Genomic DNA, 105,657 nt, shown 5'->3' on the forward strand with positions numbered 1-105,657 from the left:
AGGAGGCTGAACCAGAGCATGGGCCAAGGGTTTTCCTTGGGGTTTGGTACTCATTCCATTATGTGTTGCTGAGAGAATGAGAGCGAGAGAGGAATTGATTGAATGATTGATTGGACAGGGCTAAAAGCCTTAGAATTTCTCTCCCTGATAACTCCCCATCCTTTTCTCTGACAAATATTTTAGTAAGATCTGGGCTGGGGCCAGTCATGAGGTAAGTCAGCTCGGCTCAGTTTGCAGTCTGATGACTCCTACACGTGTGCTGTTCTCTTCGCCTGCCCCGTCTCCTCCCTTCCCCTGCCCCCAGTCTCCTCGCATTCTGTCTGTCTGTCTGTCTCTTTCTCATGTCCTCAGCCCTGCAAGCCTTGTATATGTGTGCATGCTAAGTTACTTCAGTCGTGTCTGTCTGCAATCCTGTGGATTATAGCCTACTGGGCTCATCATTAAGGCTTCATTTTAAACTTCATTTATTTCAGGAAACTTTTCTTAACCCTCATGGGCCCTTGCCCCATAGCCGTCCCTATAGGTTAAGATCCCGTTTCTTTCAGAGTTCCCTGTTATCATGGTTAATATTTATTGGGCACAAATTATGAGTATTTAACATGCATAAACTCATATAGTCCTCTAAATTCGTAAGATCTGTAGCATCTATATCATCCCTGAGGTGAAACTGAAAGTTGCTCAGTCATGTCCGACTCTTTGCGACCCCGTGAACTATACGGTCTATGAAATTCTCCAGGCCAGAATACTGAAGTGGGTAGCCTTTCCCTTCTCCAGGGGATCTTCTCAACCCAGGGATTGAACCCAGGTCTCCAGCATTGCAGGCGGATTCTTTATCAGCTGAGCCACAAGGGAAGCCTGTATCATCCCTAATTTATGGCAAAGAATCAAAACGTGGAAAGGTTAACTAATTTCCCTAAGATCACACAGCTAGTATAAATTCAAACCCAGGTATCTGGTTCAGAGCTTAAACTTTTGACCACTGTGTAGTAATTGTTCTTAGCACATGTAACAGTAGAAAGTATTTGTTTACTTCCTACTTCCCTGTCTTCCCTGTGTAACTGAAAGCTCTACAGGCTGCTCACTAGTGTTTCCTGGTGCTGAGCCTGGGGCCTGGTATCCATAGGGCCCAATAAGTATTTGTTGCTGCTGCTGCTGCTGCTGCTAAGTCACTTCAATCGTGTCCGACTCTGTGCGACCCCATAGACGGCAGCCCACCAGGCTCTGCTGTCCCTGGGATTCTCCAGGCAAGAACACTGGAGTGGGTTGCCATTTCCTTCTCCAATGCACGAAAGTGAAAAGTCAAAGTGAAGTTGTTCAGTTGTGTCCGACTCTTCGCGACCCCATGGACTGCGGCCTACCAGGCTCCTAAGTCCATGGGATTTTCCAGGCAAGAGTACTGGAGTGGGTTGCCATTGCCTTCTCCAAAGTATTTGAGGAATGAACAGTAATTCAGGTAGGATGATGGGGAGAGCAAGGCATCAGGAGCCAAACAGACCCGAGTTTATCCCTTGGCCCCTTACCCATGAGGTGATTGTGGAGAGGTCAGTTGACTTTGCAGTGCAGTAGTTTTTGAAATGAAAATGGGAATTAAATTATTGTGTGAATTTTTGCATCTGTGTGGAAAAACTGTGATGAACTGAAGCCCTGCATACGTCAGTTCTGATGGCTTATATACCTGATGAGTAACAGGAGTTTGGTTCTTTATACTTCCTAAAGAGAAACCAGGGGGAGCCTGTGTCCTGAAAAAAGTCATTCCCTGCCTACACCAAACAGTCCTCCAGAATGAGCCTGAAATTCTAAGTCAGGCCCCAAGAATCTGCCCAAAGAGGCCTGATGGAGCACTGGCCAAAGTGCCCGCCTCAGCTCCTTGCTTTGTGGGCTCTGTTTAGGGGGTGAGACTCAGAGGGTCCATGTGGAACCCAGGGCTGTACCTGGTTAGAATGCAGTGCATGGGGATAGTGCTGGGCAGAGCCCAGAAGTAGGGATGGAGGGGCTGTGAAACCACTGTCCCCGCTCATGCACACATCACCAAACCCCAAGGAAGGACTTGACAGATTGAGGACTCCACTGACAAGGAAGCCACGTGCACTGTGAACTCTGTTCCCTACACATGCCCTGTTCTAGCTGTCCACAGGCCACTGCCTTGCCTTCAGACACGGGGGGAAGCTCAGGATCAGCAGGCAGCTGCGAGGAATGACGTGATTAGGCCCATCCTGAACGCTGTTGGGGAAATAAGGAAAGCAAAGAAATCCCAGAAAAGCTTGGGTTATATAATGCCTACAAGTTAAGCTAGTTCTTAAAACATATTTCTTAGGTGTCTATGTCTATGAGTCTTAGATTCCTTTTAAGTTTCACAGGATCCTAGAATGATGATTAAACAGAAGTTTTGTGAAGACTAAGAGAAGAAAGTGGCACCACTCTGAGCCAGGATGAACACGGCAGGAACAAATGATGCCTTTGTTAGAGGTTGGCTACAGACCACGGGAAGGTGCAGACTTCCAGGTAGATGGAGATTTCGGAATTGGGTAAGACTTCCTGAAGGATTTTGGGAGAGCAATGTGGATTGGATTCAGCCGTCTGCCTACGCCTGGGCTAGATGATAGGAATATATATTACATACATACAAGCACAGTTCTTGCCCTCAAGAAGCTCAATTGAGTGGATTTGTATTTAGATTAATTCTGAGCAGTTGAAAATGTTACAAGGTGGGAGTATTACTGAGTTAACTGGGTTCCTATGTCTGGTGTAGTGCTATCCCTTTAAAAATCAAAGGTATGCAGACACAGAAGTCATGACAATTTTTAGGTGACAAAAACTTGGGAGTGGTAACTCAAAGGTTGGAAATCTGAATCAATACCTTTAAAAAGTTTTGACAGATCTATTCTTTTTTTTTTTTTTTTTTGAGCTTCCTTATCATTTTAACAAGTGTCAGAATAATTTTTTCTTTAACACCATGCCCCATAATTGTGGGTGTTTTTTTGAGTGTTGCCATCAGCCTCTTTGTCCCTCTTCCTCCTTGAGAATTCATTTACTCCTGTTGTTTAAAATCTCTTACTTCTTTTAACCTTGACATCTCAGTTGCATCTTGCTTCTCTCCCTTGAACTTAGAAAAAAGGGACACAGGATACTGCTGCTGCTGCTGCTGCTAAGTCACTTTAGTCGTGTCCGACTCTGTGTGACCCCATAGGTGGCAGCCCAACAGGCTCCTCTGTCCCTGGGATTCTCCAAGCAAGAATACTGGAATGGGTTGCCATTTCCTTCTCCAGTGCATGAAAGTGAAAAGTGAAAGTGAAGTTTCTCAGTCGTGTCCGACTCTTAGCAACCCCATGGACTGAAGCCTACCAGGCTCCTCCGTCCATGGGATTTTCCAGGCAAAATTACTGGAGTGGGGTGCCATTGCCTTCTCCGAGACACAGGATAAGAGACCTGAAATTTGTTGATCCATGCTTTACCTATGTTATCCCATCTAATTACCAAAAGAACCCTGTTTTGTTTGGGTATTAGCATACTCATTTTTCAGATGTAGACATGGAGGCTCAGAGAGCCCAGAGACAGACATTTATAGAAAGACAGCTTGATGATTTGCACCTAGGTCTTTTGGATCCTCTTCCTGGACTTCTCCCACCACAGTGCTAATGCATCTCTCTGAGAATGTATGGTCTGTATTGGGCATTGATTCATTCATGCTATTCATTTACTTAGGCACTAACATTGCATACCTATAGGAGCTACTCTAGGGAGTGAGGATAAAGAAATGAATGGGGTATAGCCCTTTCTTTTTGAAGGTGACAGTCTAGTTAGAGAGGACTGAAAAGGCAGACGATAGTACAAGGTGCCATGCTGCGTAATGAACAGTTTACCTTAGATACCTAAGGAGGTAATTAGGAAGGATGTTGTTGGGGTCTTGGATAAGGAATAGAAATTTAAACTCCCATTCTAATACAGTCGTGAATTTATTTTGCTTTTCATGTTTATATGTCATTTTCCTCTCCATTACATGTACTGGCATGAAAATTTTAGTCACTCAGTTGTGTCTGACTCTTTGTGACCCCCTGGACTATAGCCTGCCAGGATCCTCTGTCAATGAAATTCTCCAGGCAAGAATACTGGAGTGGGTAGCCATTCCCTTCTCCAAGGGATCTACCCAACCCAGGGATCAAACCTGTGTCTCCTACATTGCAGGCAGATTCTTTACCATCTGAGCCACTAGAGAAGCCCAGGTGGCATAGTAGGCCCTCAAATTATTGATGCAGGAAAGCTTTGAACAGGACTATGGCTGGAATGCAATGAAGTAGCCACACTTGATTCTTGCATAAAAATCTCAATACATCAAACACTCGGTTGTTCATTACCCATACCAGACTCCTTATCAGTGTAACATGTTTCCTTTCTTTTTTGTAAGGGAAGAAATTATGTAGTAGGGAAGTTTAGTGACTCATGTAAGGTCACACAACATTCAGTGTCAAAACTCCAAGCAGGGTCTGCTCAGCAGGCTCCTAATCCCTGGGGATTCACCTTTGTAACAGCCAACGTCTGAATGCACGTGTCTTTTCAAGGAACAGTGGAAGATAAAGCCTGAGCAAGAACAGATGTGTTTCATCACTGCTGGTGATAGAAGGGTCCACAAAAGTGCATCCAGCATTGAGATCTTGCAATTATTAGGATCTCGCAATTCAGCCAATTTCTTACCTGGATGTTAATGGCTGCAATTAGTTATCCACCTTGGCCTGACACTGGGAAAAGTCGGCCAGGTGCTCTCCTGCCCTACAGAAACCACTTTGCTAACAAAGAGAAAAGGCCATTTCTTGCCACTGAATTCATAGAGGGGAAGCAATTCTTTCTAATAGGCCTGGAATCTGAACTTTCATAAAAGGCACCTTAGCTCCCTGACTTTCTCATATGTCTTCATCTGCTCCATCGACTCTCATCGATGAAATATACCAGTAGGTGCTGCAAAGTGCTTTTTAATACCTTAGTAAACAGTTGAGAGAAGAACCTCATTACAGATAAAGTGAGAAGTAAAGTTGGACAGCCCATTTATCTTACTCAGTGTGAAATAAGGGCTATTGTTCAATTAGGTTAAAATAAAATCTCTCACGTTTCCTTCCAAATGTCTTGTTTGGGGACAGAGATATGGGGTGGTGGGGGTGGGGCGTGAGGGAGTGGCAGGATAAGTGAGCTTCTAAAATATAGCCCAGGAATGTGACAGAAGAAAAAGACCTTTTTTGAGGAGGAATGATGGGCTTTGGAAGGAGGGGAATGGCCTAGGCAGCTGCTGCTACTGAAGTTGTTGTGCTTTGGTTTCTGCCGGTGTGGCCAATTAGGAAACAGGGGCTTGTGACAGGGATCTAATTGAGAGAGTCAGTTCAAGTCCCTCTTCCGTGCTGGCTGTGGAACTTTAATTAGCGTGCCGGAGGGACGAGAAGGAGGAGGTGGGGCCATATGGCCAAGGATTGTGGCTGGGGCTCTAGGAGGGAGGGCTTGAGAGTCTATTTGATCCTAACCCAAGTATATGAAGAGTGTACATCTGTTCTCCTTTGGCCACTAACCATAGCAAATTTTTTTGCTGATTTTTCATGGGAATAGAGGGGAAAAGTGTAGGGGTGGAGGGTGGGGAGCAGGCACTGGGAAAAAAATGACGGCAGAGAAGAAAAGTGCAGTTTGCACGTGAGGTTCTCAGCTGCTGTGCTGATTAAGAGACTGCTTTCCTTATTTTTTCCCCTCACATTCATGCTTATACTCAAAAAATGGGGGAAAAAAAGCCCAATTTTTGCTTCTAGATCTTTAGTCTGGCAGAAGGCTAGGAACATTGCTAGGAGATCCCTCTCCCCAGCTCCTACAGCTTTCACCCCTGACTTTTTCTAGTTTGCTTGAATCAGATAAAATCTAGCCTGAGATATCTGTTACATTAAAAAAGAAAAGACAGCCAGAATGAAGCCCCAAGTCCTGGTTTATTCATCTGATGTGTCAGACTTGCCAGGTACAAATATCCACTCTTGCCCTCATTGCTAGTTCTTGTGTTAATAATGATATCCAGGGTCATTAGTACTGGTATTCAGTCAGCACACATTTGGTCCTGTTGAAAATGTCCATGGGGAGGCACTTGGTCTATGCCAAAATGTTTTTGATATTTGGTCCTCTCCAATACCATCTGGCATGAACCATGGACATTTTGGACAGGACCAAATTTCAAGGACCTTTGGCATGGAGCAAACGTATTATGGATCAAATGTCTTACAGACATTCGGACAAGACCAAGTGTCCTGCAAGTCTTGTATTCCACTCTTCGTACCATGACTTGTGTTTTTTTAAAAATAATTTGTGTAGATAAAAAAATACAAACTATTCATTTGTTTCTTCAAAATTTTCTTGTTAGCCTTTGAGAATCATGTACGAAATTATTACCAAAGGGTGTTTTGATTCAGTTTCTGATTAGGTTATTAAATAAGATTAGTTTCTCTGATGAGGTTAGTAAAATAAAATCACTTCTCTAGCCTTCCTTCCCATCACGGGATAACTGAACACCCCTGGTTGGAAGGATAGCAGCCTCCCTGTCAGCCGGCCCACAGGACCCCAAGTGAAAACTGAAGCAGCTATCACCATATCAAAAACCCAAGTCCAGATCACTTCTCTGTTCCAGAAGTTCCAGAACCCTATCCCAAATCTGCCTCTCTCAAGTCGTCAGCAAAGAGAAATGCTTCAGAAATCACTTCGGATACTTTACTCATGTATGTGGCTTCCCTGGTGGCTCAGATGGTAGAGTCCATCTGCAATGCAGGAAACCCGAGTTTGATTCCTGGGTCAGAAAGATCCCCTAACAGGCAAGTTTGGCCTTGGAGTACATAATGATGCAGGGCAAAGGCTAACGGAGAAGGAAACATCTACCCAGTCTAGTTTTCTTGCATGGAGAATTCCAACAGAGGAGCCTGGCAGGCTATAGTCCATGGGGTTGCAAAGAGTCTGACACAGCTGAGAGGCTTTCACTTTCACTCATCATGTATAATAGAGTACTTTTTACACTTTTGACCTGTGCATGATCACTTACCTGTCCCTGAATTCCACTTTATATTTTACAAATACAAAGTCTAGTATATGTAATTCATACAAAGATGACATGACATACGAAGCAACACTTTAAACAACTAAGTTAAAAAATATTTTTCCTTAAACCATGGGGTCACTGCAGCCAACAGAGAACATCTGAAATCTCAGTCCTGGAAATAATGTTTCTTTTATTTAGTATGTAAATCTTTCCATGCTACAAGTCCATATGGAGTCCTTCATGCTGGACACTACTGGTTGCACACCCAGTACCAACTCCTTGCTTCCTTGTTATGAGAACCCTGCTTTTCTTTTCAGGTATCTACTCTTCCCCTGTAGTGCTTAGCAGAGTACATCCTCAGCTCCTAGAAATATCCTATTGGATCCCAAGTTAATTATGATAATCCCATTGCACTTTCTGGTGTTTGGTTTATAAATGACTGGAGAAAGTTGAAACAAGTGTCCTTGTAAAATGGGACTTATTGCAAAAGGACTGAACCTAAATGCAATTTTAAGGGAAGGAAGAAGATCCTCTTTAGGGCACTGGCCAGACATTAGGTAAAAGCAGAGATTTTTTTCACGCTGGTGAGGTCAGCATGGATCTTAATTTATTTCTCATGCTTTGCTTAGACAAGATAATGCACTTAGTACTGCTTGGTTGGTCTCAAATGCTTGGCCGGCTTTCAAAGAGCATTTGATTTGGGGAAAGGATAGAACAGGGTGTTCCCAGCCAGCCTTATCAGGACCAGACAGTACTCAAAACTGCAGCCTCAATTGTGTATGTGCCTTTTGTGAAACCATTAAAAGGCCGGATCTGCTTACAGAGCCATTAACTACAGGGTCCCCAAAGTCACCTTACTGGGATGGCTGTGTATCTGTCTCCTAAGTGCACACCAGTCATTAAGCAGGGGTCTTTCAATTTTAACCATTTCTACCCCATGACATACATAATAGATGCGAGCAGAATTACCAAAACTGTGTGGAAATTCAACGATCTGTTAATTTTGCTGACGTATCATTAACTAACTCTGAAACGGGATGGTCTGAGGAGGCAACTTAGAGGAAGTGAGACTTTTTATCCTCACATTCACTCATGAATTAAATTTTCTCAACCAGTTTTCCTCATTTGAACCACAACACACAAGTGATTTGAGTGACTGTTTTCTCAAATATTTTCTCATTCCAAGAATGGTGTATAGCTAGTGCCATTCTTGATGCATTGAGACAGAAGTTAATTCAAAGAGTGGATGCTGGGCCATTAGGACCTAATCCTCTCATGGAATTATATGCAGTTTGTTTATATTTATGTGTGCCTACTGTATGCAAGGTACCACTCTTACAGATGTTGGTTATACAGTAGTAGACAAAACAAAGTCCCTGACTGCATGGAGCTTCCACTCTAGTGGAAGATTCAGATTCAGGATAGATGAAGATGTAGATCTAGATATATAATATATATGCTATATATGTGAAGAAAAGATAGAATCTGAATAGTAGAAGGGAAGGAGAGGTCATTTTACATGGCCAGGGGAAGACAGGCCATTTGGAAATGAATTCAGGGATCTCTCTCCAACTGGAAGGGCCAAAAGGGCAGGTTGACCCCAACTCTGACCACCAAACCTCATAATTCTTAAGCTTTCTTCTCCTCAGGGCCACAGTCAGACCACACCTTTAAGGGGGCAGATGGTCCCGGAGTCAGGTGTCACTTAGGATCAATCATCACATAACTAAGACATATCCAATTTTTTGGCTATTATAAATTATAGCTTGGTTTCCTAATTTAAATTTCTCCAAAAGCACAGCCCAAGTCAAACATTTACAGCATGTGTGCTAAGTTGTGTCTGATTCTGTAACCCCATGGACTATAGCCTGCCAAGGTCCTCTGTCCATTACTCTTGATTATCCCAGCAAGAGTACTGGAGTGGGTTGCTATTTCCTTTTCCAGGAACTTCTGTGGAGAGTGTAGTTATTTGGGAAGTGATTCTAAATAATTCCCTGAGGGGACAGAGATTGCACTGGGAGAAGGGAACAGTCAATGAAGTGTGAAGTTACTGCTTTAGGCAATGGGGGCTCAACTCTGCAGGGCCCACTGAAGCCTACAGAACAGCTTCCAGAATTGTCCATCTACCAGATAGGCGGTTGGGACATCTGTCCAATGGCTCCCATTCTCCTTTAGTTGAGAGTTGTCTCTAGGGGCTTCAACTAAACTCCTTCTTCCAGGAGAAACTAGGTGGGCAGAGTGGGCTCCTGTGGTTTTAGAGAAAGTCTTGAGATAGAAAAACAGAGAAAGGCAGGGGTACATGTGAGGTGAGACTGTCCATCACAGGGGCAGCTGTGGCATAGAGGATGTAATGCTGTGGAGACACGTTTCTGTCACTTGCAACCTTGAGTTCCGACTAATAGTTTAGGATGAGTTGAGGGACTTGAGCTTCACGCTTTCAGTGTTGGCACTGCACACTTCTAGAACTCAGCTTCTTCCTCTGTTAAATGAAGGAGGTGGGCCACACAAGTTTTGAGGAGCCCTCTAGTGATTCTGTGGCTTGAACCCACCTTTCTACTTACCATGATCATACTGACTATGAGTTTCAGCATCAACCACCTTGCAATCTGCTCCTTCCCCTTTTGAAACAGTAGGCCACCAGGTGGTAATGGGGAGACTAGAATTTTTACATGGTCAGACAATTCTTGTTCCACTTGAAAACACAGACCTCAAGTTACATTTTCCTCTTTCTTTAAATCATTCATTTAATAAAATTGTACTGCATGCCCACCATGTGTCAGGCACCGTGTTAGACTCTGGTATACAGAAGGAAACAAAATGACAAAGTCTCTGTCCTTTTGGAGTTTACATTCTAATAGAGAGGGACATATAGGATGAAGGCTAGTTGTCGCCAGGGTCTTTCCTGATGACCTTCACTGGTGCAAGATGTCTGCATGTCAACTTCTGCAACTTTTCTCTCTCCACAGAAGACCTTTCCCCAACCCTCTCTCCTCTGACTTCTGTTTCTAGCTGGGGTCTTGTGAGGCAGGTTGTATTCTCCAAAGATGGTTGTAAAAGATTTCTCCCTCCGCCTTATAACATGATGTCAATACTCCTCTCACTCTTCTCATCAAGAGCTGGGGACTGTGCTCTCTCCCTCTGAATGGGTGGGTTTGTGACACTGGAAAAAATGATGTTATTTGACTTCTGTGGCTAAGTCATAAAAGGCGATGCAGCCAGTCGGGACCCTGATAGATATTTGCACACCCCTGTTCTCACTAACATTCTTCCCAATATCCAAGAGGTGGGAACAACCCAAGTGTTACCTTAGTGTCCATCAACTAAGGAATGGATAAACAAAATGTGGTACTTTTATACAATGGAATATTATTCAGCCTTAAAAAGAAAGGACTTACATGAAGTACCTAGAATAATCAAATTCATAGAATAGAAAGTAGGATGATGGTTGTCAAGGGCTGCAGGGAGAAGAAAATCATGAATTCTTCAATGAGTGTAGAGTTTCACTTATGCAAGAGGAAAATGTTCTGGAGGTGGTTTGTACAACAATGTGAATACACTTAACACTACAGAACTGTATTCTCAAAAATAGTTAAGATGAAAATTTTAACTTTTTATCATAATTAAAAAGAAAAGGTGATACAGAGCTTCTGCCTTGCTTGCTGGAAAACTTTCACTAGAGTCCTGAGCCACCATGAAAGCTGTACAAATACCCTGAGGCTATCATTCTGTGAGGAAGCCCAAACTTGTGTACAAAGAGGTACATGAACAAACCTGATACTATGTGAACAAAGATAGCCAGCCAGCCCAGCTACTCCAGCTACCCATCTCATTACAGTCTCATGAGAGAGGCTGGATCAGATCTGTCTAGCCAGGCTTTCTCCAAACTCCTGACCCAAAGGAAACTTGAAAAAGAAATTGTTCCTTTAAGTTACTAGATTTTGGTATAATTTGTTATGCAGCAATGGCTAACCAGACTCCTTGTCTCAATCTCTCAATCTGACCACAGGCAGAAAGGGATTAAGTAGCTCTAACCCATCACTGTGCAATGGCTGATGGTCTGGCATGTAGATTCAAAGCCCCTGGGAGCAAGAGCCCTGTCTTCATCACTGCAGCAGTTATAGCACCACCCCATAGCACTGTGCTTGGTATATTTCATCTCACAGATATTCACAAAGTACCTACTCTATGCTAGGGACTGTGCTAGAACTAAATGTCTAAAGTATGCTCTTTGCTCATAAGGAATGTAAGAGGAGACAAACATTCAACTAATAAATTGTGGTAAGTTTGATGAGGGAAAATAACCAGGTACATTTAGGAAGAATTAAGAGGGATATCATTTAGATGGGAGGAGAGTCAGGGCAGGGGTCTCTGAGACTGGAAGGATGAGAAGGCATTAGCCTTTCACCAGAAGAACATGGGTAAGAACAATTCAGGCACAGGAGATGGCCCTTATGAAAGCCTGGAAGCCCCAAAGAAATTGCTATGAATAATATACTCAGTAATGTGTGTTTGCCTGCCTCAGCTTGCTCAGTGGCATAGGTGTGGTCCCGGTCTGCTAACCTGTCTGAACTAGTGCCCATGGCAGGCCGTCCTCCTGCTGCCTGGCAGAAGCCCCACTGTGCAAACATATTACAAGCTTCCGCTCATGCACCTGCTAGCATCCCATTGGACAAAGCAGATCAAATGACCAAGACTAAACACTGGGATAGAGAAATACACTCGTCCCATGGAGCTGAGAGGAAGGGGTGCACATACTTTTGCAAACAATCCTAAATGTCTGTCAAATGTCCTGTGTTTCATATTATGACTGTGGCCCGGGCTCCCTCCTTTTATCTGTGCTAGCACTTTTGTAGATGGTACTGGCACCAACTGGACTGTTCTTCCTGACACCTTCAGCTGTGATATTGGCTCTCATCCGGTCCCTCCAAATATCCACGTCCATCAACCATCCCATGCCAATGCCTTGTTTGCTTCTCCATCCTCATCAGTCTGCCCCATTCTGCAGCACTTAACTGCCCATGCCAGCTGTATCCGCCTATGACAAGGAAATCTGATAAAAATGTAGGATGCTGGCAAAAATCATTTCAAAGAGATAAATTAAAGTAAAATTGCCCAGGCTGATTAAAATGCTGATGAAGAACTGAATTGGAACAGTATAATAAAGCTCACTTATCTTATAGAAATGTCATGAAAATTAGCTAGTTGGTATTCATGGTCTGAATACAAAAGAAAAATTGTTATTGACTTACATATAGTGTCTCTGTTGTGTCTTCCAAAAGCCTCTTCAACTAATCTATGACAGGGAATGGCAAAACCAAACTTTGAGTTTAGGATTCATCCACCTTGGTTTTATTTTATATTTGCCAATTGAAAAATAACATCAATGGTGGCAAAGATAACAACCCTCCTCCTGACAATGGGAAGGAAATAAGCAGAGAGAGCTGGCTTTGGACCGAGACGTTTTAAAGAATTCCAGGGTATATCATAAAACACTATTGCATTCATAAAGTATGGTTCATTAGGTTTTTGATGGAGCGCTTCAAGGGGCATCTGTTTTCCCTTCTCTTTTCCACTCTCCTCCCTCCCCCAAGTCCATCACCGTTAGAGACCATTTCAGGGTAAATTATGGCCTGTTCTCCAGCCTGATTATTCCGAGCCTATTTGGCTGGGAGGCCATCTTCCTCCTGCCACCTGGCATTGCTCCATCCCTCAGCTTCTTAGCCCTGACCCCTGAGAGCACAAGGGCAGAGACAAGAGGACGGACTCAAGCCAATTCATTGTGCCTCTCAGTGGTGATGCTGGTAAGAGATTTGCGGGAAAGGAGACTGGAGTTCCGACCTTCTTAGCATAGGTGGGAGAGGGAGGCCAGGCCTGAAGCTGCCAGTCAGCACTACCTCATATTTAGGGGCAAAACCCCTGTGCCCTCAAGCCTACCTTTGCGATGTTACTGAGCAGGGCTTTCCAGTGTGTTTGGGATTTTTTTCAGAGTTGAATGATATTATGCTGTAATGATAATGGTCATAATTAGAAGAGGACACGTTCAGTGAGTGGGTGCTAGGCACTGTTCAGAGTTCTTTGGTTAATGTTCTCATTTAATTTCCACAAAGACTCTAGAGGTGAGAACTGTTACTGTGCTTATTTTACAGATCAGTAACAAACTTGCGTAGGCTTCCCTTGTGGCTTAGGGGTAAATGCCAGCAATGCAGGAGATGCGAGTTCGATCCCTGGGTTGGGAAGATTTCCTGGAGAAGGAAATGGCAACCCACTCCAGTATTTTTGCTCGGAAATCCCACGGACAGAGGAGCCTGGTAGGCTACAGTCCAAGGGGTCATGAAAGAGTCAGACACAACTGAGCAACTAAACAATAACCTCAACAATTGAATTTGCCCAGGGTTATGGTGCAGAGCAGCGGCAGACACTGTGGAGAGAAGAGCCACCTGTTCTCCACCCCTCTTGGGGCTGCATTGCCAACCCCTTTTTCCCTGAAGCACAGAAGCTCATGTGCTTGTTCCGATCACCCTTTCCCACCTCCATGGAGGGACTCACTCCCTGCAGCCCCTCCCCACCTGCTTGCTTGTGTGATTACCCTGTGTGCATCATGGCAGCTGCCTCCGCAGCAGAGCCCTGACTCAGCCTCTCCCCAGTAACACAGCACACTGGTAGGGCACACTGGTTTTGGATCCAGACTGCCTGGACTGTAGTCTTGCTCCTACTGCTTCTGTCCTCTGTGGCCTTGGAAAGTCACTCAGGTTCTCTGTGCCTCAGTTTCCTGAGGTTAATAATCAGCCTCCTGTCTAAATGTGCTGAGAAGGTCAAATGAGATAATGCACTTGGAGCAGCGTCAGATACTTGGTAAATGCTCAATAAGTACTAGCTATTATTACTTCCTATTGTGTACTTGCCACTGTCCTGGGACTTAAGGGGCTTGAAAAAGTCTGGGATCAAAGAATTTGGGGGTCTCCAGGAACCTTATGTTTTTCTGGGCTGCTCTAACCATTAATACTATTTCAGGCACATTATATTTAGGCTAAAGTGTACACTAATTTGGGACTCTCATCACTGTTTATAACATATAATGTGTCCTGAGTTTCAGAGACTTTTTGGAAAGCCCAGTTACTGAGGTGAGCTTAATAGTCTGGGGACTGAATAAGAGAGGCACTCATTTCTTCTACCAATGATGAGACTAGCAAGGCTGTTACAGACCCCGAGGGTGGGGCCTTCTCAGCCCATTGGAGATGTCAAAACGGTGGCACCACATGAGGTTAAGGAGCAGGAAGAAAGGGAAAGCATTTGCTGAGTAGGAACCACCAAACTAGCTCCATTAGTTTGTTTGGCTGCATTTGAAAAGCTGCATTCTGCCTGGGTTACAGAAAGGATAAACCTTGATTCCTATCCATTTTAAATATTGGTTAGACTCAGCAGTGTCGTTGTTCACTGGGCGAACATTCAGTGTGAAGTGAGAAGTGAACACTCAGTGGAACTCAAGAGTAAGACTTTTGGAATTAGGGAGCCCTGGGTGAAAGACCAGGCTCTGCCACTCTATCAGCCATGTGATGGAAAAGCCTTCATTTCCCCTTTTGTAAAATGGAGATAAGAGTGGTACCTATCTCACAGGTTGTTCAAGTGAGATACAGGTGTAAGTTGCTTTCAGCACAGTGCCTGGCATGCAGGAAGTTTGTAAATCATGACAGCTATTATTACATCATTTTTTGGGGAAAGTTGCAAGGGCTCTGCTGATAGGACTTCTGGGAGAGGGGAAGCTGGGAAAGGGATGATGAAGGCCAAGAAAGATATCCCTGCCGGCCACCTGCCTATGACTGCGGTTCGTGTGATCAGTGACGTGAAGCTACTGCAATGAAGCAAGTGACTGCAGGTGGACAGGGGTCTTTCCACTGCAGCCAAGTGGGTTTCTTTAATTTTTTTTAAGACTTTGTTGTTGTTGTTTTTTTGACGTGGACCATTTTTAAAGTCTTTATTGAGTTTGTTACAATATTGCTGCTGTTCTGTGTTTTGGTTTTTTGACCTGGAGGTATGCCTGATCTTAGCTCTCTGACCAGGAATCAAACCTATACCCTCTGCACCCCCTGTGTTGGAAGGATAAATCTTTTTTTTTTTTTTTTTAACTTTCTCTTTTGTAATGGGGTATGGCTGATTGACAAGGTTTTGGTAGTTTCAGGTGAACAGTGAAGGGACTTAGCCATACATATACATGTATCTGTTCTCCGCCAAGCCACCCCTCCCGTCCAGGCTGGCACATAACATTGAGCAGAGTTCCATGTGCTACACCATAGATCTTTGTTGGTTATCCATTTTAAATATAGCAGTGTGTACATGACCTTCCCAAAGTCCCTAACTTCTCCTCCTCCCCCGGAAACCATAAGATCATTTTCTAAGTCTGTGAGTCTCTTTCTGTTTTGTAAGTTCATTTGCATCATTTCTTTTTAGATTCCACGTATAAGTAAGTGTTAGCCGCCCAGTTGTGCCCGACTCTTTGCGACCCCATGACTGCAGCACCCCAGGCTCTATTGTCCATGAGATTTTCCAGGCAAGGATACTGGAGTGGGTTGCCATTTCCTTCTCCAGGGGATCTTCCTGACCCAGGGATCAACCCCTGGTCTCCTGCACTGCAGGCAGATTCTTTACTGACTGAGCTACAAGGGAAGCCAATGCCACGTATAAGGTATGTCATGATATTTCTCCTTCTCTGTCTGATTTAGTTCACTCAGTGTGATACTCTCTAGGCCCATCCGTGTTGCTGCAAATGGCATTATTTCATTCTTTTAATGGCTGAGTAATATTCTATTATTTATATGTCCCACACCTTTACCCATTCCTCTGTCGATGGACATTTAGGTTGCTTATATATCTTGGCTATTGTAAATGGTGCTGCAATGAATCTCAGGGTGCATACATCCTTTCAGATCATGCTTTTCTCTGGGTATATGCCCAGGAGTAGAATTGCATGGTCATATGGTAGCTCTATTTTGGGGTTTTTAAGGAACCACCATACTGTTTTCCATAGTGGTTGTACCAATTTATATTCCCAACAACAGTGCAGGATGGTTCTCTTCTCTCCACACCCTCTGCAAGGGGACATCTTAACCGCTGGTCCGACGAGGAAGTCCTGCCAGGTGGGTTTCTAAGGTAGACACCTGGTTGCTAAGAGCTGAACAAGTTTCTGAGTTAGTACTAACATTTTTCCATTATTTAACCCTTAAGAAAGGATTAGTGCTAGAGAAAGGAGAGGACAAAGGAGATGCAGCTTAGGGGATTTACTGTCTCTAGTGACTATGAGACCTTGGAAGGAGCATAGCATGTTCACAACTTAATATCTTTAACCTAAACTTTGGTTTTCTCATATGCAGAGTGAAGACAACCAGCTCCACCTTACAGTGTTATTGCAAGAGTGAAATTACAGAATGTGTATAAAATGCTCCTTACACTGACTGACTTACTGTAAACAGCAATGAATGACACTTTTTTAATTTTTTTTAATGGTGTGCTCTTGTCCTGCCAAACAGGATGTATGGTCTTTTTGGAGGAAATGAAGACTCTGACTAGAAAGAACAGAAAGCATTATATAGATTTGTTACCTTGATAAGAGACAAATTTGTAGAGTATATTCCCTTATGGCTGAATTTTGGAACAGGCTCTTCCAATCCATAGGCTCTTTCCCCTATTCCTGGCAACATGGTGCTCTAAAAAGTTTCATTTGCTCATCAGATTACTCATTAGTAATGGGCTATTTAACTGGAAAGAGTCAGTAAAATGGTATTGCATTTCAGCTTAATTTAGTAGCTTGCAGTAATATTTTGAGGACCGTCATTTATTGTTTCTGCAGGTAAGTAAGCTTTAAAGTGAAAGACAGCAAAGTAGTTTTAATTTCTCTGCTTTATTGAAACAGGTGCATCACAATCCCCTAGAGAGTTTGTTGACGCACAAGATGGCTGGGTCCCACTCCCAGAGATGCTGGGGACCACAATTTGAGAACATCTGGTTTAAGCCAAGGCTGATTTCTCTGCACTTACAGCGGTGATAGTAGTGGGGCTGAAAGATCCCTACTTGGCTTACAATAAACTTTGTAGATTTTTTTCTTAAGTTGCTCAAGCAGTAATTTATAGGTACTTTATGTTAGGAACATTTTTTTTTCTACCTCAAGAAAAGTTACTCAGAAGGAGTATAGGAAATAATGGACCATTGACCATATTTTGGGGCACATATAAAAAAATTGATGTCTGTGTTACATACTGATTAAGAGCTTGGGCTTCGGAGATGAGAAGACGAGGAATGAGACCAAGATCTGCCACTTTCTGGCTCAGTGGCTCTCCACACTGTTTTCTCATCTGTGAAATGGGGTAAAAAATACCTCTGTTCATCACAGAGTTCCAGACTGGGTTCCCTATGTTATACAGCAACTTCCCACTTGCTATCTGGGTGGGATGGGAAAGTGGGGGAGGCTTAAGAGGAAGGGGATATAATATATAATAATATTATAATTATGACTGATATGTGTTGTATGGTAAACACCAGTACAACATTGTAAAGCAATTTTCTACCAATTAAAAAATGAGAATTAAAAAAATAAAATACCTATTTTCCTCCCAGGTTTAAAGAAGGAAATGTACATAAACTGCTTAAATAAATGTCAGCAGTTTTTTCAAAGGGATGTAAAAACTCAATATTGCTTAAGACTGTGAGTGCACTGTTTATATTTGTTCACCCTTTGGAGAGCCTGAGCATGAGTGGATGCATTCTCTCTGAGGTCTAGGTCAGTTAGGTCTGTGAGTCTGGCTAGAGAGGGATTTCCAAAGGAGTTTCTCACAAGTTATCATTCCATTTTTTCTAGAAAATTCAGATTGAAGACTTTTGTTCTCTACAATTAAAAAAAAACCCAATAAACTCATTGGCTATTTGCTAATAGACTGTGTATGCATTTAACTTAATGACTAATTTGGGGTTTATCATTAGTTACTATTAATCCATGAGCAACTTTGCCTTGTTTAGAGCATTTTAGGATGGATGCAAAAGCTTGAGAACTTTAGGGATCGTCTGGTTTAATCCTTTCAGTTGACAGAGAAAATTGTGAGCCTTTGAGGTCAAGTGGATAATTTGGCTGAGGACATAACCACAAATTTAATTTCTACTGGATGCTATCTAAATGCTCTCAGAAAGAATGGCTTATGATGAACTATTCTAAAACCACAATTGTTTTAGTCTATTGCAACATGCAATTAGTTTATATCTAACACACCCTCAGATCAGATCAGATCAGATCAGTCGCTCAGTCATGTCCGACTCTTTGCGACCCCATGAATCGAAGCACGCCAGGCCTCCCTGTCCCTCACCAACTCCTGGAGTTCACTCAGACTCACGTCAATCGAGTCAGTGATGCCATCCAGCCATCTCATCCTCTGTCGTGCCCTTCTCCTCCTGCCCCCAATCCCTCCCAGCATCAGAGTCTTTTCCAATGAGTCAACTCTTCGCATGAGGTGGCCAAAGTACTGAAGTTTCAGCTTTAGCATCATTCCTTCCAAAGAAATCCCAGGACTGATCTCCTTCAGAATGGACCAGTTGGATCTCCTTGCAGTCCAAGGGACTCTCGAGAGTCTTCTCCAACACCACAGTTCAAAAGCATCAATTCTTCGGCACTCAGCCTTCTTCACAGTCCAACTCTCACATCCATACATGACCACAGGAAAAACCATAGCCTTGACTAGACGAACCTTTGTTGGCAAAGTAATGTCTCTGCTTTTGAACATGCTATCTAGGTTGGTCATAACTTTCCTTCCAAGGAGTAAGCGTCTTTTAATTTCATGACTGCAGTCACCATCTGTAGTGATTTTGGAGGCCAGAAAAATAAAGTCTGACACTGTTTCCACTGTTTCCCCATCTATTTCCCATGAAGTGGTGGGACCGGATGCCATGATCTTCATTTTCTGAATGTTGAGCTTTAAGCCAACTTTTTCACCCTCATCTTTGACTTTCATCAAGAGGCTTTTGAGTTCCTCTTCACTTTCTGCCATAAGGGTGGTGTCATCTGCATATCTGAGGTTATTGATATTTCTCCCGGCAATCTTGATTCTAGCTTGTGTTTCTTCCAGTCCAGCGTTTCTCATGATGTACTCTGCATATAAGTTAAATAAGCAGGGTGACAATATACAGCCTTGATGTACTCCTTTTCCTATTTGGAACCAGTCTGTTGTTCCATGTCCAGTTCTAACTGTTGCTTCCTGACCTGCATACAAATTTCTCAAGAGGCAGATCAGGTGGTCTGGTATTCCCATCTCTTTCAGAATTTTCCACAGTTTATTGTGATCCATACACCCTACGAGAAGGTAAATTCATTTAGTTTCTCAGGGTTATACTATGAAACAAATTTCACTCATCAGAAAGTTTCATGGAATAAAATAGCCATTTTATAAGTGCATTATTGAAACTGTTTCATAACCATAACATGCAATTGGTAGCACATGCTTTGAAGACTTCCAGGTAAAAATGATCATGGAGCTTCAATGTCTCATTTTTTCCCAGGTGTAAGTATACACTGGACTGTTTTCCAAGGAAAACCTTGACCCTTTCTCCAAGTGCTCCTTTTTGCACCATAAGAGTCACTTTCTCTACAGATTTTCAGTTGGTTAATTTTTGGTAAAAGCAATTTCAACTCATTTTTTATGTGATTAGCTAAAAAGGGATTTGTACTCCTATTCTCATAAGAGAACTTAACTTCTAACCTTCAGCTGCCACTGTCTTATGAAAAGCTTGATAATGAGAAATATATATGGAGTTTTGCCTGAAGGTTATGTACACTCATTACTTTAGAAATACTGATAGTGATGATGATGATGACAGATATTGTTAAGAATATACTATGTGCATCTTCCCTGGTAGCTCAGCTGGTAAAGAATCCACCTGCCATGCAGGAGACCCTGTTTCGATTCCTGGGTTAGGAAGATCCCTGGAGAAGGGAGTGGCTCTCCACTCCAGTGTTCTGGCCTGGATAATTCCATGGACTGAATAGTCCATGGGATCACAGAGTTAGACAAGACTGAATGACTTTCACTTTCATGTGCTACTTACTGAGTTAAGTCATGCATTGTTTCATTTAATCCTCACAACCAGTGGTCCCCCAAGTTCAGCATGCAACACATCACCTGAGGGCTTGTTAAAATACCAGTTGTTTTTAATTTGGTAGGGATCTGATAATTTACATCTCTAATAAATTCCTAGGTGATGCTGATTCTGCTGGTTTGGGTGTTCAAGAACTACTGCTTGCCATAAACATAGGACGTAGGTGTTTCAATCTGTATTTGATAGATGAAGAAACAGGAATTGAGGTTATGTAATTTGCTTAACGGAGAAGGCAATGGCACCCCACTCCAGTACTCTTGCCTGGAAAATCCCTTGGACAGAGGAGCCTGGTGGGCTGCAGTCCATGGGGTCACTAGGAGTCGGATACGACTGAGCGACTTCACTTTCACTTTTCATTTTCATACATTGGAGAAGGAAATGGCAACCCACTCCAGTGTTCTTGCCTGGAGAATCCCAGGGACGGGGGAGCCTCGTGGCCTGCCGTCTCTGGGGTCGTGCAGAGTCGGACACGACTGAAGTGACTTAGCAGTAGCAGTAATTTGCTTAACACATAGCTAATAATTGGCAGATTTGGGATTTGAAAACTTGCCTCTTTGATTTCAAAGTCTGTAATCTTAATTTCTGTGCTAGATGGTTTTGCAATAAGACTTTCTTTCTGGGCAGAATAGTAGGATAGGACTTGATTTCTCCCAATAATGAGGTTCAAATACATTAAAAAGTGTGGGAGCTGTGAAATGGTTCTCATGAAAACCAGACTTTTGGGCAGAATCACATGACCCCTAGAGGAAATTTATCAGGAAGACAGAAATAACTAGACTGGTGAACATATCCTTTATGTCCTAAGCTATGGGACAAAGGGGAATCTTGGGTCCTGCTGAACAATGTGTCCAATCATGGAATTTGCCTTCACTAGTCTTCCTTATTGGGACTGTTCTGACAGAATTGGATTCTGTGTATAATTAGAGAGTGATCTCGTGCTTAGGGACTTATGGTTTGAGATACCCTCTACTGAACGTAGAGAAACGGCATCTCATTATGTCATAGTACTCCGACTTCCATTTCCATCTGAGGAAGCAGTGATCAGGCACTAGGGACTGTAGATAGTATTGATGAAAGGGATGGTTAGGGGTTGGTAAGAAGCACAGGCATCTGGGTAAGATTCTTGTCACCATGAGATTGTACAGGTGAGGAAAAGAGCTCTATTATGTAACCAGTGAAGTCTTTTGAGTCATGAAGATCAACTTTACTGCCTACCATGAAAGTGAAAGTCACTTAGTCATGTCAGACTCTTTATGATCCCGTGGACAATACAGTCCATGGGTTCTCCAGGCCAGAATACTAGAGTGGGTAGCCATTCCTTTCTGCAAGGGATCTTCCCAATCCCGGGATCAAACCCAGGTCTCCAGCATTGCAGGTGGATTCTTTACCAACTGAGCCACCAGGGAAGCCCAAGAATACTGGAGTGGGTAGCCCATCCCTTCTCCAGAAACTCTTCCTGACCCAGGAACCAAACCAGGGTCTCTTTCCCAGTTGAGCTACCAGGTAAGCCCACCTAACCATGGAACAGAATTAATTAAAACAGCATTCCAAACCCACTTCTGTAGAAGGCTACCTCAGAGGCCATTAGTGATCTTCCAATTCTACCATCTTACAATAATCCTACTAAAACTCAGGTTTGCTGCAGTGGGCACAGAAAACTTTCAAGACAACTGGGATAGGAGTATGAGATGGGGTGGAGGGTCATACTGTCCTGGAATGAAGCTGGGAGGTGGCCCCTGAGTTCCCTCTCCTCCAGCAGATAGAAGAGGATTGATTTATGGACATAAACATCCCCAGAGATTGCTAGAAATATGTAGAGAAGGGGAACCCTCCACTTTCCGATAATCTGAAAAGTGAAATCTCAGAATTACTCTATTTGAGGGTGTAAAGTGAATCATTTATTGTTTATTTCACTTTCAGGTTGATGGAGACTACAATACAGCAGTCATATAATGTTTAGTCCCTGAAACGGGGCAAGAGTTCTGGCCTCTGAAGTTAATTCTGCTTTGGTGCTTAATGTTGTCTTCAGTACCCCAATATGAGTGGCATTCTCTGAATGGCCAGCATGATTCTATAGTGCTGACCAGAAACTTTGTTCAGGTTTTTATGTAACAGCTTATAGAAAAACCAAAATGAAATTTTTGGCCTACCCAACATATGTGAATGGACAATTTGAAGTGTGATTCATCCTTCTTTGGCTGCTGGAGTCTGAGTCAGATTTGCCACTCGTGAATAGCAATTGAGCAAGATTTTTTTATTATACCTTATTGAGCATGTTACCATTTTTCCTTTGTATATTTATATACCTTTCTTCTGTTATTTGGTGTACATTTTCCTAGCCATATAACGATTTTGAAAGAAGAGGGAACATGTACAGAAATGGAAAAAAGGGAGGGTAGAAAAGAGGTAGAGAGGAGAAAGGAAGGAACATTAACCTATTTTACAGAAGACGTTTACATAGAAAAGCTTAACGATGTATTAACAAATAATCTAGTCCTAACGTGAGGTGACTTATCCCAATTTAACATGAAATACAGATGATATAGCTGTACCATCTGAGCCACCAGAGAATGCAAACCTGGGTTCAATCCCTGGGTTGGGAAGATCCCTGGAGAATTCCATGGACAGAGGAGCCTGGCAGGGTACAGTCCATGGGATTGCAGAGTTGGACATGACTGAGCGACTAACATAGATATAGCTAAAAAACTGTTGTTTTGCAAAATATACAGCAGTGATGAGCAGTGTACAAAATGAACCAAATGGAGTCAGTGGGAAAGAATGATTGATCAATTTACTTTCAGAGAAAAGTAGATGTGCATTTTCTATAATACTGCTCTCCAAAGAAGGCAATGTTTCTTAGGGCAAAACCCGTTAACAGCACCAAGCATGAGTCATAACCAGATCATCCGTTGAAATTAGAATGCTGTTAGCAGCTACCTTCTGAAGGTTGCTGAAAGTGTTTTAGGCGTACTATGTTAGGGGACACAAAGCCCCTGTCCTTGAGCCCAGCTAGGTTACGGTTGAGTTACATTCATATATGTGAATAATTAATTCTATCTGAGGGAATCCAGCATATCTTCATAGCAGAGGGAGCCTTTAAATTACTCTTAATGTGAAGGTCTTCAGGTAGAGCTGAATAGAGGAAGCTATATACAAAAGGCAAAGAGGCATCAATGCGTATGCTTGTTGGGACGACCTTACAGCATGTTTCATACCACTTCACTAGAACATGGAATTAGGCAGGAACATGTACCCAGCATCCTAGTGCATCAGGCTTTCAGAAAAGTTGCTGATAGTAGTAACCTTTCTTCTTTCACCTCATAGTCACTTAATTTGTTCTCTCACAAACCTGAAGCTTCCCATAGAGCCTCTCTTACTCACTTTATATTGACTGAGTAGTTCTAAGTTATAATCAACAAGCTAGATGCTAATTTCAATGTATCTGGTTCATCCAAATTTGAAAATGGGTTGGTTTGCTATGGGGATTTATCTGCCATAATCACTGGAGATGTTACCTCTGGGACATCTCTCTTTTGGAAATACTGCTGAGAAATTTTTGTAATTCAGATACTTCTTTAAATAAATGTTATTATGAATGGATCACTTTTGTGTTCTTACTCTGCAGATATTGAGGCTTAACTGATTATCATTATCTTTACTGAGCTGAGCCCTCTGTGTCAGGTTCTCACAGGTGGAAGACAAGCCAGCCAAAGCAAAAAGATCAGCTGTAGGCCAAGGGTGGGGTTTCAGTCAGAAGGGGAAGTCTGGCATGCCTGACATGTCCAGTTCACCATTTTAGAATATTATCATTACCATTTTGATATACTGCCATAAAAGCATAGTAGTTGAAATGTTCTATTAGTCACCTGTCGGGAGTTTTATATGATTAGGTTAAATGTGTGGAAAAAATGAGACATCTTTTAAGAAGTAAATTTTGTAGGAAAAGTCGGATGTACAAGGCAATGTCCATTTACTGTAACACCTTTCACAAAAGGTTTTATTTGGCAATGGCAGTACTACTTCACTGAGGTAGATAATAGCAACTGCTCTAAAAAACTGTTGGGAATTCTAAGTTATTATCTACTAGGTCCTAGGCATTCGTCCATAATATGGCTAATTCTTTTAAGCCTACAAGGTAGATTTCATTATCCTCATTTCTACTGATGAGCAAACAGACTCAGAGGTTGACTGACACAAAACCAGGCAACCGAATGGAAAAGCCAATGTTCTGCCTACTTTCCAAAGTTTTCACTTTCCTCTATTATGTCCACGTTCTCTAAAAGCAACAATAGGCCTGCATCAAAGTTGTCATGGGATTCTAGTCTGTTGAGGATTGTTCTGTCTCTGTCAGCAAAAGCCAGAGAGGTGGTAGGGCTTCCAGAAGACCGAGTAAAAGCAAGGGGAGAGCCAGTGCTACAAACATTCCCTAAGTGTCCCAAAACACGTAACAGAAGGTAGAACAGTAAATGGTGTCCTGTTAGAGTAAGTTAAGAGTGATCCTGGCTTTAATTTTGCAGGGTATTTTTATCTTCCTCTCACCCTTTACTTTTAAACTGAAGCTTCTAAAAACATTCACTTGGAAGCCCTCCAAAAATAAATAGCATTCTTTCTTATACTGCTGATAAAAGTATAACCTGGTAAGTTTTCTAGGGGCCAAAGTGGCAGTAACAAAAACTTTTATAAAGTGGCATACTCCACAGTAGCATTTCCACCTTCAAGTATTCACCTTAAGGAAATATTAAGAACACATAAAAGATTTAACAACACAAAGTCCTTTAAAGCAGTTTATTAGTGAAAAATTGGAAACAACCTAAAAACAGTAGTTTAATAAAATGTGGCACAGGAGATGAAATACCATGCAGCCATTAAAAAAGATATAGAAACATATTTTGACACGGCAAGATAGTCATGGCACTGTCAAGTGAAAAAAAGTTACAAAACAGTATGTACAACTTGATCCCATTTAAAAAAATCTACAAAAGCACAGAAGAATCTCTAAGTGTATACACCTAGATAACAGTAGCTGTCCCTGGATGGTGGAATTGTAAGTGATTTTTATCTTTATATACTTTTTTCCTCCTTTTTCACCAATGCATTTATGACTTGTACTTTTTAAAAAAGCACTTACGATTCTTAGAAGGTCTCCTTTAAAATAGGGAGAGCAGAGCTTAGCAGCCCGAGCACCAGGATGTACATGTTAGTCTGATATAACTTTAAATGGTTTGATGCCAAATTGTGACTGTGCAGAGTGGAAATGTGGGTGGGGCTAATGCTTACCCTTCTTCAGACAAACACATCCATCCCTAGAAACCCTTCACATCAATCAAGTACAGGCATTCTAAGTGGTATTGTTCTTTCTTATACTTAGCATACCTTATACCTTCACACCCACTTGTAATATAGCCCAGAGCGAGGCTCCTCTACACTTGAGATAAATGTTGTTGGTATACAAAAGGCAGGGAGAATTTTCAAGTGATGTCAGATAGCAGGCCTGAAGGTAAAAGGCACATTATCTTTATTCTACACAAGTGGGTCTCAAACTTAGGAGGGTAACAATCACCTAAATAACTTGTAAAGACAGAATGCTGGGTCCTATTCCCAGAGTCTGTTTCAGTGGAACTTGGATAAGGCTTAAGAGTTGCATTTTTTTCTTTCTTTGACAAATATTGAGTATATATTATGTGCCAGGTCTCATGCTGAGAGTTGGGAATTTAACTGTGATCAAAAGAATTAACAGTCTCAATCTCAGGAGCCTACATTCCAGAGTGACAGATACATACATACTAAACAAATAATTTAAAGTAACTAATTACAATTAGTACTAGAACACAGGAAAGATCAGAATTCAGTTTTTGTCTTGAAATGTATTTTAAAATGTTACATGGGAGAACTAAGACTAGTTTTATAGCCCCTTGAAGACAACAAGTACCAAAAAAGGTACTTAGACATACGAATTAACATTTTTAGCAAATTCCTAGGTGATGCTGATATTGCCTGTCCTGGGGGGTCTCAGATTGAGAACCACTTCCCTACTGAGCAGTTTCCCATTAGGATAATGTGGGAGAAAGGGCAGGTATGCTGTGGACAAACACCACACCCCTATTTGAGTCTCACCATGAGGTAAGAGCCACTTAATCACGTGGAGAAGGGGTTGAGGCAAACTTGTGCTGTGCTAAGTCGCTACAGTTGTGTCCGACTCTTTTCAACCATATAGAACGTAGCTTTCCAGGCTCTTCTGTCCATGTCATTCTCCAGGATAAAGTACTGGAGTGGGTTACCGTGCCTTCCTCTCAGGGACCGTCCCAACCCCGGGAACAAACCCTTGCCTCTGATGTCTCCTGCATGGGCAGGCAGGTTCTTTACCACTAGCGCCACCTGGGAAGCCCCTGAAGTAAAGCTGGCTGTAGGTCATATTGCAAAGCCTCCTGTTATTAAGGCTTGTCACTCAGACTTGAAGTGCTACATATTATGGCAACATATTTCAAACTTTCAGGTGTTCGGGAGCTAAGGAAGATATTTTTAAGCAATCATTTCAAAAAAGTATGGAGGCAAGCTGGACCTTCCTGGGTAAACAAAGCTGTTGCTTTTTGTCCTGTGCTCCTTCATCTTCTGCATGTCCTCCCAAGACCAGCTCCTCCATTTACATCCTGTTCCTTTGTTCTGGTGGAGAACAGCAGACTATGAGGATGAACTCTAACCCACTAGTGACTCTGGCTTCATGCTTCTTATTTCTCACATTATTCAGAGTGAGGCACATTCCCATTTCTGGGACCTAGTCTCCTACAATATGAATTGTTCTGATCAGCACCACAAAAACAATTTAATGCAATGACCTTTTAAGTTAATTACCTTCAGGACAAATAAAAGAGATAATCAGTTACTTCTGTTTGTAAAAAGAGCCTATGATTATTTCCAAGTTTACTATTTCATTCATATATGCATCCTTCATATTACTTTATCTTTAGATTAAGCTCAGGGCCACAGACATTATTTAAGTAATTCTAAATTGCACCATGAATTAATAGGCTTCCCAAGGTTTCTTCCATGCCTAAGAACCTATAGACCTTTACCTGAGTAAAAATTAAACCTATGACCTTATAAAATAAGCCCAAACCAAAATAAAACAAATCCAAAAGACTCCAAAGAACCAAACAAAACTTCATTAACATAAAAAATAAACATAAAACAAATTTACATATTGTGCTGGATTTGTGGTGGACAAAGGCACAAAAAAACCTTTGAACTCTAACATTACTGAAGGCTACTGTACATTATTGGGTTAGGATAAGCAACATTCATTTGATGGAAAGCAGAAGGTTCTGATAAAAATGTACACTGACAGTGGCAAGGTTAAACCTAGATATTGATCTGCTTTAAACAGGGTGCAAAATACAATCAATAAGGAACAGAGCAGAGCATGGACATAGAAGATGAATCTCTGATTCACAGTTGTAAACAAGGCCAACAGTCAGGAAGCTACAGAACCTAACAAGGGGAAAAATTTTTACAGCACATTTCTACAGTGTGCCAAGCTTTTCCCCCCAAATTATCTAACATACAAGATAGTTATAAAATCTACAGGTATAGATTTTATAGATATTTTATTACTATTTTTAAAACTTTTTTTTTTTTTTGCTATAAAACCCTCACAATAACCTTAAGGTGGCATAATTATTATCCCCATTTTACTACCAAGGAAATGGCAGTTTACATGACATCTGAGCTGAAGCTCAAAGACCATAGTACGTGAAGAAGACTGGATTTGAACCCAGGACAATTTCACTTCACTACTCATATTTTTTCCCTTTTACTACTCTATTTCCCATAAGCCTAATTTACAGTTGCTATTAAAGCTGACCTGATCTTTTTGACTTGATCTTCTAAAGCCTAAATCTGGATTTACATAATAGATGGTGCCCTGGGCTGGCTGTAGAGCTTCCTTTTTGGGGGAAAAAGCTTCACTCAAGTAGTTTTATGTCTAACTAACCAGCGTGTTAGTTAGTTAATCTAACTAACCAGCGTGTTAGTTAATCTGGGGATTAACAGTATGGAAATTCACAGGGTGAATCAAATCATCTTTTACAACTATAAAACTGCAGAGAAATTTGTCTCACAGAGTAGAAATGTAACAGCTACTGTTAAAATTTGGACTGTAAACTGAATTATCAACATGTTCACCAAGCTCTCATTAAGAACTCTTAAACACCATTTTAAAACATCTTTTGTGCTGAATATTCATTTTTCAAAGTACCAAAACATATCATTTGGCACATTAACATTTCCTAAAGAAATTTACTACACCTTTATACTTAACATGTAAGTCAGACTGAACCACTCTGAGCTGACAGAATGTGCTACATTCTCTCAGCTCCAGGCCTGGCCTAACTTTTTCCTCTGCCTGGAACACTTCCTCTCCAAAACATCTCCCACTACCCAATTTTGAATTAGGTGACTCCCAAAGCTCCAAAACACAGTATTGCATTTTCCTTCTATCATGACACCGGTGCTGTTATATGACCATTGCTTCCTTATTTTTCTGTATTCTCTACCAGTCTTTAAGATCTGTAAGGGGAAGAATTTGGTGCATCTTGGTCAGGGTCGTATTCCAAGCTAATCAGCATAGTGCCTAGCACCCAACAAATGTTTGATGAATGAATGAAAATAAGAGCAGAAGTCCTGACATGGAAACAATCTGCTGATTCATAGAAATAGCCCACACAGCAATTTTCTGATTCCAAGTATATTACTAATTGTTTCATTAGTGTGTGAACTAGAGAGCCTGATTAGGATAACCTAAGTTCATTAGTAAATTTTTAAAATTTATTTGTAGGCTTAAAGTAACCAAAAGTATATTGTTTGCGTACAATTTACTCTATAACAAACACAGCTGTGCAAATCCATATTTTTATAAGGATTTGTTGTTGAATAAGGACAAATTCTCTTTACTGTATTACAATATCTTAACACATCCAATTCTGATTATGGATTAAATGGTGCCAACTGAACAACCTTAGAAACATTGTTCAGTAAATTGAGTTTGTCCCGGATGATTCAGAACCTTAACTGCAAATGTACTAGAGAAATACAGTAATACTTCTTGAGGACTAGTTAGTCTTAGAATAAATCATTCAGTAGTGTTTAATAAAAAGCCCTCAAAATAACTCACTGAAACAGAATATTGTCATCATTTAATAACTGCTGGAAAATAAGGTAAACATGGTATAACTAAGTTTTTGTTTATGAAAACATTCAGAAACATTCTATTTTTCACAAAAGAGGTTTATATCCTAGAGCTCTTTTTAAACCAAGTTAAAAACAAATTTTAACTTTATTCTTTGGCTATTAATTATACCTAATAAATGAGTCACTGATATCAATTCACAATAAATTTATTTTACATAAAAGAAAAAGCTTGCCATTAATGAAAAATCCAGTAGAAAACAGTTCTTCTGCTTTAATTTGGGGTTCAAAAGTAGAAGGTACGTATTAGTGAAACCTCAGTAGAAAGAGAATTTTGTAACAAAACATTCTTGGCATGAAAGCTCTAACGTAACTTTTGTAATGAAATATTTACCATGCAATTTTATTGGCAGAAAGGCCAGTTTCTGATGGTATTTTCTTTTCAGTTTCTTAAGACATTAACATGAAAGATACTTAAACCTGCTTTATTAAGAGTTAATTATATATAAATATGGTATCTTTCCATAGTCCACCTATTTAATTGAGCAGTTCTAAGTAGGTAATTGGCACCCTGCCCTTCTGGTTTCCCCTTTCACCCATCAGCCAGTCTGAATCCATTCCAACGACACTGAAAACAGTGATTACCTACAAAATAAAACATTTTCAGTTATTAACTATATTAATAAATAAATACACAAAAACTAATCAGATTTAATTTGTTTAAATTGTAAATTATTCACTATAAAAATTTAAATATTACCATAAACAAACACCATTATCACATCATAAAAATTATCAATGTGAAAGATAAAGGGTTTTATCAGAGGCAGTTTTAGAAATCTAATTATTTAGCAGTTAAAAGCTTTAAATAGTTCTGTGATGTTCTATTTTGTTAAAAAATAGTAGTTAAAAATTTATAAAATATTAATACAATCATCTGCAATCTATGAAAACATTCATAATAAACGATTTCTAAATAAGTAATAATGAATTTGCATTTTGTTATACTGGAAGGTTAAGTCAGTCTATGATACAGTTTTCTTTTTATATCCACATTACTCACCTCATCTGCCAGAAGTGATAATTCAGTACTGTTTGCAGCATCATAATCATACAGAACCCTGGCCCTCCGGCTGCCACCGCACTCCTTCAGGTCAGTGAGGTTGGAAGGAGAGGTGATTACTAGGCTACTTGTTGAAGTCAAGGCAGAGGAACCAATCACATTCGATGAAGCAGACGGTACAGGTGCCACAGCAGTCTGGTTGTTGTTAGAGTGATAATTGGATGGAAAACTGTTGAAAAGAAAATTGCCAATTATGTATACAGGACCAAAGTTTCTGTTATCACCACTTGGTGGCAGTATTTACCTTCTACCAACCTCCACAGGCTAAAGATTTAAAAGATGTTAACATTTTATTGATAAAGTGTGCTATTTACCCCTCTTGGATCAATTACATTAGAGAAAATGCAGGTTATTTTTAAATATAAAATCCTTGAAAGTCTGTTTCAAAGTCATCTTTACAAGTATAAACTTTAAATTATTTTTCTCCAGAAAAATGATTCATAATACTTCAATTTTCTACTGTATGTTTTATTAACCTTTTCCTTCCTTTATGAATTTTTAAATTAAAAAAAAAAAAAAACCGATGAAAAACTTACCTAAATGTCAGATACTACCACAGATTAAAGTTTTCAAGTTAATTCTTTGAGAAATATTTGACTAACAACTCTTTTTCATAAAATAGATTTTCCCATTTTCCCGTTCATTCGAATATTTACTGAGTATCTCCTTGTCTAGCATCACTAGAACAAGCTGAGATATAAAGATGAAACAATACCATTCTTTTATGGATTGTAGACAGGTGAAGGGATAGACATTCAAATAATATGTTATGACTAATAACATAATGAAGACTCAACGGAAGAATAAGGCAGATATCACAAATTAGTGAAATCTTTTTATCAATGTGCTTACAAATACTTTAAAGATAATTAGAATTTTCAGTTTATTTTAAGCTTACTGTTGCTCCACAATACTAAACAGAAAAAAACGTAACATGGCTGGCCTATAGTCATTCTAATCCAACCATTTCTAAGGTTGAAAACGATCCTATTAAAATTCATTGTTGTTGTTCAGTTGCTAAGTTGTGTCCGACTCTTTGGGAGCCCCATGAACTGCAGCATGCCAGGCGTCCCTGTCCTTCACTATCTCCCTGAAAGTGAAAGTGAAGTCGTTCGGTTGTGTCCGACTCTTTGGGACCCCATGGACTGTAGCCTACCAGACTCCTTGTTCCATGAGATTTTCCAGGCAAGAATACTAGAGTGGGTTGCCATTTCCTTCTCCATCACTATCTCCCTGAGTTTGCTCAAACTCACGTCCATGATGTAGTTTGATCACATCATGTGAGTCAGTGATGCCATCCAACAACCTCATCTTCTGTTGCCCCCTTCTCCTCTTGCCCTCAATCTTTCCCAGCATCAGGGTCTTTTCAAATGATTTGGCTCTTTGCATCAGGTGGCCAAAGTACTGGAGCTTCAGCTTCAGCATCAGTCCTTCCAATGAATATTCAGGGTTGATTTCCTTCAGGAGTAGTCTCGTTTGATCTCCTTGCTGTCCAAGGGACTCTAAAGAGCCTTTTCCAACACCACAGTTTAAAAGCATCAATTCTTCAGTGCTCAGCCTTCTTTATGGTCCAACTCTCACATCCATACATTACTATTAGAAACAGCACAGATTTGACTATAAGGACTTTTGTCAGCAAAGTGATGTCTGTGCTTTTTAGTACACTATCTAGGTTTGTTATAGCTTTTCTTCCAAGGAGCAAGCATCTTTTAATTTTGTGGCTGCAGTCACCATCCACATTGATTTTGGAGCCCAAGAATATGAAATCTGACAGTTTCCACTTTTTCCTCATCTATTTGCCAGGAACTGATAAGACTAGGTGCCATGATCTTCATTTTTTGAAAGTTGAGTTGTAAGCCAGCTTTTTCACACTCCTCTTTCACTTTAATCAAGAGGCTCTTTAGCTTCTCTTTACTTTCTGCCATTAAAGTGGTATCACTAGTTAAAATATAAAATGCTTCATCGGTAAAGGTAGGTGAAATTAAACTCTTCATAAAATACAGTTTTCTTCTTTATGATTCCTGTGCCATCTGGAAATCACTCAGCAAAATTTTCTTTATCCTTAACCTCTTCTCTAAACCTTCCTTTCACTTCCTGATGCTTGTGTTTATCTCCCATACTCCATGTATCATTAAACCTAGAGGTGGAAGCTGTAGGAGCTGCATGCTCATTTCCATTCCTATACTCTTCTCCCTCACCAAGATTACTCCTACCAAACTTCTGAATTTCACATTATTCAACTATCAACTACTTCTTGTTGCAATCATCTACAGGTGTCTTATTTTTTTTTCCCTTTATCTCTAAATTTTAGTTTCTGGCTCACTGCCAGTATATCTTAATTCTTGGTGATTCTAAGAATTATTTGAACAATCCTTAGACTGCTCAAATAATTGCTAATCTAATTATTTAAACACTTTGGCCTATGAGATTCATGGACTATTCTCTCCTACTGATTCTGTGCCTGACCCTACTTCAGCTATCCATTACCAATGCCTCATCTAGACTTTATCAATTCCAAAAACTATAACTCTTATAATAATCATATTTCCCAACATTCCATTCTCTGACCATCATCTTTTTCCCTAGTACTCTCATTTCAACAAGTCTATCTCAGATTCCAAGCTGGAATCAAGATTACTGGGAGAAATACCAATAACCTCAGATATTCAAATAACACCACCCTTATGGCAGAAAGTAAAGAACTAAAGAGCCTTTTGATGAAAGTGAAAAAAGGAGAGAGAAAAAGTTGGCTTGAGCTCAACATTCAGAAAACTAAGATCATGGCATCCAGTCCCATCACTTCATGGCAAATAGATGGAAACAGGGGAAACAGTGGAAACAGTGGCTGACTTTATTTTTGGGGGCTCCAAAATCACTGCAGATGGTGACTGCAGCCATGAAATTAAAAGACACTTACTCTTTGGAAGGAAAGTTATGACCAACCTAGACAGCATGTTAAAAAGCAGAGACATTACTTTGGCAACAAAGGTCCGTCTAGTCAAGGCTATGGTTTTTCCTGTGGTCATGTATGGATGTGAGAGTTGGACTATAAAGAAAGCTGAGCGCCGAAGAATTGATGCTTTTGAACTGTGGTATTGGAGAAGTCTCTTGAGAGTCCCTTGGACTGCAAGGAGATCCAACCAGTCCATCCTAAAGGAAATCAGTCCTGAGCGTTCACTGGAAGGACTGATGTTGAAACTGAAACTCCAATACCTTGGCCACCTGACGAGAAGAGCTGACTCATTTGAAAGACCTTGATGCTGGGAAAGATTGAAGGCGGGAGGAGAAGGGGACGACAGAGGGTGAGATGACTGGATGGCATCACCGACTTGATGGACATGAGTTTGGTAAACTCCTGGAGTTGGAGATGGACAGGGAGGCCTGGTGTGCTGCAGTCCATGGGGTTGCAAAGAGTCGGACACGACTGAGTGACTGAACTGAACTGAACTGATCTCCGATCTATAGTCCTACCATAGACCTACCATCTATTGTCCTACCAGCATGCCATTTGTGTCCAAGGTAAATTATCAGAATCACCCCCCTTGCACATATCTTCAAATCCCATGTCCTTTACTTCATACTTCATTTGGTAAAGATCTCCCTAATTATCTATTCAGTATCCATGTATCTAAGACATGAAAAAATATAAAATCATAGACATGAAAAAATACAAAATCATAGTCTAGTTTCACACTCAGTGAGTTAAGTAGGAACAAGTGGGTCCACAATGCTGCCTGGCAACTACACTACATTTCTCTAAAATCTATCCACTTAACATTCTCCTGATTACTTTTCATGCCCCTTTATCCATCTGCAAAATTTCAGCAATTCTCCCTTAACCTTTATAATCAGCTTATGAATTGCTTCCTTTTTATCTAAGAGGAGAAAAAAACAATCAGGAAACTTCCATGCTTTTGGTCATCTTTCCTCCTACTACAGATGAGCTATATCTATGCCCCTAAGATTACTTTAAGGTTAATTTTTCCACCTGTGTATAAAATTGCCTCTCAAGTATATCACACTACCGATTCTTCCCTTTCTTTTCAATATTGTATTTTCTCCATTTACTGTATCATTCTTATCAGACTATAATCGTGCTTTTATTTCTCCTATCTTAAAAAAACAAGACAAAAATGGGCTAGACTCTACTTCCTCCTCTGGCTAGTGCTTCACTTCCCTATTCCTCTTTACAGAACTCCTTGAAAGACTTATCTAAACTTAATGTCAAGTTTCTCTCCTTCCATTGACAAACAAGCTTTTGCCCACACTGTTCCATTAAAGCTACTCGTCCAGGTCAGCAATGACTTCAATGTTCTAAATCCAAAGGTCTACTAACAGCCCTCTTTTCACTTGATCTATCTAGAGATTACAGTGAAACACTCCTCTCACCTTTTACAGCTTAATCCAAGGCCACACACGTGGTTTACATCTTACCTCACTGCTCATTCCTTACCATTCTCCTTAGCTTGTTCCTTGGCTCTTTGTTGGAGTACCTCAGGGCTCAGTCCCTGGTCTTTTTTCTCTCTCTACTCATCCTGTGCTGTGCTTAGTCCTCAGTCGTGTCCAACTCTTTGTGACCCCATGGACTGCAGCTGGCCAGGAACTTCTGTCCCTGGGGATTCTCCAGGCAAGAATACTGGAGTGGATTGCCATGCCCTCCTCCAGAGGATCTTCCCAACCCAGGGATTGAACCCAGATCTCCCACACTACAGGCAGATTCTTTACCATCTGAGCCATAAGGGAAGCCCATGAGTAATGAAGTAGGTAGTCTATCCCTTCTCTAGGGGATCTTTCTGACCTAGGAATCAAACCGGGGTCTCCTGCATTGCAGGTGTATTCTTCACCAGTGAGCTACCAAGGAAGCCCCTCTCTCTACTTACTCCCTTGGTAATTTCATCTAGTCTGAGATTTAAATATCCTTGATATACTGACAAATGTCTAATTTATCTAATTCACTCCCCCATCAATATCCAGACTTGCATATCCTAAAACTGATTATCTCCACTTGAATCTTTTATTTCTCAAACTTAACATGTCTAAAATTGGGCTCCTGATATACCTGACGTGCCTTCCCCATACCCAACCTGCTCCTCCTGGGGTATTCCCCATTTTAATGAACCAAAACTCTAATTCTTTCAGTTGTTCAGGCCAACACCTGCAGTAATTCTTGACACCTCTAGGTCTCATATATAGAACATATATCAGCAAACCCTTGCTGTCTTTACCTTTAAAAACACACCCAGGGTTTGAGCACTTTTACCATATCTATCACAATTCCCCCTATCCAAGCTTCCATCATCTCCTGATTGGATTACTGACCAAGTTATTGCAATAGGCTCCCAAGAGGTCTGTCAGCTCACACTCTTGCCCTCTAACATCTATCCTCAACAGAGCAACAAGAATGATCTTGTTAAAAGCTAAAATCAAATCATGTCCCTCTTCAGGTCAAAATCCTCCAGACTTTATCTCCAAGTAAAGGTCAAAGTCCACAAAGAGTGGTTTCCAAAGCCTAGCTCCCTGTTTCCTTGATTAATCTTCAGCTAAACTCTATTTTGTTACCTGAACATACAGCTATGTTCCTGGTTCTGAGTTTTTGTACCTCCTCTCCTGGAGCATCTGTAAGATGCCCGTGTGCTTTATATCCTCACATCTTTCAAATGTGTCTTCCCTGACTATGTAAATCTCTACTTCCCTGCTATATTTTTCTCCAGTGCATTTATCGCCTTCTAATATACTATGTAATTGATAAAATGTATTGATTTTCTACTCCCCTCTACCCCTAAACAGAATGTAGGTTCCATGAAGGCAGGAATATGATCTATTTTGTTTATACTCTATCCTTGACGTCTAGAATTGTGCTTTTAAAAATTACAAGCAGATGTTTCTCTGATGGGTAAAAGGGTTCTAATGATGAACTAATTTCTAATTCAAGTTTCACTCTGAAGTTAAGAATACATTTCCGAGCATCTATTCCTCAGTGAATGCAGCCTATATATACATTTTTGGAGGAAAAAAAAAAAAGATATGCTCTCTCCACACAGATGTGTTTGTATATCTAGACAGGATTTTTAAAATGTTTTACCATGGTATTTTACTTTCAAACTTACCAGTATAATTAACCTTTGTTTACCCACTGAGTTCTACTGATGTTAATTTTGGGGAATTAATGTAAAAACAAAAACAACAAAACACCAAACAGAAAAACCCCGAAAGACCATCTTTACCTTCTAAGAACTTTTACTGCTAAATTAAAAAAAAAAAAAACTCTAGACCTCCTGCCACTGTAGCTCAATAAGTAAACTTTCCCACTATTAAAATATATTTACTAATCTTATAACCAGTTCTTCTGATTCCTTATCTGTATGTGGATAATAATAGTACCTATCTCAGAGCATCAATGACTAGATTGTCTGAATGGATGAGTTCCAAGCATTTGAATGGCTTTAAGGAGAATGCAAGGATGAATGATTTTAAGAGCAACCCCTATGCTGCACTGCTAGAACATCAGGACAATATGAACAGGAAGTACTAATCTCCTTGGGCTTAAAATTGGTTTTGTGGAAGTGACTAATTTTGTTCTATGCCTAGTTTTGAAGGATTAATATGCAGAAAGGAAAACCAAAGTGATGAGGGTTTTTAATATTTTCTCCTTATTCCTTCTCTTGATGTTCCTCTTTCAAATGTTACATATCACTCCCCTGCTTTCATGGTTCCTCATTATATAAATCTCAAACTCCTCATTACTTAAGGGGCATTCATAAAATGACACTGCTTCATTATTCTAGCCTCATCTCAGTTCAGTCACTCAGTTGTGTCTGACTCTGTGATGCCACAGACTGCAGCGTGCCAAGCTTCCCTGTCCATTACCAACTCCAGAAGTTTACTCAAGCTCATGTCCATCAAGTTGGTGATGCTAGCCATCCATCTCATCCTCTGTCGTCCCCTTCTCCTCCTGCCCTCAATCTCTCCCAGCATCAGGGTCTTTTCAAATGAGTCAGTTCTTCTCATCAGGTGGCCAAAGTTTTAGAGTTTCAGCTTCAGCATCAGTCCTTCTAATGACTATTCAGGACTGATTTCCTTTAGGATTGACTGGTTGGATCTCCTTGCAGTCCAAGGGACTCTCAAGAGACTTCTCCAATACCACAGTTCAAAAGCATCAATTCTTAGGTGCTCAGCTTCCTTTTTAGTCCAACTCTCACATCCATACATGACTACTGGAAAAACCACAGCTTTGACTAGACAGACTTTTGTTGCCAAAGTAATGTCTCTGCTTTTTAATATGCTGTCTAGGTTGGTCATAGCTTTTCTTCCAAGGAGAAAGTGTCTTTTAATTTCATGGTTGCAGTCACCAGTATCACCTTTTAGGATTTGAAATAGCTCAACTGGAATTCCATCACCTCCACTAGCTTTGCTCGTAGTGATGCTTCCGAAGGCCCACTTGACCTCACATTCCAGGATGCCTGGCTCTAGGTGAGTGATCACACCATTGTGGTTATCTGGGTCATGAAGATCTTTTTTGTATAGTTCTTCTGTGTATTCTTGCCACCTGTTCTTAATATCTTCTGCTTCTGTTAGGTCCATACCATTTCTGTCCTTTACTGTGCCCATCTTTGCATGAAATGTTCCCTTGGTACTGCTTATTTCCTTCAAGAGACCTCTAGTCTTTCCAATTCTATTGTTTTCCTCTATTTCTTTGCACTGATCATGGAGGAAGGCTTTCTGATCTCTCCTTGTTTTTCTCTGGAACTCTGCATTCCAATGGGTATATCTTTTCTTTTCTCCTTTGCTTTTCTCTTTTCTTTTCATAGCTATTTGTAAGGCCTCTTCAGGCAGCCATATGGCTTATTTACATTTCTTTTTCTTGGGGATGGTCTTATCCCTGTCTCCTGTACAATGTCATGAACCTCTGTCCATAGTTCTTCAGGCACTCTATCAGAGCTAGTCCCTTGAATCTAATTCTCACTTCCACTGTATAATCATAAGGGATTTGATTTAGGTCATACCTGAATGGTCTAGTGCTTTTCCTACTTTCTTCAATTTAAGTCTGAATTTGGCAATAAGGAACTCATGATCCGAGCCATAGTCAGCTCCTAGTCTTGTTTTTACCGACTGTATAAAGCTTCTCCATCTTCTGCGGCAAATAATATAATCAATCTGATTTCGATACTGACCATCTGGTGATGTCCATTGTTCGAAGAGAGTATTTGCTATGACCAGTGCATTCTCTTGGCAAAACTCTTGTTAGCCTTTGCCCTGCTTCATTTTGTACCCCGAGGACAAATTTGTCTGTTACTCCTGGAATCTCTTGACTTCCTACTTTTGCATTTATTTCAGTCCCTTATAATGAAAAGGACATCTTTTGGGGGTGTTAGTTCTAAAAGGTCTTGTAGGTCTTCATAGAACCATTCAACTTCAGCTTCTTTAGCATTACTGATGGGGCACAGACTTGGATTACTGTGATACTGAGTGGTTTGCCTTGGAAACGAACAGAGATCATTCTGTCGTTTTTGAGATTGCATCCAAGTACTGCATTTCAGACTCTCTTGTTGACTATGGGCTACGCCATTTCTTCTAAGGATTTCTTACCCAGAATAGTGGATATAATGGTCATCTCAGTTAAATTCACTTATTCCAGTCCATTTTAGTTCACAGATTCCTAAAATGTCGGTGTTCACTCTTGCCAGCTCCTGTCTGACCACGTCTAATTTACCTTGATTCATGGACCTAACATTTCAGGTTCTTGTGCCATACTGTTCTTTACAGCACCAGATGTTACTTCCATCACCAGTCACATCTACAACTGGGTGGTGTTTTTGGTTTGGCTCCTTCTCTTCATTCTTTTTGGGGTAATTTTTCCACTGTTCTCCAAACCACTCCAGTATTTTTGCCTGGAAAATCCCACGGATGGAGGAGCCTGGTAGGCTACAGTCCATGGGTCACAAAGAGTCGGACACGACTGAGCAACTTCACTTTCACTTTCAATGACCTGGGGAGTTCATCTTTCAGTGTCCTATCTTTTTGCCTTTTCACACTGTTCATGGGGTTCTCAAGGCAAGAATACTGAAGTGGTTTGCCATTTCCTTCTTCAGTGGACCATGTTTTGTCAGCCTCATCTACCACCCCATTTTTTTTAAGGCTTCTTGATTTTTTTTATTACTCAAAGAAGCTTCATTTTAAAATTTAACTTTCTGACTCTGTGCTTTCAACACTTTCATAATGATTTTCTGCTCAATAAGGACAGTGTGCTTGATCCTGTCATGGACACATATAGCATACAGGGAACCACCATAAGCCCAGCTGATAGATTTCTTCATTTTAGACAAACCTGATAAGAACTTTAGGTCACAGTGAATTCCTCGAAGTTGGCCTGGGTATATTCCACATGTAAATTCTGCTGCTTTCCCAATCTTCTTAGTATAAAGATAATTCTATTACCAGGGATTTGGGACAGCCTGGTTTTGTTAGAGGCGGTATTGTAGGACAGCCTACAATGGTATGTCAAATGCTAGACCATTCTCAGTGCCTCTTGATAACTGTCCCTGGAAGAGTTCCTGTCCCATTTTTAACTTGAACACTGTGATCCAACTACAATGAACTACTGTCAGTTCCCTGAGCTTGCCACACACTTTCCTCTGGCTCTTCCATATACATATTCCCCCTTTGCCTAGAACATTCTTCCCTGCCCTTTTCTTCATCTAGATTATTCCTATTAAAATACTTTTATCTGTGAATCTTTGCTAGACTCACTTGAGTCACAGTTAGATGTCCCTTACAGTAATCTGAACTTCTCTTTCTACTTATCACATGGCTTGTCCACCTGTAGCCTGTACTTCTACCTAGACTTCGTTTGTTGTGAGAGCAGAGAAGATGTCTGTCCTGAATGCCATTTTATTTTCAGTGTCACCTTATAATGACACCTTATAATGTGAGTTCCATAAACATAAGCAATTTTGCTTGTTTGTTTGCTGATATAATTCTAGAGTACAGAACAGTGCTTGGATATGACAGGTGTTCCATAAATGTTTAATAAATGACGGGGCTATGTGCTTTACATATGTGCTATAAAGAATAATACCACACTCAATGATATCAATGTGTGTGAAGTCTTATAGAACACTCTAAAAACTTTTCTTTTTAAATGGTGAACAAGTAATGAAATATAAATTAGTTTATCTCTAAGGGCAACTAAAAGTCAATAATTTTATTTTCCTCAACTACCTTTAAAGGTATACAAGAGAAAAGTGAACTTCAAATGCTTTTAAGCTCTCTTTACATAGCAATAAAAAGGTATTCCTCTTAAATTATCTTCTCATCCCTGTTAACATTCTTCTGTACCAAGAGTTCAAAATGTTTTTATTTCAGAAGTGTGATAATCACTTTCCTTAAAAAAAAATAAAATCTGATTTTAAGTAAGCTAATAAAAGCCTTTAATACTATTTTCACCTCTATTATTAGTTCAAATGAAAAAAAAAATCCAAATTTCCTCTCTTATCAGCAGTTTCATGTATGAAAAGGAAATTACCACCTTCCCAGTTGTTTTTGAAGGTCTAACATGTACTGGTAACATTGTGCGTAGTAAGTCATCTGGGCTTCTACAAAGTCATTCAGACAGCGAAGGTGATGGGCCTGTAAAGGAAAGTTACAGTCACTTCTTAGCTCTATAATCTACAAGTGGCAAATGCTAAGGGGAGACAAAGTACAATACTGTACTCAGGGTGAATCATCAGTATCTAGCATTTTACTACAATATATAATAAAAAACTATTTAGCCAAAAAAAAAATAAAACAAACAAAAAACAAATGGATTTGATGGTAAGAAAACTAGGTGATGAGGTGTAAAAAAAATTTAAAATATTTCTTCATATATCTTGAAAAATGCTACGATTTAAGTATCTTGATAAGTGACTGAAAAGGAAGTTCAGTTTCTACTCCAAGAATTTCCCTAAGACTATCAAAGCCTTCTGTTCCAAATGAATTTCCAAGGAATGAACACTCACGTGTGTACTGCTGATTCCCTCCAGGAGAAGTCTGGTAATCTCTGCCTGACGATCAAATTCACTTTGAGTTATTCTTAATTCCTGTTCAGACTTAAATTGTAACACAGTTTTAGAATCTCATTAGAGGACTTAGTCCATGCTATGCACATCCATTTAGACAGTTAAAAATTCCCCAAACAAACCTCAAAGTCTGGCAATTCCCTGATTCTACTTTGTACCTAAACTGGTACCTGGTTTCTAGACCTTATTTCTTCTATATTACTTAATCTAGATAGAACTGAATCCTTCCTTACTGGTACTTAACTCAAAAGAATCAATGTCAAAGGTTAATGACATAAACATAAAAGCCTAGGAAAACTATGGGACAGTCAATATATTTTCTAGTATAAACTTTGGTAAATTTTAATGTTTTATGAAACCTTACGATTACCAGTTTACATGTATGCTGCTGCTGCTGCTAAGTCGTGTCAGTCGTGTCCGACTCTGTGCAACGCCATAGACAGCAGCCTACCAGGCTCCGCCATCCCTGGGATTCTCCAGGCAAGAACACTGGAGTGGGTTGCCATTTCCTTCTCCAATGCATGAAAGTGAAAAGTGAAAGTAAAGTCGCTCAGTCATGACCCCATGGACTGCAGCCCACCAGGCTCCTCCGTCCATGGGATTTTCCAGGCAAGAGTACCGGAGTGGGGTGCCATTGCCTTCTCCGAGTTTACATGTATAAAATATTTCAAAAAATTCTCAGTTATTACTATAGTTACTTTACTTTGAAATATAGGTTTCATTCTCAAATGAAAAAACTTTAGAATGAAGCGAGGATTTTAAATTCTTTTGTTATCAAGCATATACTTGATTCTAGGGACATAGTTCTAAAGTTCCTTCAAAGGATTCTTTGTCCCACATAAATGTCTTTTACAGTTTTCTTTCCAAACTTTGCATAAAATATGTTTTAAGCAGAAATACTATCTATAAGATATGCTAGGATTTTTTTGCAACTTATGAGTGACCTTTAATTAATGGTGTGCTAGTAACTGGCTTTTTACTGGGGGAGGGGGGTGCGTGGGAAGCGACAGGGAGGGAGGGGAAATTCTCTAATGTGCTGAGTTTCAATGGTAGAAATACTTCCACCACAGTTGATATCAAGCTACCAAGATGAAGTCAGTGACCTCAGAGCTAGAAAGAGATGTGTACAACAGCACACCATTACCAGCTTTAACTATCCAATATAGGTTTGAAAGTGAAAGTGAAGTTGCTCAGTTGCTCAGTTGTGTCCGACTCTTTGTGACCCCATGGACTGTAGCCTACCAGGCTCCTCTGTCCATGGGATTTTCCAGGCAATAGTACTGGAGTGGATTGCCATTTCCTTCTCCAGGGGATCTTCCCGACCCAGGGATTGAACCTGGGTCTCCTGCACTGTAGACAGACACTTTACCGTCTGAGCCACCAAGAAAGAGAAACCCAAGTAAGACGGTAGGTGTTCCAAGAGGGCATCAGAGGGCAGACACACTGAAACCATAATCACAGGAAAATAGTCAATCTAATCACACTAGGACCACAGCCTTGTCTAACTCAATGAAACTAAGCCATGCCCTGTGCGACCACCCAAGATGGGCAGGTCATGGTGGAGACGTCTGACAGAATGTGGTCCACTTGAGAAGGGAATGGCAAACCATTTCAGTATTCTTGCCTTGAGAACCCCATGAACAGTATGAAAAGGCAACATGATAGGATACTGAAAGAGGAACTCCCCAAGTCAGTAGGTGCCCAATATGCTACTGGAGATCAGTGGAGAAATAACTCCAGAAAGAATGAAGGGATGGAGCCAAAGCAAAAACAATACCCAGTTGTGGATGTAACTGGTGATAGAAGCAAGGCCCGATGCTGTAAAGAGCAATATTGCATAGGAACCTGGAATGTTAGGTCCATGAATCAAGGCAAATTGGATGTGGTCAAACAGGAGATGGCAAGAGTGAACATCGACATTCTAGGAATCAGCAAACAGAAATGGACTGGAATGGGTGAATTTAACTCAGATGACCAGTATATCTACTACTGCGGGCAGGAATCCCTTAGAGGAAATGGAGTGGCCATCATGGTCAACAAAAGAGTCCAAAATGCAGTACTTGGATGCAATCTCAAAAACGACAGAATGATCTCTGTTTGTTTCCAAGGCAAACCATTCAGTATCACAGTAATCCAAGTCTATGCCCCAATCAGTAACACTGAATAAGCTGAAGTTGAACGGTTCTATGAAGACCTACAAGACCTTTTAGAACTAACACCCCCAAAAGATGTCCTTTTCATTATAGGGGACTGGAATGCAAAAGTAGGAAGTCAAACACCTGGAATAACAGACAAATTTGGCCTTGGAATATGGAATGAAGCAGGGAAAAGGCTAATAGAATTTTGCCAAGAGAACGCACTGGTCATAGCAAACACCCTCTTCCAACAACACAAGAGATGACTCTACACATGGACATCACCAGATGGTCAACACCAAAATCAGATTGGTTATATTCTTTGCAGCCAAAGATGGAGAAGCTCTATACAGTCAGCAAAAACAAGACTGGGAGCTGACTGTGGCTCAGATCATGAACTCCTTATGGCCAAATTCAGACTTAAATTGAAGAAAGTAGGGAAAACCACTAGACCATTCAGGTTATCACCTAAATCAAATCCCTTATGATTATACAGTGGAAGTGAGAAATAGATTTCAGGGACTACATCTGATAGATAGAGTGCCTGATGAACTATGGAATGAGGTTTGTGACACTGTACAGGAGACAGGATCAAGACCATCCCCATGGAAAAGAAATGCAAAAAAGCAAAATGGCTGTCTGAGGAGGCCTTACAAATAGCTGTGAAAAGAGAAGCGAAAAGCAAAGGAGAAAAGAAAAGATATAAGCATCTGAATGCAGAGTTCCAAAGAACAGCAAGAAGAGATAAGAAAGCCTTCCTCAGCAATCAATGCAAAGAAATAGAGGAAAACAACAGAATGGGAAAGACTAGAGATCTCTTCAAGAAAATTAGAGATACCGAGGGAACATTTCATGCAAAGATGGGCTCGATAAAGGACAGAAATGGTATGGACCTAACAGAAGCAGAAGATATTAAGAAGAGGTGGCAAGAAAACACAGAAGAACTGTACAAAAAAGATCTTCACGACCAAGATAATCACGATGGTATGATCACTCACCTAGAGCCAGACATTCTGGAATGTGAAGTCAAGTGGGCCTTAGAAAGTATTACTACGAACAAAGCTAGTGGAGGTGATGGAAGTCCAGTTGAGCTCTTTCAAATCCTGGAAGATGATGCTGTGAAAGTGCTACACTCAATATGCCAGCAAATTTGGAAAACTCAGCAGTGGCCACAGGACTGGAAAAGGTCAGTTTTCATTCCAATCCCAAAGAAAGGCAATGCCAAAGAATGCTTAAACTACCGCACAATTGCACTCATCTCACACGCTAGTAAAGTAATGCTCAAAATTCTCCAAGCCAGGCTTCAGCAGTACTTGAACCGTGAACTTCCAGATGTTCAAGCTGGTTTTAGAAAAGGCAGAGGAACCAGAGATCAAATTGCCAACATCCGATGGATCATAGAAAAAGCAAGAGAGTTCCAGAAAAACATCTATTTCTGCTTTACTGACTATGACAAAGCCTTTGACTGTGTGGATCACAATAAACTGTGGAAAATTCTGAAAGAGATGGGAATACCAGACCACCTGATCTGCCTCTTGAGAAACCTATATGCAGGTCAGGAAGCAACAGTTAGAACTGGACATGGAACAACAGACTGGTTCCAAATAGGAAAAGGAGGACGTCAAGGCTGTATATTGTCACCCTGCTTATTTAACTTCTATGCAGAGTACATCATGAGAAACGCTGGGCTGGAAGAAGCACAAGCTGGAATCAAGATTGCCGGGAGAAATATCAATAACCTCAGATATGCAGATGACACCACCCTTATGTCAGAAAGTGAGGAGGAACTAAAAAGCCTCCTGATTAAAGTGAAAGAGGAGAGTGAAAAAGTTGGCTTAAAGCTCAACATTCAGAAAATGAAGATTATGGCATCTGGTCCCATGACTTCATGGGAAATAGACGGGGAAATAGTGGAAACAGTGTCAGACTTTATTTTTTGGGCTCCAAAACACTGCAGATGGTGCTGCAGCCATGAAAAGACGCTTACTCCTTGGAAGAAAAGTTATGACCAACCTAGATAGCATATTCAAAAGCAGAGACATTATATTGCCAACAAAGGTCCATCTAGTCAAGGCTATGGTTTTTCCAGTAGTCATGTATGGATGCGAGAGTTGGACTGTGAAGAAGGCTGAGCGCCGAAGAATTGATGCTTTTGGACTGTGGTGTTGGAGAAGACTCTTGAGAGTCCCTTGGACTGCAAGGAGATCCAACCAGTCCTTTCTAGAGGAGATCAGTCCTGGGTGTTCTTTGGAAGGAATGATGCTGAGGCTGAAACTCCAGTACTTTGGCCACCTCATGTGAAGAGCTGACTCATTGGAAAAGACTCTGATGCTGTGAGCGATTGGGGGCAGGAGGAGAAGGGGATGACAGAGGATGAGATGGCTGGATAGCATCACTGACTGGATGGATGTGAGTCTGAGTGAACTCCGGGAGATTGTGATGGACAGGGAGGCCTGGCGTGCTGCAATTCATGGGGTCACAAAAAGTCAGACACGACTGAGCGACTGAACTGAACTGATTGGTTTAGTGCTGGGACAAAACAAGTCACTTAAAAAAAATAAAATCTAAAAACAGTAAGTACTGGTAAAAAAATATCCTCACAAATCTTTAGTCAGAGTTGGTCGGTAATGAGAGTGAAGAGGAAAAAATAAAATCTTATAGATCATTCAAAATAGTTAGCTTATTCCCCATGGGGAATTAGCACTGGTGATAATATCATTATAATATTTTCTACTACCTCTCCAGGATAAATTGCTTACCCCCCCTAACCAAATAATTACAGTATTTTCCAAGACTGTAGTAAGGATAAAAACAAGGTGCGAATTCTTTCCCTTTCACACCCTCTCCTTTACCCTCTTTGGTGGCAATATTTAACCCAGTCAACAAGGAGGTAGCTGCAAAAGAGATATCAGTTGCTGCAATCATTCTTATCCCATTGCCAAAAGACATGGCAGAGAGGACTAAGACTTGACCACTAGAGGAGACTTATGGAAATAAGCTTGAAGTATTCAGTAAGTTGAGTTAAAATTAAATTTACTTGACCAAAACCAGAATACACGGTACTCTGATAACAGGGCTGAAGTAATAAGCTTCCAGTATGTAGCAGAAAAATGTCACAGGGGAATAAAAAAGTCAATGTTCTTCCTAAAAGAAGTGTTAAGGAAAACCAATTACTTCAGTGTTACATTTGCACCATTTACTTTTCTACTTGGTTGAGAGGTTTTGACATATAGATTCAAAGCAAACAAAAAAATAAATGTACTTCAGAAATAAATGAGGCTTATTCCACATAGGTTTGACTGTGAAAGTACAATCTGACAGCCTTTAGTAGAAATGGCAGGAAAGTCTACTCAATGGTAATGTTTCTGTACAAGGTGTAAGTAAGTAAGCTAGGTAGTAGATTAAAAGTGATTAGGAAGCTTGAGTCTGAAATGGAAATGATGTTTTAAAGCTAAAAACTACTGAATAAAAAATATGAAATGATCTTAGTAAGGACAAAGAATCAGTCTATGTTTTAACAAAATATAATTATTTGTGAATAAAGCACCATGTTATAAAGCCTAGGAAGTCATTCTTCTGTACAATCTACACTTTATATTTTAGAAAAGGTAAATGACAGGAAGGAAACAAATCGTGTTTCTTGAACAAGTTGCTTGAACAAGTGTATGTTTAGGGTAGCTGCAAACAGTCTAATGTCCCAAACCATCTCTACTTCTGACAAATGTTAATTGATTATAATAATTAATTGGAGAGGCTGAGGTAAGTGAAATTAGGTTCAGCACAAACAATTTACTTAGGAAGAAAATAATCCATATTAAAAGACACAGAAAAAGGGTTTAGACAAAGACAATGAGTTGAGAGTTTTTATTCTGTCCTCCGGAGGATCTCATTCTCCAACTTAATTTTATAATTAGGATAGAGTTCTACGGAAAAGATCTTCTACTGCTTAGAATTACTGTTACTGGACTAACTGATCTAAAGCATAGCTTGGGTGAGAGAAGTAAAGAGAGTTCTTTTAGGATATAAATTGGAAATAGGGCCAAGAATGTGTTGGTTTTTTATATCAGGACTGGGTTAATTATTTTAAGCCAGAAATTCTGGTCAAGCTTCTAAGGCATTTGCTATGAAATCCTGGTTAGTATTATGTACTTTTTCTAGGGGCTTAAACCTTAATATATTCCAGAAATATGAAGTTTTAAAATTATACATTTTTAAATTATAAAAATGACAGAAGTGAGAATGATAATATTTTTGGAAATTCATTTTGATGTTATTTTAAACTTTTTAAACATATACGAGCATAATAATGTAAATATTTGTTTCATGAATTTCTTGATATTATATCAGCCATTTCCCAAATTTGTAGAGACTGCAAGATCAAATCCGTAAAAATTTTTTGATGTACCTGTATGCTAATCAAAGTGGAAGAGACCCTTTCTTGACCAAACTACTTTCTCTTCCACGTTATTCTGTCCTCTTTTCATGCTAGAGGTTCAGGAAGAGGTGAGAGGCCAGGGTGTAACCATAACTAAGCTGATGAATGGATTCCATGAAAGGGAGTGAGAGCATGGGCATTAGTCAAGAATTCCACACTGGATTTCCAAGTCATGCTCCATAACCTATGCCTGAAACAAGACTGCATAGTCAGCAATCCTATAAAGTCAGAAAATAAGTTTAAGTTTATAAAACTATTAAATAGTCAGAGGTCCAATTAACACCCGGGCTCTATCCCCAGGACTGTCCTCATCTCAAGGTCAGATTCTAAACATGAGAAGTAAATGAAAAATGCTTCTGAAGACCTCAAATAGCACCTGAAATAAATCTGCACGAGTCATAATTTTATTCCTTAAACTAGCTTATTTGCTTTCCTAACCAAGAGATTAGAAATGGTAGCAGAAGTAGAGAGATGGGCAGTAATGGTAATATGGACAGTATGACAGTGTCACACTGTTTGACACTGAGGGACAGACAGTGTCACTTTTAAAAGTGACAGTATGACAATGAGGGAGGAGACAACATACTTCAAAAACAAAGAATACAATTGTTGCACAGTACATAAAGCATGTTCATAATAATAAGCCTAACTGTAAGCAAAGTTAAATATATTTTAACCTGTATTTAATTTTTTATGAATATTTTCAACTAGAATGACAGAAAAATTAGCTTTGGAGCTGGAGAAAACAAGCTTCAGTTACCTTGAAAATTCATTTGTGTGACATGATATATTCACTTCTCTTAAGATACAGACATAGTGTTAACTATAATTCACAAAATTATCATATGAATAAACCAAGTATTTACGAACTGTCTTCTGGCAAGGCACTGTAAGGATTACACTTAATATAACAGACTCCTCATATTTATCAGAGTGTGTATACAAACAACATCTCTGAAGCACTGTTATACTGCTCCGGCCAAACAGATCTGAGCTTTCCATAATAATTTTCAGATTTTATAAGACAATACTAACAAAGACTGTGATTGGCCCCATAGTTGTTGCCCAATATAGATTTACTGAAAGAATGACATTTAAACTCTTGTTTCATAATTCTGTAGTTTAATAATTTACTTACTTTTGTCACTTCCTCTGCCCAAATCTAGCCAGCATTAAAAATTGAGAAAAATATAGAGCATGAAAGAAAGTTGGAATTTAACATTTTCTACAGCTTAGTATAGAAAAATGTAAATATTTTAATTCACGTGGCATACTTTTTCCAGAGTCACATTAACAGATTAAACAGTAATAGTTAAATCAATAAAGCTTAATATACTGTGAAAGTATGCCTTCTATGTTTAATAGTACTGATGTTTGAGTCTTATACTAATTCTAAATTAATAACAGGTTTCCAAAACTGGGAATATTTAACACCTCTCAGTTCTAGTATTCTCATCAGTAAAATGAGACATTTAGAGTATATGATTTCTAATTTCTCACTTAGGTTCAAAATTCTGCAATTTTAGGAAGTTAAAATAAAGCAAGGATAAATGGACACAAAATGTTGATAGAGCCATGAGGGGAGGCAAAATAAACTTGAGATATGATGAACTTAAAGTTACCAGAGTTAAACATATCTTATAAGTAGGTGACACAAGTAGTAAAACAAATGCCTAATAAATGAAACAAAGTCTTGATAACTGTTCAGCAGGATTTAAAATGTTTAAAATGACTTATATACTAAAGTACCAATGAGTGAAACAGTCTCATACTTCTCATTTATCTACATATAAATAGGACAATGGAAATAAATGAATGCATTCTCTTGCTATCTAAGGAAAGCCCTAATTTAGCCAGGGCTTCAATAATTGGAGTAGTTTAAAAAACAAATGCATTTTACATATTCTGTATAATAATCTTTTCTATTACACGTTTTCCCCCCTCCTTTTAGTACAGTGCTCATGAAATAAAAGTAGTCAACTGATTTAACAAATAAAAACTGCCAATTATTTACTACTTAACAGTGGATTCCATCTACTTCTATGGCAGTAATACAGTCAGGAGTATTATGACAAACACTGTACCTATAAATCTTTACTGGCTAACATTTATGAGTTTGGGGACAATGTTTAGATTTTACTAATTTCTATCTTGCTAAAAAATTAAATATGCTTAACATCTCAAAAATTTCCTCAAATCAAGCTCAATAAAATATACAGGATACTATAGAATAATTCTCATTACTAATTCAAAGCTATCACTATTCAGCAACTCTCCTAAGTGAATTAACACATGGCTCAGCAGTTAAGAATCTTCCTGCAATGCAGGATCTGCAGGAGACATGTGTTTGATCCCTGGGTCAGAAAGATCCCCTGGAGGAGGAAATGGCAACCCACCACTCCAGTGCTCTTGCCTGGAGAATCCCATGGACAGCAGGCTACAGTCCATGGTGTCACAGAGAGTTAGACACAACTGAAGTGACTGAGCTTGCTTGCACAGTCCTCAACACTACAGAAATACATAAACTACTAGGGTTTGTTTTGGCCTGCAATTACAAAGAAGAAATTAATTCTGTGTTGAGTTTGGGTGAAAATTAAAGTAAACACTGAAGGTACTGTGAAGCAAAGTAAATTTGTATACCTTATACTTTTCTCTAAGTCAAGTAAATTTTGTTAATTTTCTTTGTCAATTAATATCTTTGAATATCTGTCAGTCAACATAAAAAATTAACATCTTTTATTGTATATAAAAGGCAATATATATTTATGTATAAATTCAGACTCGAGAATCTGAATTTGGTGTAGCTGAATTTGTCAACTAGAACACATAATTTCTGTTCTTCAAGTTCCAGTATTACTTCAGCTAGCATTCTCTGTATTTTTTGTTAGACTAATGAATGCACAGCTTCAACTACTTTAGACTTTTACATGTAGATAATAGCAAGAGAAGGCACTTTATTCAAGATGTAGAAAACACAGTAGGCCAACAAACCTTCAGCCATTTTACATGCAGGAGGTTGAGCATGTAAGAGAAATTTACCATAATGTTATCTCCTTCAAGGCGTGCTGAGTTTAGTTGCTTAAGTGCATAGGTAAGAGACAAAGAACACATTACACCAGTGAACAAAGTGAAACAAGTTACTTCTGCACAACATACAAACAAGTATTAAGAGCTGATAAGATGGTCTTCTACTTAAAAAAAAAATCCAACTAAGTAAATTTTGTTTTGTCAATTAATATCTTTTAATATCTATGTCAATTAACATAAAATTAACATCTTTTATTGTGTAATAAAAGGCACTATATATTTATGTATAAATTCAGACTCTAAAATCTGAATTTGGTATAGCTGGATTTGGCAATTAGAACACATACTTTCATATTATGATACTTATTCAATTTTTTTCAAAAGATTCAAGTCTTCAAAGATAAAAAAAACATGGCTGATGCTTGATTTTAAATTGGAATTATTTGGGGAAGATGCATTACTTTAAAAACTGCCACAATCACCTAAAGTTTTATCAAATTTTCACCTATGAAAGTCCTTCTGTCTGCCCACAATTTCCCTATTCAAAGATCATTCCTATTTTATTAGTGTATGATGCCTTCAACCACGTTCTCTTTCAATCAGCCTCAGCCAGGTCTTGGCATACCCTGAAGAAATACGAAAGGCAAGTCAATCCTTGTATTTTTAAAACTTTAAATTCTAATATGTGTACATTAAAATTAAGATTATATGATGGTTCTATAAATTCACTTGGTTTTTAGATTAAAGGCACAGACTTCTGTAGAAATTGTGGAATTCATGCTTTTCAACTGTGGTGTTGGAGAAGACTCTTGAGAGTCCTTAGACTTCAAGGAGATCAAACCAGTCAATCTTAGCTAAAGGAATCAGCCCTGAATGTTCATGGGAAGGACTGATGCTAAAGCTGAAGCTCCACTACTTTAGTCACCTGATGTGAAGAACTGACTCATTGGAAAAGACCCTGATGCTGGGAAAGGTTGAAGGAGGGAGGAGAAGGGGACGAGAGAGGATAAGATGGTTGGATGGCATCACCGACTTGATGGTCATGAGTCTGAGCAAGCTCTGGGAGTTGGTGATGGACAGGGAAGCCTGGTGTGCTGCGGTCCATGGGGTTGCAAAGAGTTGGACACGACTAAGCGAATGAAGTGAACTAGACTGCTGTGGAAATGGTTAGATGGACAGAGGGACATATTTGCTATATTATGTTAGTGATAATGTATTTTCCATCATGTTTGGATACCCGAAAGTAGCAGACAGACGTCTAAACCTCTCAATATCAGAGAGCTTTGAAACCAGATGATTTTTTTCTTTCCATTAACGATACTCTAAAATGATTTTTTAAAAAGCTTATACAGACTAAGATTAGGTTAGTAATGTCAGTGCCTTATAACTTAGACGCAGAAGTTATTTGTTTTTGCTCCTCTTTATACTATTTTCAAAGCTGTACTTGTTTTCACTGTAAAATATTCAGGGAGGTTTTCTCTTTTCTGCTCATTGGTGTATTTTTGAGAAATGTCTTTGATATTGCTTTACCATTCTTCAACATATTAACTAATAAAATAGGTTAGTAAGGTCACAATATTGAATACAGGTGTAAATATTTTACTAATAAGGCTAAATCACCAAAAAATTCAATCTACTATGCTAGATTGTAAAACTGAGGGCAGCAGAGATTTTGCAGCGTTTATATACTAACTCCTTCTCAGCAAAGCAACTTGCACAAAATTAGCATTAAGTAAATCTAGAATTTAAAAATAGGTCACAAGAAACTGGGAAACAAATTTTTTAAATAGTGCTGATATTCACAGGTCTCAAACCTTACTTACAGAGAAACTGGTCACAAAACAATCTGAGGAAATTTATACAAGGAAGTAAAATCAAAGAAAGTCTAAGGTTAGAGTAACTGCCCCAGCCACCAACTAGGAAGCATGAAATGTGTCAAAGGAAAAGTAAAAAAAAAAAGGCAAAACAAACTCCTAGTGGTTTCATTTTTTTCTCTATTCTTCAAGTAAAGGGAAGAGAAATACAGGGAAAGGAAAAAAATAGATCACAAAATACAGGCATGCCTCAAGGCTTTATGTGATAACAAACTAAGAGGACTTTTCCTTTCCAAAGTATTTCAGACTTACTGCTAATAAAGTTTGAAGAAAAGCAAGTTGGTTATCTAGAGGGAAAGAATACAACTAAAATCAGGAAATAGGAATTTTTGTCTAGACTAATATTTTTAATATTTAGCTACAGTTAAATTTTGTTTCATGTATTATATAAATTCTAGAAAAGCTGTGTACAAATGAAATTGTTGAAAAAGTCATTTGTATAATCTTATTTTTAAATGTAAATTCTCCGAAAAAATTTTTTTCTCAACAATACAATGCAGAGAGATATTATCAACATCTTTTCTGGTTATATCAAGAGGAAATATAAATTTTACTAACAGTGGTAAAATAATTTAGAGTAGTCATAGGACCTTGTGTACTGTTGAAACAATGATTTTCTGGAACTTTTCCAAGTAAAAAGTAGACTACTGTTATCTTGTAATGGTGCTTGTTAAAGAAAGTTTTGTGCTGACATTTGACAATAGTTTTTCCATCATCACTAGGCACATAAAGGCATTTCAAATAAAGATATTCTGTTCAAACATTTAATTCCCAAAAATCCTTATTTAATGTTTTTTCTGATTATGAAATTAGTATCTTAAAAACCAATTCATATTTTACTAAGTTTATTATTAGCAACTTTAGAGATTAATATCCTATTTTAGAGTCTCTTGCCATCTCTGGTATTTAAAGTTCTGATCTGCAAAAAGCTTGTTCAGGGAAGTTAGGCTATTCTTTATGATGAGGTCCTGTAATTCTGAGGTGAACTAGCCAGTGATTTTGAAATCAATGTCTTGTCAAAGATAATTCTCCAGCAGTAGCTAATTAAGAATCTTTAAAGGGCAACTGTCTAGAAGAAAATAATTTATTCTGCTCATACAAACTGCTGGGGTAAATCTCGTAAGATATCATTCTCCAACACCAAGTCACTAGTTTTAAATTTCACTCTAAACCAAGTCTTTTCCACAATAAGAGAGCCACAACAGACTTCCACCAGCACCTTGGTAATATGCTCCTAAGGCAGTGACTCTTGATGACAGTAGTGGTAGTGAGTTGGGAACAGAAGGCGGTGGGAATGTCACGTCTCTTAACAAAACATATCCCTTTGCTTGTTAAGAATGAACTTGTTAGCTTCATCTAATAAATTCAAACTTGTTTATACTGTGCTCTAATTCAAGTCTGATTAATCTCTCTGAACTTTGGAAGAGACTTAAGCTATATTAAATTAGAGGCTTTATAAATAAAATCTTTAAAGAAAGTTTTACATATATATCTACTTATATATCTTCACATATATATATAAAATCACTGAACTACTTTATTTATCATATATCCATTCAATCCTAAAAGACCACTCAGAAGTTGGTTTTATAAAAAATATACCAGAACTTATTTATCTAAATGGGATTCCTCTCCTTCAAATCAGCCACCTGGGAGTCCATGCTGCCACCGTCTGAATGTTTTTGGAACTATTCTTGGTGACAATTCCTTTAGTCAGTTTGAATCACATGTGGAAAGGCAGTCATATCTAATTTTTAAGGTACACATAAGCATTCTCAAACTTGACTCATTCTCATCTTAATTACTATCTATTTTTCTCTTTCAAATAAATCTATCTCCAAAAGACTTATTTTCCATTACCATTGAGGTTATCTGCAAAATATGACACAGCTTTTTAGAAGCTCTTATAATTTTTATTTTTTTTAGCAATAAGTGGATTGCTAAAGTAAGAATACTGACATCTCTTAATATGATTATTGTCACTGATTTAATGTATTAAGTCCTGAAAAGTCCTGAAAAGTTTAAAAAATACAAAAATAATATCCTAAAGTCCTATTCTAGTCTTAATGATAGACTGTAACTTGCATAATATATAAATGAAATCTTCTACAAGACTTAAAAGTTATTAACCTAAAATGTTTTTTTATTTAAAAACAAAACAGTACTTACTGATGCTCTAGTTTCCGCAGCTTTTGCTTTTTTTAGTCTTGTTTTTGCAGCATCCAAATCCAGTCTCTTATTTTGTAATAGTTTCCTCTCTTTCTATAAATATAGGAAAGAAAATAAAGCCTAATGATGTTAAAAATCCACTAAGAGCACACACATTTAAAGTACTATTCTCCCATTAAACAATCATCTGATGAACAAACATCTATGATTACAAAATTAGCCATTAAGTGACCTTTCAGGTGTCAGACTCCATTTTCTCACTATCTGCAATTTAAAAACGATAGAGACATTCTAGATCTGGGAAAGATGGCAGGTGATGGTAGAAACAAAGGAATATTAGTTTTAATATTCTGTGATTTTGCTCTTTGTTGAGGAATGCCTGGCAGTATCTTCTTGGTTGTCATAATTTGGGGACGGATGTTACTGGCATCCACTGGGTAGAAGCCAGAGACACAGCTACATATCTTACAACGTAGTACAGTTCTTACAACAAAGAATTACTTGAACTAAAATGTTAGTAGTGCTCAGCTTGAGAAACTGTTTCAGCCTGTTACAGATAATCTAGGAAGTACCTAAGGTGAAGAAGGTAGAGGCCCTAGGGCAAGGCTCCTTGCAACCCCGTGCTGCAGCACCACAAGCAACTCTGCTACTCCGAAAACAGAATTTCACATTTATTTAGAATGAACCATGAATAAATGTTAGTATGGTATCTTAGAATTCCTCAGGGGAATGTTAAGCTTCTTCATAATATACTAGTTTATAAGATCTTACTGTTTGCTTTGTTAATTCTTAGATTCCACATATCAAATTTCATCCTGTTGATAATATAATAGCTTTTCAATCATATTTCATCTTTGTGATTTTTCCTTTGTTTCAGGCCAAACACTTTTTATACACAGATTCAATGTAAACATACTAAGTTTCTATAATAAGAAATATGAAAATTAAGTTTGAAGGAGTATTTACAATAAAAATCTTGGGAAAAAATATTCACCTAGGACACTACTCCCCATCATTTAAAACACAACTTAAACTAAAAAAATAGTAGACTAATAGATTAGGTTTGGGAAGTGATTTTTTTTTCTTATATTTAAGAAATAAAACACACCTGTGTTAAAAGAAGATAATAGACTTCTACGGATACAAAAAGACAGGAAGTCTAATAGCCAGAAATATAGCTTCTAGTCATTATGATTCTGGCTTCTAGTTTAAATGTATGGCTATACTATGACAATAATTTGTGCCACATTTTAATAATCATTCCAGGAATTTGTATATAGATTTCAGGGCTGATAATGAACAAAAATGGATGTAAAGACATCTCAATAACACTACAGGGACATAGAAGTGGAGTCTGTATCATTAATAATCCTCTATTTTGGTTAGTTTTGTATTCTGTTGCATTATACATCTTGCTACACTGTTTAGTTCTTCTGATTATTTAATTCTTCTAATCTGCTATATCTACAAAGTCATTAACAGTGCAACTGCTCATTAAAAACGACAAGTTTTTAACCTGTAAGTATATACCTAAATTGTTTTACTAAAAAAATGAACATTTTCCAACTCACAGCAATTGTTTTGTAATCGCCTTCTATAAAGTTTCTTAACGGAGTGAGAAAATTTAAGGCTGAAGTTTGAATCAGCTCTCTGTCTGCTGTTCCAATTCGTTTTTGTGTTTCTCCACATTTAATAAGGGCGTTACCTGCAACGGAAAAAGTTTTTTGTTTTTTTTTTTTTAAAACACTGTCTGGTAATGTCAGAAAATCATGTTAAGATAAATTAGCTATTTGATCTGCCTTAAAGTTAGTTGTTACTTGTTTACTCAAGTAAAAATCAAATAAAATTAATTGTAGGTAAGATAGTTTTGGGCTTCCCAGGTGATGCAGTGGTAAAGCATCCACCTGCCAGTACAGGGGATGTAAGAGATGCGTGTTCAAACTCTGGGTCAGGAAGATCCACTGGAGTAGGAAATGGCAACCTGCTCCATGATTCTTGCCTGGAAAATTCCATGGACAGAAGGAGTCTGGTGGGCTACAGTTCATGGGGTCACAAAGAGTCAGACATGACTGAGCGACTGAACACACACATACATAAAAGATAGTTTTATTTTGAAAGTAAATTTAAGATTATAAATATGTAAGTGAAAATGACAAAGATAAATTCTTTATCATATCATAGTTAATTGTACTAACTCTACCAACGGGACAAAAGAGGACAGATACACTTAAAAATATTTATAGTCAAAGCTCAAATAGTACAGATATGCTTATAAAAGTATAATTCTTAAAATATGTTAATAAGTAGACCAGGTAAAAATTCTTCTGTTCCTATATTTATGTACTTATTTCAAGTGTCTATAAATAATAGTATACATTTGTATCTTAAGTTAAAAAAAAAAATCTGTTCAGCAGCACACACCACCTAGTATTTAAATAGGACAAATTCAGTGGAAAATAGAGAAAAAGAGAACCTCAAGATAGGTTCTAACTGGAAGTAGGACTCATCTACCTCTAATAAGCTTTAGTTCTGTGGATCTTAATTCCTTTATGTTCGGATGACATAAGATCTAATTTGTAAGGAAGGTAATAATATAACTTGTAGTTAAGAGCTCAATTTCTGGATATAGATCTACATTTGAATTACTAGCTCTGTGTGATCATAGATGAACTATGTAACCTGTCTAAGATTCAGTTTCCTTGTTCTTACACAGAGATAACAAAATTTACAAGTAGGATTTAAGTGAGGATTTACTAAAATAATATTTATACAGTGCTTAGCCCAATTCCTGGAGTATTCAATTGCTGCTGCTGCTGCTAAGTTGCTTCAGTTGTGTCCAACTCTGTGCGACTCCATAGATGGCAGCCCACCAGGCTCTGCCATCCCTGGGATTCTCCAGGCAAGAACACTGGAGTGGGTTGCCATTTCCTTCTCCAATGCGTGAAAGTGAAAAATGAAAGTGAAGTTGCTCAGTCGTGTCCGACTCTTCGTGACCCCATGGACTGCAGCCTACCATGCTCCTCCGTCCATGGGATTTTCCAGGCAAGAGTACTGGAGTGGGGTGCCATTGCCTTCTCCGTTTCAATTGTTAGCTATTATTAATTACTAATAGATTCACAAAGCCCAATTCCAATAATCAGGGTACATTCAGTGGAATTATTAGAGGTATAAACAGGTTAAGCAGGTTAAAAAAGAAAAAAAATTTAGAAGGCTTTTGAATGTTTTTGCTCTACTAGACCTTCAGCTTGGTGAAGGAAACAGCTGGGTCATTCATGTACCTTTATGACCCCTGCACCTAACTGAGTTTGGCATAAGAAGGCAATTACAAATCTGATCAATATATAAAGTTTTCCTGAAATTTACAGTTAAAATTTAGAAGTAAAACTATAGAAATTTAAAGCATTTTCAGACTTCTGAAAGAACTGTATTTTGAAGAACACAGTGTAAAAAAGTTTCAAAGTTGTATATCTACAAGCTAGTTAATGGATTATCAGCATTCATTACTCAGGTCCTTCTGACATAAGGACTACTGAAACTAGGTTCATTTAGTCTCAGAATTTATGTGCTATTATAAATCAGGTGGCTTTCCCAGGAGGTGCTAGTGGTAAAGAACCTGCCTGCCAATGCAGGAGACGTGAGACAGGTTCGATTCCTGAGTCAGGAAGATCCCCTGGAGGAGAGCTTGGCGGCCCACTGGGGTATTCTCATCTGGAGAATTCTATGGACAGAGGAGTCTGGTGGGCTACAGTCTATAGGGTCGCACAGAGTCAGATATGACTGAAGTGACTCAGCACACATGCATGCATAAATCAGGACTATGTATGTAGAAAATCACTTAATTTACCTATCATTTCACAATCCAAATAAAGACCAATTTCTCGCAGAAGTATTAACAAGCATTCAGAGATAACCACTGTTAACATTTTTGTGGTATTGACATTACTTGTGTAATAAAAGCACTAGTTCAAACACTTAGTTTGTGCCATGCACATTATAGAAATAAGTTCTCAGGAAAGCTTTAAAAAGAAAAATCAACTCAAGGAGACACAAACAGAAACTGCAATATATCTCAAGAAGTATAACAAAGGAGTTGTAAGATTCAATGGGAATACCTATTTAGACCTAAAAAGATAATGTGAATTCTCAGAATATATGCTTAAATATATTAAGTCATACTGTATATATTTGGTGGTTATGTTTATCACTTCATCTAAAATTTTAACACAAAATATTTGAAGTTAAAACTGATTCTACTAATACTAGGTAAATGTTAATGATGTCTCTAAGTAAGTAAAGATCTAAAAGTAAAGATATCTCTTAGCAGACATTTGCCTTTCACTTACCATATGCTGTTCCAGGGCCAAACTCAGTCCCTGCATCAATCATATATTGTCCCAAAAGTTCTGGGTTGTTTATACGACTTGGAGCTTTTCTATCCAGTTTCTCATAAACAAATTCTTCTATCCTGGCATCTAGAAAAAAAGTTTAAATTACCAATGATTTCAAAAAGCTATTTGAAAGACTGTTGTTCCCCTGCTAGCCATTTATCACTTTGTAAAATAAATAAGAAATTAGTATGCTTTCAAGTACGTATCTTAATATATACTTTTTCATTTGCGTGTTAGAATATTATATAACTCTAAGAAACTTACATTTAAAAAATATGATAAAATATTTTGGCACAAAAACATTTTAAAATGAAGTGCATTTCCCTGGTAGCTCAGACAGTAAAGAATCTGCTTACAATGCAGTAAACCTGGGTTCAATTCCTAGGTCAGGAAGACCCCCTGGAGAAGGAAATGGCAACCCACTCCAGTATTCTTGTCTGGGCAATCCCATGGATAGAGAAGCCTGGCGGGTTCCACAGGGTTGCAGAGAGTCAAACATGACTGAGTGACTAACACTTTCATTTTTCAAGACTATTATAAATATTTTATGGGATTTTAAGTTTCAGAAAGGGTTGGTACTCACTTCATATCTAGTGAAGCTGCCTTAGACCCATTCATATAGTGTCTAACTTTTACTTTTTGAATATATGTTTACAATTTTAAAATCAGGGATTTCCAGCTATAAAAATATGGATATAAGGTCCCTAGAGAAATTGAAGAGTTGTATACTTCTGCCACTGTTACTGTGCTTTAGTTTGCTTATATGCTCAATTTCCCTCTTAGAGGTTAAATATTGGGAGTTTAAGGAGTGGAATAGTCCAGACTTAGAATAGTCTACAGAGATCAGCAATATGATTTTTTGGCTTAATTTTATTTAATTATGTTTAAAGTATATAAATATCTGAGCATGTATTCATTCAAAAGATTTTATCATTAAAAATAAGTTTAAAACACAAAAGGTTAAGAGCAGTAATAGGAGTTATCATAAATGAAAAGAAAAAAAAATCATTAAAATCTGAGTAAACTCTTGGTTATCATATTTAAGAAATTCACATTTACATTGCTACCACAGTGAGATATTTCAGAGACAAATAAGAAAGTAAAAGTTTCCAGAAAAAAATGCTTAAATATAAATTAAAATTATGATCCCAAAAGAAGTTAAATAGGTTCCTTCTAAGCACCTCACATAATTCCTCCACAAGTTTCACACAGTGCACTGAAAATTTCAAAAATAAGTTGAACCAGTAACAGAAACATTTCAGAAGCTGGCAAAAGTGTTCATTTTAATAAACAAAATATGCTGTTGGAACAATACTTGGACTTGTGGTAGACTCTGGTGCAGCATCAGAAGAGTTTTTAAGTAAGAATTTAAAAACCTTTAAATTAGTTAAAACCAAAATGAGTCAGCTGAAAACAAAACCCCTTAGAAAATGTTAACTAATCTCAGAATTTCATTTTCTGACTGTGAAAGTGATTCATATCTTTGCCACCTGTTTACCCACTTGGTCAAAAGTTTAAAGCCAAATCCTATGTTGATTTCATTCAGTTCAAAAAAAAACTGGTGTATTTTAAATAAACATTTCATTTAGGGTATCAAAAAGTCCTAATAAAATCTTAACAAGAAATGCAGGCAATTCCACTATAATGCAATGTACACTTCTGAAAAAATCCTAGGTTCTGGAAAATCATATACTAAAAATAACAGGGCTTACAGAAAAAAGATTCGGTCTAACCACTTAAAATCTGTGTAACTTTATAATGAGAGCACAAAATAAAACACAAAAACAACTGTTACTAAACACTGAAATAAAATTATGTGAGCTACAGTAATTCTTTCTACTGACATCCTTTCCAACACTGTTGGTGACATTATTTGCCAACCACAAAAACATGCTGTAGGATAGACTATATATTGGAGGAACTATGGCTAGAGCAAAAAACAAGAGGAAAAACGTCTACTGCTTTCTTTTGTTTTTTTTAGGTGCCACGGAGCCTGGTGGGCTGCCGTCTATGGGGTCGCACAGAGTTGGACACGACTGACGCAACTTAGCAGCAGCAGCCTTAAATGAGGAAGATATAACACACAGTGTCTAAAGACAATGGGCCTCAAAGAGTAAAAGGACTATTTTAAAGTCACCACAATTTAATTAAAATGCCACAGTATTTAGTATAGTGCTTGGGCTTCCCCAGTGGCTCCACATTATAGAATCCACCTGCAATGCAGGAGATGTGAGTTCATTCCCTGGGTCTGGAAGATGCCCCAGAGAGGGAGATGGCAATCCACTCCAGTATACTTGCAGGGAAATTCCACGGAGAGAGGAGCCTAATGGGCAGTCCATGGAGTCGAAAAGAGTCTGAGCAATATACTGCTTAAGGTTTATATAACAGCAAAAAGTTTAAAGCTTGGAGGTAGTATCTGAAAGAAAGTTTATGGCATTTCACGACATGGTCACAATAACACTGGGGAAAGGGAAAAGGAAGGCAGGAACTGTTGCTGTCGATTTTGTCCTTTAGTTTTGATCTGTAAAGCTCCCCGTCAATATACCTGGTTCTAGTTCAAGTTCTACTTTTAATTAGTTATGCTACATTGAACAAAATGCTAACTTGTAAGTTTCAATTAAAACAATGATTGTGCATCTTATTTGCCAGGTTATTGAGTTAGGTGATCTGAAAAGTCTTATGGGGATGTCTGAAAATCAAATGGAGTAATTTGTGTAAAAACATAAAACTTAAACATTAATAATTGGTAACTGCTTAAGTTTCTATGTAATTTTCCCTTAATTATATAGGGGCAGTTCTCCCCTGGATGAGGAAGGAAGATTATCTCACAGGCTTTCATAACTCTTAAAATTCCAAAGCTGCTGCCTGGAATTTCAATAGGATTCTCCAAAGGCCTTAAAAACATTAACTCTCAATTTCTTAGAGGATACCCAATGAAGTGTTTATCACCCTCTTTACCAAAAACACACATACAAAATAACATAGACCTCAAAGCCATAACCAGAAAATGTTTCCCAACAGCCATTAAAACTTCTTAAAAAACACATTAAAAAACCTATTAACAGTATTTTTTAATAAGATTAGTCAATAATGTAGACAAAAGGTAAAAAGTTTCTTACTTGGATTTGGCTGCAATAACACTTCAGTTTGTTTCATTATTTTTTCTGTCCATATTTTGGTACATTCAGCTTTGCTAAGGAGGTTCTCTAAGTGAGCATCCAATTCTGTCTTCTCTGCCTGGCCAAGCTTTTCTTCTGTGAACTGTTATTGATTGTATAATAAAAAAAATTAAATATACCCCAAATACACTTTAGGAATCTATATCAGTAATTAAAAATAAAACTCAAATCCAAACAATCCTGGACATACAAATAATTGTTCTTAAACTGTTGCATATGAAGGCTGTTTTTTGCCCCTCTTGTAATATATCCATACCTCTTAGGATATGATAACCCTAAGGCACTCAGGATAATCATATCTCATAGTTAATACATATCCTTAGTTCTGCTAAAATGTATGGTGTGAATGATAGAAAATTTGCCATACTATTTTGTATATAAATAAAGTATATAAATATTTTTTACATATAAAGGTAGGATAACCAATCATAACCAGTAAACATTTTTGAGCCAGCTGGATCTGAATTCAAATCCTGCTGCTGCTGCTGCTGCTGCTGCTAAGTCACTTCAGTCGTGTCCGACTCTGTGCGACCCCATAGACGGCAGCCCACCAGGCTCTGCCATCCCTGGGATTCTCCAGGCAAGAACACTGGAGTGGGTTGCCATTTCCTTCTCCAATGCATGAAAGTGAAAAATGAAAGTGAAGTTGCTCAGTCGTGTCCGACTCTTCGTGACCCCATGGACTGCAGCCCACCATGCTCCTCCGTCCATGGGATTTTCCAGGCAAGAGTGCTGGAGTGGGGTGCCATCAAATCCTGACTGTACTGCTAACTATGTGACCTAAGCGAGCTTTTGAATATTTTTTTCCTCAGGTATCTTTCATTGTAAAAGAGGTACAATACATATCTTAAAGTGCTTTAAGAATTTAAGTAAGGGTATGTACGTACATCACTTTGTTCAGTGCCTGGTAATTATTATTTTGAATTTAAAAAGGGCTATTATGACACCACCCTTATGGCAGAAAGTGAAGAGGAACTAAAAAGCCTCTTGATGAAAGTGAAAGTGGAGACAGAAAAAGCTGGCTTAAAGCTCAACATTCAGAAAACGATGATCATGTCATCTGGCCCCATCACTTCATGGGAAATAGATGAGGAAACAGTGGAAACAGTGTCAGACTTTGTTTTTCTGGGCTCCAAAACCACTGCAGATGGTGACTGCAGCCATGAAATTAAAAGATGCTTATTCCTTGGAAGATAAGTTATGCCCAACCTAGATATCAGAGTCACAAGCAGAGACATTACTTTGCCAACAAAGGTTTGTCTAGTCAAGGCTATGGTTTTTCCTGTGGTCATGTATGGATGTCAGAGTTGGACTGTGAAGAAAGCTGAGTGCCGAAGAATTGATGCTTTTGAACTGTGGTGTTGGAGAAGACTCTTCAGAGTGCCTTGGACTGCAAGGAGATCCAACCAGTCCATTCTGAAGGAGAACAGCCCTGGGCTTTCTTTGGAAGGAATGATGCTAAAGCTGAAACTCCAGTACTTTGGCCACCTCATGTGAAGAGTTGACTCACTGGAAAAGACTCTGATGCTGGGAGGGATTGGGGGCAGGAGGAGAAGGGGACGACAGAGGATGAGATGGCTGGATGGCATCACTGACTCGATGGACGTGAGTCTGAGTGAACCCCAGGAGTTAGTGGTGGACAGGGAGGCCTGGTGTGCTGCGATTCATGGGGTTGCAAAGAGTCGGACACGGCTGAGCGACTGATCTGATCTGATTATGTTTAATGTGGCTTTGTATCATTGGCATTTTAACCACATCTAGTTAGACAGGCTTCTACGGGATGTTCTGAGAAACTATCATTTAACTTGTTTCCTTAAGATATGTTCCAGCAGTTGATTTATGGATTAACATTTGGAACATCCTGCATTGCAGGTGGATTCTTTACCAACTGAGCTATCAGAGAAGCCCAATTCATACTACCGAGGCATCTTTTTAAAGATCATAAAATGTAGTTAAATAGACTCAACGTATCAATTTTTATTATCTTGAGTATATTTGTTTCTGAGGAAACGCAGCAATGCCCATACAATAACAAAGAGGTAAAAAGTATTTCTGTGTAGATTTTATGGAGACTTCCGGACACTTTTAATTAAATACTAGAAGCAATGACTCAGGCTGTTTATCATGAATTGTTTTTCTCTAGAATATGTGGTTTTCCATCTAAACACAAGTATATCACTATCACTAACACTATACTCATTAGTCATGACTCTTCTCTGGTGGCTCAGACAGTAAAGAATGTGCCTGCAATGTGGGAGGTCTGGGTTGGATCCCTGGGTTGGGAAGATCCCCTGAAGGAGGGCATGGCAACCCACTCCAATATTCTTGCCTGGAGAATCCCCACGGACAGAGAAGCCTGGTGGGCTGCAGTCTATGGCGTTGCAGAGCTGGACCTGACTGAGCGACTAAGCACACAGCACACATTTCTGTATAACAAAATTTAATGTTCACTTTTTCCCCCTCTCATTTCTTGAAATATCTTCTGTAGTTCCATTTTTCTGAATTTTATTATCTGTTTCTTTCAGCATCCTTCTTGGTCTAATACAGATTTCAACTGATTATCAGTCAGCATTTTTAGCTCAAAGGTCCTTTAGAATGTTATTCTTAGACTTCTGGTACACCCTCACTAAAGGTCTTATTCAAGGCCTAGAAATAGCTGCAATAGCTTTTGTAAAACTTTAGGTCTTTTAAAGACTGGCCTGTAGCCAACCCCTGCGTGGAACTGAGAACAGCAGGGCAGACCGTAATTCCAAAGCAATTGCCTAGGCTTGTACAGTTGCAGCGCACTGTAACTGAGGATAGTAGAGGCACTGGCAAAAATCAAAACCCTGACCCCAAGGTCAGCTAGGTAATGACGCAATCTAATTCTTAAGAGAGATGCTGGTGTTTTTTATAGATCCCTGAAGATTCTAAGCAACAGACCTACCAAAGGTACACTTTAAAATTTTACATATTAGAAATCTGCCTCCCATGGTTATTTCCCAGATGAAGCAACATCATTTATAAAGGATGATCTATCAGTAGAAAAAAATTCTCCACTTAGCTCCTTAGTAAGCAGGTATATCTAATATTGTATTTGTTCATTCCTTTCATTCTTCCAACAAATATTTATTAAACACCCAGGTATATGCTAGGCATTATTCTAAGCACATGGGTTTCAACAGCTAGAAAACTGACAAGCTTTGTCTCTAAGGAAACTTAAATATTAACAAAGAAAGACAACTAACAAGTACATACATAATTTGACAATAAGGATACTAAGATAAAAAGATGGCGGACAGATGACCAACACAGGGGGTCCTATTGTTTCTTGATCCAGGGACTGAGTGATTTTATGGAACCCTTAAGTATGAGTGAGACAGTTTGATTATAGGAGGCCTGTTTAGAAAATAGTAGTTCTATGGGAAGGACCATGTATTTAACTACCAATAATAAATTCTGATGTTTACCTGCTTTTTTCTGAGAGTGAAAAACAGTTGCTCTGCATTTTGAATCAAGTACTCAAAAAAAAAAAAATATTGTTACATAGGTTAAGAATCATAAATTAAGTGAAGAAATTGAGAATGGTTTAAAGTTTTGCCCTAAAATGTCAGAGTTGGGATTTAATCTCATATCTGTTTGAATCATAGTCTTATTATACTATGAGCTACCCTCTCAGTAAAATACTTGATTTCAAGCAACTGATATTTTTCTATCACATTACCTAAACGTATTCTGTGCTTCCTTGTTTGTTTCTTTGTTCATAGCACTCTGGTGAGCTGTATCCTATAGCTTACCTCTCCTTCCTATATAATATTCAATAATAATCAAATTAAGGATTAGTTTAACTCTAGCTAAAAAATAAAATAAGGGGGAGGAAAAGGGACATAAGAGCATTGCTAATGCCATCACATATTTAAGTTGAAAAAATTTAAATTTTATTATTTAAACGTACAACTGTAAAAGACATATTTCCCTTAATTTTTACCATTGTGGGGACTTAAGGATTTTTTTTTCCATTGTTAATCACAAGGTATGACATTACAATAATAAAACAGTACAGTATTTAGTACACCAAATTTCCTCTAAAACATTTTAAAGAACTATAGAAAATGATGTTACATCAACTAAATTAAGGAGAATTATTAATCCAAGATATTTATGGAGGATACACATATTTTTCTTCTACTGTATGTGAAATATATATTTAGCATATAACATGGTTCTTGCCCAGAACGATTTTATGATCTTGTTGTTGCTGTTGTTTAGTCGCTAAGTCGTGCTGGACTCTTTGCAACCCCATGGACTACAGCACGCTGGGCTTCCCTATCCTTCACTATGTCCCAGAGTTTGGTCAGATTCATATCCATTGAATTAGTGATGCTATTTATTTATCTCACCCTCTGTTGCCCTCTTTTGCCTTCAATGTTTCCCAGTATCAGGGTCTTTTCCAATGAGTTGGATCTTCTCATCAGGTGGCCGAATTATTTGAGCTTCAGCATTCAAATTATGATGGTATCTTTATCAGAAGGACAAGACTTTTTTTTTTTAAAGAAAGATCCCTTTCCTAATTATCAAAAATTTTAAATTTTACCCTAAAAATTTCAATTTTCAAAATCCCTAAAGTCCAAAATCATTTCTGACTTTATAGTCAATTAGTGATGATAGTTGTTCACTGCAAACCACACTTGATTTTAAGCATGTATTAATATTTCAATGAGTGTATAGCAGTACCATTTAATAATCAAAAGCTTCTGTGAAAAACAAGCTACAGTGAAAGTCAGAAAGCAAAAAAATCATAGAAATTGAAACATCACGTTCTCTAAAATGTAATGTGATGTGGTATTCTTTCATAATATTTCATTAGTAACACAGTACAATGACTCGAGAAAGTTCAACCCTCTCTTTTTATATATTTTCTCTAAACACTGCTTTAAGAAAAGGATTGTCTTTGAGTCAGCCACATTATGCCAGGTACTGTAATCCTTCCTTTACTAGCACAGGCACATAGCCTATAGTATGAAATAAGGAGCCTGGATTCTATGCTCCAATTTACTAGAGAGAAAAAAGGACAAGTGAAAATGCTGTGTGATCAAAGACATCTACTAACATAAACTCTAACCATCAATTCTCTGGGTAAAGTAATTGTGTAAAAGAAATCTAAAGTTCTTGGAGGCAAATGTATAACACAAATTCTGAATGTATTAGTGAACTCTAAACTAGATATTGAGAAGAGGTAGCAAGAATACACAGAAGAACTGTACAAAAAAGATCTTCACTACCCAGATAATCACGATGGTGTGATCACTCACCTAGAGCCAGACATCCTGGAATGTGAAGTCAAGTGGGCCTTAGAAAGCATCACTACGAACAAAGCTAGTGGAGGTGATGGAATTTCAGTGGAGCTATTTCAAATCCTGAAAGATGATGCTGTGAAAGTGCTGCACTCAATATGCCAGCAAATTTGGAAAACTCAGCAGTGGCCACAGGACTTGGAAAGGTCAGTTTTCATTTCAATCCCAAAGAAAGGCAATGCCAAAGAATGCTCAAACTACCCCACAATTGCACTCATCTCACATGCTATAAAGCAATGCTCAAAATTCTCCAAGCCAGGCTTGAGCAATACGTGAACCGTGAACTTCCAGATGTTCAAGCTGGTTTTAGAAAAGGCAGAGGAACCAGATTATCAAATTGCCAACATCCGCTGGTTCATGGAAAAAGCAATAGAGTTCCAGAAAAACATCTATTTCTGCTTTATTGACTATGCCAAAGCCTTTGACTGTGTGGATCACAATAAATTGTGGAAAATTCTTCAAGAGATGGAATACCAGACCACCTGATCTGCCTCTTGAGAAACCTATATGCAGGTCAGGAAGCAACAGTTAGAATGGGACATGGAACACCAGACTGGTTCCAATAGGAAAAGTAGTACATCAAGGCTGTATATTGTCACCCTGCTTATTTAACTTATATGCAAAGTACATCATGAGAAACGCTGGACTGGAAGAAACACAAGCTGGAATGAAGATTGCTGGGAGAAATATCAATAACCTCAGATATGCAGATGACACCACCCTTATGGGAGAAAGTGAAGAGGAACTCAAAAGCGTCTTGATGAAAGTGAAAGAGGAGAGTGAAAAAGTTGGCTTAAAGCTCAACTCTCAGAAAACTAAGATCATGGCATCCAGTCCCATGACTTCATGGGAAATAGATGGGGAAACAGTGGAAACAGTGTCAGACTTTATTTTTTGGGGCTCCAAAATCACTGCAGATGGTGGTTGCAGCCATGAAATTAAAAGATGCTTACTCCTTGGAAGGAAAGTTATGACCAACCTAGACAGCATATTCAAAAGCAGAGACATTACTTTGCCAACAAAGGTCTGTCTAGTCAAGGCTATGGTTTTTCCTGTGGTCATGTATGGATGTGAGAGTTGGGACTGTGAAGAAGGCTGAGCGCCGAAGAATTGATGCTTTTGAACTGTGGTGTTGGAGAAGACTCTTGAGAGTCCCTTGGACTGCAAGGAGATCCAACCAGTCCATTCTGAAGGAGAACAGCCCTGGGATTTCTTTGGAAGGAATGATGCTAAAGCTGAAACTCCAGTCCTTTGGCCACCTCATGTGAAGAGTTGACTCATTGGAAAAGACTCTGACGCTGGGAGGGATTGGGGGCAGGAGGAGAAGGGGACGACAGAGGATGAGATGGCTGGATGGCATCACTGACTCAATGGACGTGAGTCTGAGTGAACTCCGGGAGTTGGTGATGGACAGGGAGGCCTGGCGTGCTGCGATTCATGGGGTTGCAAAGAGTCGGACACGACTGAGTGACTGAACTGAAACTAGATACTTCTCAATTGGTTCTTAATTTTGGCTGCTCTTTGGAATCAAGGGAGCTCTCAAAAACACTGATGTGAAATCAAGTCCCAAGGATTCTAATTTAACTGGACTGAAAGTATAGCTGAGACTGAGAACTACTGTTTTAAGCTCATACATAATTATTTTAATATCAGGTTAACAAACCATCTTCTATCTAGTTGTTTACTAAATTAGTGAGAATAGCACCAAAGCATGTGAACACAGTTTTCGGTAACACTAAACATGCAGAGTTTTTACAGAATGAGAAAATGTATGGCCTTTGAATACAGTGTATTTATTAGAGTTTCAGAGACATGGCAAAGTTACTGCAATTTAAATTCTATAAAAGAAATGTTACACATATATATGGAATTCAGAAAGATGATAATGATGAGCATATATGCGAGACAGCAAAAGAGACACAGATGTAAAGAACAGACTTTTGGACTTTGTGGGAGAAGGCGAGGGTGGGATGATTTGAGAGAACAGCATTGAAACATGTATATTACTATATGTGAAATAGATTGCCAGTCCAGGTTCTATATATGAGACAGGGTGCTCAGGGCCAGTGTACTGGGATCACCCAGCGGGACGGGATGGGGAGGGAGATGGGAGGCGGGTTCAGGATGGGGAACACATGTACACCCATGGCTGAGTCATGTCAATGTATGGCAAAAACCACTACAATATTGTAAAGTAATTAGCCTCCAATTAAAATAAATAAATAAATAAAAAAAAAAGAAGTGGAATTTCAGAATTAATTTAAAAAAAGAAATGGAATGAGAGAGAGTGGAATTCCTTCCACATAGGATTTGACAGGAGTTGGTGGAGGCCAGCATCAGAATTTATCTTCATATCTCCAGCTTAGATACACTATTGTGCTTGCTAAATCAGATGAAAGATAAAGGTTAGAGTTACAACTAAAGTTTAGAGACTTTCCTTATCAGAAAACAGCTGGTGTTCATCAATTTTATAGTGTAACTTAGCAGTTAAAAAAAGTTAGAAAATGAACTCTCTTCCTTTAGTAATTTAGTATGAAAATATTATACAGATATAAAGAATATATATCATTTAAGGATGGTGAGCAAAATTTTTTGCTTCAGTATCAATTCTGAATTAAAAATGTACCCATTTGAAAGATTTATCAAATGAAGAACAAAAATTTACAAAATGGAAATTTACTACAAAGAATAATTATGACAAATTGAGAGTAGATTATGAAGTCCTTGAGGGCAGTAACTGGGGTGTCATTCATCTTTGTATTCTTCAATATCAAGTACTAAGGAGGTACTCAATAAATATAGGTTCAATTAATGAGTTTAATATTTTAGATTACCATTAAATCAACCCCAACATCAGCATATATAATGATAGAAAAATACTAATGAAAACAATTATTTAACATGTTAAATGATTCAAAGAGTAAACTTTGCATATAGCTACTATTTGCTTGGCTAAAATGACATAAAAATTAAAACCAAAAAAGAACACAAAAATCATGCTGGATACCGTGAGAGGGGAATAAGATGGGAGAGTTGATTCCTTAGGTCATACGATCTTATTAATGACATGAAAGCCATAGAGTAACAACATTTTAGACATGTTAGAGACCCTACATAATAATTCATTAGAAGAAAAATGCCACACGATCATACATAATTTAAGAATGACACAGGAATTGCCACAGGTATTCACATCAAGTTCTTGCGGTCTAAGATGGACTTCAAGTTGTATTCTGAGGGAAGGAAAGGTTACAGAAAGGGAGTGGAAAGCATTCAAGATGAATTTAACTGTATGAACAAAAATCTAGAGTTAGAAAAGTACAAGATATTTTTGAAATTAAAAAATAATTTGATGCAAATACAGTGTTTTACATGAGGAGAGAAAAGACAAGGCTGGAAGGAAGTATTTAATTCTCAATTAAGGAATCTGGACTGAAAAGATAGGATTTTAATGGCTTTCAAGACACTTTACCAAGGATAAATTACCTGATCCTTTTGTATTCTATTGAAGGCATTACGAACAATAAAAACACCCAAACAGACTGTTAGGGAATGATATACCCCTATTCATTTATACATTTACCTTACTTTTTAAAGTACTAATGTATATAACCATATTTTAAAAGAGTGAGAGTTCAAAGATGGGACTCATTTATATACTTAAATAGTCTGATTTTATGTTTTAAAATAGGGAACATGTTTAATTTTTAAGTTAGAATTTGTAAGTAAAATGAAAGAATATGGCAGTTGTCTAACCAGAGAATGGCCTATTCCTTAAGGTGTAATTTGATTTAAACAGATTTAGAAATATCAAAGCTAAATTCCATCCCGACTGTTCTTATTGCTTATACTGAGTAACTGGCCTAGCTCTTACACTATTCTTAGCATTAAATCTGGCACTTTGACACTACACTGGTCAACTCAATTTAGAGTAGGAACTCAGTTATTGACTACCAAAATGAGAAAGCAGTGTTTTGTTGAAAACTACACACAGCACTCCAAATTGCACATTACACTTTGGAACCATCTTTATTTCCTTACATATTTTAAAAAATTGCAGAAAACGTGAAACATGGAAGTATAATGGTATAATAACATCTCATGAACCCATAACCCAGTATGAACTGTTTGCCAATGTTGTTTCAACTACCCACCCTTCCTTCTTCTGAAACATTTTAAAGCAATTCTCAGACATGATAGTTTACAAATATTTAAAAATGTACCTCTAAGAGACACAGACTTAACATAAAAAGACGTATCAAAGGAGCCTGCTCCTCCTATTTTTCCCTTAGTAAGTGGCTCAAGCCAAAACCTCAGAGTCATCCTTGACTCATCTTTCTCTCATACTTCAGAGTCAATATAATATGCAATACTGGTTAGGTTTTGAACGTCCCCTGCTATCATTCTTATTTACGTTCTATCACCTTTTGCCTGTCTTATGGCCACAGCTCCTTAACTAGTCTCCCTAATATCCCTGCAACCTCAGATTCTACACTTGCTACCTCTGCCTGATCTGTCACTTTCTTGAGGTCTTTTTGCATTTGAACCTATTAGAAAGGCTTGCCCTTACCATCCTGGCAACAACCACTACCCCTGCCCTTAACCTATACCTTTTGGCCTTTTTCTACATCACCGCCTGATGTATTTACTTGTTTGTTTTTTGCTGTTAGACAGTAAGCTCCAGGAGCGCAGACATTATGTTGATTATAAAACACTAGTGTCCAAAATGGTAGTGACACACAGGCATGCAGTAAGCACTTAAGTATTTAAGGCTGAAAATTATTTGATAACTATCAGATTAGAATTTTAAAACTTCTTCCTAGAAAATTTGAAACAAGTAACTGAAATTCATTTGGAAAGTACATCTTGAGAGCTTTGCCAGATTTTAAAAATCGAGTCTATCAATTATTTAAATCAATTTGTAATATATATGTCCTATTTAAGAAGTTCTGATTATGTACCTGAAAACATATCTAAAAAAATATGTATGTATGTATGTATGTATGGCTGCTGGGGCGTGTGGGATCTTAGTTCCCTGACCAGGGATCTAACCTGTGCCCCCTGCAATGGAAGCATGTTGTCTTAGCCAGTGGACTGCCAGGAAAGTCCTCTAGCTGTATTGAAAAGAGTGGGATTAAGCAGTGCCAAATCTGCATTCAGCACCTAGAATCACAGGGAATCAGCACTAAAACAACACCAAAAGCTCACAATATAGGCAGCCACTACCCTGCTCTAGTTCTACCATTTTTTGCCAAAAACGGTGCAATGTAAGATTAACTATGTGAATAAAACTGGAGTAAAGGGGACAAGGAAAGTAATAATGCAATACACATGATTTACATTTCAACTTGGCATGTTACATAAGAAAACTATTTTTGTTTTTTCTTTACAAAAGAGAATCTTGTTGCTACTGTGACTGTCATTAACTTAAAACACCAGACTGTTTATAACCCGTGTTGTGGTGAAATTTACATCTGTTCGTAGATTTAACTTAGTTGGCATAATGTGGGTGATGACTGTAGAAAACTGTCCAAGTTCCCTAGAACCGACACTTCCTTTATTTCTGAATACGATGAGACAGTCAACTTTCCCCCTTAAAAGTGTTACTTGAAAAATGTCCCTGTGACTATAAGCACAACATGGATCTTCTTCTTGCTCCCTGCCCTACGGTCAGCGCTTCCCATTTCGAAAGTGAGTGGGAAACCCCCCAAGCTCTGTGGCTCTGGCAGTCTGGACGCCAAGTGGCGATCTCCATTTCTGCCACGGACAGCCAAGACCGGGAACCTTCCTCTCAGGGTGAGAGGACGGCAGGGAACTGCGTTGGCAGCTCCCTGGGTTGAGGGGCAGGAAAAGGAAACTTCCTTCTTGGACTTGGCGAGGAGAGAGGGAGACGAAATGAAAAGGTGGGGGTGGTGCAAGAATGGTCTCTACTACCCCGCGGACTCGCAAAGCCTCCGCCCGCCCGGGGAGGGAGGGCACACGAGCAGCGGCGCAGTGGGGTCAGGAAGGCCGGCGGTGCTGTGCTTCGGCCCGAAGCCGAACTCAAGGTGTCCTCCAGAGAAGGGAGGAAGCTCCGGGCCCTGTGCCCACTCCGCCTCGCTTCCCCGGCAGCGGCAGTTGGGCAAGAAGCGTGAGGAAAACGGCCGCCAGGCCCAGAGGGGCACAAGGCCGCGCCCATCACCCGGGCCTCCGGCCGCGGCAGGCCAGACGGGCGGTCGGTGAAGCCGGGTGCAGAGGGCGCGGCTGTCTCGGGCGACCCCTCCCTGTCCCTCCTGGGCGTCGCCACCCCTTCTTCCCGCCGCGGTACCTGCACTGCACGACTGAGGAAGGTGCCCGCGTCGGCCGCCAGCTTCTTCACGTTGAAGTCCATGATGTTCATCCTGGGCGTCAGCCGGACGGAGCAGCCGGCTGACCTAGCGGGGAGATGGAGGCGCCGCGGCCGGGCTGGGGCGCCGGGCAAGAGTGGCGGGGGCAGACGTGGTAGGTGGAGGGAGGCGGCGCCAGCCTCGCCGCCGCAGCTGTCGTTTCCGTGAAGGGGGAGAGAGAGGGTGGGGCGAGGGGAGAGAACAACCGCCTCGAAGCCGGCCGCGCGTCCAGGCGGCAGCGGCCGAGACCCAGGGCCTGTGCCGCCTGGAGAGATGCCGCTAACTTCGGCGGGCTTCGCGGTGGGCTTGCGAGACACAGAGCAGCGTCCTGGCCTTTCAGGGCCGGGTCCCCAACCGAGGAAGCGAGAGCGGGCCTCGGGGCGGGGCCTTTATAGAGGTTATCGCGGGAACAGCGACCCCTTCAGGAGCGCCGCGGCTGAGCGGCTGAACGCGCCCGGAGCGCCAGTTCAGCTGGGGGGAGGGTCGCGTTCGTTGCTAGGGGCGCGCCTCCGAGCGGCTGTGGCGCTCGGTGTTTGTGCTTAAGCCCCTGGGAACCGCGAGCAGAGAGAACCCAAACTCCCCGTTTTGTTTTAAGTGAAAATATGGAAACTGTAGCATAGAATTACAGTATGTGAAATTAGAACCAACAGTTCCCTGTCATCTTGAAGCACCCGCGCCCTACTGTTTCCCTGACGCCTGGATGGCACGCGGCGAACGTTTGCAGAATAGAGTTGAAGTTAAATGTTCCCACCGAACCTATTTTTCATTTATTCAGCATTATCGACTATCCATCTTGTACCAGAACTGAATCCTGTGCTGCACACACCGTGCTGAACAAGATTGTCCCTGCCCTCAGGAAGCTCTCAGTTCGGTTACTCGACAGCTTTCAGGGACAACTCCCATCCCCGGGGCCAGTTCTGTTTCTGTGTGCTTCCACAAGGGCTTTGTGACTGAATGACCGTGGACACGCTGGACTACAAAATCAACACTAGGTGCCTACTTGGTGCAGAATACGGCGCCCAAGACACCAAGTGCAGGATGGAGGACGCAAAGAAGTATAAAGATGGTGAGTGAGATAGAATACTGCTTAACGATTTAGCGAGGAGAATGTTAATAACTAATGAGAATATGATGTGAATTTTAATAACTAATGGGAATATGACGTGAAATCTGTTCAAAACCCTCCAAATCCAAGTATCTTCTAAAGCAGCTTTAAGGATACAGCCTATGCTTGAACTGATTGAAACAGGTGCAAGAACGGAGGCAGAGACGTTAGTATTTCGAAGAAAAGGCTATTTTTTTGTGTGTTGCAGTGTCCTTGTGTTACATTAGAGCTGGAAAAATGCAGGCCCAGCAGGCAATGAAATGAGTTCGCATTCATGCTTAGTGTTTTACTGAAACAGCAATCACAGCAGTAGTAGCTATGTTAAAGGCACACAGATTCGTTCCCAAGTATTACAAGGCAGAGTAGATAACATACAAATAGTTGTATTCTTTGTGGTGGTAACAGAAACAGACACTTCTTTCTAAGGTAACTACAAAAGAATGAATCTGCTCCATCGCTCTTTCTTCTCAACTTACCTTGCCAGAAATATGGGAAAGGAACTATATAATCAGGAATTTTGTTATTTATTGTCCAATTTAGACTTTTACATGGAAAACACTGTATCTCTTTGCAGATGTCTGTCTTCCCAGTAAGTATGTTTTGTCATATTCCCTATTTCTACAAAGTGATCTCAACACCGCCCGCCTTCACCATGAGAGGAAAAAACTCTGAATCCTCTTCCTCAAACTTGTAGATACGCTGACTTGAAAAAAAAACCTTCATTTGTTCCTGTTGAGCCCTCTGTAATACTGTTTCTCTAGTTTCACTGGTGAATTCATAAGACTAGTGTGTTGTTTCTATTTCCTTACCATCTTAGAATTTCCTACCTAATTCCATGTAGTTGGTTTCCACTTCTGTATTCCTTAACAGAATTCCTGAAGTTGCCCGTTATCTTCCTGATAAATCAAACAGCCTTTTCTCAAACTTCCGCAGTGACTGTACCCAGCCCCTTCCCAATAACAAACACACCCCTTTCCAGGACCTTATTGTTTCATGGTTTCTCTGCTATCTCCTGGACTTTCTCATTCGGTTTTGCTGACACTTCTGAAGGATTTGCTGTAAGAATACCTGAAAGCTCAAGGTTTAGCACTTATTTTTTGTTATTGTTCTTGTGGATTAGTTTCTTAATTGAAACTTCAGTTGTACCATTTCAGTCATTCATTTAGTAAATATTTTTTGAACATTTACTGTGTACACATGGCATTGTTCGTATGACTGGGAATATAGCAGACAACAAGGCATATAGCCCTTGCTGTCGTGGGAGCTTATAACTAATCCCATGAGACAGAAACTGAATAAGTAGTTAGAAGTATGTTGAAATGCCAAGGGGAGTCCGAGTGCTTTTAAATGTTCACTTCCAGCTGCACCTAGTAACTTGAATTTTAATTTGGAGGCTTGGTTTTTCTGTAAGGGTTTTAGATCACTTTTTAACGCTTTCTTTTTCTGTCCCCCATAGTAACTTCTTACTCCAATAGTTCAAGGTATTAGGAAAGCAATGTTTTAAAGTTAATACAAAGTGCTGAATATCTGAAATTCTCCTCAAAATTTTCAGCTTAAAAATGAAAAAAATGTTTATAAAAATGACATTTTAGGTAGTATGATACGTATTTTAATTTTTTTTTGTAGTGGCTGGCAGATAGTTCATTACCTTATGTTTAGACCAATGATATCCAAACTTCATGGGGTATGCAAGATGATCCACTGGTATGCAAAAATATATATTAGAAGTTTGGTTTGCATATATTTTTATCTAATAAACAGACAATTTTGTTTCATTACTTTTTAAAAAATATGGTTGACGTTCCCACCTTGCATTTATCAGATAGACACAAGTCACAAACTGTAAATGAAATATCTTATGGGAAGAGTGGGAATTCCACAACTCGAAGGAGTTGTAATTAGTACTTTGTTTACTAATATGGTCACATAATACATGTGACTGGTTCCATGTCTTTGCAGATTATCTATTTAAATAAAACTTCACAGTAGTGGACAAGTAGCCTAAAGAGTTTCCTCAAATACATCATCATTAAAAGTGTTGATACAAGCATAAGCAAACAAGAAATGCCAGAATCTATACCTCTACTTGTTGAATTAATCAGTAAGATTGTTGAAATATGGCTTAAAAGATGATAATACTTGATTGGAGCTTTCATGGAACTCAGAATCTAGTGGGGGAACCAGACTTGTAAAACAGTGTGGGAAGGAAAACTATAAAAAGATTGTTTAAGATTGAGCAAAGGGAGAAAGTGTAGAGGAAGTGGGTATTAACTTATCAGGATAGGAGAGGTGATAAGACTTCTTGAACTGGCTTTTGATTGAGTTCATCTGGTGGATTGAGGCATGAGGGTACGGAGAGATCATCAGACTTTCAACTTAGAAATACCAGGTTTTAGGCGGTGTAGATAGTCGGTTGGAGAGGAGGCTAAGACAAGTAGCAAGACTGATTAGGTATCTATTGCCATACGCTCTGTACTCTGTTATTTTGAAGTCCTGCATTTGGAAATCTTGTTTTGACCAAAACTCCCCCTCCTTTCCTCCTTTGATCTCTGACTTTACTCATTTAAGTATGTAATTGTCATCATCAAGTCCTACAATCACATGCTTAATTCTTAATTGTCCTGTTTTTAACTTTCACCAGCCTTCTCAGTTCCCTTTATCCTTCTAACCTATCAATCAACAGTCCTGGATGAATGTTTTCTCTGTACATGCTCACAGACTGCCAAGCATCATTAGGGAGAATTATACAACCTTGTGAAAGTGAAAATGAAAGCGAAGTCGCTCAGTCGTGTCCGACTCTTTGCGACCTCATGGACTGTAGCCCACCAGGCTCCTCCGTCCATGGGATTCTCTAGGCAAGAATACTGGAGTGGGTTGCCATTTACCTTGTAGATGGATGCTAATATCAACGCATGACTTCTTACTTCCATTGAACTTTTATAACTGCCTAAAGCTTCTACTTCTTTCTAAGTAACTTTTTCGCATACTCTGCAGAGCCTACTGCAAAACTTTGCCAGTCTCCTAAAATGCCTGCCTTATTCTCATATACTCTTATTTTTAGCCTTTGATACTTTTTCTCTTTGACAAAGAAACTGTATATCATGAAGCTATATGGAGGGAGCTCCTTCAACAAAATTCTCTTATTTCTATCTCTTATCCTTCTTCACACTCCTCCCACAAATACTGCCAAATATTTCAAAGGAAGTATCCTAGGTATCCTCTTCTGAGTGGATATTCTCTCTTTCTCTTGACTGCATATTGGTGTCACCTGGAGAGTTTAAGCGGCCACTGATGCCCAGATCACAACCCCAGAGTGTGGACTGGGCATTGGGATGATCAGAAGTTCCCCAGGTGATTCTAAATGTGTGGCCAAAGTTGAGAATGTACATATCATCCTTTGAGAACTTGGTCCAGCAGTTTGTACCTTCTGCCTACAGATAGATTTCATTTCTCTTCTTCTGAGCAGCAACCATTTTTTGATCAGTTTTATATTTTTATGGTCTACATTCCTGGAAGCATAGTGGATTCTCAAATACTTCCTGAAATGAATAAAGTAATCAAATCAAGATGTATACAGTTCTTTTGTGACTCCTCTCCCCAATCTAAATTTCCAACTACAGATTCAGTATTTCCAGTACTGAGCCTATTGCAGTTTACTTTTTTTTAAAGTTACTTTTCTTCTTGAGTTTCTTTTAACTTTAGTTGAATTATACTCACCGAGTCACCTAAGCTAGAAATCTGATCCCTTTTATTTCCTCTTATTTCCCATATCTGATTGATTGAATGCTGGCAGTATTTTCCCTCTGAACTATTTCTTGTCTTTATCCTCTCTTTTAAAATTGAGGTATAATTGACATTTAACATTATTTTGGACTTCCCAGGTGGTGCTAGTGGTAAAGAATCCACTTGCCAATATAGGAGACTCATGGGACTAGTGTTAGATCTCTGGGTTGGGGAGATCCTCTGGAGTAGAAAATGCACCCCACTCTAGTATTCTTGACTGGAAAATTCCATGGGCAGAGGAGCCTAGAGGGCTATAGTCCATGGGGCCGCAAAGAGTTGGACGTGCCTGAGCACAAATACAAACACACTAAACAACAACAGCAAATATTAATTTCAAGTGTACAATGTAAAGAGTTACTATTTGTGTACATTGTGAAATGGTCACCATAATTATCCAGCTTAATATCGTCACCTTACATAGTTAAAAACTTTTTTTTTTTCTTGGGATGAGAGCTTTAAAGATCTACTGTCTTAGCAGCTTTCAAATATTGAATACAGTATTATTAAGTAACTGTAGTCAAAAGGCTGTATATTACATTCCCAGGTTGTGTTTATTTTACAACAGAAAGCTTATATATTCTGACTCCTATCACCTATTTCTTCTTGCTCCCTTCCCTCTCTGACAACCACCAATAAGTTCTCAGTATCTGTGAGGTAGTTTGTTTGTTTGTTTCTGTTTATATTCCACATATAAGTGAGATCATATACTAACCTTTGTCTTTCTCTGTCTCACTTCACTTTGCATAATATCCTCAGTTCTATCCATGTTGTCGCAAATGGTAAGATTGATGGACACTTAGGTTGTTTCTGTATCTTGGGTATGGTAAATAGTGCTCTAATGAACATGGGGTGCAGATATCTTTTTGAGTTAGAGTTTTTGTTGTCTTTGGATAAATACTGAGAGGTGAAATTGTTAGATCATATGGTAATTCTATTTTTAATTTGTTTTGAAGAATCTCCTTACTGTTTTCCATAATGCTGCATCAATTTACATTCCCATAAACAGTGCTTGAGGGGTTTCCTTTTCTCCACATTCTCACCAATACCTGCTATTTGTTGTCTTTTTTAATAATAAGGGGTTTCCTTTTCTCCACATTCTCACCAATACCTGCTATTTGTTGTCTTTTTTAATAATAGCCATTTTGAAGGTATGAGGTAATATTTCACTGTGATTTTGATTTGAATTTCCTTGATGATTAGTGATGTTGAGCATCTTTTCAGGGAAAAAATATCTATTCATATCTTCAGCTCATTTAAAAAATTGGATATTTTTTTTGCTATTCATAGTTTGAATTCTTTATATATTTTAGATATTAACTACTTATCAGATATATCACTTGCAAATATTTCCTCCTGTCCAGTAGGTTGATTTGCATTTCTTTGGTGATTTCCTTTGCTGTGCAAAAGATTATTTTGTATAGTCCCATTTGTTTATTTTTGCTTTAGTTGCTTTTGCTTTTGGTGACAGATTCAAAAAAATCTCTAAGACCTATGTCAAGGAACTTACCATGTATGTTTTCCTGCAGGAGTTTTATGATTTCAGATCTTAGGTTCAAGTCTTTAATCCATTTGAGTAAAGTTTGTATGTAGTTTAAGATAATGGTCCAATTTCATTCTTTTGCATGTTACTGTCCAGTTTTCAAAACACCATTTATTAAAAGAGACTATATTTTCTTCATTGTATATTTTTGCTTCCTTTGTCATGAATTATTTGACCATATATATCTATATTTATTTCACTGGAAGTGAGAAATAGATTTAAGGGACTACATCTGATAGATAGAGTGCCTGATGAACTATGGAATGAGGTTCTTGACATTGTACAGGAGACAGGGATCAAGACCATTCCCATGGAAAAGAAATGCAAAAAAGCAAAATGGCTGTCTGAGGAGGCCTTATAAATACCTGTTAAAAGAAGAGAAGCGAAAAGCAAAGGAGATAAGGAAAGATATAAGCATCTGAATGCAGAGTTCCAAAGAATAGCCAGAAGAGATAAGAAAGCCTTCCTCAGCGATCAATGCAGAGAAATAGAGGAAAACAACAGAATGGAAAAGACTAGAGATCTCTTCAAGAAAATTAGAGATACCAAGGGAACATTTCATGCAAAGATGGGCTCAATAAAGGACAGAAATGGTATGGTCCTAACAGAAGCAGAAGACATTAAGACAAGGTGGCAAGAATACACAGAAGAACTGTACAAAAAAGATCTTCACAATCCACATAATCACAATGGTGTGATCACTCAACTAGAGCCAGACATCCTGGAATGTGAAGTCAAGTGGGCCTTAGAAAACATTACTACGAACAAAGCTAGTGGAGGTGATGGAAGTCCAGTTGAGCTCTTTCAAATCCTGAAAGATGATGCTGTGAAAGTGCTGCTCTCAATATGCCAGCAAATTTGGAAAACTCAGCAGTGGCCACAGGACTGGGAAAGGTCAGTTTTCATTCCAATCCCAAAGAAAGGCAATGCCAAAGAATGCTCAAACTACCGCACAACTGCACTCATCTCCCACGCTAGTAAAGTAATGCTCAAAATTCTCCAAGCCAGGCTTCAGCAGTACGTGAACTGTGAACTTCCAGATGTTCAAGCTGGTTTTAGAAAAGGCAGAGGAACCAGAGATCAAATTGCCAACATCCGCTGGATCATGGAAAAAGCAAGAGAGTTCCAGAAAAACATCCATTTCTGCTTTATTGACTATGCCAAAGCCTTTGACTGTGTGGATCACGATAAACTGTGGAAAATTCTGAAAGAGATGGGAATACCAAACCACTGGACCTGCCTCTTGAGAAACCTATAGGCAGATCAGGAAGCAACAGTTAGAACTGGACATGGAACAACAGACTGGTTCCAATAGGAAAAGGAGTACATCAAGGCTGTATATTGTTACCCTGCTTATTTAACTTCTATGCAGAGTACATCACGAGAAACGCTGGGCTGGAAGAAGCACAAGCTGGAATCAAGATTGCTGGGAGAAATATCAATAACCTCAGATATTCAAATGACACCAACCTCATGGCAGAAAGTGAAGAGGAACTAAAAAGCCTCTTGATGAAAGTGAAAGAGGAGAGTGAAAAAGTTGGCTTAAAGCTTAACATTCCGAAAACTAAGATCATGGCATCTGGTCCCATCACTTCATGGGAAATAGATGGGGAAACAGTGGAAACAGTGTCAGACTTTATTTTTTGGGGCTCCCAAATCACTGCAGATGGTGATTGCAGCCATGAAATTAAAAGACCTTTACTCCTTGGAAGGAGTAAGTCTAGGTTATGACCAACCTAGATAGCATAGTCACAGCAGAGACATTACTTTGCCAACAAAGGTCCGTCTAGTCAAGGCTATGGTTTTTCCTGTGGTCATGTACAGATGTGAGAATTGGACTGTTAAGAAAGCTGAGTGCCGAAGTAAATTGATGCTTTTGAACTGTGGTGTTGGAGAAGACTCTTGAGAGTCCCTTGGACTGCAAGGAGATCCAACTAGTCCATTCTAAAGGACATCAGTCCTGGGTGTTCTTTGGAAGGACTGATGCTAAAGCTGAAACTCCAGTACTTTGGCCACCTCATGCGAAGTGTTGACTCATTGGAAAAGACTCTGATGCTGTGAGGGATTGGGGGCAGGAGGAGAAGGGGACGACAGAGGATGGGATGGCTGGATGGCATCACCGACTCGATGGACATGAGTTTGAGTGAATTCTGGGAGTTGGTGATAGACAGGGAGGCCTGGCATGCTGCAGTTCATGGGGTTGCAAAGAGTCAGACACGACTGAGCAACTGAACTGAACTGAAGGGCTGATTTTTTATTTTATTTTTTTCTGTCTGGATGATCTGTCCAATGATGTAAATGGAATATTATATTAAATTTCTCTACCATTGTATTTGATGTTAGTACTTGGATCTGAAGTTCTGTGTCTCTATAGGACGTTTTCTGAGAGACTGTATTCTTGTATTTAAGGGCTTCCCTGGTGGCGCAGAGGTTAAAGTGTCTGCCTGCAGTGTTGGAGACCTGGGTTTGATCCCTGGGTCGGGAAGATCCCCTGGAGAAGGAAATGGCAACCCACTCCAGTATTCTTGCCTGGAGAATCCCATGGATGGAGGAGCTTGGTGGGCTACAGTCCATGGGTCACAAAGAGTCGGACACAACTGAGTGACTTCACTTTCACTTTCACCATTGTATTGCTGACTATTTCTCCCTTTCAAGTGAAAGTCACTCAGTTGTGTCCAGCTCTTTGTGACCCCATGGACTATATGGAGTTCTCCAGGCCAGAATACTGCAGTGGGTAGCCTTTCCCTTCTCCAGAGGATTTTCCCAACCCAGGGATTCAACCCAGGTCTCCCACATTGCGGGCAGATTCTTTACCAGCTGAGCCATTAGGGAAGCATAAGAATACTGGGGTGGGTACCCTATCCCTTCTCTAGTGGATCTTCCCTACCCAGGAATTGAACCAGGTCTCCTGCATTGCAGGCAGATTCTTTACCAACTGAGCTATCAGGGAAGTCCTTTAGGGCTATTAATTTACATTTAGGTGCTCCTATGTTGGATACATAAATATTTACAAATATTATATCTTCTTTTTGGATTGACTTCTTTAATATTATGTAATGCCCTACCTTACCTCTCATTATAGTCTTTGTTTTAAAGTCTGTTTTGTTTGTTACGAGTATACTACCGACGGTTTCATTTAGTTTTCATTTTCATAGAATATCTTTTTTCACGTTTTCACTTTCAGTCTGTGTGTCCTAACATCTGAAGTGAGTCTCTTGCAAGCAGCATAACATGGATCTTTATTTTTTTTTAACCCATTTATCCACTCTATGTCTTTTGATTGGAGAATTAAGTAATTTACATTTAAAGAAATTATTGATAGGTATGTCCTTATTGCATTTCATTATTTGTTTTCTAGCTATTTTGTAGTTCCTCTCTGTGCCTTTATTCTTCTCTTGCTCTCTTCTTTTGTGGTGTGATGAGTTTCTTTAGTGATATTTATTTCCCTATCTCTTTTGTGTATCTATTATATGATTTTGTTTTGTAGTTATCAGGAGGCTTACATATAACAACTTATAGCCATTTTTCTTAAGTAATTTAAACTTGATTGTATTCTAATGTTCTGTGTTTTTACCCTTCTCCCTCCCCATTTTATGTTTTTAATGTGAAATTGCCATCTTATTATCTTGTGCCTCTCATAACTAATTATTTTAGTTATAGTTATTTTTACTACTTCTGTCTTTAAACCTTTTAATGGCTTTATACGTTGTTAATACAGTACCTTTACTATGTATTTACTCTTCTACTGAGATTTATTCTTTCATGTTTTCATGTTACTAGTTAGTACCCTTTTTTTCCTAGCTTAAAAATGTCCCTTTAACATTTCATGTGAATTTGATTTATTGATGAAGAACTTCTTTAGCTTTTACTTGTCTGAAAAATTCTTTATCTCTCCTTTAATTCTCAATAATACATTTTCTGAATAGAGTATTCTTGGATGTTAGTTTTTTCTTTCTGTGCTTTGAATATACTGTGCCACTTCCTTTGGCCTGCAAATTTAGTACTGAAAAATTGGCTCAAAGTCTTATGGGGGCTACCTTGTATATAACAACTTAGTTTTTTCTTTCTGCTTTTAAGATTCTCTCATTGTCTTTAGCTTTTGACATTTCAATAATAATGTCCCTTGGTGTGGGTCTCTTTGGGTTCATCATATTTGGAACTCTCTTGAGTTTCCTAGGTCTGGATATCTGGTTCCTTCTCCAGGTTAGGGAATTTTTTAGTCATTATTTCTTCATATAATTTTTCTGCCCTTTTCTTTCTCTCCTTCCTTTGGGACCCGTATAGTGTGAGTGTTAATCTGCTTGATGTTATCCCATAAGTCTCTTAAGTTTTCTTCACCTTTTTTGTTCATTCTTTTTTCTTTTTCATGCTCTGATGGGGTGAATTCTTCTGATTGAGTGACTTGTGTTCATGTTGACACAAGTTTATCTTTCCTTCTGCTTCATCTAGTCTGCTGGTTAACCATTCCAGTTTATTTTTCAGTTCAGTTATTGTATTCTTCAATGCTGTCAGTTCTGCTGTCAGTTTTCTAATATTTTTTGAAGTTCTCACTGTGTTCATCCATTCTTCTCTAAAATTTGGTGAGCATCTTTATGACCATCGTTTGAATGCTTTATCAGGTAAGTTACTTATCTCTGTTTCATTAACATTTTATTCTGAGGTTTTATTTTGTTGTATGGTGTGGAACGCATTCCTCTGTTTCTTTATTAAATCTCTTTATTGACTTCTATGCATTAGCTGAAACAACCACCTCGCCCATTCTAGAAATAGTGTAGGAGATGAACTTGGTCATTCAACTCTGCTGTAGGTCTTGATTTTCTCTCAAACCTTTGTGATTATCCAAGGAGCCTATTTTTAATAGTTCTTAGTAGAAGAGGGTATGCCAACACTTATCAATGTCCCAAAGGGACGGATTGTGGTCAGCATGTAGATTCAGGCTGATTGGAAGGCAGACTCTCATAGACAGCAGCTTTTGAAATATGCAAATATATCCAGTCCTGTGGGACTGGTCCCACTGGTCACTAGAACTAGGCAATCTGGAGGTTTCCCCTGGATGGCAGTCATAAAAATCAGGGCTCTAGACAAGTGTATAAGCTCTTTTTTAAGAGATACTGGTGAGACACAGTGAGTCGGAGGCAGAACATAAAGATGGCATCCTCTGGCCTGTGTTCTCTGAGAGCAGCTCCATAGCCCCTGAGGTGTGTGCCAGACCTGAAGCTTGCCCATCTGGCCAAAGCGCCATGATAAGAAAATAGAACTCTTTCACAAAGACTGGGGATGTCTTTCAGCCTGTTGTCTGTGTAGTGCCTTGAGGGTGGTAGCCTATCAGGAACTGTGTCTCTGATTGTCGCAGTCCTATGGGACCTAGGAATATAAGCCTGCTGACCGCAAGAGGCAAACAGTCAAGGGATGTCACCTGGGCAGCAACCTTAAAAACTAGGATACTAGACATAAAAACCAGGGGAGCAGATATGTGTGAGAGTTCCCCTTCAGGAGATACTAGCAGTCTGGCATACGGCAGAGTCCAAAGATAGCACTTGCCCTCTGAGGTCTGTGGAAGGGATTGTAGTCATGTGTGTTTAACCAGAGGAAGCCTGCTTCTAAGGCTTCATTGTGATGATTCACTAGTAGGCCTCTTTCACAGAGAGATTAAGCTTCTGTGTCTGTTGTCTCTTCCTGTGCTCTGGGCGGTGGTATCTGTTTCAGAACTCTTTTTCTGTTGATTACAGTACTTACGGGACTTGCAAGCATATGCCTCACTGGCCACCAGAGCCAGGCCACATAGAGGTGTCCTGTGTAGAAGCTGCAAAAATTGGGGTGCCTGACAAAGGTAGACATTCCATTCTGGGAGATAGTGGTTATTTGGAGTAAGGCAAGAGGGATTATGCAAAGATTCTATCCAGCAGTTTATAATCCCTGAGAACACTTTCTTAGGTCACTAGATACGTGTCAAGCCAGAAGCCTGCCCCTCAGGATAAAGATTCTGGACTAGCAAATAGTCTCCTTTCACAGACTGGGAATATCTGTCGGTCTGCTGTCTGAACAGTGCACTGGGGTGGTAGCCTTCCTACAACTCTCTCTCTAGTTGTTATAGTCCCGTCAGGCCCAGGAACACAGATTCCCTTGTCCTCCAGAGCCAGCAATCAAGGGGCATCTCCTGGGCAGTATTAGGGTCACAGACTGTATAAACACTCCCCTCTGGGGTTCCCTGGTGACTCAGAGGGTAAAGCATCTGCCTGCAATGTGGGAGACCTGGGTTCGATCCCTGGGTCAGGAAGATCCTCTGGAGAAGGAAATGGCAACCCACTCCAGTACTCTTGCCTGGAAAATCCCATGGACGGAGAAGCCTGGTAGACTATAGTCCATTGGGTCGCAAAGAGCTGGACACGACTAAGTGACTTCACATTCTTTCACTTTCACTGGAGATACTGATACTCTGGAGCACTCTAGAGGGACAACGTGAATGTCAGTTCAGTTTAGTCACTCAGTTATGTCTGACTCTTTGCAACCCTATGGACTGCAGCATGCCAGGCTTCCCTGTCCATCACCAATTCTCGGAGCTTGCTTGTTTCATGTCTGTCAAGTCAGTGATGCCATCCAACCAGCTCATCCTCGTCCCCTTCTCCTCCTGCCTTCAATCTTTCCAGCATCAGGGTCTTTTCCAATGAGTCAGTTCTTCGCATCAGGTGGCCAGAATATTAGAGTTTCAGCTTCAGCATCAGTCCTTCCAATAATATTCAGGACTGATTTCCTTTAGGATTGACTGGTTTGATCTCCTTGCAGTCCAAGGGACTCTCAAGAATCTTCTTCAACACCACAGTTCAAAAGTATCAATTCTTTTGCACTCAGCTTTCTTTATAGAAACATGAATGTGGTGCCCACTGATTGTAGTGAGGCAGAGTTGGGGAGTATAAATATGGTACCCACTGGAAAAAGAAAAAGAGATTGTGTCCATTGGCTGGAGCAAGGCAGAGGGAGAGTACAAAGATCATGCCCACCACTCTGTGTCCCCAGGGAACATTTCAGCAGTCTCCTATATGTGAGAGTTAAATTAGATGCCTATCCATCAGATTATTGTTTTAACATAAGTAGAGTGAGGTTCTTTCACTTCGTTGTCAACTATCTCTGATCTGGGCCCTGGGCAGATGAGTTCTAGCACTCGACCCTCACGATACTGGATGCTTGGGGCTGGTGCACTGGGACGACCTAGAGGGATGGTACGGGGAGGGAGGAGGGAGGAGGGTTCAGGATGGGAAACACGTGTATACCTGTGGCGGATTCATGTTAATATATGGCAAAACCAATACAATATTGTAAAGTTAAAAAAAAATAAATAAATAAAAGCCATTTCTGAGTCTTTTGGTTTCAGTGGATGCAAGCCCAGTTTGTTTTCAAAGCTAGATGTTGGGGAGCTCATCTGTCAGGTATAGGTCTTAAAAACTGGGGTGCTGGATGTGGGGTTTAAATCCTTTGCTCTTCAGTGAGAAGCTCTGGGTTTGAATTCCCTCCTGATTCTGGGTTGTGTGCTTGGGGTGGGGTTTATGATGAGATTGTGTCCCAGCCTCTCCTATCCATTTTGGTGTGTTTTTTTTTTCTTATTTGCCTGATACGTAGTCATCGTTCAGCTAGCCTCCTTTTTTTTTTTTTTCAAGAGGGAATTATTCTGTATGCAGCTGTAGTCTCCATGTGTCCTTGGGAGGAAGTGAGTTCAGGATCTTCTTATATTGCCATCTTGAACCCATCCTCTTCTTGAAAACATTAAAAAAAAATTGAAACAATTTTGAACTTACAAAAAACATTGCAGTGACCATTTTTATATGAATTTCTTTCTGGATTTAGAAGTTCCAAGATTATTCAGATATCCTAAGTTTGAAATCCTATCAGTGGGAACACAAATCATGATTATAAATTCTCTTGAGAGACCTTCCCCCAACTCCCTTTTCAGAGCTCATGGTATGATAGAAAATCTTCCTTGTCATCTTGCTGTGCTGAGGACTGACTTTTTCACTGAGGGTACAGAACTTCCTAGATCTTTTTATGGGGAGAGAGCATGAGGAGGGGCTCATAGTTTCTAGTTTCTGCTTGTACCAAGGGCCCAAATTCTTTTCTCCAGATACCATATGAAATTAAAGATTCAAGGACCTTTCTCAACCCCCTTCCCACTCAAGACAGGATCATATTGTGTGCTCACAGCTACAGTGCTCACTTCTTTCTTTATTTCTGACACTTAAGTATTTCTGTATTTTTTTGTAAACTCAAATACATATTAAAATATTTTTTTCACTTTACTTAGCATTGCTAGCTGTTTGTAACAGAAGAACTTTCGTGTTATCTAGTCTGCCTGTATTAATTAAGGGTTGACTGTTCAGCTCAAGTTACAGAAACTTGGATACAAAAAATAGGGATTTATTTTTTCACCTAATAAGAAATTCAGAGATTGGCAGCTTTATATGTTTATATTTTGCTATTCTTAGCATGTGGCTTTCAGCCCCATGTCTCAGGATGGTTCCTATATATCTAGGCATCGTACTAATGGCTGAAAAAAGAAGAAAGGCGAAGTCAAAAGGTACTTGCCAAAGGAGTCTACTTTCTCTCTCTCTCTTTTTAAATCAAGAAAATTTCTTTTTCATAAGCCCCATCTAGTAAACTTTATTTATATCTCTTTGAGATCAGCCCTGGGATTTCTTTGGAAGGAATGATGCTAAAGCTGAAACTCCAGTACTTTGGCCACCTCATGCGAAAAGTTGACTCATTGGAAAAGACTCTGATGCTGGGAGGGATTGGGGGCAGGAGGAGAAGGGGACGACAGAGGATGAGATGGCTGGATGGCATCACTGACTCGATGGACATGAGTCTGAGTGAACTCCGGGAGTTGGTGATGGACAGGGAGGCCTGGCGTGCTGCGATTCATGGGGTCGCAAAGAGTCGGACACGACTGAGCGACTGATCTGATCTGATCTGATCTGACTAGGCATGGATCATTCTATTCCTTGTAAAAGCAATAGAATTTGGTAAATGCAGTGTGTGCTGTTGAAAAATACCCATTTTTAAAAATACAAGGCACATTGTCATGCTGAACAAGATGGGGGTACTGTTACCAAGGAAAAAGAGGAGAATATTTATAGGACAAGCAACTGTTAATATCTGCCATGCTTCTGTGGGGCAAGAACTAAAAGTCTTCCATTTTCTTTCTGCTACACTGCAACTTTCTCTGTTTTTAGACTATTAAACAGGGCCAGCAACATAACCCTTGTTCAAGAAATAGGAGAAAAGTGCCCAAGGTACTAAAGTAAAATTGTTTTTCTTTCTGTGATTTCTCAACTTTCATAGTGTTTTTAATTTGCTACTTAATGTCATTCTAAGCAAAGAATAAATAAAATTTTAGATTGTTAGCATGAATTTTACCTTATATCTTCGTATTGTACAATGGCAGTTTTAAAATGCAAATATAAGAACATTTATCGTGCATATAATCATTGAAATTACACAATTTGTAATTCTAAGTGTGTCCATTTCTATTTCATTCTTACTGAAATCATGGAAATGCTGCACAAATCTAACTCAATTTTTAAAATTCATTTCTTGATTTATGCACATTCTGCTAAGTCACTTCAGTCGTGTCTGACTCTGTGCGACCCCATAGACGCCAGCCCACCAGGCTTCCCCGTCCCTGGGATTCTCCAGGCAAGAACACTGGAGTGGGTTGCCATTTCCTTCTCCAATGCATGAAAGTCAAAAGTGAAAGTGAAGTCGCTCAGTTGATGCACATTCTACCAATGGGTTAATGATGAATAAGGAAAGACTGAAAGGAAGAGGAACTGTAGGTTGCCCTTTCCTTCTCTCATCATTTTCAGTGTCAGTGGTTGGAAGCGTCCATTGGTCTGCCAGAATTCTTTATTCATGGAGTGTTGTCAACACTATGTGAATGTGGCTGCAAGGACCAGCAGTGAACACATCTATCTGAAAGTGCTGATACGGAAAGATTTCTAAGATATAATACTAAAAAGAACAAGGTGTGGAGCAGTGTGTGAGTCTTAATACAAAGACTTAATTAACTTCATTAATACAAATTTATACAAATTAATACAAATTTTTTATGAAAAAGAAATTTTCTTGATTTAAAGAGAGAGAGAGATAAAGTAGACTCCATCGGCAAGTACCTTTTGACTTCGTCTTTCTTCTTTTTTCAGCCATTAAAAAAAAAGAATGTGTTTGTTATGTATATATAAGTACATCGTATATGCACAGTTTTTAAATAATAAGAATTTTAAGAAACGTTTCACAGTGGTTATCTTTGGGGAAAAGGTACAGTATAGTAAGGAGTGGGAAGGCTTGAGGGTTTTCACTTTTCATTTTGTGTCTTTCTTTACTGCTTGGATTTTCAGTGTGTATGTATGTGTGTATGCAGACACATATATAACATTTGGTTTATATTTTAATTTTTTGATTTTAGAGTAGCAATTTTATTGATTTAATAAATGTGATGCATACTCATTAAAATATTCAAATGGACAGAGGAAAGCAACCACCAACCCAAAATAACCACCCAGAAGTAGCCAATGTCAACATTTGGAGAAAATCTCTTTCTGTATAAATATAGATGAAGCAGAGAGACCCTGAAGGAAAGATAAAGAGAAAGAGTTATAAAAGGTAATAAGTTAAATTTACTTGAATTTAATGGAAACAAAAAACTGTAATGAAAAATGAATAGCTAAACTTCATTATTTCATTTCTACAACAGGTGTTAGATCCTAAAAGACTTCTCTTGGAGTCACTGGGGTCATTTTGTATGAGTTTTTTTTCCCCCTCCTTTGAGTGCCTGTTTCAATCTTAGACATTATCTATTACCTTAATTATGTAAATGATGAGACAATGAGAACTCATTTTTTTTTTTACTTTTCCTTTCTCTCCCTCAAATTTATACTGCTTTTATTATTTCTACTTTTCAGTAGAGGGTTAAATGGAAAGTCAGCACTAATGGACAGTTCAGTGTCGCTGTAATATGTAGAAAAACAAGCCCTTTTACAAACTGTTGAAGGAACTATACATTGATGAAGACATTGGAATGATCATTTGCATATTTATCAAAATTTAAAATATGTAAACTCTTTGACTCAGCAATTCTACCTGTAGGGATCTATCCAAAGACATGTTTGTACAGAGATAGGTATACAAAGATTTTTTTTTGTAATACTATTTTTAATACTAAAAAGTTGGAAACAATTTAAATATTAATCAGTAAGGAAAAGTATGCAGATGACAGCACCCTTATGGCAGAAAGTAAAGAAGAACTAAAGAGCCTCTTGATGAAAGTGAAAGAGGAGAGTGAAAAAGCTGGCTTAAAGCTCAACATTCAGAAAACTAAGATCATGGCATCCGGTCCCATCACTTCATGGCAAATAGATGGGAAAACAGTGGAAAGAGTAGCTGACTTTATTTTGGGGGGCTCCAAAATCACTGCAGATGGTGACTGCAGCCATGAAATTAAAAGACACTTACTCCTTGGAAGGAAAGTTATGACCAACCTAGACAGCATATTAAAAAGCAGAGATATTACTTTGCCAACAAAGGTCCATCTAGTTAAGGCTATAGTTTTTCCAGTAGTCATGTATGGACGTGAGAGTTGGACTATAAAGAAAGCTGAGCACAGAAGAATTGATGCTTTTGAACTGTGGTGTTGGAGAAGACTCTTGAGAGTCCCTTGGACTGCAAGGAGATCCAGCCAGTCCATCCTAAAGGACATCAGTCCTGAGTGTTCATTGGAAGGACTGATGTTGAAGTGGAAACTCCAATACTTTGGCCAGTTGATGTGAAGAGCTGACTCATTTGGAAAGACCCTGATGCTGGGAAAGACTGAGGGCAGGAGGAGAAGGGGACGACAGAAGATGAGATAGTTGGATGGCATCACCAACTCAATGGACGTGGGTTTGGGTGAACTCTGGGAGTTGCTGATGGATAGGGAGGCTTGGCGGGCTGCGGTTCATGGGATTGCAAAGAGTCAGACACGACTGAGTGACTGAACTGAAGGGAAAAGTAGTTTTATGACTTATAATACATTCATAATTTGGAATATTATGCACTTGTTAAAAGAATGATGATAAATATGTACTAAAATGGAAAAAACTCTCAATTAAGAGGAAAAAGCAAGTCATATATTATACTTACCATATGATTCCATTTATTTATAATGATAAAATACATACACATAAAAATGTATACACCTATATTGGTACAGACTGGTACACAGAGACAGAGACAGAGGAAGGGACTGGGAAGATAAAGAGGAACTTTAACATTAAACTATATTGTGTTTACTTAAACTGCTTTAGTGTATTACAACAGAAATGTATACATTGTATAAAAGAGAGGGAGGAAAAAAAGAAAAAAAATGACTCATTTCTTCTCAAATATTTAATATGTGAGAATAATCTACTTAATTAATTTTGTCTAGTTTTTCATATTTAAGGATTAATATGATGAGTAAATCTGCACTATATTTCAAGTGAAAAAACAACAAATTACCTTCTGACATAATCTACGTAACTTGCCATAGATGTTAGCCAAAAAGTCAAAACTCCCTCAGTTCAAAATAACATTTCTTTCCTATCATGCTTAGGATCTTTGAATAATTTAATTCACCACAGTTGTTGTTCCTGAGTGAAAGTCCTAGGCTAATAGCAATGTTACTCTCTTTCAAAGAGTTTCTAGAAATATATTGGTCTTTATGCCTATGTTTTCACGGGAAAATCTACATATTCCACTATAAAATAAAAGCTTGATTATAGTTTTATTTTATACTTTAGTTAATGATAATATTTCATGACTTGGGATACAGACTAAAAGAAAGAGTAAAATAACAGATTGGCCCACGTTGTTGTAATTTAGGTTAATATGACTCATTCTTGCAATAAGCTTTGTATACTGAAAGGGACGTATGAGTTATTCACTGATGCTTTGAGATATGGGAATAAGGAGACAATATCACCAAGTACAAAGGTGTAAATTTTAACTCTTAAAACTCTCAAGGGAAATTTCAAAATGATCTACTTACCTATTGCTTCCTTTCCTGCACTTCCCTCATAGCTCAGTCAAAAAGAATCTGCCTGTAATGCAGGAGACCCAGGTTCAGTTCCCAGGTTGGGAAGATCCCCTGGAGAAGGAAATGGCAACCCACTCCAGTATTCTTACCTGGAGAATTCCACGGACAGAGGAGGCTGTCAGGCTATAGTTGATGGGGTAGCAAGAGTCAGACATGACTTAGCGACTAAACGGCAACTAACCTGCTCACCAATCAGATCGATTAACAAACACCTATTATAAACAATCCCTTGGTAAATTCAGTAGAGGACACCAGCCAATACAAAACTTTGCTTTCTATCAAAGGACACTTTAGGGTCTGCCTAAAGTGCAGGAGACCTAGGTTTGATCCCTGGGTCGGGACGATCCCCTGGAGAAGGAAACAGCAACCCACTTCAGTATTCTTGCCTGGAAAATCCTGGAAGGAAGGAGCCTGGCAGGCTATAGTCCATGGAGTCAGACACAATTGAGTGACTTCACTTTCACTTTCACCTTCTATCAAAGGACAGTCACACATAAGATATTGTTGTTATTCAGTCACTAAGTCATGTCTGACTCTCTGCGACTCCATGGACTGCAGCATGCCAGGCCTCGCTATGGAAAGTCAAATCAAACAAGTCTAGTTTTGAATGCATTTAAGTGGTTGTGCTAGAGTTAAGGATATCCAGAAGTCTTGCTCAGAGGCAGGGAATGTGATCCTTGTTCTCTGAGGGCATATAGTCTAGTTTTGTTCACATGCAAAGGACATCTACACTGTGAGGCTGTGTGATGCCAACTATTAATTGAATGGAACAGGTAAGTGTTATAGAAAGTCACAGAAAGGACACATTATTACTCTTCTACACATGGAGTAGTCAGGTAAACCTCACAGCATGAGACAGGAGATATCTAATAATGCTTAGAAAGCAGCTGGAAATATGTGATTGAAGCTTGGGTAAACACACTAGTTTAAAGGTACGTTTGTTGGAGTATTTGCATAGATGTGATAGATAAGATTTCCACTAAGGGATATATAGTGAGAAGGAAAGGACGGTTAAAACTTGAAAAGAGTAAGACACTGTGGAAATAAGGACAGATTTTTAAAAAATAATAGAACATTTGGAAATTCAAAATGCAGTCATTAAAATCTTATAGACTGATTAATAGCTTATTAAGATATATTGGTAAATGAAGATTGTTGTTTTTTAGGTGCTAAGTGATATCTGATTCTTTTGTGACACCATGGACTGTAGCCCATCAGGTTCATCAGGTTCCATGGTATTTTTCAGGTAAGAATACTGGAGTGGTTTGCCATTTTCTTTTCCAGAGCATCTTCCCAACCCACGATCGAATGTGCCTCCTGCACTGCAGGCAGATTTTTTTTTTACCCCTGAGCCACATGGGAAGCTCTAATAAATGAAGATATCTCTGAGAAAATTATACAGAAGGGAAGTATGAAGAAGTAGGGAATGGAAAGTATGAATTAAGAAAAATGAGAGGGACTTCCTTTGTGGTCCAGTGGTTGAGAGTCCGCCTTGCAATGCAGGAGATGCGGTTCAATCCGTGGTCTGGGAGGACCCCATGTGCTGGGGAGCAACTAAGCTTGTATAGCACAACTGAGCCTGCACATCGCAGCTACTGAAACCCGTGTGCCCTAGAGTCCGTCCTCTGCCACAAGAGAAGCCACTGCAATGAAAAGCCAGCACACCACAGCTAGAGAGCAGCCCCTACTCATCACAACTAGAGAAAGCCTGATGCAGCAATGAAGACCCAGTGCAGTCAAAAATAACAAAAAAATAATACAAGGAAAATGAGGCTAGGATGAGAGTTCAATATGTTATTCAATAAGATTCCCAACAAGCGAGATAAGAAAGTGAGAGACAAATTTGATGAGATAATGGTTGATAATTTCAAAACTGTCAAAGAATTGATGAAATAATGTCTCAAAGCTAATAATCACGAGTCTTAAGCAAAATAAAAAGAAGTGTACTCTAGGCACACTGTGATAAATTGGAATACTGCAAAAACGGAGATAAAATCTAGAAAGGAATCAGATATAAAAGATAGATTACTTGCAAATAACTATTGGATCAGCAGTAGGACAACAACAGATTTCTCAAGAACAGTGTGGAAGCCAGAAGTTAATTAAACTGTATCTTCAAGGAGCTGAGGAAAAACCAATAAACTTAGAATTTAATATGTAACTAAACTATCAATAGTTCCAAATAATGTAACTTTTCAGACAAAGATTGAGAAAATTTGCTTCTTAGGGTTTGTCACTGAAAGACTAAAATATCCACATTAACTATGTACATTGTTTAAAGACATATTCACATATATTATACATGTATCATATGCAGTACATGTAAGTGGTAAAATTATAAAAACAAGCATGGAAATGAAAACACCTAATTCAAACTAGTGTTTTTCTGTGAATTGTTTAAGAGAAAGGAGAGTGAAAACATCTTTTCCAGCCTGCTTACATCTATTCCTGTCATTTCTCCCCTCCTGTTACAGTGAGAGATGTTCCTCTGCCCATCGAAATTCAGTCTTTTCCCTATATATTCTGGATCTTACCTCTCCCACCTTTTTAGAGCCCATATATTTACCCCTGTCTGTCCTGTATTTTCATTTTCTCCTTTTCTACAAGTTCCTTTCCAATATTTAAACATGCTTAAATCTCTCCTTTTTTAAACTCCTATTCCACGTAATTGCTTCAAAACCAAATACTGCCTCTTTTCACTCTCACAATACTATTTCTCTTGATGCTTTTGAACTGTGGTGTTGAAGAAGACTCCTGAAAGTCCCTTGGACAGCAAGGAAATCAAACCAGTCAGTTGTAAAAAAATCAGTCCTAAATATTCATTGGAATGACTGATGATGAAGCTAAAGCTCCAATATGTTGGCCACCGGATGCAAAGAACTGACTCATTAGAAAAGACCCTGATGCTGGAAAGATTGAAGGCAGGAGGGGAAGGGGAAAACAGTGGATGAGATACTTGGATGGCATCACTGACTGAATTTGGGCAAGCTCCGGGAGTTGGTGATGGACAGGGAAGCCTGGCGTGCTGCAGTCCATGGAGTCCCAAAGAGTCGGACACGGCTGAACAACTGAACTGAACTGAATTATCTTCTTCAGTCAAACATCTTCAAAGAATTATCTGCAAGTAGTGTCTCAAAGTCTGTACCTCCTGTTTATCTCTGAAACCACTCTAATGTAGCTCCTCTCCTCCCATTCCACAAAAAATTTTCTCAAGGTCACCAGTGATTTCTGTCTTGAACTTTTACAATTAACTTATTATTTCACACTGCTGCTGCTGCTGCTAAGTCACTTCAGTCGTGTCCGACTCTGTTGCGACCCCATAGATAGCAGCCCACCAGGCTCCGCCGTCCCTGGGATTCTCTAGGCAAGATCACTGGAGTGGGTTCCCATTTCCTTCTCCAATGCATGAAACTGAAAAGTGAAAGTGAAGTCGCTCAGTCGTGTCCGACCCTCAGCAACCCCATGGACTGCAGCCCACCAGGCTCCTCCGTCCATGGGATTTTCCAGGCAAGAGTACTGGAGTGGGGTGCCATCGCCTTCTCTGACTTCCTTCTTATTCATCATTATAATAAATGTAGTGTTTCTTGAACATTTACCATATGCCAGGCATTGTTTTAGGGCTCCCCAGGTGGCGCTAGTGGTAAAGAAGCCGCCTGCCAATGTAGGAGACTTAAGAGATGTGGGTTTGATCCCCTGGAGAAAGAAATGGCAACCCACTCCAGTATTCTTGCCTTGAGAATCCTATGAACAGAGGAGCCTGGTGGGCAATGGTGCATAGGGTCATGGGAAGAGTTGGACACAAAGTACTTTATGTACATTGTTGCCTTCTTGAAACTTCTCTTCCTTTGGTTTCCATGACATAACACTCCTCTGATTTTCCTTCTCAAGTAGATACTCTTTGGTTTCCTTACTCATCCCCATCTCTTTATCTTTAATAGAGATGAAGTTCCTCAAGACATCATCTTTATTCTTCTATTCTTCTCATTTTATGCTATAGTGATTGCTTCCACTGCTGTACATCTATATATACACAGATGACTTTCAATTTTATTTTCATTTCTTCCAATAGTATTTAAGCATGTAGTTCTTCAAAAAGATAAGAACTCTTTTTTTTTTTGTTAAATGTAACCACAATACCATTATCATATCTAAGACAAAATTAATAATAATTCCTTAATATTGGCAAATGCCTGCTCAGTTGGCAACTTCCCAGTTGTCTCATAAATATCATAAAATTCAGGTTCTAATCATGTTACTCACTTGGACCTCCTCGGTGGTACAGTGATTAAGAATTCACCTGCCAGTGCAGGGGACACAGGTTCAACCCCTTGTTTGGGAAGATTCCACATGTCACAGAGCAACTGGGCCCATGTGCCATGACTACTGAAGACTGCGTGCCCTACAGAGCCCACATTCTGCAACTCCTGAGCCTGCGTGCTGCAGCTGCTGAAGCCCATGTGCCTAGAGTCTGCACTGTGCAACAAGAGAGGCCACTGCAGTGAGAAGCCTGTGCACCACAAAGAGTAGGCCCCCACTTGCTGAGACTAGAGAAAACCAATGTGTAGCAGCAAAGACCCAGGACAACCAAAAATTAAAAAAGAAAAAAAATTTTTTAAAGTTACTCACTTGATTGCAAGCCTTTAGTGGTTTCTCCGTATTCTTAGAATAAAGAACAAAATACGTAAGCTGTCCTGCAGATACTGCATGGTTTTTCCTGGTTTATCTAGTCAGTCAGATCAATAGAATTGAAGCTCAGTTCAGTTCAGTCGCTCAGTTCTGTCCAACTCTTTGGGACCCCATGGACTGCAGCACGCCAGGTTTCCTTGTCCATCACCAGCTCCCGGAGCATGCTCAAATTCAGACAGTGATGCCATCCAACTATCTCATCCTCTGTCGTCCCCTTCCCCTCCTGCCTTCAATCTTTCCAGCATTAGGGTCTTTTCTAATGAGTCAGTTCTTTGCATCAGGTGGCCAAAGTATTGGAGCTTCAGCTTCATCTTCAGTCCTTCCAGTGAATGTTCAGGACTGATTTCCTTTAGGATTGACTGGTTTGATCTCCTTGCAGTCCAAGGGACTCTCAAAAGTCTTCTCCAACACCACAGTTCAAAAGCATCAATTCTATGGCACATAGCTTTTCTTTATAGTCCAACTCACGTCCATACATGACTACTGGAAAAAACCATAGAATTGAAGCTGCTGCTGCTGCTGCTAAGTCACTTCAGTCGTGTCTGACTCTATGCGACCCCATAGACGGCAGCCCACCAGGCTCCCCCATCCCTGGGATTCTCCAGGCAAGAATACTGGAGTGGGTTGCCATTTCCTTCTCCAATGCATGAAAGTGAAAAGTGAAAGTGAAGTCACTCAGTCGTGTCTGAGTCTTCGCGACCCCATGGACTGCAGCCTACCAGGCTCCCCTGTCCATGGGATTTTCCAGGCAAGAGTACTGCAGTGGGGTGCCATTGTCTTCTCTGAGAATTGAAGCTAGAAACCTAAAATGTTGTTTCACATCTATTATCTTGAATTGACATCCAACTGATATTAATAAGTCAAAAAGAAAAAAGAAATTGGACACTCATGGTGAAATTTTAGTTTTTTGAAGCTTGTTTTGACCAAAACATGGAAGTTCAGAAATAATGATGAGGGAAATGATGCAGACCTGCTCAGCTAAGGTAAAGACTCTAATGGAAAGACCTCAATAAATATCCTGGGCAAGTCTGCCATGTACACTACACAGCAAACTCTCAGGGTTTGGAGAAAATCTAATATAATTTAAATTGTTTTGTTATCCCTGGACAACCTTCACAAGGACAGACTGCCTAGACAGACCTCTTTACTATCAGCTAATTAGTTTACCTCTAAAGATGTGCAAACATGACTTAGTCTTCTGAGGCTGTCTACAGTTTTTTTCTCATAAGTGAAGTTTTTGCCTTTGTTCCTTGAGAGCAGTCTAATGACTGTCTCTCTATACATGAAAAATTTTGTTTGTAGGTAAATAACTAGGTGTCTCTGAGTTCTTTGATAATAAAAGCTTAGTCATGCTCTCAAATCTGTTCTTCCTCCACTCTTTCTCATGTTAATACTTCCACCAGCTCAGTTATTCAAGATGGATATCTGGGGATATTTTCAGTGCTTTCTTGTCCCTTATGCCTGGCTCCTTCCAATATCCAGTTCTTCACCAAGATTTGAATCTGCTTGCACGATACATCTTGATAGCAACCACTATAGTCTGAGCCCAAATGACGTATTGTTTGGGCTTTTGAAATATTCTCCTAGTTGGTCCTATTTGCTTTCCCTACATATATCTCCTTCCATTTCATTTCTCCAGGGAGTCAGAATATGCTTCTAAAACCATGTATCTTATCACATATCTTTCCCTGTTAAAGTACTTCAGATGGGTTCTATTATACCTATGATAAAATGATAAATCCTGAATTCTTAACATATCCTATTGTTTCACAAGGCCCTGCTTTATCTGGCTCCCACACACACCTCTCTAATCTCATGTGGTACTGTTGTCACAACGTTGTTACTTGGCTGTCTGTCAATACAAAATAAAAAGTTTTTAAAAAGTAAAATAAAATAAGCTATTGGTGTAAAAAATTCTTTATTAATAAGTGTCTGCTGCTTCTGCTGCTAAGTTGCTTCAGTCGTGTCTGACTCTGTGCGACCCCATAGACGGCAGCCCACCAGGCTCCCCCGTCCCTGGGATTCTCCAGGCAAGAACACTGGAGTGGGATGCCATTTCCTTCTCCAATGGACTAGCACATATTAATTGCAGATAATAAACACTCATTTTGAACAAATGCATGAGTGAGATGTTTGGGGAAGCATTTAGATCAGTTCCTGACAGACAGTACCTAAGTTGATTTTCCTTTTTCATTTTAAACATTTATATTGTCAGGAATATCCCTGGAGAAGGAAATGGCCACCCTCTCCAGTATTCTTGCCTGAAGAATTCCATGAACAGAGGAACCTGGTAGGCTATAATCCATGGGATTGCAAAGAGTTGACACAACTGAGTGACTATCACTCACGTTAGATATTGGTATTTTATTTAATGGAATGCTGTTAGGTTTTTAAAAAACTATGTGTTTTAAGTCTTTTAGATGGCTACAGATGTCCACAGGGCTTTCCCGCTGGCTCAGTAGTCAAGAATTCACCTGTAGTGCAGGAGACAGGAGACACAAGTTCAATCCTTGGGTTGGGAAGATCCCTTGGAGGAGTGCGTGACAACTCATTCCAGTATTCTTGCCTGGATAATCCCATGGACAGAGGAGCCTGGCAGGCTGCAGTCCCTAGGGTTGCAAAGAGTCAGACATGATTTAAGTGACTTAGCATGCATGAATGCACAGATGTCCACTAGATGTCAGCCTAAGCCAGAATATTAATTGCTAAGAGCATCAAGTATTGAGCATGATTCCAGTGTTCACCTGAGCTGTTAGGTTCCCATATTTTAAATTTAATGAAGGATAATATTTTGTGGATACTTTTGAATTTGATTTGTGGATGCTCCATGCTTGTATATTGAGTACAGAGGATATAATTCTCCTGTGCTATAGAGGGTAAAAGAGATTTTGGATTCTTTATCAAAGAACTCTACCATAATAAAATACTTATGAAATATAATAATAAGGTAATAACAACTCCTGATATTTTTTAGCACCAACTACATGCCAGTTCAGTTCAGTTCAGTTCAATTGCTCAGTTGTGTCCGACTCTTTGTGACCCCATGAACTGTAGCACGCCAGGCTGCCCTATCCATCACCAACTCCCGGAGTTTACCCAAACTCATGTCCATTGAGTCGGTGATGCCATCCAACTATCTCATCATCTGTCGTCCCATTCTCCTCCTGCCCTCAATCTTTCCCAGCATCAGGGTCTTTCCAAATGAGTCAGCTCTTCGCATCAGGTGGCCAAAGTATTGGAGTTTCGCTTCAACATCAGTCCTTCCAATGAACACCCAGGACTGATCTCCTTTAGGATGGACTGGTTGGATCTCATTGCAGTCCAAGAGACTCTCAAGAGTCTTCCCCCTTCCCCAACACCACAGTTCAAAACCATCAATTATTCTGCGCTTAGCTTTCTTTATAGTCCAACTCTCACATCCATACATGACTACTGGAAAAACCATAGCCTTGACTAGATGGACCTTTGTTGGCAATGTAATGTCTCTGATTTTTAATATGCTGTCTAGATTGGTCATCTATCCTTCCAAGAAGTAAGTGTCTTTTAATTTCATGGCTGCAATCACCATCTGCAGTGATTTTGGAGCCCCCCAAAATAAAGTCAGCCACTGTTTCCACTGTTTCCCCATCTATTTGCCATTAAGTGATGGGACTGGATGCTATGATCTTAGTTTTCTGAATGTTGAGTTTTAAGCCAGATTTTTCACTCTCCTTTCACTTTCATCAAGAGGCTCTTTAGTTCTTCTTTACTTTCTGCCATAAGGGTGGTGTCATCTACATATCTGAGGTTATTGATATTTCTCCCAGCAATCTTGATTTCAGCTTGTGCTTCCTCCAGCCCAGCGTTTCTCATGATGTACTCTGCATATAAGTTAAATAAATAGGGTGACAATATACAGCCTTGATGTACTCCTTTCCCTATTTGGAACCAGTCTGTTGTTCCATGTCCAGTTCTAACTGTTGCTTTTTGACCTGCAAACAGGTTTCTTAAGAGGCAGGTCAGGTGGTCTGGTTTTCCCATTTCTTTCAGAATATTCCACATACCAGACACTGAGCTAAATGCTTAAATGTTTTATCTCATTAATCTCAACTAATAAATTAGTACAGTAACTAAAAGCATCTTGATTACAAAATCTTACAGAATAAATAGTATTACTAACCCCTTTCAAAAAATGGAGTTTAAAGAGGTTGAGTAACTATTCTTAAGAACTCCAGAAGACATAGAATAACATATCATAATTATTTGTAAAAATAAATATTTATAAAAAAACAAAGCCATTTTAACAATGGGGGACTTAAGCTTCCCTGGTGGCTCAGATGGTAAACGTCTGCCTGCAATGTGGGAGACCTGGGTTCAATCCCTGGGTAGGGAAGATCCCCTGGAGAAGGAAATGGTAACCCACTCCAGTACTCTTGCCTGGAAAATTCCATGGATGGAGGAGCCTGGTAGGCTACAGTCCATGAGGTTGCAAAGAGTCGGACATGACTGAGCAACTTCACTTTCACTTAGCATTTGTTGCCACTTGGAATTCAGGATTTTGTTTATATGACAACTAAATAAATGAATGTTCCAACTACCATACAGTTGTGCTCTTTTCAAATACCAGCAAGGTAATGCTCGCAATACTCCAAGCTAGGCCTCAACAGTATGTGAACCAAGAACTCTCTTTTCGTTGTCATGAGATAGGCCTGTCTCACAAATACATCATATTTTGTTTGTCTAGTCTGCTACAGGGGGACAGTTAGATTGCTTCTACTTTTCACTCTTAAAAATTATGCTGTTGTGAATGTCTTTGTGTATTATAGAACACAAATATAAGTTTCTTTAAGAGATCTATCTATAAATGTCTGCATTTTTTTTCATGAAAATTTGATGGATATTATTGGGTGGAAATAGTATCTTTATTTTTAAAATCTGCATTTCTTTGATTGACTTTGAGATTGAGATTCTTTTCCTAAGGTGACTGGCCTTTTAATTTTTCTTCTCCATATATCGACAATTCATATCCTTTGCCCATTCTGGTGCAATTGTTGAAGTATTGATTTTTTCATTCCTTTTTTCCCCCTTTTTAATTGAATCTGAAAATACCTGCCTGCCTTTTAATTTGTCATAAGCCTTCAGTACCTTTAAATTGTTTTTTTCACTATCTTAATTTTTTGTAATTAAAATTCAAATAATTGAAATCTTAGCATTGAGTATTTTAATATATGATTGTGATGTATTTCTTCATTTATTCAGCTTTTTAATTATTATTACTAATTTGTTGTTGTTAAGTTTCTAATGTCATATCTGACTCTTTGCAACTACATGGAATGCAGCACTCCAGGCTCCCCTATCCTTCACCATCTCCCAGTGCTTGCTCAAACTCATGTCCATTGAGTTGGTGATGCCATCCAACCATCACATCCTCTGTCATCCCCTTCTCCTCCTGCCTTCAATCTTTCCCAGTGTCAGGGTCTTTTCAAATGAGTTGGCTCTTTGCATCAGGTGGCCAAAGTATTGGAGCTTCAGCTTTAGTGTCAGTCCTTCCAATAAATATTCAGGATTAATTTCTTTTAGGATGGACTGGTTTGATCTTCTTGCTGTCCAAGGGACTCTCAAGAGTCTTCTCCAACACCACTGTTCAAAAGCATCAGTTCTTCAATGCTCAGCCTTCTTTATGGTCCAACTCTCACATCCATACATGACTACTGGAAAAACCATAGCTTTGACTAGATGGGTCTTTGTTGGCAAAGTGTAGTTATTGAATTTTATACATTGAATGCTCATGTTCCTATAGTTTTGGTTGTATCTTCCTATGAAAATAATTATTATTTTCAAATAATGACACTTTTGTTACTTTAAAATACACTTACTCATTATCTTGTCTTTTTGTGTTGGTTAGGGCCTCCAGTATAATATGGACTAGGAGTGATGCTAGCAGGTATCTTGTTGCATTCCTGACTTTAATCTGAATGCTTCTAATGTTTTCTATAAATTATGATGCTTGGTATAGAATTGCCTAGATACTCGCTAAAGTTTCTTTTACATCCCAGTTCTCCAAATTTTTGTTTTTAAAAATTATGAATAAGTATTAATAGTTGAATATATCAAATATGTTTTCTGCATTTATTGAGATACTTAGTATTTTTCTCCTTTAATTTGTTAATATGATGAATTGCATTGATGTGTTTATTTTTTGTTATTATTAGTTTAACTTTATTATTATAGCTTTTTATTATGACTAGTTTGTTCGTTTCATTTGAAACAGATATAAAATTTAAGTAATGATTCTTCTCAGTTGATGATACTTTATCATTTATCCATGAGTCCCCTACTGTATCATTTTATATATTTTTATTTTCATTATCTACAACTTGGTTCCATTTCTCCTGCCCCTCTTTTTACTTAATATATTTGTTATATGTCTTGGTATAATAAAGTATTATTTTGTGTGTGTATTTATGTATTAATTTATATAAATGATATTGGTTTATATAATAGGTAGCTATTGCTTTGTTTCAACTTTTTTTCACTCAACACTGTATAAGATGTATTTTGTTGCTGTATATATATACATCTTCTATATTGTTTTTAAGTGTAATATAGTATATTGGCAATATATAGTATAATATTTCAGATTTCCCAGTAAACCATTTGCATTTACTTATGCATTCCCTAAGAGATAAGCACCTAAAGTAACTTCCTCAACTTTCTGCAACTATAAAATACCGCTGTGATAAGTATATTAGGTTGCTTTTTGGCTTGTATGCTGGTTTCTTTAATGGTTATACAGGGTATGTGATTGTTGGAAGATGAGATAATTTATGTATTAAATTTATTAAATTCCATTTGATTTTTTTCCCATAATACTGCTTCAGTTATACTCCTGCTAGTAGAAAATAAGAAATCTTGTTTCTCTAGTTTCTTACCTACAATTGCTGTTGTCTGATTTTTATTAATTTGATGAATGTTAAGGTGTATATCAGTGTTTCAACTGGCATTTCTCTGATTCTAGTGTGTTTCTCAG

At 39.0% G+C, this 105,657-nt stretch overlaps 1 protein-coding gene and 1 pseudogene across 3 annotated transcripts; both read right to left on the minus strand.

The window, feature by feature from the left end:
• Positions 1 to 24,941: 24,941 nt before the first annotated feature.
• Positions 24,942 to 74,807, minus strand: SH3GLB1 (SH3 domain containing GRB2 like, endophilin B1). 3 transcript variants are annotated; one of them, XM_027536661.1, is made up of 11 exons: positions 74,378 to 74,794; positions 62,678 to 62,819; positions 59,514 to 59,642; positions 56,742 to 56,875; positions 55,171 to 55,263; positions 51,140 to 51,178; positions 49,239 to 49,262; positions 41,471 to 41,560; positions 40,999 to 41,099; positions 30,414 to 30,642; positions 24,942 to 29,995 (listed from the first exon to the last, which is right to left on the minus strand). In XM_027536661.1, exons 1-11 carry the CDS (start codon positions 74,447 to 74,449, stop codon positions 29,888 to 29,890), a joined length of 1,161 nt encoding a protein of 386 aa, XP_027392462.1. In that variant the 5' UTR covers positions 74,450 to 74,794; the 3' UTR covers positions 24,942 to 29,887. The 3 variants fall into 3 exon arrangements, with proteins under 3 accessions (XP_027392462.1, XP_027392461.1, XP_027392463.1); XM_027536660.1 differs by having other exon boundaries at positions 51,092 to 51,178; XM_027536662.1 differs by lacking the exons at positions 49,239 to 49,262; positions 51,140 to 51,178 and having other exon boundaries at positions 74,378 to 74,807.
• LOC113889667 lies at positions 39,508 to 40,992 on the minus strand (annotated as a pseudogene).
• Positions 74,808 to 105,657: the final 30,850 nt, after the last annotated feature.

The sequence above is a fragment of the Bos indicus x Bos taurus genome, chromosome 3 (genome assembly GCF_003369695.1).
Source record: "Bos indicus x Bos taurus breed Angus x Brahman F1 hybrid chromosome 3, Bos_hybrid_MaternalHap_v2.0, whole genome shotgun sequence".
NCBI lineage: Eukaryota > Metazoa > Chordata > Mammalia > Artiodactyla > Bovidae > Bos > Bos indicus x Bos taurus.

Bases quoted from the DNA above. Each gene is read 5' to 3' on its own strand.
- SH3GLB1 (XM_027536660.1), bottom strand. From the start codon at position 74,449: ATGAACATCATGGACTTCAACGTGAAGAAGCTGGCGGCCGACGCGGGC. The intron at 41,561-49,238 runs GTAAGTAAATTA...TTACAATTTAAG, and splicing joins GGGCAGAGGAAGTGACAAAA to TCTGAACAGGAATTAAGAAT. The intron at 29,996-30,413 runs GTGAGTAATGTG...TTTATTTTGTAG, and splicing joins TATCACTTCTGGCAGATGAG to GTAATCACTGTTTTCAGTGT.